General features: G+C 45.5%; 1 protein-coding gene across 3 annotated transcripts; it reads right to left on the bottom strand.

Moving 5' to 3' along the window:
• Positions 1-25,874: 25,874 nt before the first annotated feature.
• Positions 25,875-139,746, bottom strand: LOC140385276 (cyclin-dependent kinase 13-like). 3 transcript variants are annotated; one of them, XM_072467235.1, is made up of 14 exons: positions 138,510-139,746; positions 135,791-136,429; positions 120,748-120,921; positions 107,964-108,103; positions 100,761-100,931; positions 95,396-95,585; positions 84,910-84,966; positions 80,394-80,495; positions 80,204-80,281; positions 78,792-78,908; positions 65,866-65,997; positions 57,849-58,048; positions 35,081-35,539; positions 25,875-29,362 (listed from the first exon to the last, which is right to left on the bottom strand). In XM_072467235.1, the coding sequence occupies exons 1-14, from the start codon at positions 139,520-139,522 to the stop codon at positions 28,479-28,481; spliced, it is 4,356 nt and encodes a 1,451-aa protein (XP_072323336.1). In that variant the 5' UTR covers positions 139,523-139,746; the 3' UTR covers positions 25,875-28,478. The 3 variants fall into 3 exon arrangements, with proteins under 3 accessions (XP_072323336.1, XP_072323337.1, XP_072323338.1); XM_072467236.1 differs by having other exon boundaries at positions 25,875-29,356; XM_072467237.1 differs by having other exon boundaries at positions 57,951-58,048.
• Positions 139,747-144,179: the final 4,433 nt, after the last annotated feature.

Genomic DNA, 144,179 nt, shown 5'->3' with positions numbered 1-144,179 from the left:
GCCTTTGTTCAGGCCGAGAAGCTGGACACTGACTGAGGGTCGGGATGGGCAATTGGGGACTGCGGTGGATATGTTATGACTATTTTTGGTTTTTGGGGGCGGGGGGGGTTTGCATTGTTTTGGGTTTCTTTTTCTCTGTGTTTTTCTCTTTCGGGTTGGGGAGGGTGGATGGGGCGGGTTGGGCATTGTTTTGGTTGGTGGCGGGACCTGGTAGGTGGAGAGCGCGGGCTTTTTTCCCGCGCCGAAGACTGGGGGGGGGCGGGGCCGGGGCGAGGAAGCGAGGATTGTTTCCCGCGCTTAGAACGGAGGGGGGAGGGGGAGAGCCTGTGGATGGGGAGCGGGAGAGGAGGGTGTGCCACACAATGGGAGGAGTCGAAGGGGAGGCGGGAGTGGCCGGGGTCAGCAGGAGTCAGCTGACTTGCGGAAGTACAATGGGGGGAGTAACCCGGCTAGGGGTGAGGGGTGGGGGGGTGGGTGGGGGGGAATCGAGTTGCTGCTGCTAAGGTCAAGGAGGAGCTGGAGAGAGTGGTGGGGGGGTCGAGATGGGAGGGTGCCGCTGTGGGGAACGGGCCGGGTGTGGGGTGCGGGCGCGTGGCTGGCTGTGGGGGGTCATGGCTAGTCGGCGGGGGAGGGGGGCGGGTAGCCCCCTGATCCGGCTGATAACCTGGAATGTAAGGGGACTGAATGGGCCGGTTAAGCGGGCCCGCGTGTTCGCGCACCTGAAGGGGCTCAAGGCGGATGTGGTTATGCTCCAGGAGACACACCTGAAGGTGGCAGACCAGGTAAGACTGAGGAAAGGGTGGGTAGGTCAGGTGTTTCACTCGGAGCTAGATGCCAAAAATCGAGGGGTGACGATCTTGGTGGGAAAGAAGGTGTCATTCGAGGCGTCGAGCATTGTGGCAGATAATGGCGGTAGGTACAAATGGTAAGTGGTAAGTTGCAGGGAGAGAGGGTGCTACTGGTCAATGTGTATGCTCCGAACTGGGACGATGCGGGTTTTATGCAGTGTATGTTGGGTCGGATCCCAGATTTGGAAGTGGGGGGCCTGATAACGGGGGGAGACTTTAACACGGTGTTGGATCCGGCACTGGATCGCTCCAGGTCTTGGACGGGTAGGAAGCCGACACGGCTAGAGTGTGAGGGGGTTTATGGACCAAATGGGAGGGGTGGACCCTTGGAGATTTGCAAGGCCGGTGGCTAGGGAATTTTCATTCTTCTCACATGTCCATAAGGCTTATTCTCGAATCGACTTTTTCATTTTGAGTAGGGCGCTGATAGTGAGAGTGGAGGATACCGCAATAGCCATTTCGGACCACGCCCCGCATTGGGTGGACTTGGAGATGGGGGAGGAGAGGGACCAGCGCCCGCTGTGGCGCATGGAGGTGGGCCTGTTGGCAGACGAGGAGGTGAGCGAGCGGGTCCGAGGAAGTATAGAGAGGTACTTGGAGACCAACGACAACAGGGAGGTCCGTGTGGGGATGGTATGGGAGGCACTGAAGGCGGTGGTGAGGGGAGAGCTGATCTCCATCAGGGCCCACAAGGAGCGGAGGGAGCGGGGGGAGAGGGAGAGGCTAGTGGGGGAGATGGTGAGGGTAGACAGGAGGTATGCGGAAGAGCCTGAGGAAGGATTGTTGAGGAAGAGGCACAGCCTCCAGGCCGAATTCGACCTGGTGACCACCAGGAAGGCGGAGGTCTACGACTATGGGGAAAAGGCAAGCAGGATGCTGGCGCATCAGCTTCGGAAGCGGGACGCAGCTAGGGAGATCGGGGGAGTTAAGGACAGGGGAGGGAGTGTGGTGCGGAGTGGGATTGGCATCAATGGGGTCTTCAGGGACTTCTTCGAGGAATTGTACCGATCCGAGCCCCCACGGGAGGAGGGAGGGATGGGCCGTTTCCTGGACCAATTGAGGTTTCCAAAGGTGGAAGAGGGACTAGTGGCGGGACTGGGGGCCCCGATTGGGCTGGAGGAGCTGATCAAAGGGATAGAGAGCATGCAGGCGGGGAAGGCACCGGGGCCGGACAGTTTCCCTAAAATATATGGGCCTGTTGGGCCCGCTGTTAGTTAGGACCTTTAATGAGGCAAGGGAGGGGGGGGGGGGCTTTACCCCTGATGATGTCCCGGGCACTGATCTCCTTGATCCTGAAGCGGGACAAGGATCCCCTGCAATGTGGGTCTTACAGACCGATTTCCTTGCTAAATGTAGATGCCAAGGTGCTGGCGAAGGTCTTAGCCACGAGGATTGAGGATTGTGTGCCGCAGATCAGCCATGAAGACCAGACGGGGTTTGTGAAGGGGAGACAGTTGAACGCGAATGTGCGGAGGCTTTTGAACGTTATCATGATGCCAGCGAGGGAGGGGGAGGCGGAGATAGTGGTGGCGATGGACGCTGAGAAAGCCTTCGATAGGGTAGAGTGGGGGTACCTGTGGGAGATGCTGAAGAGGTTCGGGTTTGGGGAGGGGTTTGTCAGGTGGGTTAGGCAGTTGTATGAGGTCCTGATGGCGAGTGTGGCCACAAATAGGAGGAGGTCCGAGTACTTTCGGTTGCGCCGAGGGACGAGACAGGGGTGTCCCCTGTCCCCCCTGCTCTTCGCACTGGCGATTGAACCCCTGGCTATGGCACTGAGAGAGTCGAGGAACTGGAGGGGGTTGGTGCGGGGTGGGGAGCAGCATAGGGTGTCGCTCTATGCGGACGACCTGCTGCTGTATGTGGCGGACCAGGTGGGAGGAATGCCGGAGGTAATGAGGATCCTTAGGGAATTCGGGGACTTTTCGGGGTACAAGCTCAATATGGGGAAGAGCGAGCTGTTCGTAGTTCAGCTAGGGGACCAGGAGAGGGGGATTGGCGAGCTCCCACTAAAAAGGGCGGAGAGGAGCTTCAGATATTTGGGGGTCCAGGTGGCCAGGAGCTGGGGGGCCCTGCATTGGCTTAACTTTACAAGGCTGGTGGAGCAAATGGAGGAGGAGTTTCATAGATTATCATAGAATTTACAGTGCAGAAGGAGGCCATTCGGCCCATCGAGTCTGCACCAGCTCTTGGAAAGAGCACCCTACCCAAGATCCACACCTCCACCCTATCCCCATAACCCAGTAACCCCACCCTACACAAAGGGCAATTTTGGACACTATGGGCAATTTAGCATGGCCAATCCACCTAACCCGCACATCTTTGGACTGTGGGAGGAAACCGGAGCACCCGGAGGAAACCCACGCACGCACGGGGAGAACGTGCAGACTCCGCACAGACAGTGACCCAAGCCGGAATCGAACCTGGGACCCTGGAGCTGTGAAGCATTTGTGCTATCCACAATGCTACCGTGCTGCCCTAAGTTGCCGCTGTCCTTGGCGGGTAGGGTGCAGTCAATCAAAATGACGGTGCTCCCAAGGTTTTTGTTCCTGTTCCAGTGCCTCCCCGTGTTTATCCCGAAGGCTTTTTTCAGGCGGGTTAACAGGAGTATAATGGGGTTTGTGTGGGCGCGAGGGACTCCGAGGGTGAGAAGGGTGTTCCTGGAGCGGAGTAGAGATAGGGGGGGGCTGGCGCTGCCCATCCTCTGTGGGTACTCCTGGGCCGCCAATGAGACGATAGTGCGCAAGTGGGTGATGGAGGGGGAGGGGGCTGCATGGAAGAGGCTGGAGATGGCGTCCTGTGTGGTTACGAGTCTGGGGGAGCTGGCAACGGCGCCGCTGCCGCTCCCTCCAAGGAGGTATACCACGAGCCCGGTGGTGGTGGTGGCCCTCGACATTTGGGGGCAGTGGAGGCGGCATAGGGGGGAAGTTGGGGCCTCGGTGTGGACCCCATTACGGGGGAACCACCGGTTCGCCCCAGGAAGAACAGGTGGACGTTTTTCAGGGTGGCACAGGGCAGGGATACGAAAGTTGGGGGACCTGTTTGTGGACGGGAAGTTCGCGAGCTTGGGTGAGCTGGAGGAGAAGTACGGGCTCCCCCACGGGAACACCTACAGATACTTACAGGTAAGGGCGTTTGCCAAACGGCAGGTGGTGGAATTCCCGCAGCTACTGCCACACACAGTACAGGACAGGGTGCTCTCGGGGGGGTGGGTGGGAGTGGGGAAGATCTCGGAAACTTACCAGGTGATGCAGGAGGAGGAGGAGGCCTTGGTGGTGGAGTTGAAAGGTAAGTGGGAGGAGGAGTTGGGAGAGGAGATCGAAGAGGGGATGTGGGCAGATGCCCTAGGGAGGGTGAACTCTTCCTCTTCATGCGCGAGGCTCAGCCTCATACAGTTTAAGGTGCTGCACAGGGCACACATGACCAGGACAAGGATGAGCAGGTTCTTTGGGGGTGAGGACAGGTGTGTTAGGTGCTCAGGGAGCCCAGCAAATCACACCCATATGTTCTGGGCATGCCCAGCACTGGAGGAATTTTGGAAGGGCGTAGCGAGGACGGTGTCGAGGGTGGTAGGATCCAGGATCAGACCGGGCTGGGGGCTCGCAATATTTGGGGTGGCAGAGGAGCCGGGAGTGCAGGAGGCGAAAGAGGCCGGAATTTTGGCCTTTGCGTCCCTGGTAGCCCGGCGAAGGATTCTTCTTCAGTGGAAAGATGCGAGGCCCCCAAGCGTGGAATCCTGGATCAGCGATATGGCAGGGTTCATTAAATTGGAGAGGGTGAAATTCGCCTTGAGAGGGTCGGGACAAGGGTTCTTTAGGCGGTGGCAACCGTTCTTAGACTTTCTGGCAGAACGATAGACATTGGTCAATGGCAACAGCAGCGCGGGGGAGGAGGGGTTACTTTATTTTTGTTTATGTTATTTACACTGGAGGGTCTGAGGGGGTGTATACACCTGTTGTGTTAAGTCGGGGTGTTAATGTTAATTTATTATTTATGTACAGGGGGGAGGGGTTTGGGGGGTTGCATTTTTAGATTGTGTTTTGTATTTAACCCTGTTGGGTTCTTTTTTCTTTCTCATTTTGTTCTTGATATTTTATGAAAACCTTTAATAAAAATTATTTTTAAAAAAAGTATTTGCTCAGCAAGGGGTTGTAAATTGGCCTTCCTTTTGGCAACTAAAGCCTAGCATTTCTCTACTGACACATGTTGTCATTGCAGTGATAACCGCTATCATTAGCACTCTTCTGACCATTTTAGGTTTAATGGAAGCTGTCTGACTGTGGACAGAAGCTGTACAAGTCACATGCATAAGTCAAATTCCTGAGCATTAATTTTTATGATATCTGCATGGAAAGAGCAATCTCAGAGGATATAGCCCAAATGGAAGATCCTGAGCACGATTTAACTAAAATTGTTAAATCGTTCTGGGCAGGGTCAGCGGGGTCATTCCCAGCGTTCCCCTGAGGCGACACTTTAGTGGCGAGCGGAGCTCCTCTTTGCTGGAAGAGATCGGGGCACCATTCTCGCACCCCAACCCCCCCCACCCCCCACCGATGCGTCTCCTGGACCTGCCCAATGCCCCATTGCAACTGTTGTGGGGTCCTTGAGGCCCCCCCACACCCCACCACATACAATCAGGGCACCCCTGGCCTATCCCCAGTGTGGGCAAAATGCCAGCGCGCCAGTGCAGCCTGGTAACCTGACAGTGCCACCAGAGCATTCTGGCAGTGCCAGATAGGCACCCAGGTGGTACTGCCAGTGTGCCATGCTGACAGTGCCAAGGTGCCCGAGTGGCACCAGCTGTGCCAGGGTGCCAGTCTGGACTGAGGCCGACCACGCGGAGGCCTCCAAACATCTGGGAGACCACCCGAACTGCCGTTTCGCCCGGCCCCCATTTTGTGGGGACCAGTTATAAACAGCACCCTGCTGGGGTCTCCTTCGTGAGGCCGGTAGATGTCAGGTGCCAGTTAGATCTTTTAGCTATGTGAGTCTGAGTCCCGCCCATTGTGGGCGGAATTCAGGTTGTGATGTCTCGCGAGATCTCATTAGACCTCGTGAGGCGTAATGACCACCGAGAATACTGGCAGAGTCCTCTCCTGGGATAACTGGACTCATCCCATCCCGATTCCTGTTGGACCCGGTTGGAAAATCACACCCCATGTGCATTCAGTAACTTTTATTGGTTTCTTTTGTCCACCAATCCACACAGAATTCCGTCTCGTAACGCACGGTCTCAGAATGCACCAAAGTTGCAATGTCATCATATATTGTTCAGTGCCACAATGTACCCAATAACTGTCCCACAACTTTTCTGATTCCTGGGTCCAACATTTTAGCCCTCTGCTATCTCTCGTGACTTAGGGTTAAAGTGTTCTTTTAATCTGGTGATGATTATTTTGAATGGCATATCATTTGCCTTGTTGAAAGCAAGAATGCTTGTTAGTATGGCATAACTTCCAGACCAATTTGTGGTTACAAAATTGCTTGCTTGAACTCAAGAATTGCCTTATTCTGAGTTTTGACCTCTTCACTTTCAGCCTCAAGTTCTAAAATGTTACTACCTCTGAAAAACATGCTCAGTCTTTCAATGTATGAACTGAACGACTCTCAAGCCCTCCCATGTATTCCGAGCCTTCCAATATATGAAAATCGCTTATTGTCACGAGTAGGCTTCAATGAAGTTACTGTGAAAAGCCCCTAGTTGCCACACTCCGGCGCCTGTTCGGGGAGGCTGGTACGGGAATCGAACTGTGCTGCTGGCCTGCCTTGGTCTGCTTTCAAAGCCAGCGACTTAGCCCAGTGAGCTAAACCAGCCCTTATCCCATGGGCGCACCCATATTGCCCATTTTCAAATTCCACAGTGTCCCCTGCAGCCATTCATAGCAGTGAAACATATTACCATGTGAATATTCCTTCTAGGCCCACTGACACAAATGCTACTTCAACTAAAGCTCCTCACACCAGCACTTCTCAAAGTTTTTCCTGATGTGATCCCATTTTGAACCTTTAAAATTGGTGTGACCCCAGAGTGAGTTGTGAGGTCATTGGGGGGGGGGGGTTTGAGAGTGGAGACAGAGTGGGCAGAGCAAAGGGGGGGGGGAGGGGCTGTCGGAATGGGGGAGAGTTATGAGGGCAGAGGGGAGGAGCTGAGAGAAAGGGGAGCGTGTTGAGACTGTGGAGAGGAGAGTTGTGGGAGTGGGAGGGAAAGTGGTGGGAACGGAACGGAGAGTTGTGGGAGCGGGGGAGGGGCAGTTGTGAGAGAGGAGGGAAGAGTTGGAAGTGTGGGGAAGACTTATGGGAAAGGGGGAAAGTTGTGGCAGCAAGGGGAGAGTTATGAGGCTGAGGGGAGAGTTGTGAGCGCGGGGGAGAAAATGGTGGGAGCTGAGGAAAGTTGTGAGAGCAGAGGGGCAATAATGTTTTTATAAAACCTTTGGCATGTTCTAATTCAGGCAGTGTTGCGGCTTCAGAGTTCATTCCCTGAACTCATGTCCACCAAGCAATGGCAAAAGCAAATTATACCAGTGTGACAGGCGCTTCAGAACAGCAGTGTTCTTTCCAAAGTTATCTTCCTTATCCTTCAACAGAGGATGCCTCACCATCATAATTAACAATGCTCTCAACAGTTCTGCTCTTACCTTGCCCCCTTCAGCCCAGAATCTTGATAGGGTTCCACTTTTCTTCAATTTACACCCACCAGTCTCCATATTCAATAGATCATCCTCTGTCATTCCTGCCACCGCAAACGCCATGCCATTGCCAAACACACCTTTCCCTGCCCTCCCTGGCATTCCTAAAGGATTGTTCCCTCGATGACACCCTGGTCCACTCCTCAATCACCCCAGTACCCTTTCCCTTCAGCACCTTTCCATTCAAGAGTAGGAAGTGTAATACTTGCCCTCTTAGCTCCTCCCTCCTCACTCTCTAAGACCCCCAAACACCGTTTCCAAGTGAAACAATAATTTACTTGTGCTTCTTTCAATTTAGTACATTGGCTCCACTGGTCATAACGTGCTATTGTCTACATTAGGGAGACCAAACACAGATTTGGTGATCACTTTGTGGAACACTTCCCCAAGCATCCAGAATGCTGTCATTTTAATTCTCCACCATGCCCCCATTCTGTTCTCTCTGTTCTCAGCCTGCTGCCGAGTTTCAATGAAGCTCAACTCATTTCCAACTCTACCCAGTTCTGATGAAAGGTTATCAACCTCGAGCATTAACTCTGTTTCTCTGTCCACAGGTGCTGTCTGACCTGCTGAGCATTTCCAAGCGGCCGGTTTAGCTCAGTTCGCTGGACAGGCGGGTCGTGATGTGGAGCGACGTCAACAGCACAGGTTTAATTCCTGTACCGGCTGAGGTTATTCATGAATGCTGTAGCCACCTGAATTGGCCAAGTCCCGATTCAAAATGGCGAACGGCAAAAGCTGAAGGGAAATTCAGCCAACACAGTCAGCAACCAGTAGGTGCATGTTGCTGTGTATTTAACTCTGCAAAGGCCCAGACAGCATCGATTCTAGCAGCCATCTGCATAATAATGTAGCAGCCATTTACATACTAATAAGCAATCCCCGGGAACAATCGCAACATTTGGGACAAACAAAACTAAGCCAGACTCCCCGGCGCCAGCAGGAGCCAACACAAAAGAGGTTAACGGACACCTCAAGACCGCCCATCGATCAGGGAACCGCTCCAGTATTGGAAAAATCGAACCAAGCGATTGGAACAAAGTCCAATCACCTAGAACCAGGTACAGGGTCCGCCCCGAAAGGCGGGAAGCCCCTGGGGACTATAAAGTTAAGCCCCAAGTTCAAATCGTCCCTCTTCTTGACTGGGTCACCCAGCAACGCGAACCAATATTGACCGTGACCGGTCCAACGGCCGCCGAGAGATCGTACGTCTTAAGTCAACGCTCGCTACGAGATAGGCGCTCCTAGCTATCAATCCGTACCAACTTCGAATCCCGCAGACTCAGAACCCGAACGAAAGGCCATTTGTTCCCCTGACCTGGTGGGCCAGCCCGAAGTTAAGTACAGGCCTGTTAGTCGTAGAAGTAGCTTAGACATAGAATTTTTGCATGAGTAGCGATTACTGTGTATAATAAATGTGCTTTGATTTAAGTCTTACTAATCGGTGTATTGAGTTATTGGTCATTACTCGAACTTGAACCTCGTGGCGGTATCATAAAGATACCTGGCGACTCGAGAGCAAAGGTTATAAAACAGAGCCAAGTGAACCAACCAAAAGTTAGCAACATATTACTGGCGACATCTGACGGGACCCGAACTAGAAGTGGCTTCACCACTCCGGGAGATCCCAAAAATTTGAATTTGAGATCCAATTGGGAACAGAAAACCACAAGTGTTCAAGCAGTTCTGACCAATCCTCATAATTCGGAAGTGTGTGTATGCATGCGTAACTAACAGGGCTATAAGATAAACTGATAGATTATTTGTTGCGGCAAAACTATCGGGAGTTTGTACTTTGGAAATTAGCGAAAGTCGTACCCGTAGTTACAGCACCGCCTTAGCTCCCCTGTTCCAAATTTAAAAGAGGCACCCAGACAAGAAGGATGGCAATGCAGCGCCTCATGAACCCAGAGGAATTTGCGGTCGCAGCGACCAGCCGCAGTAGAGTAGGACAGTGTCCCGTATGGGAGGAAGAAATTAGGAAGTACTTCAAAGGGAAAGGATGGTCCCTTTGGAGCGAATTCTGTAACAACGAGGAAACAGGTCCCGGGAGTATAGGTCATACTTGGGGGGAGAACATGAGCGAGATTCACAAGAAGAGCTTAGGGAAAGTTCGCAAGCCGATGGCAATCGTGTCCTGCTTGGCACAGTTGCGAGGCACAGAGGAGGTCATTAGGACGCTTCGGAAAGAGGTAGAAGGCATACATCGAATGAGCAAGGTTGATGTAAGTGAGGTAGAACGAGTGAACTTAGAGTTAAGGAGGAAGTTGGCAGCAAAAGACGGAGAGGTGGATAATGCCAAGAGGGCACACCAGTCTTGTCTGGCGCACTTAAGCAGCTTCCAGTCCCACTATGAAAAGGCCTATCGGGACACGCAACGTGCAGTCCTGGTACGTGAAGAAACCGAGAAGCAGGTAGAAGCATTGCAGAGGCAGTGCAATGACCTGAAGGCAGCGTTAAGAGCACTCCATGCTGCCACCACGGAGCAAAGACAAAGCTCACTAGACCACGCAAAGTGCCGGAAGCAGATTGCAGAACTGCAATCGCTGCTTTCAGTCCAAAAAGGATTCCAGGAAACCTTTGGAGCAAAATTAGATGAGGAAGACGGCCCTGATTGGGACGAGTTGAATGAGACAGCGCAGAGATATGTTCAGGGAACATGTGCGCAGGGAAAGACCCAAAAGAGAAAAGCGCCCCAACCCCCCACAGAGCAGATAGTTCAGGCTCCAATGAAACGCAAAGCCACATCGGACGATACGGAATTTTTGTATACCACCCCCTTAACAGTGACCCAATTACGGGACGCGTGCGATAAAATCAAACCGTTCCTCCCCACCTCAGACCCCCACCATTTCTTTGCCAGAGTAAAGCAGCAGGCGACCATGTATGGCCTGGATGAGCGAGAGCATGTAAAGCACATAGTTTTGAGTCTAGACCCTTCGGTAGCAGCCATTCCCGACCCACAGAATGTAGGAGGAGGCACCCTTGCAGAAATGCATACCACGGTCCTAGATGCGATCGGGTATAACCGGGGTGACCCCGTAGATGGCCTCAATAAATGCAGGCAAAAGAAAACCGAGCACCCCACAGCGTTTGCTGGACGCCTGTGGATCCACTTTGCAGCAGTTTTTGGAGACATAGACCGTGCCCATTTGTCCCCAGACAACGTGGTCAAATGGACCCGCATCCTTATCTCCCATGCCACAGAAATAGGACAAAAAACTTGCACAAATTATGATCCCTCAGAGGAGGCTCTAATGAAAAATGGGTAGTAAAAAGATTGTCCCGCACCTGGGAGCAGTCTGTACAAAGCAAACCCACAGTTAAAAATCCCGAAGAAAAGCAGGCCGACGCAGATATACAGGCAGTTAAAACACACCAGAATCCCGCATGGGTAAATGAAGGAAAGAACAGCCCCCCACAAAAGTCACAGTAGTGTTACAACTGTGGACAATTGGGACACTTTGCAAGGGAATGCAATGCCCCACGAAAGCCACAGAGAGCCCAGCAGACGGGCACTCTAAGTAGGAATAAGACAGAGCCCATTCATAGTGTTAGCACCCGTTCAGATCAGACGGACCTGAACGGAACGGACTGACGGTGTTCGGGCTCCCCCAGTTGGGTCTGCAACACCCTTTGGGATAGGTCCGGACGACCGGTAGTCGCAGCGAAAATACGGGGACAGCCCATCGAGTTTATCTGGGACACAGGAGGGTCCCGCACCACAATAAATTCCTCCACCATGTTCCAAAAGGACACGTGGCCCACGACAGCCACTATCACCCTCAGCGGCTTTACAGGCCACTCGCAGCAGGGACACATCACAGCCGCTGTACCCATTCAAATCGGCAACATCACCACCAAGCACCCTGTAGTTTTAGTTGACCTGCCCCACACAGCAGAACACATTCTGGGAATAGACTTCATGAATTCCCACAATCTATCATTTGATCCAGTCAACCAATGTGTCTGGAAAATGGCAAAGTCTGCAAGAGCCCCCGCAACGCTCACAATAGGTGAATACGCCAACAAAATCAGCGCAGTAGGCGAATTTTGGTTTAACCCGACGACAATTAGCATGGACAAGCAGGTTAGGGCAGTTCTGCAGAAGCACAGGACAGCATTCACGACCCACAAACACGACTGTGGCCGGATGACTGGTTCCGTTCAAATCACAGGATCTGATCCTAGACTCCAAAAGCAATACGGATTTCCCTAAGAGGCAGAGGGAGAAATCGCAAAAGTAATCAAAAGCTTATTAGAGCAGGGCGTACTTAGATCAGTAGCCTCCACTAATAATGCCCCGATTTGGCGAGTGAGAAAGCCCGATGGATCATGGCGGCTGACTATCGATTACTGGGAACTCAACAAAATCACCCCCGCAGCAGCCCCCACAGTAGCAACAAGTCCCGAGACCTTGATCAAGCAGGGACTCAATTCCCGATTCTTTACGGTTTTGGATGTCAGTGATGGATTCTGGTCCATTCCATTGGCAAAGGCGTGCCAGTACAAATTCGTCTTCACCTTTAAAAACCAACAGTACACGTGGACATGCCTTCCACAAGGATTCCACAACTCCCCCTCCATTTTCCACGGACAGCTGGCAAATGGTTTAGCCAAATTTTCTCTCCCCGAATGTCTGGTCCAGTACGTAGACGACCTACTACTGCAGACAGACACCAAGGAAGAGCACATTGAGCTTCTGTCCGAACTCCTGGAACTCTTACACTCAATTGGTTGTAAAGTTAACCCCAAAAAGGCCCAGATTTTGGAAGATAAGGTAATATATTTGGGTACAATTATCACACATGGTAAACGTGAGATCGAGCATAAAAGGATTGACTAGATCGCCAAATTGCCCCTTCCCCAGAACGCTTTCGCCCTCCGGTCGTTTTTAGGACTGGTTGGCTACTGCCGAAACCACATTGACGGTTTCGCCAGCAAGGCAGCGCCCCTCTCAGACCTCCTGAAGAAAGGAGCCCCTTGGGAATGGCTTCCGCAGCATACAGATGCTGTGGATGCGTTGAAACAAGCACTCACAGCAGCCCCCGCGCTACAAGTTCCAGACCCGCTTTCCCCCTACGCGATAGAGGTAGCAAGCACAGACCGCACCCTTTCGGCCGTGCTCCTTCAGGAACGGCATGAACAGTTAAAGCCTCCAGAGTTTTAGATGCTGTGGAGAAGGGATTTTCAACCTGTGAGAGGCACCTGCTCACAGTATTCTGGGCAGTACAGTATTTTTTGTACATTACCGGACTCAACCCCATCACCATCCTCACGGAACACACACCCACCCAACTTTTACTGGATGGACGACTCAAGGACGGTACAGTTAGTCAGATAAGAGCAGCCAGATGGACCCTTCTTTTGCAGGGACGGACATCACTGTTAAAAGGACAAAGACCCACACTTTTTGAGCCGACAACTTACAGTACCCTGGAACCCCCCATGAATGTGAAATTATCTCTCCACACCACAACACAGGCCCCTTGATTGCTAAAACACCCCCCAGAAAGATAGGTAGTTCAACGCAGAGCCCCAAGCACACAGACATGTGCGAACCCATAAAGATATATGTGGATGGATTTTCCACAATATTAGAAGGAAAGCGCATAACAGGATGCGGTATTTATGTCGAGGACGCGCAGGGATGCGCCCTAGAAGAAATAGCAATAAAACTTCCAGGACACTTAGGCGCGCAGGCGGCAGAACTTGCGGCCATCGCATACATAGTGGAACACCCAGATTCCTTCCCCAGCCCAGCAGACATATACTCGGACAGCCTCTATGTCTGCAACAGCCTTACGGAATTCCTACCCCTGTGGAAAGCAAGAGGATTTGTTTCCGCAGATGGAAAACCCCTCCCCTCAGCCCCATTACTCCGTGACATCTTAGAGAGAGCACAGAACAGGACTTTTGGGATAGTCAAAGTTCGAAGTCACCATCGTTCCTCCCCCCTGGAAATGTAAAGGCCGACGTACTGGCTAAAGCAGGTTCCAGGCACGGATATTTTTGGACACCCCCCGAAAGCGCACCAGTGAATGCAGTTCAGGTCTCGCAGACTAAGATCGAGGATCTAGTGCAGGCCCAGAAGCAGGACAGCAATCTCAGGCAGATTTTAAAAGGAAACTATCCAGCACCCTATGAGAGGTTTAAAAATGCTCTGACCACACATGACGGTGTGGTGTTAAAAGACACCCTTTATGTGGTTCCTGAACAGGACAGGAATCAACTGATTTGTTTATTCCATGACGGTCATGGACATCAGGGAATCGATCCCACTACAGCCCACCTCAGGCAGCTCTGCTGGTGGCCAAGTTTAAAAGACGATGTAAATCATTACATTGAGAATTGCCTTATCTGTGCCCAGAACAACCCGGACAGATATGCAAAAAAAGCTCAACTCAGTCACAGCCGACCTGTTAATGGCCTCTGGACTAACCTCCAGATTGATTATATAGGACCATTGCCCCCTTGCAGGAATGGTTATAAATATGTACTCGTGGTGATAGACACGTTTACAAAATGGGTAGAGGCATTCCCATCCAGAACGAACACGGCAAAGACCACAGCCAAGATTTTAAACCACCACATCTTTACAAGATGGGGACTCCCCCGCAGCATTGAATCCAACCAAGGTTCCCATTTTACGGGACGTGTCATGAAGAACGTCCTCACAATATTTGGCATTACCCAAATATTCCACATTGCATACCACCCCCAATCACGTGGTATCGTGGAGCGCATGAATCGGACCCTAAAATCCACCCTCAGAAAAATGGTCCAGCAAAACAATACCACTTGGGACTCAGTCCTCCCTTTTGCGCTGATGTTTTTGCAAAATACAGTTTCAACTTCTACAGGTTACACCCCACACACCCTCATGACCGGACGCCCCATGAAAGGCACAGAACTTTTATTCAGCTTAGACTTGACCAGCCCCGAAGTGACGGCCCTCACACATGAGAAAGCAGTAGAACAATTGGTGGCGAATGTTAAAACGGCTCAGCTAGCAGCCGCAGTGAAATTGGGCACAAGAAAGAAACAGAGCAAGGCCGTTTCGATAAGACAGTGCATGCGACTGAGTTCAGTGTAGGACAGCAAGTCATGCTCTCCGTATACAACCGCAGCACATTCCTGTTACCAAAGTACTCGGGTCCGTACTCCATTGTGGACAAAGTAAGCCCTTCCGTCTACAAAATAAAGTACCCCAATGGAAGGACTGCGTGGTTCCATATCAACCAGCTGAAGGTATATGGAACACAGTCTAACCACGCACATCACGTCATGCTCGACGCAGCACACCACACCCCGCCCACAGCCAACGCTACCCTACTATCCCCCAACACGTCCAGCCCAGCCACGGACTCAACCTCGACTCCACCCCCAAAATATACACTCCGCCCCGGAACGCCCACTGACTGCAGCAGCAGCGGCAGCGACTGTGACTCGGACAATAGCCACAGCACGCCTCCCTACTATCCCCATGCAACAGGACCCACACCCAGCGAATCTGACCACAATTCGAGTGATCCCTTCACGATCACTTTCCCAAACAAACCCCACCACCGACCACCGACCTACAATGACGAGCCCGATTCCGTCCCCACAGAACTAGACCCACCTATTGGCACCGAGATAATTCGTACAGACTCGTCCGGAACGACGAGAGCGACCCCAAATCACACTATGCAGCCCTATCAGCCCCGATACACTCGAGAGTTTGGCATCCGGGAGACGATGACGACCTTGAGTCTGACTCCCAAAACGAGAACCCCTTTGCGACCCCGTTCGCAACCGATAACTGAGGTGTCCAGATGATGTTTTAAAAGGAACCGCTAGGGAGAAACGGTATCCTTTCTGATGGAACCTGCAGCATGTTTTATGTTGTTTGTAGTGTATTGCTAAATGTTGTGTTAGACCGGAAAAACATTTTTCCACGGCCCACGCCTTTTTGGCCGAAACCTCTGAGAATTTGCCTGCAGAGACTTGTAAATGTCCCAGACGCCAGTTCAGCGGAACTCGTCTTGACAACAGATACATAGACCCCCGTTCATAACTGCCCTTCTGGTTCGAGGGAAGAGCCAATACGGCAGCCCCCCACGATGACTACATTTCTTGCCCGTCGGTTGCTCAGGCTGTGGAGAAACGGCATTGGGACCCGCCCTGCCTGGGAACCCCCACTCTGGTCAGCTACGCTCAGGTGGGGCACATATGGCATTGGTCGCCGTCCTACCCGGGGACTCCATCCAACTCTTACCCGTCGCGGCCTATACACACCTCATTTCGGAAAATTTGGTTCAAAAAGTTGTGTTTTGTTTCAGGTAACCCTTCCAACCCTCTGCTATTTACATCCTGAAACATTGGGATGGTAAACTGCACAGTCTGCGAGACGGCTCGCACTGGTTCATTATCTGTATGTGTGTCTTGTCCTGAAATTCGGTATTTGACAATAAAAATGAGGGAGTCACACATAGTGACCAATTATAAAGGGAGTAATTGGCACTAAAGGACAGACAGGCTATCGTATGAGATATTAACACAAGGTAGTAACAGACACTATGCTTGATCACACAGAACGCCAGAAGCTCCAGGACCGGCGAAGAGAAGAGAAGTGAAAGAAGAACCATGAGGACATCCTCCGGGTGGCTCATCACCCTAATGGACATTTGGCTGCGCGCGAACGCGAACCCCCTGACCTCAACTCCCCCAGCCGTGAATGATTCCCTCCCCAGACCCCCGACCCCCGCGATCTATAATAAAGAGCATTCATTTGCGTTTTGTTGTAAATAAAGAAATGTTCAGGAGCAATTGTACAATCCTGAGCTTGACTGCCAAGCTCACAATATGTGTATAAAACTGCTATGATTTTGTGTGTATTGTTTAGGAAGTTAGTGTGATGAAATATCTGAGTGAGTGTAGTTTATTAAGGATAGTTAGAGGTTCCCATTTTCTTGTTTTGTAATGTATGTCCCTGTTTGACATAGCGCCCCTCAGAATATCAGTTAAAATTTTCTTGCATAGTTATGGTCAGCGGAGAGGCCATCGAAGAGTGCTCGCCGGGTCAGGGAATGGAAAGCAACGCAGTTATGTGATCCTTCACTCTTCGCGTTAGGATCACAAGGAGGGAGTGTAGCCTGAGTTGGCCAAGTCCCGATTTAAAATGGCGAACGGCAAAGTCTGAAGGGAAATTCAGCCAACACATGCAGAAACCAGCAGGTGCAAGTTTGCTGTGTATTTAACTCTGCAAAGGCCCAGACAGCATCGATACTAGCAGCCATCTGCATAATAATGTAGCAACCATCTACATACTAATAAGCAATCCCCGGGAACAATAGCAACATTTGGGACAAACAAAACTAAGCCAGACTCCCCGGCGCCAGCAGGAGCCAACACAAAAGAGGTTAACGGACACCTCAAGACCGCCCATCGATCAGGGAACCGCTCCAGTATTGGAGAAATCGAACCAAGCGATTGGAACGAAGTCCAATCACCTAGAAACAGGTACAGGGTCCGTCCTGAAAGGCGGGAATCCCCTGGGGACTATAAAGTTAAGCCCCAAGTTCAAATCGTCCCTCTTCTTGACCAGGTCACCCAGCAACCCGAACCAACATTGATTGTGACCAGTCCAACGGCCGCCGAGAGATCGTAAGTCTTAAGTCAATGCTCGCTACGAGATAGGCGCTCCTAGCTATCAATCCGTACTAACTTCGAATCCCGCAGACTCAGAACCCGAATGAAAGGCCATTTGTTCCCCTGACCTGGTGGGCCAGCCCGAAGTTAAGTACAGGCCTGTTAGTCGTAGAAGTAGCTTAGACGTAGAATTTGTGCATGAGTAGCGATTACTCTGTATAATAAATGTGCTTTGATTTAAATATTACTAATCGGTGTATTGAGTTATTGGTTATCACTTGAACTTGAACCTCGTGGCGGTATCATAAAGATACCTGGCGACTCGAGAGCAAAGGTTATAAAACAGAGCCAAGTGAACCAACCAAAAGTTAGCAACAATGCCCTGCCTTCTCAACGTTGCCCCTCACCTGAGGTGTGGTGATCCTCAGGTTAAATCACCACCAGTTACCTCTGCCCCTCAAAGGGGACATCTGTGACTATGGTGACTTTACTTACTATTTCCAAGCAGTTTCTGTTCCTATTCCTTGGTGGAATGGTGTCTTTGATTTACTTTTTCTTGGAAGCAGCTGGAAAATTTGAACTCAATTATCCCAGGAATAAAGTCCCATAGCGTTGGCTCTGGGGGAAAGTGGTTGATTAACAACACTCCACATAAAACTGACACCTCTCTGCCCAGTCCATTAGCACGTCCACCATGTCCTCCCTCTTGCAATATCCATCACAACTTGCCATCTCTCTAACTTGGTATTAATAAACTTCAAGATCATTTATCTTGTGCTCAAGGCTAAATTATTTATATAGATTGGGTAAGCAAAAGAGATGTCAAATCCCTGGGGTATAATGCAACCCATATCCAGAAAATCTATATTAAAAAACCTTTCACTCCCATTCTCCATTTTCTATTGTTTAGATCTGTCAATCAATGTGGCTACATTCCCTTTAATCCTATGGATCTTCGGCAAAATGAAAAGTCAGCACCAGAAATTCTTTGATGTTTTGTTGTCCTGTTCTGACACCACAATTTCAGCAGAAGATCAGTGGTTACCCCGGATACATTGGGCTAGATTCTCCGGGGGGCCGCATTGGGTACAGGGAATCCCAATGCATCAATGGGGTTGGTGCTGAACTTAAGTGGCTGATTGAGGGAATCCCCACCATGGATATTAGCCTAGGTTTACTACATACAGCATTGAATTTTCAAAATAGAATCTCAATTAGTCTCAGGCACTGGAAAACCATCAAAGTTTACATTACTGTACAAATCTAGGTCATTCAATCCTTCATACCAGTGCTAGCATTTTGTTGCAGCTGCCCTGAATCCATCCCATTTCCCTCTCCCCATAACCTAATATCTTTCATTTTAAATATTGATCTCTTTCCCCTGAAAGAATCCCACAGTCCCTGGCTCAAATACAACACAAATCATTCCCTACTCAAAACCCTTCTTTAAAATGATGGCAACACAATTAAACGTTTGCTATTCACTTCTTCAAAGGCCTGCATCATTTTTTAAAAACTTTGTTTAAATGTCCTCTTAGATTTCTCTGTGCCAGTGGAAATAGTCCCAATATCACAAGTCTCTCCTCACTATAATTTACCAACTTTCATAAAACTAGAAATTGGAAGAGGTGTAAAATGGTCTACCAGTTTTCTATTCCCCATTTTCTAGTGCTACTTGGTCCAATTTACCCCAAGTGTCTTTTCATGAAGTCTATTTGTTTTCTCCCAAAATGTGTTACCACACACTTCTCCACATTAAATTGCATCTGCCATCTTTCTGCTGACCTTGTCTCCCAATGTCTTCACAGTCCTCATTTCTGTTGGTCGAATGCCTTTTTTTTGCCTCTTCAATAACTTCGAACACAATGCTTTCTGTGCTGTAGTTCAAATCATTTTGACACATCTTGCCTCGTCAGCGAAACAGTCTTATCCAGCAAATCTTACTTTCTAGCTTTTGGTCTGTCACCCTTAAGGTAAAAGGCTTCAAATGCATCCTCAAGTATTTTGAGAAATGCAATGAGGACTTCTGCCTCTATCACCCTTTCAACGCAATGAGTTCTAGACACCCATCACCCACTGTAGGAAATGTTATTGCTTATCTCTCCCCCAACCCTCTGTCAATTACTTTAAATGTATGCCCCCTGGTCATTGATCTCCCTGTCATAAGGAAATACCCAGATCCCTCAATTTTATACACGTCAATTAAATGTTCCCTCAGCGCCTCTGTTACAAAGACAATAATCACAGCTGATCCAATCTTTCTTTGTAGCTAAAATTTGCCATTTCTGGAAGCAGTGTCATAAATCTGCTTTGCCTTTCTCCAGTGTAATCATATTCTTCCTGCAATCTGATGATCAGAACAATATGCAGTAGTCCAGCAGTACCAGCATAACCTCCCTGCGCCTTGGCTGATAAAGGAGAACATACTGCATGCCTTCCTAACCAACTTATCTATCTGCCCTGCTACCTTCAGGGATCTATTGACATGCACACTCCAAGGTCTCTGTTCTACGACACTTCTCAGTATTCTTTTTTTAAATTTTAGAGTACCCAATTCTTTTCTTTTCCAATTAAGGGGCAATTTAGCGTGGCCAATTCACCTACCAGACACATCTTTGGGTTGTGGGGGTGAGACCCACACAGACATGGGGAGAATGTACAAAATCCACACGGACAGTGACCCAGGGCCAGGATCGTACCAGTGTCCTCGGCACCGTGAGGCAACAGTGCTAACCACTGTGCCGCCTCACTTCTCAATAGTCTACCATTTATGGTGTTCCCTTGCCTTGTTCGTCCTCCCCAAATACATTACTACTCTGGATTGAATTCTATTTGCCACTTTCCTGGCCACCTAACTAGTCCATTGTTATCTTCCTGCAGTCTGCAACTTTCTTCCTATCAGCTGATGTTTGTACCATCTGCAAACATTTTAATCATGCTCTCTGCATTTAAATCTAAATCATTGATATATATTATGAAAGCAACTCAGTACTGAGACCTCTGGACAGCCACTGGAAACTCCTAGACACAAAAACCTCTTGACCGTTGCTACACTTTGCTCCTTGACACTGAACCATTTTAGGATCCAACTGACCACTTCCACTTAGGTCCCATGTGCTTTACATTTTCTGACCAGTCTGCCATGTGGGACCGTGTCAAAAACCTTGCTAGAATCTATGTAGGGCACATCAATGTGCTACCCTCCTTGTTACTTCCTCAAATAAACCAGTCTCGTCAGATATGTTCTCCCCTTAAGAAATCTATGCTAATTGTCTTTGATTAATCCGTGCCTTTCCAAACAACTCTGTCACAGAACTTTCTTTTGAATAATTTGCACAACGCGGAGGTTAGGCTGACTATCCTTTAATTACTCGGGCTATCACTTCCATTTTAAACAACTGGATGTCAGGAGTCCTCCAGTCCTCTGGAACCATGTTTGTAGTCAGAGAGGATTGGAAAAAGATTGTCAGAGCCTCCACTATTTATTTCCTTGCATGCCTTAGCCTCTTATATATTTGGCCCAGACCTGATAATTTATCTATTTTCAAGGATTGTTTAAAAATGTATTTCAGACTGTGGGCATCCCCGACAAGGCCAGCGTTTATAGCCCATCCCTAATTGCCGTTCAGAAGGTGGTGATGAACCACCTTCTTGAATCACTCCAGCCCATGTGCAGTCGGTACACCTACACTGCTGTTAGGGAGTTCCAGATATTTGACACACCAATATTAATAATAATAATAATCGCTTATTGTCACAAGTAGGCTTCAATGAAGTTACTGTGAAAAGCCCCTCGTCGCCACATTCCGGCGCCAGTTCGGGGAGGCCGGTACGGGAATATTGAAGGAACAACGATTGGAAGGGACCTTACTGGTGGTAGTGTTGTTCCCATGTATCTGCTGCCCTTGTTCTCCTAGATCTTTAATAATAATATCCTTTCCATGTGGAGTTTGCACATTCTCCCTATTTTTGCGTGGGTTTCGCCCCCACAACCCAGATGTGCAGGGTAGGTGGATTGGCCACGCTAAATTGCCCCTTAATTGGAAAAAATGAATTGGGTACTCTAAATTTTAAAAAAATAATAATAATAATATCCTTTAATAATCTTCATTAGTGTCACAAATAAGCTTACATTAACAGTGCAATGAAGTTGCTGTGAAAATTCCCTAGTCGCCACACTCCAGCGCCTGTTCGGGTACACGGAGGGAGAATTCAGAATGACCAATTCCCCTAACAAGCACGCCTTTTGGGACTTGTGGGAGGAAACCAGAGCAGCCGCAGGAAACCCACACAGACACAGGGACAGAGGGAGTGAATGTTTTTTTAAAAAAAAAATTTATTCTCCTCCTTTTTCACATTTTCTCCCAAATTTACACCCAACAATAAACAATAATCAGTAACGAATGCAATGTCAATCCCCATATCAATAACGACGATCGCATCCTTCCACCAAACCCCAAACATTAGCCCGCACGTTAACATAAACAAATGACAAAAAGAATCAGGAATCACCCATAGTCACCATTAACACATACAGTCCCCCTCCCCCCAACACTCCAAGCCCCCAAACTTCCCTGGCTCAACCTTATGTTCGATGTGATCCAATTCTCGAAAGTGCATAATGAATAACGCCCATGAATTGTAGAACCCCTCCATCCTTCCCATCAGTTCAAATTTGACCTTTTCAAGCGTCAAGAATTCCAGCAGGTCCCCCCGCCACACCAGGGCACAGGGTGGAGAGGTTGATCTCCACCCTAACAGGATCCGCCTTTGGGCGATTAATGATGCGAAGGCTACAACATCTGCCTCTGCGCCTGTTTCCAACCCTGGCTGGTCCGACACTCCGAATATGGCTTCCCGAGGGCCCGGGTTCACTTTCACGTGCACCACTTTAGAGATTACCCTAAAAACCTCCTGCCAGTAATCCTCCAGCTTTGGACAGGACCAAATCATATGAACATGGTTTGCGCCCCCTCCCCCCGCCGCAGCGTTCACATACATTGTCTAACCCCTCAAAGAGCCGGCTCAACCTCGCCCTTGTAAGGTGCGCTCTATACATCACGTTCAGCTGTATCAGCCCCAACCTTGTGCACGACGTGGTGGCGTTCACCCTCCGGAGCACCTCACACCAGAACCCCTCCTCCATACCCTCTCCCAACTCTTCCTCCCACTTTGCCTTGATCCCTTCCAGCGGTGCCTTCTCCTCCTCCTCCTATTTTAGCCCCGTAAACCACCAATACTACCCCCTTCTACAGTCCCCCTGTCGTCAGCTCCAGCAATGTGGAAGCCAGCTCTACTGGGAAGGTCTGCATCTCCTTTCTGGCAAAGTCTCAAACCTGCATGTATCTAAATATTTCACCCTGCTCCAGCTCATACTTCGCTCCCAGCTCCTTCAATCCCACAAAACGACCCCCAAGAAACAAATCTTTTAGTGTCCTAATTCCTTTCTCCTCCCATCTCCGAAAATTTCCATCCCACTTCCCTGGCTCAATCTATGATTCCCCTGAATCGGCATTTCCCTTGATCCTGCCCCCAACCCGAAGTGCTGGCGAAAGTGCCTCCAAATTCTCAACGAAACTATTACTACCGGACTCCCCGAGTATCTCCCCAGAGCCCTCGGGAGCGCCACTGTCACAGGCGCCTTCAATCCCGAACCCCTACCCAAACTCTCCTCCATTCTGACCCTTTGGGAGTCAACCCCTCTGACCCAGCTCCGTACCTTCTCCACATTCGCCGCCCAGTAATAATACATCAGGTTCGGAAGACCCAAACCCCAGCCTGCCTTCCTCTCTGTAGAAGCACCTTTTTAATTCTGGTCGCCTTCCCTCCCCATATGAATGAGGTAATCATCCCTTCGATCTCTCTAATAAATGCTGTTGGCAGGAAAATCGGCAGGCATTGGAAAATAAACAATGATCGCGGCAACTCATTAATTTTAACCGCCTGTACCCGACCCGCCAGAGGGACACCATCCCACCTTGCCAGATCAGCTTTCACCCTCCCCACCAAACTAGAAATGTTATACCTACGGAGCCCCCCCAAACCCGAGGAACCTGCACCCCCAGGTATCTAAAGTGAGTCCCCGCCATACGGAATGGCAACCCCCCCACCTGTCCGAGGCACCACAAAATATTCACTCGTCTAGATTTAATTTGTACCCTGAGTGAGGGAGTGAATGTTGAAAGGGTGGAAGGGGGTCCCACTCAAGTGGGCTGCTTTCTCCTGGATGGTGTCAAGCTTCTTGTTTTTTAGGAACTGGGCACACCAAGACAAGTGGTGAGTATTCCATTACACTCCTGACCTGTGCCTTGTAGATGATAGACGAGGGGCTGGATTCTCTGCAGCCCCGCGGTGAAACCGCTTTTGGCACGGGGGCGGAGAATCGATGTACACCCGGGAATCGTGGCCGGCGCTATCCCCGGAGAATCGCTCGTGGATTACACGAGGCGTCTGGGGGGGGGGGGGGGGGGGGGGGGCAGTGATGAGGCCCCGCTAGCGATTCTCCGGGCAAACTGGCCGAGTTCCCGACGGCGCGGTTCTAATCACGTACGCCGGTTGGGAACGTCGGGTGGCAGCTGCGGACTCAGTCCGCGACTGCCCTGGTGGGGGGCGGGGGGATTGAGCCCGGGAAGGGAGGGGGGAAAAAGAGAGAGCCTCATGGGCGGCCGAGGCAGCGATCGGGCGGCTCAGTTTCGCGGGCGCGCGCCATCTCGGGGGGGCCTACATTGTCGATGTCGGTCTGCAGTCCGAGTCCGCGATGGCGCACGCTGTGGCCGCTGCAGGCCGTGGCCGTGCGCGTGTGCGGAATCCCGACCAGAAGTGTGGGGGCCCCTATCCACAGCCAGAGCTGCAAGGAGCATTCCAGAGCCACTGCCAGCCCCCTGCAGGTGGGGAATCACTCTTGACTTTTTAAAGTAAGGTCAAGAGTAAAATGCCAGTGTTTTTAGGCCGGTGTGGGGACAGCCCCATTTTTGGAGAATCCAGCCCAGGTTTTGGGAGTCAGGTGGTGAGTTACTCACCATAGCAGTCCTAGCTTCTGACCTGCTCTTGTAGGCAATATTTATGTGGTTGGCCCAGTTTATGGTCAATGGTAATCTCCCAGGGTGTTGATAATGGGGAACTCAGCGATGGTAATGCCATTGAATAGCAAGGGACAATGTTTAGGTTCTCACTTGTTGGAGATGGTCATTGCCTGTCATCGTGTGACATCAGCCCAAGCTTGAATGTTGTCCAGGTCATGCTGCTATTAAACACCTTAATATTTCCTCCCTATTTCTATCCAATCCAATATTTTACACTCCTCTACAGGAGATAAGGCTGCTGGTTGGCAAATCAACTCTGCTTGGCTAAGATGTTGACATGAAACAGGCAATGGGAAACGAAAGGCTCCCTAAACCCCCAGGTAATTCAAAAAAAGTGCAAGGGTTGATCATAATCCTTTTGTTTTTGGTGAAAAACTAGCGATCAATTTTAGATTATATCATAGAATTTACAGTGCAGAAGGAGGCCATTCAGCCCATCGAGTCTGCACCGGCTCTTGGAAAGAGCACCCTACCCAATGTCAACACCTCCACCCTATTCCCATAACCCAGTAACCCCACCCAACACTAAGGGCAATTTTGGACACTAAGGGCAATTTATCATGGCCAATCCACCTAACCTGCTCATCTTTGGACTGTGGGAGGAAACCGGAGGAAACCCACGCACACAGGGGGAGGATGTGCAGACTCCGCACAGACAGTGACTCAAGCCGGAATCGAACCTGGGATTCTGGAGCTGTGAAGCAATTGTGCTAACCACTGTGCTACCGTGCTGCCCCCACTGTGCTACCGTGCTGCCCAGTTGACCAAGATAACCAGTTGAACTTGCAATGTGGCTCATTTCCACTTGAGAAGCGACATACATTCATACGTGGGGATGCGTTCTCTGCAGGCCAAGGAAATATTTTGCGTCTTTTTAAAATTAACCTGCAGCTTGGGTAGCCTGTAGTTCACTGTTGCTTTCTCTATGGTATTGCCTCAGCCAGTCAAAGAGTCGAATTGCCAAGAGTACTCTTTCTCCTTTTGTATAAATTGTGCTTGTTTGAAATGTGGCACTCTTGCATTTGTCCTAATGAATGCAAGATGAAATGCTTTGGCAACATGTCTCTCTTTTCAGTAATAGTTATGTTTTGTACTACCAAGTGACTATAAACATTATATTCTGATGAAATTTAAATGCCTTAAGTTTCATCAGGGAACCAGTTTTTCTGCTTTGGGTTATTGAGAGGGTTGTAGAGAACCTTTACCCTGACAACATGTAATAAAGGTCAGCTTATTGATTTAAACTTTAATTTATAAAGCTTATTGCAGGACAACGGCTGCTGTCCATTTGTCTAGTTCCAAAAGCTAATACTCGGGTCCTCAATCTTTTATTCAATTGTTCCATGAATCTGCGTTCACTGCCCCTTTTGACAATTTTTCAAATCATTTACCACATTCTGTGTCCCTAAAATTCCTGCAAAACCTCTCTTATTGAGGTTTGAGCCACTTTCCAATCATTTAATGATCTTAAATGTTATCGATAAAACCTTTCCTGGACGTATAATAAATTGTTACAGCACAACTAGAGCAGATTTAAACTGCTGGTTGCTATTTAGCTCCATATTTAACAGACTGACATCCAAAGGATTCCAACATCCATAGGTATTGTAGACAAACAGAGGCTCTGCAGAAATTAATCTCCATCTTTATTTACAGATCCATACAAAATTACAATGCCAGAATTCAATCTTTTAACAAATTGCGCGAAACTCTTTGAAAAGGCCATAGTATTCATAAAACATATTACAGTATAAATAGTTTTTTCTTTTTTTGAATTCTTCTGAAGTGGAGATGAAATAAGTCAATAGAAGACATCCTGAAAATGTGAAAATAAAACAACTGATTTAGCTTGGGAGGCCAAACATTTCACACCTGGGTTTGCGTTAAAATATGAATGTGTCCATTTATCCCCGAGTATATTACAATTTTGGAATGATGTCTAACCTGTGCCTTCAATGCATGACAGTGAAACTTAAACAAAAAAATACAGGTCTCAATTTATACAAATGTGTCAAGGTTTCCTGCACTGGACAGCATTATTTCACCACAATAGATATGGATGTCCTGTAATGTTTGGGCACCTGAGGTCTTTTATCATACTGTAAGCATAAAAGTCAGGACTGCAAAGCACAGGAAATGGAGCAATACAAAATAAACTTGAAATGTACATTTATTATTTCAATCAACAAAATGTTCAGCAGAGTACAGAAATTGTAACTGATTCATAACAGGATTGTGTCAGTGGAGAAAATAATGCTTCAAAAACTGGAAAATCTGCAACTCAGCACACACACACCAATTTTCTCCCACCAAAGGGCAATTAATATCCTTGCGTATTTGAACTGCACTTTGAGATCAATAGGGTGATAATTTTAGATATCCATGCCAGATTAGTTCACGGTTGGAAATTTGCTCAACACAAATAGACTAGATTTGTAAGTTTGCTGATCATATCATTTGAAATTCTGCAGCGTGAAGTATTAATTTTGGCATTCATTTTCACTGGTGTATTGGTCATTGACACGCTTTTGATGGGATTGAACCAATACAAAATATGCATGTTTGTAAAGTCAAGCATGCCAGCGGAACACACAGCAGCTATTTCACTGTAACGATACGTAGTGCGGATTGGGCAAAGTAGGAGCTGGTGCTTGAATAAATTATGTTGAGCAGATCAGTGAACCAGGACCAGGAGCATCTTGTCCTACAATGATCCTGTCTACCAAAAACATACAATTTTTAACTTCCATATAAATTGAACGGCAGGAATTCTTGACAGTTCAATACATCTGCAAAACGTTAACCTCATGAGGAGTATTGGCTGCAATTCATGTTACGGTCTTTTATGGTCCAAAGGCAAAACAAAACTTTAGAAACAAAAAGTCCATTATATATTGGCTTTTTTCAAATGGAATCGGTTCCTTCTTTAGTGGCAGAAGCACAGTTAAAAGAAATGCCTAGAACAAGTGTAAACCGAAGTAAGTAATACTTCTTTTGTTACAGGTTGCCTCTTGACTATTTTGGATTATTTTTAACAGATAATGAATGCTTCTAAATAAACAAGGTCTCAGGACCTCGTTAAAAAAACAACCACGGTGCAACTAAAGTGAGTTTATGAACTTGGTTAGTGATTGAATTACAAAGTCCTCCTTTATAAGTTATCACATACATGAAGTTTTACTTCAAATTGTAACTACCAATGCAAAGGACATCGCCATATTTTGTGATGTAAGAATTACCTTGTACCACGAATTGTTGGGATAAGTTCACCAAATGTGCATAGATCTCCATTGAAGATGACCCCTTTTCCAAACCTAGCTTGTGTTTACTAGACAGCATTATGAATGTAAATCATTTTTTACAACAGGCAGACGTAAATTGCCCAAATGAATGAATAGAAAGACCCACAGAAAATACTGATGCAACCAGTTGTTTGCTGCTTTTTATTTTTGTATTTCTTATTTTAGTAAGTATTGTCCGAAAAAAAAGTAGAATTACAAAACAAGGCAACAATTCAGTTTCTATGGACTTTACTCAAAGCTTCGGACGACTTTTTTTTTTAAAAAAGGACCACATATCTGCTGTCCTTCTATAAATAGGGTAAACCAAATTGGTGTTTTTAGCTCAGATACAATGTGAATTCATCACATTTGCTTCAATAATGCCAAGCTTAAGAACTGACAGTTACCTGCCAATAATAAGATTTTTTTTAATAAAAGCACACTACTTAAGAGCCTTGCAGAGTCTAGCAGCTCACAGATAGTAGACAGTTGGTCCAAATTCATAGAAGCAATTAATGTACAGAATTCTTGCCAATGTTATGACCATGGTCTTGCTAGGTTTTAGCCAAAAGTACCTCAAATGTCAGCCAGCCTAGAAACACCATTCTCTTCAAAACTGCTATAATACAAACGGGTATAACTGGTCAAAAGGGGAAAAGTGATGTACAATCATAAAAATAATCTTTTAAAAAACAGAATTGCAGAACGGAGGAGAAGAAAAATATTGCAGTTCATGAGAGAAGCCTAGTGTTTTCTTCATTACTTCTCCGCATGTACAAACTGGTTTTGCAATGGAATACTTCAAATTTGTCAAATCTAATAACTTTTGTATTCAAATGTACATTTTACATTTTTAAAAAATCCCTGGTACAAACCACAGCTATGCAGAGGACTTCCCAGCTGTTTATCAGTGTATCATTCATGTATACTATATAAAGTCTGGTTTGGAAATCAATATGGTAAACCTCTGCCTCGTCCTCCTATTGTTGATGTGCTAATACGGCCACTGTAGGCATGAGAATAACCTGCTCCACGCCCAGGGGATCCCCAGTTCTGTCCATGAAGAGGGCCACTGGCGGCTAGGTTATCTTGTCTGTTGGCAACATACCCATAATTCTGCAGTTTTGTGGCAAGAGGCACATTTGCATTGTTAGTACTTTCAGGTATTGCTGCTGGATTACTTCCACTACTGCCCAACGGGGGCATAGCACTGCGGCTGTATTCAAATCGGTGGTCTTTATCGCCTGTAAACTGCATAGCACTGCTGCTGAGATAACTAATCCCTTCTCCATAACCTGTGACTGAGCTAGAAAAGGCCTCTGAATAGCCAGAATGCAAGTGCGCACTACTAGCATGAGATGATGGAGCACTGAATGCAGATGATACATTATCCAGAAGCGAGTGACTAGGGGCATCCGCACTACCCAGGAAGGTGGCCCTTCCCCCACTGCTGCCAAGTCTGCTGGTGTACCCATCACTATTGAAGTTATTGGACGAACAGGATGCCCCAAATCCATCCCCGTAATCTGCAGCACTTCTAAGGTTACCACTTGATCGATAGTCAACAGTTGTCTGTCCCAGTTCCTGGGCTTGGTGATGAGCTAAAAGCTCTAAAAGGGCTGCCTTCACACCTGCAGTTGGATCACTCGTGGAGCAAGGAATGGCACTGTGCTGCTCCTCAGCCTGAAAGTTCCCATCTGATGAAGCAGGCGGTGGCTCTGGTGGCTCCGGAGGTCTCTGGTCTGGAGGCAGGATTCGAGGATGTTCATGGACAGGTGATTGGTCTGGGATGCTAAGGTCCGACTGTCTAGTAGAGTCATCGTTGAAATCTGAAACTACATACATTGGCATTTTGACAATTACATATATAAAAAGGTTCAACTTAAACCTAGGAATTAAGCCGATAGATTCTAAACCATACACAAGTGCATTAACCTCACTTTATACCCAAATTGGTCAAAAGCTCAAAACACTGAATTCCGTACTTTCTTTGCAATAAGCTCAGAGAAAATTTCGAATTATAGTTCTCTGAACGTTCTACTACTGGTCGCCATCTCTAGCTCACAACAGAATTGTCTCCATAAGCAGACAGACTCATCAATGCATCGTGCCTCTGTCCTTATAACTGCTGTACTCAAAATGAACTATTATCCTTTTCAGAAGTTCACAAAACAATTACAGGTGAAGACGGCCATTTCTTCAGTGATTTCTTGGCTTTTGTTTCCACCACTTCACCCAGCATGTATTTACTGATTGTGTTTGTATTCATGCTTTTAGTTGTAAATTTATCTTTTATTAGTTGGAACCATAGCACCTTGGCCTTGGTGGAATTTAGTTTGTGCTAAAATTTCTGAATCTACCTTTTCTAGAGTTTACCATCTTGCGTTTAAGATTGCCTCTCATGCACTTCTTTACAAGGCTCAAAAGCTAAAGTTTCTCCTTGTAACATGATGGGGATCAGTATCATGGCTCTTGGCTGAACTGCCTCCAAGGCTCAAATAACTCTCATGTCCCAGTGAATACGAATGACATGGTACCAGAGTACTGTATGGATTGGCCATGCTAAAATTGTCACTTCGTGTCCAAAGATGTGCAGGTTAGGTGGAGTTATGAGGATAGGTCGGGGGAGTGGGCCGAGAGTGCTCTTTCAGAGGGTCGCTGCAGATTCGATGCGTCAAATGGCCTCGTTCTGCACTGTAGGGATTCTATGAACTTCCATACAGTTTTACTTTAATGTTGCAATATCAGGCATCCGAGATCAGGTGGACTGATCTCCACATTCTCCAATCACCTTCGGAAGATGTTCAATGGTATATTATCAAACAAATGTGTACAGACTAAATTAACAGTTAAGAGATTACATTTAATACACAAACAATAAAACACAGAGATCCTAATTTTAAGTGCTGTACTTTTACAAATAGAATCAGTGGTAAAGAGGTTTAAAAAATCATTTCCTAGGAACTATGCCTTATGCAATGAAGATGAAAGCTAAAATTTTAAGCAGGTTTTCGGAACAGTGAACCTGGAAGCCTACTCACAGAAATCTTTAGAGATTGGAGGGCAAGTTGGTAAAACTATATCCGAAAAAAGCAGACAGGTCCCCGGGTTTTATATATGGAGGTACGAGTACAAAAACGAATAAACTTTTATAAGCCTCATATGGAGTATTATGTCCAAGTTTGGGTGCCACACTTTAGAAAGGGTGCAGAGGAGATTTACTAAAATGGTACTTGCATGAGAGGCATTCAAAATTGTTTGGTTAGCCAGAGGGCCCGATCTACTGGCCGCTCCCGGGGCACGACGTGGCCAGTAGATGCTGGGAGAGGCCGCTTCCAGGATTTACCTGGCTCACCACGCCTCATGAGATCGAAAGGGATCTCGTGAGAAGTCGTGAACTGGATCCCGCCCATTTTGGGCTGATCGGTATTTGTCAAATTTCCAAATTAGAGTGAACAACTAGTCTCACTCTAATATTCGCTCGGCAGATCTACCCGAGGCTTTGGGAGCTAACCCCCTTTGCCTTGAAAAATCATAGAAATTATAATGCAGAAGGAGGCCATTCAGCCCAACGAGTCTGCATTGGCACTTGGAAAGAGCACCCTACCTAAGCCCCGACCCTCCACCCTATCCCCACCTAACCTTTTTTTGGATACAAAGGGTAATTTAGCATGGCCAATCCACTTAACCTGCACATCTTTGGACTGTGGGAGGAAAACGGAGCACCCAGAGGAAACCCACGCAGACACAGGGAGAACGTGCAAACTCTGCACAGACAGTGACCCAAGCCAGGAATCGAACGTGGGATCCTGGAGCTGTGAAGCAACTGTGCTAACCACTGTGCTACCGTGCCCACCATTCGCCCAGAACTTAGGCGAGCGCTGTTCAGAACTGGTCCACACAAACGGGGACTAGGCGGGACGGCACTTGGTGGGGGCGCGCACTCCAGATCTCCCAGGGGACTGGAGGCCTGCGGGTGGTTAGCCTCTGGGGAGGGTGACACGCTGGCATTGCTGGTCCCACATAGGCACCATCACTTGGGTACCCTGGCGGTGCCACCTGCAAGCCAGCCTGGCAAGGCCAGTGCACCAGGCTGGCATTTTGTCCACACAAGGATTGCGCCTGGGGGTGCCCTGCCCATGTGAGGCGCAGTATCCGGGGGTGGGGGGGGGGGGCAGCAGACCCATTATTGGTGAGTTTGGGGGGGTGGGGGGGGTCGAGAGATCGGGGTGCCATTTAAAAGTGGCACCTGATCTCCCCCTGCACTATGGAGTTCCAGTTTCAGAGAGCGGAGCTCCTCAGTGCAGGAAGTGCGACTGAGTTTGGCCACTGGGGCCATTCCCTGCTGAGCCACCAAACAATAAAGTGTTGTTAGATCGTGGGGCCGTTTCCACCGCTTGTATCGCCGTGAATGACCCCTTTATTCCTGCCCAGAACAGACTCTGTTTTTTTTTTTGTTAGATTGTGCCCAGAGTGTTTAAGCAGAAACTGATTCCACTACCAGGAAGGTCACAACTAGAGGACGCAGATTGAAGGAACTGACAAAAGAGCCAGAGAAGATACGAGGAGGCAATTTGTAAAGAACTACCTGGAAGGGTGGTTTAAGCAGATGCACCAATAACTGCCAAAAGGGAACAGGATATATACTTAAAAAGGAAAAACTTGCAGCGTTATGGAAAAAGTGAAAGGGAGTGGGAATAACTGAACTGTTTTTTCATGATGTGGAGATGCCGGCCTTGGACTGGGGTGAGCACAGTAAGAAGTCTACAACACCAGGTTAAAGTCCAACAGGTTTGTTTCAAACACTAGCTTTCGGAGCACTGCTCCGAACCTGAGGAAGGAGCAGGGCTCCGAAAGCTAGTGTTTGAAACAAACCTGTTGGACTTTAACCTGGTGTTGTAAGACTTCTGACTGTTTTTTCCTAAGAGCTAGCATGGGTATAATGGATCGAATGGTCTTCTGTGCTGTATGATTCTAATTCATTATTTTTTTGAATAAAATGTACTTTGAGATACTTGCTAGTCATAGAATCCATACAGTGCAGAAGGAGGTCATTTGACCCATCGAGTCTGCACTGACCCTCTGAAAGAGCACTCCACCTAGGTCCAATCCCCCACCCTAACCCTGTAACCCCACCTAGGGGCAATTTAGCATAGCCAATCCATCTAACCTGCACATCTTTGCACTGTGGGAAGGAACAGGAGCACCATATAAGCACTAAATACAAGAAACGGGAAGAAGTTGCAAACTCAGTCACCCGAGTCGGAATCGAACCTGGGTCCCTGACACCGTGAGGCAGCAGTGCTAACCACTGTGTCACCCATGATTAGATTCCTAATCAACCTCAAATTTGTATCACAAAAGCCCATTCATTGCAGAGACTGCCTTCCTTTATGACATGTCACTGAAGGTTTGGCCAAATGATAACAAATTGGTATGTTCTGCTGTTTCACTCTAGCTGCTGTTGAGTTAAATACTCTTGTAACGCTAGCGAAGCCCTTTGACCTGGTTAACTTCCAAATACAAGCAGCATGCACAACCAAAACCCTGTACCCAAGCATGTTGATGGATCTAGTCAGTTTGTACTGGCTCCCCTAGTCAGTTTATGCATTTGCCCTGCCCTCTTCACAGAGCCAATAGACATTCCTCTAAAGCTGCAGCTGACTGAAGCCGGTTTTGAATCAGATTAACTCTATCTGAAGTCTCAAGGACTTTTAAAAATTCTTTACTGGGATGTAGTGCCACTGGCACAGTCAGCATTTGTTTTCATCCCTAACTGCCCTCGAGACGTTGGTGGTGAATTCAAACTGATGCAGTACATGCACAGTGCTGCTGGAAAGGGAGTTCTAGGTTTTTGACCCAGCAACAAGTGAAGGAATTGCAGTACAGTTACAAGTCAGGATGATGTGGAGCTTGGAGGGAAACTTGCAGGTGGTGGTTTTCCTATGCATCTATGTCCATGACCTTCTAGGTGGTCGAGGTCACAAATTTGTACGGTGTTGTCGAAGAAGCTTTGGTGAATTGCTGCAGTGCACCTTGCATATGGCACACACTGCTGCCACTGTGTGTTGGTTGTCGACGGAGCAAATCTTTAAACTGTTTGATTGTGCCCCTGGACAAATGCACTGCTTTGTCTTTGATGGTGTCAAGCTTCTCGAGTGTTGCTGGAACTGCACTCATCCAAGTACGTGAAGACTATTCTATCACACTCAGACTTATACCTTGTAGATGGAGAGGCTTTGGGGAGTCAGGTGGTGAGTTACAACCCTCAAAATCCTCTAACCTATTCTTGTAGCTAGTGCTTATATGGTTAGCATAGTTCAGTTTCTGGTCAACTATAACTCCCAGGACAGTGATAGTGGGAGATTCAGTGATGGCAATGTCACTGAATTTCAAAGGGGGCTGGTTAGATTCTCTTATTGGAGGTGGTCATTGTTTGGCAATTGTGTGGTTATTTGACACTTATTAGTTCAAGCCTGAGTGCTGTCCATGCCTTGCTGCACATGGACACGGACTGCTTCAGTATCTGATGAGCTGCGAATCGTACTAGACATTGCGCAATTATCAGTAAACATCCCTATTTTTGACCTTATGAAGAACAGAAGGTCATTGATTAAGCATGGTTGGGTTTGGGACACTACCCTGGATCAATATCCTGATACTATGATAGTTGGCCCCCCAAAACCATCTTCCTTTGTACTAGGTATGACTCCAACTAGTGGAGGGCTTGCCCCTGATTCCTATTGGCTTCAATTTTGCCAGGGCTCTTTGTCAAATACTACCTTGATGTCAAGGGTAATCACTTTCATCTCCCCTATTATACAGAAGTCTCATTTTGGGACAGTCAATGTCCTACCGACTCAAATGGTGAAAACATTTGGTGGTGCTGCACGGCTTCATATAGACAGGAAAGTCGCTCATTTGTTCTGATTACATTGTTGTCATCTAGGCAGCAGGTGAGATTGCTTTGGTCTTCACTAAAAAGTGTGCAAACGGATTCAAAATCTTTGCTGCAGTTATTATTCAGCAACCCCATTAGAAAAACATACCAAAAGACAGGCAAGGATGGGGGTACGCTCAGCTGTGGTACTTCACAAGTCAAATTAAACGTACTAGTTAAACTTGCACATTGATGGGAACATGGGAAGAGGGTGGAGGCAAGAGGCAGGAGGGAAGAAGAGAATCGAACCATTAGGATGGGCTTTGCTGGCGGCATGTGGCGCGCAGTGGTTCGCACTGGGACTGCGGCGCTGAGGACCCGGGTTTGAATCCCGGCCAGGGGTCACTGTCCGTGTGGAGTTTGCACATTCTCCCCATGTCTGCGTGGGTTTCACCCCCACAACCCAAAGATGTGCAGGTTAGGTGGATTGGCAATGCTAAATTGCCCCTTAATTGGAAAAAAAAAATAATTGAGTACTCTAAATTTATATTTAAAAAAGGATGGGCTTTGCTTGTATACAATGTGTGTGAAGAGAACTGCCACAAATGTTATCATTGGTAGTAACATCTAAAACAAATTCCTCCAAAGTGAAAGAGATCACATGCTCACATACCAGCGATAGCAGCGACAGGCTCAGGAGGATCCGGGGGTTCTGGTGGTTGAGCGGGTATCTCGATATCAGTGGCAGTAGTCTCTGTGACAATTTCTTTTTCTTTTGGCTGCGGTGTCTTAATCAGCTGAGCTAGTAAAACAGCAAGTGCGCTCTGGATGGCTGCCTGAGCAGCATCAGGCTCACTTTTCGGTGCTGGCTGTGTCACAGGTGGCGGGGGTTGAGCTGTCACAGATGGTGTTACCAGTGCGGGTTTTTCTACCTCCTGTTGCTGTTTAGCAGCTGCCACTAGGACTCCGGCTGGAAGGTTAACTGTGCTGAGTTGCTGCTGGGTCTCAGGATTCACTTTAATATTCAGGATTTGAGCCAGATGTGCCAAACTAAGACTGTTCTTGGATCTCAACAGATTCAGCAGGATGGCCAGGTCAGTCTGGTTCAGTGGCTGTCCAGTGCTTTTACTCCCTGCAGAAAAAAAATCAAATCGCATTAACTGCCCAGCAAATAGAAAGGCTTTAACAGCAGTGACTTGTAAATTAAGCCTTAAAACAAAATTGAAACAACCTTCAAACATGCAAAGCATGTTAGTAAATACGGCAACGGTTAAATATTACAAAGATTGATATATATGACAACTGCACTGGCTAATTATGTTATGCACATCAAGCAATTATAACCATACTGGATAATAATGTTAAACAAATCAAGTAAATATGGTATCCTCAGCAAGTCATGATGGCAAATGCATTTGGCAAACATTCCTTCAGGCGTGTGGCATTCAGAAAATGGTATTCAGCATTAATTATTGGTGAAAAATCCTTGAAAGACAGCAATCTCAAACCTGGTTACATAATGCATGGCATGGGGAGGTGGGGACAGCAAAGCATAGGACCACGTAGTAACTGGAGATTAGATAGTGGGAACTAACAGGCAAGTTCTACGTCCATGGACACCTTCCCCAGAGCTCTGAGGGCAGCGATTAGAGTTAGAAATAACAATTATGTGGGATCACAGAAATTATGAGGAGGTCGAAATTAGGTTTGAAATGGATATTTGCAAACGTATAAAGCGTGGTTAATAAGGTTGGTGATCCACAGATGCAAACACAGACATGTGGAAATATAATATAGTGATAATGGAGGACAGGCACAAAAAAGGGAGGTTTGGCCACGTAGTATTCCTCAAGGCAAGGTATTCAGGGACGACGGGGAAAGAAGAGTTTGATTAAGGATATTATAGAGAAAAAGAAAACGCCCTTGAGGAAGCAAGGACAGAATCTACTTGGTTAAAGTTGAGAAACATTGGAAGAAGCCATTATGCTACTTGATATTGTAGCCACGTGGGTTGGCCACTTCCCGACTTAAAATGGAGATCCGCAAAGACTACAGGGAAATTCAGCCAACACAGGCAAAAACTAGCAAGTGCAAAAATCCTGCGTATTAGAACTTGCAAAAGCCCAGACAGCACTGAAACTCACAGACATCTGCACACAAATGAGCGATCCCCGGGTACAATGGAAACATTTAAGGTGAATAAGGCCAAGCCAGACTCCTCGACGCCAGCAGGAGCCAAGGCAAAGGAAGGCCAACGGACACTCAGGGACAGCCCAGCGATCAGGGAATAATTCCAGTATTGGAGATATCGATCCAAGTGATCGAAATGTAGTCCAATCACTTGGAACCAGGTACGGGTTCCGCCCCAAAGGGGGGTGAAGCCCCTGGGGACTATAAAATAGAGTCCCCAAGTTCAAATCGTCCTTCTTGGCAGGGTCACTCAGCAGATCGAACCAAACCTGGACAGTGAACTGCCTAAGTTGCTGCACCAACCAAGTAAGTCTCCAGCCAACACACGCTACGAGATAGGCGCTCCTAGCTATTAGTCTGTACCAGCTTTGAAGCCTGCAGGTTCAGAACCCGAACGAAAGGCCATTTGTTCCCCTGAACTGGTGGGCCAGTCCAAAGCTAAATATATGCCTATAGAATAGAGATAGTCTAGAAAGTAGACTTTTATGCATGAGTAGTGATTGACTGTGTATAATAAATGTGTTTTGATTTGAATCTTACTAATTGGTGTGTTGAGTTATTGATCTGTACTTGAACTTGAACCTCGTGGTGGTATCATAAAGATACCTGGCGACTCTAGAGCAAAGGTTATAGAAACAGAGCAAATTAAGCAAAGATACAACGGGCAACATTTAAGAGCCAACCAAAAGTTAGCAACAATATACTTTATAGGCTACCAAAAAGTGAGATAGAGGAGCGGATATGCTTAAAAATCAGAGGTGCATGAACTGTCGGGTTAATAGGTACCTTAAACGACTCCAATATTGAATGGGGCAGTGTTTGTGTTAATGACAAAGAGTGGAATGAATTTCTGATATGTCTTTACACAAATTTCTTGATCAGTATTATTATTTAAAAATACATTTAGTGTACCGCATTCATTTTCTCCCATTAAGGGGTCATTTAGCGTGGTCAATCCACCTACCTGCACATCTTTGGGTTGTGGGGGCGAAGCCCACGCAAACACGGGGAGAATGTAAAAACTCCACACAGACAGTGACCCAGAGCCGGGATCAAACCTGGGACCTCGGCATCGTGAGGCAGCAATTTGATCAGTATTATTCTTGCCCAATGAGGGAATATTGGAGGGTCTAGTTCTAAGGAACGAAGTGAAGAATGCAACAGTGGAGGAGCATCTGAGAAACAGAGATCAAACCACCATATTACACCAATGTAATAGGTTAGGTGGATTGGCCATGATAAATTGCCCTTAGTGTCCAAAATTGCCCTTCGTGTTGGGTGGGGTTACTGGGTTATGGGGATAGGGTGGAGGTGTTGACCTTGGATAGGGTGCTCTTTCCAGGAGCCGGTGCAGACTCGATGGGCCGAATGGCCTCCTTCTGCACTGTAAATTCTATGAATTCTATGATGAGGTACCGATCGGTTATGGACAAGGTGCAATCTCAAATAAAACTACTTTAGATGAAGGGTAATTAAACAGGAGGCGATGGCGCAGTGGTATTGTCACTGGACTAGAAATGGACCCCAGAGTACCCAGGTTCAAGTCCCACCACTGTAGATGGTGAAATTTTAATTCAATAAAAGTCTGGAATTAAATGTCGAGTGATGACCATGAAACCATTGTTGATTGTCATAAAAACCCATCTGGTTCACTAATGTCCACTAATGGGCAATTAGGGATGGACAATAAATGCCCATCTTGCCCATCTGGCACAGCCTGCAAGGCCCATGTCCCATGAACGAATAAAAAAGAAAATTCAAATGGTGTTGGACCTGGCCTTGGTAAATTGAAATCAAAAACTTGCAGTCAGCAATGTAATAGAGCAATACGTGGCCTTTAAAGAAGAGATTGTTTGGGTATAGCCTAGGTACATTCTCACAAGGTGAAAAAGGTGGTCAACCAAAGTCAGAGCTCTGTGGGTGATGAAGAGATTACGGAGTAAAAAGAAGAAAAGGGGGGTTTTAACATCTGTTGGCGTGTAAATACAAGGAAAATCAGGCTAAATATAAAAGGTAAGAGAGTAGAAGTGGGGGAGAAAAATGAGGGATAAAGAGACAGTATGAATAAATTGGCAGATAACATAAAAGGGAGCCCAGATGCTATCTATAGACATTTTCTTTTTCATTCACGGGATGTGGGCATCGCTGGCTGGGTCAGCATTTATTGCCCTTCCCTGACGGCATTTAAGAGTCAACCACATTGTTGTAGGTCTGGAGTCATATGTAGGCCAGACCAGGTAAGGATGACAGCCTTCCTTCCCTAAAGGGCATTAGTGAAACAGGTGGCTTTTACGACAATGGTTTTATGGTCATCATTAGAGCTTTAATACCAATTATGTTTTATTGAATTCAAATTTCATCATCTGCCCAGGTGGGATTTGAACTCGGGTCCCCAGAGCATTACCCAGAGTCTCTGAATTATTCGTCCAATGACAATACCACTATGCCACTGCATCCCCTTAAAAGAGCTATCAAAGGATCGGTGGGATTAATTAGTGGCTAAAATGTAGATCAATGTTTAGTGGCTGCTTCCTCTTGTGGGACATTCTAGAATGAGAGGTCGCAGTTACAGGATAAGGGGCAGCAAATTTAAAACAGAAAATGAGGAGAAACTACTTCTCCCAAAAGGTTGTGAATCTGTGGAATTCGCTTCCCCAGAGGATGCTGGGACAGTGAGTAAATTTGAAGAGAAAGACAGATTCTTAATCAGTAACGGGTTGAAGGGTTATGGAGAATGGACAGGGCAGTGGAGTTGAGGCCAAGATGAGATCATCCATGATCATATTGAACGGTGGAGCAGGCTTCAAAATTGCCTCCACCTAGTTCTTATGTTCTAAGAAAGAACTATACTGTCTAATTCCACCTTCCAGCCCTTGGCCTGCAGCTCTATAGGTAACAGCACCTCAAGCACACATCTGGTGTTCTTGTTTAATAAGGGGATCAGGGGTTATAGGAAGATGGCAAGCGAATGAGGATGTGGAACATATCAGCCATGAGGGAATGCCGGACAAGACCCGATGGGCCGAATGGCCTAATTATGCTCCTTAACACATGCTTTAATTGGTGGAGATAACGGCATGATTGAGCTTTACCAAAGAGGTGTTTTCCAGTGATACGGCAAACAAGACGTTTTTCAGGATACTGGATGAGGTAAATGTAGAGGCACTTTTAGAAAGATTGGAAATTCACCCCACCTTGATGGGATACATCTGAGGTTGCCGAGGGAAGTCAAGATTGTGTTACAATCCTTGCAGAGACCACTAACATTTTAAGAGAAATCTTGAAATCCTTGTTGCTTACTGAAAGAGCGAAGCCACAAGACTTCACTGTTTAAACAAATAATGTTGCTTGATACAGAGGATTGGACGTCTACGGATTTTGTACCATTATTTAAAAAGGGCGGAAGGGATAGGTCAGAAAATTATAGGGCAGTCAGCCTGATTTTGGTGGTGGACAAATTATTGGAAGCAATTCTGAGAGACAGGTTAAATTGTCACTTAGAAAAGCACAGACAGGGGTGGCACGGTGGCTAGCACTGCTGCCTCACAGCGCTGAGGACCCGGGTTTGATTCTGGCCCGGGCCACTGTCCATGTGGAGTTTGCACATTCTCCCAGTGTCTGCGTGGGTCTCACCCCTACAACCTAAAGATGAGCAGCGTGGGTGGATTGGCCACACTAAATTGCCCCTTAATTGGAAAACAAAATTGGGAGCTCAAAATTTATATTAAAAAAAAGAAAGGCACAGATAGATTAATCAAAGATGTTTTTTGTTCGGGGATGATCGTGTCTTAGTAATTTAATAGATTTTTTTGAGTAACAAAGGATTGATGACGGGAATGCAGTGAATATTGTCTACATGAATTTAACTGAAGTATTTGACAAGGTCTCACATGGGAGGCTAGTTGGAAAGTGCGATCTCGTCGGATACAAGGGAGGGTGACAGGTTGGATCCAAAATTGGCTTAGTGACAAGAAACAAGGATAATGGCCGATGGGTGATTTTGCGAATGGAAAGCGGTTTCCAGTGGTGTTCCACAGGGCTGTGTTGGGGCCCTTGCAGTTTGTTGTATATATTAATAATTTAGACTGTAATGCAGGAGGCATAATCGGGAAATTCTCAAATGACACAAAAATTGGCGGTGTAGTTTATCATGAAGAGGATAGCTAGGGCAGCATGGTGGCGCAGTGGTTAGCACTGCTGCCTCACGGCACTGAGGACAAGAGCTCGACCCCGGCTTTGGGTCACTGTCCATGTGGAGTTTGCACATTCTCCCCGCGTCTGCGTGAGTCTCGCCCCCATAACCCCAAAAGGTGTGCTAGATGGATTTGCCACGCTAAAATTGCCCCTTAATTAGAAAAAAATAATTGTGTACTCTAAATTTATTTTTAAAATCGAAGAGGAAAGCTGTCAGCTCACAAATTATATCAATGGTTTGGCTGGGTGGGCAGAAAAGTGGCAAATGAAATTCAATGTGAAAAAGTGTGAAGTAATGTATTTGGTGAGGGCAAACAAAGAAAGGGAATCCTCAATAACAGGAAGATATTGAGAGGGATTGAGGAAGTGAGACATGTCGGTGTGCATGCCCACAGGTTCCTGAAGGTGGCAGGACAGGGGATAAGGTAGTAAAGAAAGCATATGGAATTATTTCCTTTATTGGTTGAGGTATTAAATACAAAAGCAAGGATATAAATGCCGGAACTGTATAAAATACTGGTTTGACCATAGCTGGAACTTTGTGTACAGTTCTGGTCACTGCATGACAGGAAGAACATACTTGCTCTGGAGAGAGTGCAGAGATTTACAAGAATATTGCCAGCGTTTGAAAATTGCAGCTATGGGGAAAGATTAAATAGGCCAAGGTTGTTTTCCTTAGAACAGAGGAGGCTGTGGCGTGACCTAATTGAGGTATGACATTTTGAGGGGCAAAGATAGGGTAGACAGGAAAGATATGTTTCCTCTAGCTGAGGGATTGAAGGTGAGGAAAAGCTTTTTCACCCAGAGGGTGGTGTGCATCTGAAATTCACTGTCTGAATTACTGGTTGAGGCTGTAATATTTAACTCATTTAAAAGGTATCTGGATCCAGGGGCAGCACAGTGGCTCACACTGCTGCCTCACGGCGCCAAGGCCCTGGGTTCGATCCCAGACCCGGATCACTGTCCATGTGGAGTATGCACATTCTCCCAGTGTCTGCGTGGGTCTCACCCCCACAACCCAATGATGTACAGGGTAAGTGAATTGGTCACACTAAATTGCCCCTTAATTAGAATTTTTTTTTAAAAAGGTATCTGGATCTGCATCCGAAGTACTGCAACTTGCAAGGCAAAGGACCAGGTGCTGGACAGTGGGATTAAAATGAGCTAGTTTATTTTATTCTCTTTTTTTGCCGGTGCAGACATGATGGGCTGAATGGTCTCTTTTTGCACTATGTGGTTCTAGTAGCCTGGATGCAAAATTTGCCGTGGTATAGAAAAAAGAGCTGTGGATAATGGCTGTTTCTTGGACTGGAGTGAGGTATACAGAGGTGGTCCATACCAAAACCACTGCTGTTTTTGATATTCTTTTAAGACTTGGAACTGGAGTACAGGGACAATTTTAAAATATGCAGCTGTCATAAAACTTGAAAGCTCAGTGAACAATGATTCTATCAGGTATGTATGGATTGAAATGAGCATCAATGTTTAAAAATGCACTCTGAGGAGATTACAATTGTGGTCCCAATATTCAAAAAAACTATTCTAATTTCCACTTAATCATTCTGAATTGTTCTAGCTTCTTACCCTTTGTCACTATAAAATGTCTAATTTCATACAGCGCATTATCCCTAATCATTGCATGACATCTTTATTTATGCCTATTCTAATCAATGTAAGCAGCAATCTTCCATTAGAACATAGCCCAGCAGTTAACTCTTTGCTTACCAAAAGCCACACAATTATAAAATTTATAATACAAAGGAAAATTTATAAAAACCCATATTTCTTACACATTGCAAGTTTCTGCAGCGAGAAACCTGCCATTCATTATTGACAAAAAGCAGTGAATTGTAACATAACTAATGGATTGGAGTTTAAGGTGAATCCTCTGGGTATAGAAATACTGTCTGGCAGGATGTGTGGCAGAATGTCAATTAAATTATTTCAAGAAAACTAAGCTTGCATGGCAGAACATGAGTAATCTAACTAGATTGGTCCTGAAGTTTCCCATTTCTGATGCTCATAAAGTCCTTGTTGTTTAGGATTAACCACCGCTTTGACTGGCATAATGGTTATAGCCATGGAAGCAACATAAATAAGAAATAGCCCCCTCAAATCTATTCTGCTATACAATAAGGTTATGGCCAATCTTCTATCTCAGTTCCACTTTCCCGCCATAACAAATGATTCCCTTACTGGCCAAAAACATATCTAACTTCATCTTGAATATATTCAATGACTCAGCATCCACGACATTTCCAGGACTGTGTTATGAATGGTATGAGTCAACTGCCTTTATAAATTTGGAGAAATGATGGATAAGAGAGCTAGAGGGGGATTAGGGTACTGTACACAGATATACAAGTTCAAAGAAGATAGGAGAAGAAACAAAAGAAAGAAATCAGACCAGATTAGTAGTGTCGACCTGTCCAAGCTGCTTTGGAGTAAAGTGTGTGACTTGCAAAATATACCTGGTTGTAAAGTATTGCTTTATTATGTAACATCTTCTTAATTTGTTACACCTGCCAACTTTTTTTCATCAAGAACCCAAATAAAAGTTAAAGAATTGACAGAACCATAAAAACAAATGCATTACATTGTTAAAGCAGAGAGATGGCCATTAATCACACGCCAGCTCCATCGAAGCCTGCGTTCACCATGAAAACAGACAAATAAAAGGCATAAAGCTAAGCCAAATCTCTAGCATCCTACAGTATACTTATGCATCATAAAATGATGACTACACAGGAGCTATTTACAGACTGTAAACTCATTTTGCTGCACACCACTCAAAATATTTAAATTCTTTGAGTACATAGCTGAAAGCTTAAGCCTTTTGTTTTCACAGGCCACTTGGGAGTACACCATGGATTCTGGCATGACACCTACAAAGGTCAAATCTTGCTTCTCATTAACATGAAAATATCAGTGGTTAGCCCTTCTGCCTCACCGCACCAGGTACCCAGGTTAAATTCCAGCCTTGGGTGACTGTTTGTGTGGAGTTTGCATGTTCTCCCCATGTCTGCGTGGGTTTCCTCCGGGTGCTCTGGTTTCCACCCACAGTCCAAAGATGTGCAGGTTAGGTGGTATAGCCATGATCAATGCATGGGGTTGCGGGGATAGGGTGGGGGACTGGGCCTGGCTTAGATCAACAAGGTTTTTGTGTCAAATGGATCAATGGTACAGACCTGCCTTGATCTAACTGAGCAGTGAAACACGATCAAGGGGTTGAATGGCCTTCCTTGGGAGTTCTGATTTAGGATTTATCTCCCAATGAGGCATTAAAAAAAGAGATCTTTGGAAATCTCCAGTCACCAAAACCTGTAGTAAGAAATAAAGCATAAACAGGGTTGTGTTTCACAGGCCAAGGCTGTAGTTTGAACACCCCTGATGGGCAAAAAAATTAAAATGAGTCAATGCAATTCATGTGGTTTGCAATTCATGTGCTTTAGTAATTGAAGCTAAAATTTTAGCACCTTCAACAAAGCACACTAGACAGACACTACCTCCATTCCCCAAATTAAGTGCACATAGAATGAAGCTATTCATTTCAACATGCCTGTGTTAGCTCATTGAAAGAGCTATCCAATGGTTACAGCGTCTTGATCTTTTCCCATAGTCCTGCAAATTTCCTCCTCCACTTATTTATCCAAAACTCCCTTTAACATTTTGTATTGAATCTGCTTTAATCAACCTTTAACACAATGTATTATCATACCTCGTTGCATACATTTTTTCATGTCACCTCTGGTTCGTTTGCCAATCATTGTAAATCTGTGTCTTGTTCCTGATGATTCTTCCAGTAGAAAGTTGCTTCTTATTTATTCAATCAAAACCTTCTGCAATCTTGAACACTATCAAATCACCCCTAACCATTTCTGCTCTATATAGAGCAACCTAGTTTCTCCATTCTCTCCATGCAACTGAAGTCATTCTAGTAATCCTGTTCTGCACTCACTCTCCCCGGCCTTGACACCCTTCCTAAAGTTCCAGAATTGATCTAACAATAGTTTAGCTCAGCCTAGGCAAGGTTTTATAAAGATTTACATCAACTCCCTTGTCCTTGGATGCTTATATTTCTAAAGCCAACAATTCTATATGTCTCCATAATGGCCCTCTAAATTTGTCATTATGTAATGACTTAGACGAGGCCTTTGAGATTGCCCAATTGAAATAAGAGTTCCCTGATTAGTGGGCCAATCAGGGTAACTCTTCTTTGCATATAACGGAGTGTCAGATCCTCTGCACTCCCAGTGTAGACAGCAAGCTGAATGTACATGGTCGTACTGCTGTTGGTTTTGTTATTAAAAGGGATTCTGGTGAAGGGACTTCTGCCTCCGTGGACTTATTACACCTTCAAAGTTTTTGTGTACATAAACTTCCAGGTCTCTCTGCATCCTGTTAAAAAATGCAGAATGTAGTTTATAGTACTTCTCATTTCTGCAAAGCAACTCACCCTTTCACTATGCTCTCCTGCTACATTTCCAAGTTATGTGTCATCTACAACTTTGAAATTATGCGCTGTATATCAAGGTCATTAATATGAAAAGGAGCAAGGTCCTGTTGCCACACATGCATCCACAAAGCCAGTAGCCCCTTAATTCCATGGGTTTTTATTTTACCAACATGGTACTTCAGCACATGCTTTTTGAAAGTCCATATGCACATCAACCACATACTGTTCGCCTCTTTGTTGTTTCAAAGAATTCAATCAAGTTAGTCAAACACTTGCCTTTAACAAATCTGTGCTGCTTTCACTTATCAACCCAGATCTTTCCAAGTGACAATTTATTTTGTCGCCAATGGCTGTCTCAATATTTTTCCACCACTGGTGTTATGAAGATTGGTCTGTTTTCAGGTTCATCCCCCCCCCCCCTCCCCCTTTTTGTACGAGTGTAAACATTTTTAACCTTCCAGTTTTCTGGCCTATTCCCATATCTAAGGAAGATTGGAAGATTGTGGACAGAGCCTCCACAATTTCCATCCTTGCTTTCATCAGTAATCGAAGATGCATTCCGTCCGGACTGGGTGACTGTTCTACTTTTTGAGGACTGCCAACTTTTCAGTACCTCCTTTTCAATTTCTTTACTACCTCCTCCTTTACTGTAACATTGGTAGCATTCCCTCCTTTAGTGAAGACAGATGCAGAGTGCTTATTTAGTACCTCGGCCATGCCCTCTGCCTCCAAAGATCGATCTCATTTTTGCTGCCTGAAAGGCTCTGCCCTTCCTCTGACCATTTACTATTTATGGGTTTATAAAAGGTTATGACAAAAGCTAGTGACAACTAAAGATATCGAGATTAAAACAAAACGGAGGTGGTTTTGATAAGTACCGGGTTCATAATTCTCCCATGCTCTTTTTGCCCCTCAAATTTCCTTTCTCTCCCATTTACATTCAGCTTGGAACTCTCCTGAATTATGAACCCGGTACTTAACCACCTCAGTTTTCTTTTAATCTCGATATCTTTAGTTGTCACTAGCTTTGGGGAGTGTCTCACCTGCACTGCTACATCCTTGATGAAGCCCTCACATTTCTCATTTACTGTTTATCTGCCAATATGATTCCAGTCCATTTTGATGTCACTGAAATTATCCCTATTCCAGTTGAGTAATTTGACTCGTTCCTCCACCTTTTCTATATCTACTGCAAATCAAACAATATTTTAATTACTGATCCTCCCCCTTATACACTATTTGGTAATTGATGATATACCACTGCTGTGTAATGTGTTTTCTATTGTTATAGTCCTGCTTTTGAATAAAGGTTTAAACTGAAGATCAATTCCCTGCTTGTCCTACTCAACATGCCTTTCTCAATCAACAGTCCAAAAAACAATTAATTTGTTTTTTGCGGATCTTGCTATGTGCACATATTAACTGCCACGTTTGCCAATGTAACAGTATCTGCACCACAAACCCAATGCCTAGGTTGTAGTGGCTTAGGATATACTTCAGACTCCAGACTGAGTTGTCTCTGCCACTTACTCTCCCTGCATTCACTCTCCAAACTCAACTTGCCCAATAGATCCATTAGATCTCACCACCCAACGCCTAACATTCAGCCACCACTCCTGGCTCCTGTGCTAGCTGACATAATAATGTTTCCTCAGCGTGTCTCCCTGATTCAAAATCACATCATCAATCCCCTTGCATCAATTCTTTATTTCCAACCTTACATTCCTTGCTGTGGCACTTGAACATGCCACGTCTCATTTCCACCACAGATACCAACTTCCCATTCACCAATCATGCTTGAGCTTACTGACAAAAAAGGCTTCCACATCAGACAGCACAGTGGTGCAGTGGTTAGCACTGCTGCCTCACTGCACCGAGGTCCCAGGCTCGATCCCGGCTCTGGGTCACTGTCCGTGTGGAGTTTGCACATTCTCCCCGTGTTTGCATGGGTTTCTCCCCCACAACCCAAAGATGTGCAGGGTAGGTGGATTAGCCCTTAATTGGAAAAAATGAATTGGACTCTAAATTTATAAAAATAAAGGCTTCCAGTTCACCAAATATTCAATTTTGAAATCATTGCACCCAAATCACTTCATGGCCTCACTCTTCCATATCTCCGATTTCCTCCAGCATTCACGTCCTCCAGAACTGGTCCCTTTACTCCCTTCACCCCACCAATGGCAGCCACGCCTTCAGCCAAGTAAGTTCCAAACTCTGAATATCAATGCTCTCCCTTCCCCCACCTCCCATAAACCTCTCCACGGTTAATTCTGTCCTTTGACCAAGTTTTTAAATCACCCACTCTAATATGCCCTTGGGCATGGTGTCATTTTTTTATCCACTTGTCGATCGTGGCTCTGTTGGTAGCATTTGCCCTTCTGAGTCAGAAGGTTATGGGTTCAAGTTCTGTGCCAGAGACATAAGCACAAAAATAACTAGACGAGCACTTGAATGCAGTACTGAGAATGTTCTGGTGCGAGGGCAGTCTTTCCGGTGAAATGTTAAATCAAGGCCTCGTCTGCTCTCTCAGGTGGACATAAAAAATCTCATTCCACAATATCAAAGAGTAGCAGGGAATTATCCTCAATACCCTAGCCAATATTTATCCCTCAATCAACATGACCAAACCTCCTGGTCATTATCACATTTGCAGGAACTTGCCCGTGCTCAAATTAGTCACTGTGCTTCCCGCATTACAACAGTGACTACACTTCAAAGGTGCCTGATCAGTGATGAAGCATTTAGGAATCCTGAGATCATCAAAGACATCATACACATTTTTTTAATATTCCTGTGAAGCATCCTAGGTCATTTTCCTAGGGTTCACCACTTAGATCAACCTGGTCAAATTAATGAATGATCCCTCCTCCGCTTCCCCTAGTATTTGACATGATTGATGCTCCAGTCTCTCCACACAATCAATCTCTGAGGAATGAGTGATATCACTTCAAAGGACCTAGCACAGGTTGCGCATTTGAAGAAAGTATTTCTTTTTTCATATTGAATACCAAAGTTCCCTCATGGACTACTCCTGGTTTCTTCGCTTTTCCTCATCTGCATCACATCACCAAAGTTACTTTGGTTAACATCCACATTTTTGGTTTCATGGGATGCGAGCGTCGTTGGCAAGGCCAGAATTTGCTGCCTGTCCCGAATTTCTCTCGAGAACGTGGTGGTCAGCTGTTTTCTTGAGCTGCTGCAGTCCATCTGGTGTAGGTACACCAATTCTGATACACCTTCACGTCTTTTAAATCCACACATCACATCCATACTTTCGGACATTAAGTCATGGATGAATCTCTCAGGAAGAACTAAAATCATCTTTCTTGGTCCCCACCATAAAATGTACTTAATTATCACAGACTCCGTCCATTTTCCTATCCATCTGCTCAGAATTGAAATGTTTTTTTATTCGTTCATGGGATATGTGCATTACGGCTGAGCCAGCATTCATTGTGCATCCCTGGGGGTAATTAAGAGTCAACCACATTGCTGTGGATCTGGAGTCACTTGAAGGTCAGACCGAGTAAGGACGACAGATTTATTTCCCTAAAGGGCATTAGTGATCCAGGTGGGGTTTTTATGAAAGTCGACAATGGTTTCATACTCACCATTAGACTTATAATTCCAGATTTTTTATTGAATTCAAATTTTACCATCTGCTGTGGTGGGATTCGAACTTGGGTCCCCAAAGCATTACCATGGGTCTTTGGATTACTAGTCAAATGACAATACTATTACACCACTGCAAAATTCTGTTGTCCAACTTGACCCAGAACAGAGCTTCAAACTCCCCATTCTTTTGATCAGCAGTGGCTAATTAAAATCTCCACAGCATTGATTGCATCCACCCCTATTTTAGTCCAGTGCCAATGTAACATTATCTGCTTCTGTCACCTCTTAATCCAAATATGCCAAAGTTCTCGTTCGCCATTCATTTTGCACTGTCCACAAAGCCCAACCTGGTCCATAACCTGTTCCGCACAAAGTCCTATCCATGCATCATTTCTATTATCACAGCCCTAGACTTGTTCTCGGTTCAACAAATCAATGATAAAGCGGCATGGTGGCGAACTGGTTAGCACTGCTGCCTCACAGCGCCAAGGACCCAGGTTCAATTCTGGCCCCGGGTCACTGTTCGTGTGGAGTTTGCATATTCTCCCCGTGTCTGCATGGGTCTCACTCCCATAATCCAAAGATGTGCAGGGTAGGTGGATTGGCCACGTTAAATTGCCCCACGTTAAATTGGCAAAAAAAATTAATTTGGTACTTTAAATTTATTTTTAAAATCAATGATAAAATTCTTCCCCTCATCTTTAAATCCTCATGACCGCACCCCATCCTACCGCCATAATTACCCACAAACTTGCTATCTTTCCTGCACCCTTTGTCAGAAACGATTTGCAAAGATGTTCAGTTAATGCTGGGCATTTAGAAAGAAACGTGTATTCTTATATTCAAAACGCTTCCCACGTGTATCTATTGAACGGGAAGTTGTTTCTCCACGGGCACTAAACAATAAATGATCTGTTAGTCAGTCTGGGTTATTGGAACCCCATTGGAAAATTCTTTGATGTGTGTTTATCCATGAAATGGTTATTAAAGAGGAAATCACCCAAAAGACATCCAGTGTTTGCTGGAGAAGAAGCTGCATGGTTGGAAGGCCCAGAAAAAGCAGACTCTATGAAAATTTGGAGCAGTTAGATTAGTCTACTAAAGAGGGGTAGCATTGTATGTTTTATAATTTTTACATGGAAATTAGTTGTGTGGATTGAACATAGTGAACCTGATCACAACCACTGCTTGAGATGTTCATGTTGTTGTCGCATAAAGTACCTTAAACTTTCAAACCAAGGCTCACCTCATCTAGTGGTAACTCGACCCACCTTCAGAGATTGAAGATATACATATTCAAAGGCCCAGATGTCCAGCTCAGGTCACAATGGGGTTCCACTGCTGCACCTTCAGTTCACACTATCGTACACGACGATAGACCACTGAGTCAACTTTCATAACAATGAGATACTCACTGTTCATCAGTGTGACTGATGCCACTGCTCGACAAGGTTTCTACAACAGACCTGACTCAATTTTTGGGCCAATCCTAAATTCATCTGTTTCTTTTCAATCTATTCTACATTACACAATATTACAATTACAGCACAGGAACGGACAATTTGGCCGAACAGAGCGATACAATTTTTGTGCTCCACGTAAGCCTTCGCCCATTCTTTTTCAATGTGCAACATAGTGGCACGGTGGTTAGCACTGCTGCTTTACAGCGCCAGAGACCCCGGCCTTCGGTGACCGGCTGCGTGGAGTTTTCACTTTCTCCGTGTCTGCGTGGGTTTCATCTGGGTACTCCGGTTTCCTCCCACGGTCCAGAGATGTATAGGTTAGTGGGGTTACGTGGATAGGGCATCGATCGGGTGCCCTTTAAGAGGGTATGTACAGACTCAATGGGCCAATAGCCTCCTTCTGCACTGTAGGAATTCTATTTTTTAACTAACCCTGTCAACTTATTCATGCATTACTTTCTCCCTCATGTTCATCTAGTATCCCTATCTATAGTATCCATCTCAATTTCACCCTGTGGTAGCGAGTCCCAAATTGTAACAATGCTCTGATTAAAGAGGTTCTCTTGAATTTCCCTTATGATTTATTAGTGACTACCTTAGATTTTGGTTCCTAGTTCTCGTCACCCCTGCAAGTGGACTCTTCTCTATCAAATCCTTCCATAATCTTAATGACCTTATATCAGATCACCCCTCAAGTCTTCTTTTCTAGAGAAAGGAGTCGCAGCTTGTTTAATTTTTCATGATGGGCATAATGTCTTAGTTCTAGTATCATCGTAATAACTTTTTTTTTTACACCTTCTCTAATCCCTCTATAACATTTTTAAAATACAGAGACCAGAACTGTCCACAGTACTCCAAGTGTGGTCTAACCGAGGTATTATACATGTTTAACTGTGCTTCTTGGCAATTCTATCCCTCTATAAATGAGCCCAGGATTATTTTTTAATGGCCCTTTTAACCTACATTACTACTGTACCCCCAGATCCCTCTCCACTATTCAGACTTATTTTCCCAGAAGTATGTTTTCCTTATTCTTCCTACCAAAATATACCACCATGTAATTATCTATATTATAATTCCTTTGCAACAATATGGCCATTCTGCGAGTTTATTACACTTGTCTACCCTTTCAAAGAATCCAATAAGATTGGTAGAGTATGAGCTTACCTTTTTCAAATCTGTGCTGACTACTCTGATTTTAAATGTTTTTCTATTACATCTTTGAACAAGGATTCCATTATCTTTTCTACCATTTATGGCAAGTTTTCTAAACTTGTTCTATAGTTAATAGCACTATAAATGTATGCCGCTATTGTTCTACACATAAAAAGATTTTCCTCTATGGAGCGATGGACGCTTCATCTCCCGATCAATTGTAACACTGAACATTTCACACCTGTAATTTATATGCCATGAGAAAATCCTGACTGGATACTATTTTTTTCACATTTGTATAATTCGTAAGCCTGGTTGTGCAATCACCTCTCATGATAATGATTCAAGTAGGGGCAAAAGAGAAAATACAGAAACGTGTCTAAACTGCAAAAGCATCTATAAATTGCTTAGAAATTCCAATGAGAATTACTACTTTTACAAGTACAGATATGTAGCCTACAATCATTTTTAAAATTGCCAAGTGAAAATCCAAGGTTAAAGGCTACATACATGATTATGCTTTCAATCAGTCTCAACCATCTACTACAGGTTTGCAGTTTTGTTTTAAATAGGAAAATAAATCATATTTGGTTTCTTTACAAGGTAGGCAGATTAGGTGTGTACACTTTTAACTCAAGTTTGCATTCAACATTTTATGATGATCCTGGCAACACAAAGACTAGATTTTCTGATCTGTTAGCTTACCACTATTACATTTATCTTAATCTGGTTGATACCAGGGTAAAATAAAGTTTGGAAAACTCATGCCAGAATCTAAATGTTTTGAACACTTTAAATTCACAGAAGCAAACTTTTTTTTGGCCTTTATTCGAACATGGCATATGTTCTAAGACAGAACCAGCACAACCATGGTTTCAATTCTTCATTGACATCCATCAGCAAAGGTGGCTGTAGTGGATAATATTTTATGACTAACCACATATGTTGCGAAATCAGAACTTAGGCTCAAACCTACAGGATATATTCCTTGCATAGCTACACAGAAAAGACTAAAAACTTTATTGCAGAAGAATATTAGCATCTGGCTCATTATGAAAAGTGCAGCCATAAGCTCCAAAGAGAGAAGTAGTGTGTAGATGGCACATACCATTAGGAACATCAGTTATTAGTGAAACCAAGAGCATTTGAATAACCCAAAACCTAATGAAGCTTTTCTTTCACTGTGTAATGTAGACTGTACATAAACGTACAACATTTTTGTAGGATAGGAAAAGACAACATATTCGGATAACTTTCTACGGCATGTATACATTTAGCTCAGTACAGCCTCACATTAGCTCTCCATCGAAAATAACTACTTAAAAGTGGTCAACTTAGTTGTTGTGTTCACTGGTACATCTTATGGGAGAATGAGCTGCAGCTTAGCTCTGTGATGTAACAAGCAAAAGCTAGAACCAGATAAATTTGAACATGATATTGCTGGATGCTCAGACATTGAAAATAGGCCTATACAATAATCCTTAATTGAATTTATGAATAAACATACCCTTTACCTTAGTACTTCCAGTACAAGTGCATGAGCTGCAATCTGTGACCTGGTGGCACGAGTACAAGGCAGCAAAAGTTTTTCAATTCAAAACTAAAATAGTGTTCCCATTTACTCAGCAGACAACTTAAGAGGGGTTGAAAACGCAAGTTGGAATCCAAATATGTGAGCAGCTTCCTGAATTTCTGGGCAGTCAAATCAGCAAGACAAAATGTGTACACACAGTGACTGTAAAGCAGGACTTAAAAATGTGTCATCACTTAGTGGAAGTGTGGCTTTGTAAAATATCACTGGTTCAAACAATAAAGAAAGCAATTGAGTGCATCATCTACAACATAAAACAAACAATATGCTTAAGACACTCGTTAAACGAACATTTTTAAAAGTACCCAGTGAACGACTAGCTAATTGTTTTGATGGTGTTAGCTGAGGGAGAATATTAGTTAGATACCAAGTGAACCTCACAATTCTTCTCTTAATAGTGCAGATGATCTTTAATGCCACCCGGAACACAGAAGTGACCTTGATTTAATGTCTGATTCAAAAGGCAGCAGTTCTGACAATGTAGCACCCACTTATGTGTCTGCCCAGATTGTGTGTTCAAGTTCTGAAGTGGAGCTTGAACCTACAACTTCCTAGTTCAGAGTTGAGAGCATTATCAAGGTAAATTAAGCACAGAAAAAGTTTGCTAAGAGACATGTTGGGGAGATTTAAATGTCCGTGCCCAGAAAGCAGAGGTTAAGTATGGCACATGCAGGGAGAAACAATGGGAGGGAGAAGTGAGTCAGAGGTAATGACTAAGACAGCAACTGGGGTAAGGGACAAAATAACCAAGAAAGAGGAAAACAGTGTTAAAGGGATACAAGTGGAGACACTCACATATCTGAACAAAGAACAAAGAAAATTACAGCACAGGAACAGGCCCTTTGGCCCTCCCAGCCTGCGCCGATCCAGATCCTTTATCTAAACCCGTCTTCTATTTTCCAAGGATCTACTTCCCTCTGTTCCCCGCCCTGTCTAGATGCATCTTAAATGAGGATATTGTGCCCGCCTCTACCACCTCCGCTGGCAAAGCGTTCCAGGCACCCACCATCCTCTGCGTAAAAAACTTTCCACGCACATCTCCCTTAAACTTTCCCCCTCACCTTGAAATCGTGACCACTTGTAATTGACACCCCCACTCTTGGAAAAAGCTTGTTGCTTCCACCCTGCCCATACCTCTCAGAATTTTGTAGACCTCAATCAGGTCCCCCCTCAACCTCCGTCTTTCCAACAAAAACAATCCTAATCTACTCAACCTTTCTTCATAGCTAGCACCCTCCATACCAGGCAACATCCTGATGAACCTCCTCTGCACCCTCTCGAAAGCATCCACATCCTTCTGGTAATGTGGCGACCAGAACTGCATGCAGTATTCCAAATGTGGCCTAACCAAAGTCCTATACAACTGTAACATGACCTGCCGACTTTTGTACTCAATACCCCGTCCGATGAAGGCAAGCATGCTGTATGCCTTCTTGACCACTCTATCGACCTGCGTTGCCACCTTCAGGGTACAAAAGACCTGAACTCCCAGATCTCTCTGTACATCAATTTTCCCCAGGACTCTTCCATTGACTGTATAGTCCGCTCTTGAATTAGATCTTCCAAAATGCATCACCTCGCATTTGCCTGGATTGAACTCCATCTGCCATTTCTCTGCCCAACTCTCCAATCTATCTATATTTTGCTGTATTCTCTGACAGTACTCCTCGCTATCTGCAACTCCACCAATTTTAGTATCATCTGCAAACTTGTTAATCAGACCACCTATACCTTCGTCCAGATCATTTATGTATATCACAAACAACAGTGGTCCGAGCACGGATCCCTGTGGAACACCACTAGTCACCTTTGTCCATTTTGAGACACTCCCTTCCACCACTACTCTCTGTCTCCTGTTGCCCAGCCAGTTCTTTATCCATATAGCTAGTACACCCTGAACCCCATACAACTTCACTTTTTCCATCAACCTGCCATGGGAAACTTGATCAAACGCCTTACTGAAGTCCATGTATATGACATCTACAGCCCTTCCCTCATCAATTAATGTTGTCACTTCCTCAAAGAATTCTATTAGGTTTGTAAGACATGACCTTCCCTGCACAAAACCATGCTGCCTATCACTGATAAGTCTATTTTCTTCCAAATGTGAATAGATCCTATCCCTCAGTATCTTCTCCAACAGTTTGCCTAGCACTGACATCAAACTCAGTCTATAATTCCCTGGATTATCCCTGCTACCCTTCTTAAACAAAGGGACATTAGCAATTCTCCAGTCCTCCGGGACCTCACCCGTGCTCAAGGATGCTGCAAAGATATCTGTTAAGGCCCCAGCTATTTCGTCCCTCTCTTCCCTCAGTAACCTGGGATAGATCCCATCCGGACCTGGGGACTTGTCCACCGTAACGCCTTTTAGAATACCCAAAACTTCCCCCTTCCTTATGCGGACTTGACGTAGAGTATTTAAACATCCATCCCTAGCCTCAACATCCGTCATGTCCCTCTCCTTGGTGAATACCGATGCAAAGTACTCATTAAGAATCTCACCCATTTCCTCTGACTCCACGCATAACTTCCCTCTTTTGTCTTTGGGTGGGCCAATCCTTTCTCTAGTTACCCTCTTGCTCCTTATATATGAATAAAAGGCTTTGGGATTTTCCTTAACCCTGTTAGCCAAAGATATTTCATCTAGGGAAAAGAGAAACAGCTCTAGAGCATTTGAAAGTGAGCGAGAGCGTGCAAGGGTGAGTGCGGGAGAGCAAAGGAACATGAGAGGGGGAGAAAGAGAGCAGGAGTTAGAGAAAAGAGTGAAAGGAAAGAAAATCAGGTAGGAAAGGAAAAAATACAATTCTGAAGATGAAGCTGGAATAGAGGATAAAGCATGCAGGCCCAACAACTAAGCAAGGTGTTAATATATGCAACCTAGTGATGAGATACTTTATTGATTGAATATTTGACTTAGCAGACCACTTGTCTTGGGTGAAAATTGAAGTGTATGCAGGTTGGCCTTTTTATTCTTTATCAACGTTCTCAATTTGAACACATTGGCCCACAACTTCCTCAACAGTGGCAATCTCCGGTGGATTGCCACACTGAATGAATTTATCTTTGCTGCAATCCCAAAGCCGCCGTCTTGCCCAGCCTTCCTTTCTCAAGCTGGTGAGATAGGAGCAGTGAAGCGCACCTCTGGTTGTAGCAGCGTGGAGCAAAAGGGGCGCAGGGAAGTAAGACATGCGGGACGGACCAGATGGGGAGGGGCCGGATTGTCCGGAGGGAGAGGGGAAGGAGAGGGGCACGCCAGAGGGAGAGGGGTAGGGGAGGGGCGCGTCGGAGAAAGAAGAAGGGGTGTTTCGGAGGGAGAGGGGAGGAGAGGGGCGCGCCGGAGGGAGAGGGGAAGCACAGGGAGGCACCAGCGGGAGAGGGGCGGGAGGCACCAGCGGGAGAGGGGCGGGAGGCACCAGCGGGGGAGGGGCGGGAGGCACCTGCGGGGGAGGGGCGGGAGGCACCTGCGGGGGAGGGGCGGGAGGCACCAGCGCGGGAGGAGAGGGTGGCACCAGGGGGGGGGAGGGGCGGGAGGCACCGGCGGGGGAGGGGCGGGAGGCAGCGGCGGGGGAGGGGCGGGAGGCAGCGGCGGGGGAGGGGCGGGAGGCACCGGCGGGGGAGGGGCGGGAGGCACCGGCGGGGAGGGGCGGGAGGCACCGGCGGGGGAGGGGCGGGAAGCACCAGCGCGGGAGGAGAGGGTGGCACCAAGGGGGGGGGGGGGGGGAGAGGGAGGCAGCGGCGGGGGAGGGGCGGGAGGCACTGGCGGGGAGGGGCAGGAGGCACCGGCGGGGGAGGGGCAGGAGGCACTGGCGGGGGAGGAGAGGGTGGCACCAGGGGGGGGGGGAGAGGGGGGGGAGGCAGCGGCGGGGGAGGGGCGGGAGGCACCGGCGGGGGAGGGGCTCGAGGCACCAGCAGGGGAGGGGCTCGAGGCACCAGCAGGGGAGGGGCTCGAGGCACCAGCAGGGGAGGGGCTCGAGGCACCAGCAGGGGAGGGGCTCGAGGCACCAGCAGGGGAGGGGCTCGAGGCACCAGCAGGGGAGGGGCTCGAGGCACCAGCAGGGGAGGGGCTCGAGGCACCAGCAGGGGAGGGGCTCGAGGCACCAGCAGGGGAGGGGCTCGAGGCACCAGCAGGGGAGGGGCTCGAGGCACCAGCAGGGGAGGGGCTCGAGGCACCAGCAGGGGAGGGGCTCGAGGCACCAGCAGGGGAGGGGCTCGAGGCACCAGCAGAGGAGGGTCTAGAGGCACCAGCGGGGGATGGACAGGGGGCACCAGCGGGGGATGGACAGGGGGCACCAGCGGGGGATGGACGGGGGCACCAGCGGGGGATGGACAGGGGGCACCAGTGGGGGAAGGACGGGGGCACCAGCGGGGGAAGGACGGGAGGCATGAGAGGGGGAGAGGGTTGGATGTAACTCTTTCTGAGCAACTGTCAGCGTAAATCTGGCGGAATCATACCAAGTTAATGATTGAAATTGCTTATTTTGATGATCCCCAGAACAGTTATCGAGAGGATGTTATCTGATCTGGGCAATTGCCAGATAAACCCTGAAGTGGGAAATTCCTCGAGATTCCATACTTCCTAAATGCGATGTTGGGGGGGGGAGGGAGCAGGAAGTTATGGGCCATTATGTTTTAGGGAACTACAGGCCAAGTTGAGTTCTGAAGTACAGAATATAGAGACAAGCTGAAGGTACATGTACAGCAGACCCTTTTATTATTGAACATGCAGCACAAACAAGAAAATGGGAGAAACCAACAGAAAGCAGTTATCACTGACCTATTCCTATACTGGAATTGCCCTGAGTTTTATGTTGAGAGAGTTGCAAGCCTTGAGGCGTGCTGTTCCTGCTATCATCCATACATAAAGCAGAATCCTTACGAGGAACTTTAGGCGCTGCATCATCGCTAATTCCGGACTGTTTCTGTCTTCGCCGCTTTTTGCTCCATAATTCATGACAATCTTGCCAGTGTGGCAGGCTATAAAGAGAAAACATTCATATAGTTGGTACAATAAGCATTGCCAGCTACATTCTACCTTCAGCAGCTCAACCCAACCACTATAATCTGATTTCTGCTCCCAATTCTATTACTTCAGCAGCAACTTCCAGGTAATTACCACATTGCACAACAATGTTCTTCATTTCCTCATTCCCCCAGCATTTCTTGCCAACGGTGATGCAACTGTATCCCCTCGGACAGTGGTTCCCAATCCTTTCTTACATCATGGTACACTTTTATATTATAAAAGATTTTGAGGTGCACCTCCTATTTTCTCCAACTGAACTGCCCTCTTGCAGAAGTGTTTGATAAATCTCCAAAATGTCATAAAAACATGTCAAGCCACCATTTCATACAATCCTTCATTAGTTGAAATTTATAATGAAAGCCTTAGCTTTCTTAACTTGCATGTCAAATACAATATTGGAGCATGTATATCTCATCTTTATTGGTTCCTGTTGTGATGAATGTAGGAATTTCAGATATGTATATGTATTTGGTGCAGTAAAGGTTAAAAGTCTAGATTAGTATGCAAGTCATGTTTTTTAAAATCCTGGTTTGAAAGGCATTTTTTGGAGACAGAGGTACAATTAAAACATCCTAAAAGATCATAATTCATTCCAGCCAGCGTTATTATTTGTTGAAGTTGGGTTAATGGAATTTTGCTTATATTAAGAATTAGAGACAGTGTGTTCAGGTAAGGGAAATTATGTAGTTAATGGGAGGAGCCAGGGGCTGAAGCAGTCAACTGTTGGGTTTTGGAGTTTCAGATCAGTTAAAGGTTTGACTGGGCACAGGACAGCACGGTAGCACAAGTGGATAGCACTGCGGCTTCACAGCGCCAGGGTTCCAGGTTCGATTCCCCGCTGGGTCACTGTCTGTGCGGAGTCTGCACGTTCTCCCCGTGCCTCTGTGGGTTTCCTCCCACAATCCAAAGACGTGCAGGTTAGGTGGATTGGCCATGACAAATTGCCCTTAGTGACCAAAAAGGTTAGAAGGGGTTATTGGGTTCTGGGGATAGGGTGGAAGTGAGGGCTTAAGTGGGTCGGTGCAGACTCAATGGGCCGAATGGCCTCCTTCTGCACTGTATGGTCTATCTATGTATGTAAAGTGCAATTTCTCAGGCAGGCAGTTTAAACAGTACTTTGAGACAGGCTAGAATCTGAAAGCTGGGCCCTGAAGGATATTGTTTTCTCAAAGTGGAGTATCCAAGACATCTCTATTAAGGAAGTATGCCTGGGTCTGCTAACTGTATTTAAATGGATTTTGACCCGAGATGGGGTTTGTTTGAGTGGAGATAGAGATAGCAGTTAAGGGTTGTTGTGTCATCGTATTATTAAGCATTGTTCAATCAGTAATTGCAAGCTACTTTTCTTTACGATGCTAGTTAGTAACACCGTGTTCGTAATAAAGTTTGTTTTAATATACCATATCCCCATTTGTGCATGGAACCACACCTGGAGCGGAATATCCTTTCCTCACAGTCCTACAAATTATTATTGGGGTTTCAGTCCAGTATCCCTGTTTCGGGATCATAATACTCTAGTCTTCATCCTTACTGGGAATGTTGATTTTTAAAAATTTAACTTTCCTGTCTTCTCTCCTTTCTTCAACCTCTCTCTCGCTTCTCCCAGGTTTTTGCATCCTTGTTGCGCAGGGACATGGGGCCATTTTCTTTAACTCTGTGGTCCGATTTAATAATTGGAGATGAGGAAATGGCTGAGGAACTGAACAGGTTTTTTGGGTTGGTCTTCACAGTGGAAGACACAAATACCATGCCAGTGACTGATGGAAATGAGGCTATGACAGGTGAGGACCTTCAGAGGATTGTTATCACAAAGGAGGTAGTGATGGGCAAGCTAATGGGGCTAAAGGTAGACAAGTCTCCTGGACCTGATGGAATGCATCCCAGAGTGCTAAAAGAGATAGCTAGGGAAATTGCAAATGCACTAGTGATAATTTACCAAAATTCACGAGACTCTGGGGTGGTCCCGGCGGATTGGAAATTAGCAAACGTGACACCACTGTTTAAAAAAGGAGGTAGGCAGAAAGCGGGTAATTATAGGCCAGTGAGCTTAACTTCGGTAGTAGGGAAGATGCTGGAATCTATCATCAAGGAAGAAATAGCGAGGCATCTGGATGGAAATTGTCCCATTGGGCAGACGCAGCATGGGTTCATAAAGGGCAGGTCGTGCCTCACTAATTTAGTGGAATTTTTTGAGGACATTAACAGTGCGGTAGATAACGGGGAGCCAATGGATGTGGTATATCTGGATTTCCAGAAAGCCTTTGACAAGGTGCCACACAAAAGGTTACTGCATAAGATAAAGATGCATGGCATTAAGGGGAAAGTAGTAGCATGGATAGAGGATTGGTTAATTAATAGAAAGCAAAGAGTGGGGATTAATGGGTGTTTCTCTGGTTGGCAATCAGTAGCTAGTGGTGTCCCTCAGGGATCAGTGTTAGGCCCACAACTGTTCACAATTTACATAGATGATTTGGAGTTGGGGACCAAGGGCAATGTGTCCAAGTTTGCCGACGACACTAAGATAAGTGGTAAAGCAAAAAGTGCAGAGGATACTGGAAGTCTGCAGAGGGATTTGGATAGGCTAAGTGAATGGGCTAGGGTCTGGCAAATGGAATACAATGTTGACAAATGTGAGATTATCCATTTTGGTAGGAATAACAGCAAAAGGGATTATTATTTAAATGATAAAATATTAAAACATGCTGCTGTGCAGAGAGACCTGGGTGTGCTAGTGCATGAGTCGCAAAAAGTTGGTTTACAGGTGCAACAGGTGATTAAGAAGGCAAATGGAATTTTGTCCTTCATTGCTAGAGGGATGGAGTTTAAGACTAGGGAGGTTATGCTGCAATTGTATAAGGTGTTAGTGAGGCCACACCTGGAGTATTGTGTTCAGTTTTGGTCTCCTTACTTGAGAAAGGACGTACTGGCACTGGAGAGTGTGCAGAGGAGATTCACTAGGTTAATCCCAGAGCTGAAGGGGTTGGATTACGAGGAGAGGTTGAGTAGACTGGGACTGTACTCATTGGAATTTAGAAGGATGAGGGGGGATCTTATAGAAACATATAAGATTATGAAGGGAATAGATAGGATAGATGCGGGCAGGTTGTTTCCACTGGCGGGTGAAAGCAGAACTAGGGGGCACAGCCTCAAAATAAGGGGAAGTAGATTTAGGACTGAGTTTAGGAGAAACTTCTTCACCCAAAGGGTTGTGAATCTATGGAATTCCTTGCCCAGTGAAGCAGTAGAGGCTCCTTCATTAAATGTTTTTAAGATAAAGATAGATAATTTTTTGAAGAATAAAGGGATTAAGGGTTATGGTGTTCGGGCCGGAAAGTGGAGCTGAGTCCACAAAAGATCAGCCATGATCTCAGTGAATGGTGGAGCAGGCCCGAGGGGCCAGATGGCCTACTCCTGTTCCTAGTTCTTATGTCAGCATCTCCAATTTCCAAAGAACCTGGGATATCCTGTGCACCCGCTGCCAGGGAAGGGCTGGATATGCAGGGTTCAGAATGTTTTATGTTGGTAATCTGAACCGTGCATGTGCTGGTCCGAAAGGGCCATGCAGCGCAATTCATGGGCCTAACCAATGTTAAAAATTCTGAACTGCGCACGTGCAGACAATTCCCAGCTGGCGCATATGTGCCCCCCCCCCCCCCCCGCCCCCACCCCCACTATCCGAGGTTCACTGGGATTTGGAGATGCCGACCATGAAGTATAAAACAAAGATTAGATTTAGTTTAACGTATAATTATTTTGAATCTTACTTTGCAACACACTTGTGGGGTCTTCCCGGCACAGGAACTTCTGCCCTAGTCCTTGCACCACCAGCTACCTTATCCAAGCCCATCATAAGCATAGAATACCTACAGTGCAGAAGAAGGCCATTCAGCCCATCGAGTCTGCACCAACCGTTTTGAATGAGCTACCCATTTACACTTCGCCCGCCCACTCTGCCCTATCCCCGTAACCCCATAGCCTAATCTGCACATCAAGGGGCAATGCATTTCTTTTTATAAATGAAGAGTACTCAATTCTTTTTCCAATTGAAGGGCAAATTCGCGTGGCCAACTCACCTACCCTGCACATCTTTTTGGGCTGTGGGGGTGAGACCCACGCAGACATGGGGAGAATGTGCAAACTCTACACGGACAGTGACCTGGGATCGAACCAGGGTCCTTGGCGCTGTGAGGCAGCAGTGCTAACTATTGCGCCACTGTGCTCCCCCACCAAGGGGCAATTTAGCATGGCCAATCCACCTAACCCACACATCTTTGGACTGTGGAAGGAAACCGGAGCACCCGGAGGAAATCCATGCAGACACAGGGAGAAAGTGAAAACTAAACACAGACAGTGACCCAAGGTGGGGATTGAAACCAGGTCCCTCATTCTATGTGGCAACAGTGCTAACCGCAGTGCCACCCATAAACTTGTACACCTCTATCAAATCTCCCCTCAATATCCTTTGCTCCAAGGAGAACGAACCCCAGCTATTCCAACCTAACCTTGCAACTAAAAATCCTCAATTCTCAAACTATTCTGGCAATTGTCTTCAGCATTCTGGGAAGGAGCCTCATATCCTTCCTAAAGTGCGATAACCAGAACTGGGTGTAATACTACAGTTGTGGCCTAACCAGAGCTTTATAAAGGTTTGGCACAACTCCCTGCTTTTGTACTTCATGCCTTTATTCATGAAACACAACATCCCATACGATTTGCTAACCACTTTCTCACAACATATCTTGCAAAGATCAAAGCACACCCCCTCTGTTCCTACATAATCTTTAGAATATTGCTGAAAAGACAGACACATTGCCAAAGCTTTTGTCGCCTTGCACTTATCAGGATAAAAGCAAGAACGTCAAATTTCAAACGATCATAACTTATAAGAGAGAAAAGGGTGCTAATTGGCAAAGGCATTGCTAGCAATGCGGAACACTTTGATCAATCCAAGTCAACTAGCTAATCAATCAACATCTCTTCTCCTGGAGTAAAACATCTTGTGATCATTTGACATTTAGCATTCTTACATTTGCCCTGATGGGTACAAAACAATTCCCCTTGGTTTCTGAGGCCATTAGCACCCGGTTTCCCTGGGTTTCTGTGGCTATGATTCATCTTTCATTTTCACTCCACAGTATAAATATTTCCCACTTTCTGTCTGTTAGCTTTGACAAAGAGTCATCGGACTAAAAACTTTAGCTCTTTTCTCTCCCTACAGATGCTGCTAGACTTGCTGAGATTTTCCAGCATTTTCTCTTTCATTTTGGGTACAAAACAACTTTGGCAACATGTTCCTCTTTTCACCAATATTCAAGTTCCATCCAATCTTTAGAATAGTGTCATTGATGTCACCTCAGTTCTCTATTAAATTCCATCTGCCTATTGTCTGCCCATTCTGCTAGCCTATGCCCTGCTTTAGCTGATTAATATCATCCTCATCGTTAGCCCACACCTCCAACTTTGGTATCACTTTCAAATTTGGAATTTTACATTATATTCCAATATTCAAGTAATTTAGAGATAGCAACAAAAAGTGGTCCAAGCACTGACCCTTGGAGAAGATCAGTTTACCATCCACCAATCTTAAAATTAACATTTATCATGACTCGCTATTTTCTGTCCTTAAGTCAATTATCATAGATTATCATAGAATTTACAGTGCAGAAGGAGGCCATTCGGCACATCGAGTCTGCACCGGCTCTTGGAAAGAGCACCCTACCCAAGGTCAACCATAACCCAGTAACCCCACCCAACACTAAGGGCAATTTTGGAAACTAAGGGCAATTTATCATGGCCAATCCACCTAACCTGCACATCTTTGGACTGTGGGAGGAAACCGGAGCACCCGGAGGAAACCCATGCACACACAAGGAGGATGTGCAGACTCCGCACAGACAGTGATCCAAGCCGGAATCGAACCTGGGACCCTGGAGCTGTGAAGCAATTGTGCTATCCACAATGCTACCGTGCTGCCCCTCGCTTTGGGGGTGAGATTAACATAGAATTTACAGTGCAGAAGGAGGCCATTTGGCCCATCGAGTCTGCACCGGCTCTTGGAAAGAGCACCCTACCCAAGTTCAACATCTCCGCCCTATCCCTATAACCCAGTAACCCCACCCAACACTAAGGGCAATTTTGGTCACTAAGGGCAATTTATCATGGCCAATCCACCTAACCATCCAGTTATAATCCAGTTGGACATGAACCCTCCTATTCCATAAGAATCAATTTTGTCAACCAACCTTTCATACGGCACATATCAAATGCTTTAAGATTAAGACAACATCCCCTCCATCAATCGTCTGTTACTTCATCAAAAAAATCAATTACATTACACAAGCACAATCTCTGTCTTTACAAATCAATGCTGACACTCCTTAATGAACTAAGACTTTACCAAGTACTTGGCGATTCTCCCCCCCCCCCCCTCCCCTCCCCCCCCCTCCACCCAGAGTATTATGCAAAACTTTAACCACCGCTGTTGTTAAATGAACTGGCCTGTAGCTGTTAGGACTGTCCTTACACCACGCTTTTTGAGTATGGGTGTCCAACTTGTCACTCTCCAATCCAGTTCAGTTGTATGCAAGTAAAATTGCAATTAAATCTTAGAGCAGCACTGTAGCACTGTGGCTTCACAGCGGCAGGGTCCCAGGTTCGATTCCCCGCTGGGTCACTGTCTGTGCGGAGTCTGCACGTTCTCCCAGTGTCTGCGTGGGTTTCCTCCGGGTGCTCCGGTTTCCTCCCACAGTCCAAAGACGTGCAGGTTAGGTGGATTGGCCATGATAAATTGCCCTTAGTGTCCAAAAAGGTTAGGAGGGGTTATTGGGTTATGGGGTCGGTACAGACTCGCTGGGCCGAATGGCCTCCTTCTGCACTGTATGTTCTATGTATTTATGTATTCCACTAAAAACAGTGGAAATAATTAAAATACAAAAATATTTCACTTGAGACCATTTCAAAGAAAAAAAAAACACAACAAATTGGGAAATATGAAAAACTGATCTTCTCACTGGGATTATCCACGTTCCAGTTGGAGAAATTAGAGTTAAGGTTTCTGGGCATCTTCCTGTCTGCCCCTTGACCCCGCCAAGCCCAATGATCAGTTTCCTGAATTGGGGAGCAATACCCATGCACAGCAGAGCGGTCTCTCTCTCCCCATTTCCAGGAGAAATGGTAACGCTGCAATGGAATTGCTGCAACATCACAAAGTGGGGAAAACAAACTTCGACTGGGGACACCTCGTCCAAATAAAGTTCAACAGTCAAAGGGAAGAGATTCTCACTGCTAAGCTTTCTCCCTAAATATGGACATTAATTGTCCTTCTACTTTCAAAGTACTACCACTACCATCATTCTATTACTCTGCAATCGGCAATACCTGCAGTGGAAGGCAGAGCAATCAGGGCCAACATTTACAAGCTGTGGGTAGCAGGTTAGGGGGTAAAATCTAATCAGTATGGGGAGCAGTAGCAGGCATCCCTTTGACCAAACTTTTGTCTATATCAACCATTTATCTGCTTGACAGTTAAACCAAATCTACAGCTATTATAAGTGAAGCACACTGCGTGATCCACTTAGTGAAAATCAGAAACAGTCATCTGTTCTAAGTTGTAGTTTAAGTTAGGGTGAATGGAACTTATCATCTGGCACTGCTCAATACAGTATTAGTGTAAAATAGTATAATGGTAAACGGCAAACTATCTATTTCCCATCTTAACAATTCTTAACTAAGACCATTAATGTGGTCAGCAGTTTGAAGGCCGACTTACTCAGGTGGAGGCATTTTTGTCGGATCCACTTCTCTCAGGAAATCTGACTGAAGAGCATGTTCAGCAGTGCAGCGTTTGATAGGATCCAAAGCTAACATGTGATCAAAGAGATCCAGAGCAGTTGATGGAATACTGGAAGAAAAAACAATTTTCAACTGAAAAACTAACTAAACCTCAGAAACTTCACAAGTCACAGACACACTAAACTCATAACTATATACATTTTATTGAATTCAGTTAAATAAAACACTGAAGATGCCCTCTTCCACAACTTATGACAGCACTGAAAATTTTAAAAGATGGTAGAAATCTTGGACTCCGAGGCAACTGAAATGGGTTTCAAACTCTGATTTAAAAATGAACCTTAATAACAGAGTAACGGATCACTAAAGCAACATTTATGCAGTCATACTAGGGTTGAAGGCAGGATAAAGAAAGCACATGGGATCCAGGGTGACGTGGGAAGTTGGATCCAAGGTTGGCTTAGTGATAGGAGACACAGGGTATTGGTAGAAGGCTGTTCGTGTGACTGGAGGCACCCGGTGTCCAGTAGCGTACCCAGGGGTCAGTGCAGGTCACACGACGAGGGAGTATTCAATGAATAGCTGGTCAGGAGGAAGCTCAGAGGAACAGAGGATTTTGAGATGCTTGTCCACAGATCCTAGGCGGCAGGACAGGTTAATAGGGTAGTTAAGAAGGCATACGGGACACTTGACTTTATCAGTCGTTCCATAGATTATAAGAGAAGGGAGGTGTTGGAGCTGTACAGGACTTTGGTGAGGCCACAGCTGGGGTGCTACGTGCAGTCCTGGATGCCTCACTATAGGAAGAATGTGACTGCACTAGAGAGGGTGCAGAGGAGATTCATCAGGATGTTGTCTGGGATGCAGCATGTTAGCTATGAAGAGAGGCTGGATAAGCTTGGGTTATTTTCTCTGGAGCAGAGAAGGCCGAGAGAGGACCTGATTGAGATGTATAAGATTATGAGGAACAGGAACAGGATGGATAGAAAGCAGCTATTCCTCTTAGTTGAAAGATCAATAACAAGGGGGCATAATTCAAAGGTGACAGGCAGGTGGTTTGGAGGGGATTTGAGGAAAATGTTTTTCACCCAGAGGGTGGTAGGAATCTGGAATGCACTGCCTTGGGAGAGTAGTTAAGGCAAGAAACCTCACAATCTTTAAAAGTACTTGAAATGTCATAACATTCAATGCTATGGACTCATTGCTGGGAAGTGGAATTAGTGAAGATTAGAGTGTACGTACAGATTTGATGGACCAAAGGGCCTCTTCTGTATTGCCACACGATCACATTCTCTCGGTGGATAAGAATGCTAAAGGAGCTCAAAAGGCAACAGCAGATGGTACTGCAAGAGTCCAATGACACTGGTTCAAGTGAATACTTTTGTCTTCTTGATTATTTGTGAATATACATGAACATGGAAAGGCAGCAGCCCCGAGGATGTCGGAAGTCCAGTGGCAGCCATGAACTGATCGGTCGCCCACAAAGTGGCTCCCGCTTGGAGCTTAGGTTTTGGCTCTTTCTACCCGGTTAATGGGCTATTAGTGGGAAACAGGCAGGTTATAATACCAGGCTTAAATCAAATAAAGCCCTCACTCAAGAGTTGGAGACCCTCATGGCGCAGCGAAGTGTGGCAGAACGTGCCTCTTCGTCGTCCCCCTCTCCAATGCCGATGGAGCAGTTAATAGAGTTTATTACTGGAGAATTTAAGAAGCAGCGGCAGAAAATGTAGGAGGACCTTACCAGGGCGATTGAGGCAGCAGTAGTTCCTCTTTGCATGCTTTTGAGAGGGTGGAGAAGCGAATGGAGTTGCAGCGCATGCCAATTCGGGAGGTGGAAGCATTCGGTCACGGAAGCAGTGTGGGGGAGCGGGCTGCAGCAGGCAGCCAGGGAGGATGATTAGGCTTGAGGGGGAGGCAGGGTATCGGGGGGTGGGTTGGTTTCCTTTGTTTGGGCGAAGGGTGTATTTTGGAGGTGGCTGGTTGGACGGAGCATTCGAAAGGGAGGGCAGTATGCGGGGGCGCAGGGTTCTTTGTGGATCCGGGAGGGCGGTATGTGATGGTGAGTGAGCTTTTGGCAGGGGCATCGGTAGTCTTAGTAACATTTAATTGCATGCATTTAATTGGGATGACACGGAATTTATTATGATGTTGGCGGCCATCCCGGATCTTGACTCACAACTGGGGGTATTCATGGAATAGATGGAGGAGGTGTGGTGGATCCGTGGAGGTTTAGGCATCTGGGAGAGAGGGAGCTTTCCTTCTTCTCCCACGTGCAATGAGTATACCTCCCGAATAAGACATTTTCATGGTGGAGAAATCGATACTCCTGGGGACTGTGGGGGCGGAATATAGTGCGATAGCGATATCGGACCACACTCAACATTATGTGGACGTGAGGTTAGAAATAGGCCGAGCCCATTGGCTCCCCGTGGAGGTTAAGATTCGGCGCTCTGGACGTCCGGTGGCGTGGGTGAGCAGGGCGGCCGCAGCAACAAGAGCTCCCGCCGGTGGCCGCGATTCGCGGCGATTTCGAGGAAATCCCCGAGTCTTCACGCACCCCCCCCGACTATCGTCGGTCTTTGGGGCCGTCACGAGCAGCCAGCAGGGCCGGTTTAAAAACCGGCGAAGAACCCCACGCGGGTGTCGGGCGGCAGGGGCTGAGGCGTGGGGCCCGGCGCGGCGTCATGGTCAGAGCAGCGGGGGCGAAGCTACGAGGAGGCCGAGGCGGCAGGCCCGAGGCCAGGGCACCATGTAGGGAGGGTACTCCACGTCGGATGGCTCCCACCTAGGAGGAAGAAAGAAGGCTGAAGCCTGGTCCCAGGGGAGCTCTGGGTGAATGCAGAGAAGAAAGAAGGTTTAATGAAGTTTGGTAAAAGTTTTTTTTTTCTCTGCCCTTTTTTTTCAATAAAAGAATAAGTCAGATTGATGAAGGACAGGAGGGTGAAGGGGGAGAGAGAAAAGAAAGAAGATAAAAAACAATAAGCCGCTAAAGGATGCGAAGAGCAGCGTCGAAGGAGGAAACGCGGGTTCGCCGCTGAAGGAGAAGACGTGCAAAAGTGTTGACAGGATGGCGGAAGCCGAATTGCAAGGCGGGGCCGCACTACTTACGGTGGAGAATGACCGAGGTGATGGCGGTGGAGCTGGAAAAACAGTTTGTGAGGCACATGGAGGCCTTGAGGAAGGAAACTGCGGTCGTGTTGAAGTCATTGGTGGAGGAGGCAATCGGCCCGATGAGGGTGGAGGTGGCAAAAGCAACGGCCGAGTGAGAGAGCAGGGCGAGAAGATGAAGTAGGTGGAGGAGGCCGTGTCACGACACAGCGACCAGGTCACCTCGATGGGGGACGAGCTGCAGAGGGTGGTGGAGGTTAACAGAGGACTCCGAGCAAAGCTGGAAGACTTGGAAAACCGCTCAAGGCGGCACAATTTGAGAATTGTGGGCTTGCCCGAAGGGACAGAGGGCCCAAGGCCAATGCAATACTTCGCTAAGAAGTTGGCGGAGCTGATGGGAGAGGGTGAGAGCCCCACCCTGTACGAGCTAGACCGAGCTCATCGGTCATTAAGGCCGAAGCCCAAAGTGAACGAGCCGCCAAGGGCTGTAATTACCTGCTTCCATAAGTTTTGCATGAAGGAGAAGGTATTAAGCTGGGCCAAGCAGAAGTGTGAGGTGCTGTGGGATGGTACTGCGGTTCAGATCTACCAGGACTTGACGGTGGAGTTGGCAAAAAGACGAGCGGCGTTTGGGCGAGTGAAGGCGGGTTTGCACAAGAAGGGGGTGCGATTTGGTGTGGGGACCCGGCGAAGTTGAGAGTAACATATAACGCCAAAGACTTTTATTTTGAGACAGCGGAGACGGCTGAGGTGTTCGTGAGGGCAGAAGGCTTGGGACAGACGTGAAGAGCGGAACTGGAAGAGAGACTGTGGACTGTGTTTGAGCAGATGGAAAATGTATAAATGTTACAACTTTCTTTTTACTGATTTGTATTGAAATTTACTTCCCTTTGCGTTGTTACAGAGTTCAAGTTAATGGCTTTCTGTGTTGCGACGGTTAAATGTTATGTTAGTGAATTGTAGGAGTTGGATTGTTGGGTATGTTTTGGTGTTTCTTTCTCTGGGACTGTGTGGAAGAGGGCGAGAGGTCTTGGCGGGGGGAGCCACCTGCGCTAGCTAACTAAAGTCAGTTAGTGAACAGGGGTGAGGTGAGAGGAGGGCTGCAGACGTTGGAGCCTGGCTAGCAGGCTTCAATGGACCTACAAGGCGAGCGATTGGGGGGGGGGGATGCTTGCACATCTTAAAAGTTTGAAAGCCGATGTAGCAATGCTGCAGGAGACTCACTTGAGGGTGAAGGACCAGGTGAGACTTAAAAAGGGCTGGGTTAGCCAAGTGTTTCACTCCGGATTTGATGGAAGGGATCGAGGGGTAGCGGTGTGAACGGGACTGGAACTTGGTGCAGGAGCCAAGGTTGGACAGATCACGGCCGCGCTCGCTGATCCCATCAGGGGGGGCGAAGGCGCTGGCTGGGCTAATGGTGGAAATGGGAGGGGAGGACCTCGGGAATATCACAGCTGTACTGCGAGAGGACACCTCAGAGGGCAGTGAGGCTATATGGGTAGAGATCAGGAATAAGAAGGGTGCAGTCACAATGTTGGGGGTATACTACAGGCCTCCCAACAGCCAGCGGGAGATAGAGGAGCAGATAGGTAGACAGATTTTGGAAAAGAGTAAAAACAACAGGGTTGTGGTGATGGGAGACTTCAACTTCCCCAATATTGACTGGGACTCACTTAGTGCCAGGGGCTTAGACGGGGCAGAGTTTGTAAGGAGCATCCAGGAGGGCTTCTTAAAACAATATGTAAACAGTCCAACTAGGGAAGGGGCGGTACTGGACCTGGTATTGGGGAATGAGCCCGGCCAGGTGGTAGATGTTTCAGTAGGGGAGCATTTCGGTAACAGTGACCACAATTCAGTAAGCTTTAAAGTACTGGTGGACAAGGATAAGAGTGGTCCGAGGATGAATGTGCTAAATTGGGGGAAGGCTAATTATAACAATATTAGGCGGGAACTGAAGAACATAGATTGGGGGCGGATGTTTGAGGGCAAATCAACATCTGACATGTGGGAGGCTTTCAAGTGTCAGTTGAAAGGAATACAGGACCGGCATGTTCCTGTGAGGAAGAAAGATAAATACGGCAATTTTCGGGAACCTTGGATGACGAGTGATATTGTAGGCCTCGTCAAAAAGAAAAAGGAGGCATTTGTCAGGGCTAAAAGGCTGGGAACAGACGAAGCCTGTGTGGCATATAAGGAAAGTAGGAAGGAACTTAAGCAAGGAGTCAGGAGGGCTAGAAGGGGTCACGAAAAGTCATTGGCAAATAGGGTTAAGGAAAATCCCAAGGCTTTTTACACGTACATAAAAAGCAAGAGGGTAGCCAGGGAAAGGGTTGGCCCACTGAAGGATAGGCAAGGGAATCTATGTGTGGAGCCAGAGGAAATGGGTGAGGTACTAAATGAATACTTTGCATCAGTATTCACCAAAGAGAAGGAATTGGTAGATGTTGAGTCTGGAGAAGGGGGTGTAGATAGCCTGGGTCACATTGTGATCCAAAAAGATGGTGTTGGGTGTCTTAAAAAATATTAAGGTAGATAAGTCCCCAGGGCCTGATGGGATCTACCCCAGAATACTGAAGGAGGCTGGAGAGGAAATTGCTGAGGCCTTGACAGAAATCTTTGGATCCTCGCTGTCTTCAGGGGATGTCCCAGAGGACTGGAGAATAGCCAATGTTGTTCCTCTGTTTAAGAAGGGTAGCAAGGATAATCCCGGGAACTACAGGCCGGTGAGCCTTACTTCAGTGGTAGGGAAATTACTGGAGAGAATTCTTAGAGACAGGATCTACTCCCATTTGGAAGCAAATGGACGTATTAGTGAGAGGCAGCACGGTTTTGTGAAGGGGAGGTCGTGTCTCACTAACTTGATAGAGTTTTTCGAGGAGGTCACTAAGATGATTGATGCAGGTAGGGCAGTAGATGTTGTCTATATGGACTTCAGTAAGGTCTTTGACAAGGTCCCTCATGGTAGACTAGTACAAAAGGTGAAGTCACACGGGATCAGGGGTGAACTGGCAAGGTGGATACAGAACTGGCTAGGCCATAGAAGGCAGAGGGTAGCAATGGAGGGATGCTTTTCTAATTGGAGGGCTGTGACCAGTGGTGTTCCACAGGGATCAGTGCTGGGACCTTTGCTCTTTGTAGTATATATAAATGATTTGGAGGAAAATGTAACTGGTCTGATTAGTAAGTTTGCAGATGACACAAAGGTTGGTGGAATTGCGGATAGCGATGAGGACTGTCTGAGGATACAGAAGGATTTAGATTGTCTGGAGACTTGGGCGGAGAGATGGCAGATGGAGTTTAATCCGGACAAATGTGAGGTAATGCATTTTGGAAGGTCTAATGCAGGTAGGGAATATACAGTGAATGGTAGAACCCTCAAGAGTATTGAAAGTCAAAGAGATCTAGTACAGGTCCACAGGTCATTGAAAGGGGCAACACAGATGGAGAAGGTAGTCAAGAAGGCATACGGCATGCTTGCCTTCATTGGCCGGGGCACTGAGTATAAGAATTGGCAAGTCATGTTGCAGCTGTATAGAACCTTAGTTAGGCCACACTTGGAGTATAGTGTTCAATTCTGGTCGCCACACTACCAGAAGGATGTGGAGGCTTTAGAGAGGGTGCAGAAGAGATTTACCAGAATGTTGCCTGGTATGGAGGGCATAAGCTATGAGGAGCGATTGAATAAACTCGGTTTGTTCTCACTGGAACGAAGGAGGTTGAGGGGAGACCTGATAGAGGTCTACAAAATTATGAGGGGCATAGACAGAGTGGATAGTCAGAGGCTTTTCCCCAGGGTAGAGGGGTCAATTACTAGGGGGCATAGGTTTAAGGTGAGAGGGGCAAGGTTTAGAGTAGATGTACGAGGCAAGTTTTTTACGCAGAGGGTAGTGGGTACCTGGAACTCGCTACCGGAGGAGGTAGTGGAAGCAGGGACGATAGGGACATTTAAGGGGCATCTTGACAAATATATGAATAGGATGGGAATAGAAGGATACGGACCCAGGAAGTGTAGAAGATTGTAGTTTAGTCAGGCAGTATGGTCGGCGCTAGCTTGGAGGGCCGAAGGGCCTGTTCCTGTGCTGTACATTTCTTTGTTCTTTTGTTCTTTTGACCCTTGGAGGTTCCTGCACCCAAGGGAACGGGAGTACTCGTTTTTCTCAGCGGTCCATAAGGTATACTCGGGGATCGACCTTTTTGGGGTGGGGAAGGCTTTGCTGGCTGGAGTCAAGGGGTCGGAATGCTCTGCAATTGCAGTGTCAGATCACGCTCCACATTGGGTGGATGTGGTGCTGGAGAAGGGGGTAACGCAGAGACGGGGGTGGAAACTGGATGTGGGGCTTTTGGGGAACAAAGTGTTCTGTGAGAAAATAGAAAAGGTAATTACGGAATATGTAGGTTTCAATTGTACGGGTGAGGTGTCGAAGGCAGTCATCTGGGAGGCTCTAAAGGCGGTGGTGAGGGATGAGGTAATTTTGTTTACGGCCAGGGTGGACAAAGAGGAGAGGTTGGAGCGGCAGAGGGTAATAGATGAGATGTTGGAGGTAGATAGGAGATATGCAGAGGATGGGGACCCGGTGAAGCTGGAAAAGAGGAAGGAACTACAGGCGAGCTTCGACCGACTGTCCACCAGGAAGGCGATACGCCAACTGAGACGAGCAAGGGGTGCAGTTTATGAACATGTTGATACGGCAGGTATGTTAGCAGGTCAGTTCCGGAGGGAGGCAGCGGCAAGGGAAATTCTTCAGGTGAGGGATAGGGCAGGGAAGTTGATGGTGGCTCCAGTGCTGATTAACAAGGTTTTTGAGGAGTTTTATGAGAGGTTGTACAAGTCAGAGCCACCCGGGGGAGACCGTGAGATGCAGGAATTTCTAGATGGATTGGAGGACCCGAGGCCAAGGGATGGGGACAGGACTATATTAGAAGGAGCAATAGTGGAGCAGGAGATAAAGGTTGCGATTGGGAGGATGCAGTCGGGGAAGGTGGCAGGGCCAGATGGGTTTCCGGTGGAATATTATAAAAAATTCAAGGACAGATTGGCACGCCTGATGGTGGGGATGTTTGAGGAGGCGATAGGGAAGGGGGTGTTGGCGCAAACCTTGGGGCAGGCATCGATTTCACTGTTGCTAAAAAAAGATAAGGATCCGACGGAGTGTGGGTCGTATCGGCCCATATCACTTCTGAATGTGGACGCAAAAGTGTTGGCGAAGGTACTGGCGGGTAGGCTGGAGGAGTACCTCCCGAAGGTGATAGGGGAGGATCAGACGGGGTTCATGAAAGGGAAGAGGCTGTTTTCGAACATTAAGAGGGTTTTGAACGTTGTTATGGCACCGGTGGAAGGGAAGGAAACAGAGGTAGTTGTGGCATTGGACGCCGAGAAGGCATTTGATCGGGTAAAATGGGGGTACCTGATGGCAGTGCTGGAGCGGTTTGGGATCGGACCAAGGTTTGTGAACTGGATAAAGCTATTATATAAGGAGCCGAAGGCGAGTGCCCGCACAAATAATATCAGTTCGAGATACTTTTCTCTCCACCGTGGGATGAGACAGGGATGTCCTATGTCCCCCGCTGCTGTTTGCACTTGTGATTGAGCCGTTGGCCATCGCATTGAGAAATTCGGGAGCATGGTAAGGAATAGTGCGGGGGGGGGGGGGGGGGGGGGGGGGGGGGGGAGGAGAAGAGAGCATAGGGTGTCCTTATATGCCGACGACTTGCTGCTGTATGTGTCGGAACCAAATGCGTCGATAGGAGGAATATTGGAGCCACTGCGGGTATTTGGGTCTTTCTCGGGGTACAAGCTGAACCTGGACAAGAGTGAGTATTTATGGTGCCTCGGCCGGGGGTGAGGGCAGGGGTGGGGGGGCTGCCATTCCGTAGGGCAGGGACTCATTTTAGGTATCTGGGGGTGCAGGTTGCCCGGGAGTGGGAGAGGCTTCGCAGGTACAACATCACTAGTTTGGTGGGGAGAGTGAAAGCTGATCTGGCAAGGTGGGATAGCCTGCCTCTGTCACTGGCGGGTCGGGTACAGGCGGTTAAAATGAATGTGTTGCCATGATTCCTGTTTATTTTTCAATGCCTACCGATTATCCTGCCAGTCTTTTTTCAGGGAGATTGAGGGAAGGATTGCCTCATTCATATGGGGAGGGAAGGTGGCCAGAGTGAGAAAGGTGCTGCTACAGAGGGGAAGGCAGGCAGGGGGTTTGTGTCTCCCAAACCTGTTGTACTACTACTGGGCGGCGAATGTGGAGAAGGTGCGGAGCTGGGTCAGAGGTGTTGATTCTCAGTGGGTCAGAATGGAGGAGAGTTTGTGCAGGGGGTCGGGCTGAAGGCACTAGCAACAAAGGCGCTCCCGATAGTGCCGGTGAAATATTCAGGGAGTCCGGTAATAACAGCTTCATTGAAAATCTGGAGGCAGTTTCGCCAACACTTCGGGTTGGGGAAAGGTCAAGGGAAAAGCCGATTCGGGGGAACCACAGATTTGAGCCAGGGAGGTGGGATGGAAGCTTTCGGAAGTGGGAAGAGAGGGGGGATTAAGACGCTAAAAGATTTGTTTCTTCGGGGTCGGTTTGCAGGATTGAGGGAGCTGGAAGCGAAGTATGGGCTAGAGCAGGGAGAAGTGTTTAGGTACATGCAGGTTCGGGATTTTGCCAGGCAGGAGATACAGAGCTTCCCAGAAGAACCGGCCTCCACATTGCTGGAGGTGTTGACGACAAGGGGACTGGAGAAGGGGGCAGTGTCAGTGGTGTACAGAGCTATTTTGGAAGAGGATAAGACACCACTGGAAGGGGATCACAGCAAAGTGGGAGGAAGAGCTGGGAGAGGTTATAGAGGAGGGGGTCTGGTGTGAGGTGCTCTGGAGAGTGAATGCCTCCACCTCATGTGCGAGGTTGGGGCTGATACAGCTGAAGGTGGTATATAGAGCGCACCTCACGACGGCGCGGATGAGCCGATTTTGTTGAAGGAGTAGAGGATGTGTGTGCGTGCCCAGTGCACTGGAGTGGCGGGGGGACCTGTTGGAATACTTGACCCTTGAGAAGGTCAAGTTCAAACTGAGGGGAATCTCAGAGGGGTTCTACAAGTCATGGGCACTATTTATTATGCACTTTCAAGAACTGGATAACATCGAACATTAGTTTTTGGGGGGGGGGGGGGGGAGAAGAGAGAGAGAGAGAGAGAGAGAGAGAGAGAGAGAGAGAGAGAGAGAGAGAGAGAGAGAGAGAGAGAGAGAGAGAGAGAGAGGGGGGCTGTGTAGATTAAGGGTGACTATGGGTAATCCCTGATTCCTTTTTGTCATTTGTTTATGTGAACATGGGGGCTGATGTTTGGGGGTTGGTGGGCGGATGGGATCGTTGTTATTGTTAATGGGATTGACATATCTTGCTGATTATTGTTTATTGTTGATGGGTGTAAATGCGGGAGAAAATGTGAAAAAGGAGATTAAAAATATTTTTAAAAAAAGATTCAGCGCTTCTGGCAGACAAGAAGTTTTGCGAGAAGGTAGCCTCAGCCATAGAGAGCTATGTGGAGTTTTCCCAGAATGGGAAGGTTTCGCCCTTCACATTTTGGGAAGCTCTGAAGGCGGTGATTAGAGGGGAGATAATTTCATACAAGGTCCACAGTGATAAGTTTGGGAGGGCAGAGGTTGGTCAATGCCATTTTGGAAATGGACCAGCAGTACTTAGCAGCCCAAACAAAAGAGCTGTTAGCGGAGAGAATGAGGCTGAAGATGGAGGTTGATTTAGTATCAGTAGGGAAGACAATGAACCAGCTGCAACACTCACGGGGTGTATTCTACAAGTATGGGGAGAAGGCCATCATCTGTTAGCTCACCAGTTGAGGCGACAGGCGGCTACATGAGAGATAGCACAAGTTAGGGGGGAGGGCTCGTGATGGTTCCGGATAAAATCAACGGAGCATTTTTGAGGCATTTTATCGGGGGCTGTGTAGGTCCGAGCTCCTGGTGGAAGATTCAGAGATAGAGCGATTCTTAGATGGGCTGGACTTTCCAGTCGTGTAGGGGACAGGGATTGGAGATGCCATTGAGACTGCAGGAGATATGGAGTGCATTGGCTCTATGCAGTCGGAGATGGCACCAGGACCAGCTTTCCAGTGGAATTCTATAAGCAATTTGCAGCATCGCTGGCATCACATCTATTGGGGGTGTATGATGATTCTTTGTCACGAGGGAATTACTGGCCATGCTGGCCCATTTCCCTGACCCCAAAGAAGGATAAGGATCCAGTGGAATGTGTGTTATATAGGCCCATTTTCTTGTTGCTGGCGAAGCGGCTGGAGGGGTGTTTTACAGAGTTGGTCTCAGAGGATCTGATTGGCGTTGTTGCCAACCAACATTAGACAGTTTTTGAACGTGGTCATGACCACATCTAGTGGAAGGTGCCAGAAGTAATTATTTCTATGGACGCAGAGAGTGCTTTCGGTCGGGTGGAATGTAGGTACCTTTTTGAAGTCATGGGACTGTTCGGGTTTGGGCCAATGTTTATCTCTGGATGAGTTTGTTATGTACTGTCCCCACGGCGAGTGTTAGGGTGAAGACGGTGAGCTCAGGCTACTTCGGCTGCACAGGAGCACGAGACGGGGATGCCTGTTGTCCCGGTTCCTGTTTGCACTAGCTATCGAACCCCTGGCTTAGGTCATGGATGGAATAGAGAGGCACTGAAAAAGGGGGGGGTTAAAGAGAGCATAGGGTGTCCCTTTATGGGGACTATTTGTTGCTGTATGTTTCGGATCCTCTTTCATGAATGGGGATGATAATGGGGTGGTTAAGGAAATTTGGATCCTTCTCAGGGTATACTTAGCATGTCCAAGAGCGAGGTTGTCCCGTAAGCTCCCTGGGTAGGTGCGCAGACTTGGGAACCTTGCCATTCAAAGTTGCCCAAACGAGATTCAGCTATCTTGGTATTCATGTGACTCATAAGTGGGCCATGATGCACAAATTGAACTTGGCCAAACTGGTGGAAGGGATGAGGAGAGACCTGGAGAAGAGGGATGCTCTCCCGCTTTTCTTGGCAGGCAGAGTACAGACGATAAAAATGAACATTCTCCCAAGGTTCCTGTTCGTGTTCCAGTCTCGCCCGATTTTCTTCCCCAAAGCGTTTTTTGTGAGAATGGATAAGTTATGTTTGGCTTTTGGCAGGCAAGACACCCAGGATCCTGAGAGCCTTCCTGCAGAGGGGTTTCGAATTGGTCTTGTTGCCAATCTGTGAAAAGATATGCACCGGCAGGGATAGACACAATCTACAATGAATGAATGAATGAAAATCGCTGTCAGGGAGGGAGGGGGTCAAGAGGATCAGGGATCCGATTGTGGAGGGTAGGTTCGGGGAGTTGAAGGAGAGATACCAGCTTCTGAGGGGGAGCAAATTTAGGTATATGCAGGTGTGGGAGTAGATCTCAAAGTTTGTTCTCTCAACTGCTGGGTCATACGCTGATGGATAGATTGTCATCATGCGAAGAGCTGGGGGAAGGGAGTTTCTTGGATATATATGGGTGGCTGCAGGAGATGGGGACGGCCCCATTAGAAGTGTATGCAGGTGTGGGAGTAGATCTCAAAGTTTGTTCTCTCAACTGCTGGGTCATACGCTGATGGATGGATTGTCATCATGCGAAGAGCTGGGGGAAGGGAGTTTCTTGGATATATATGGGTGGCTGCAGGAGATGGGGAAGGCCCCATTAGAAGAGTATATTAGGGATCATTTAGGAAGACAGGAATGTACAAGACTGGAAAAGACCAATCCAACAATCTCCCAAGTTCTACAATTTGAGTTCAATAGTACTTACAAAGAATATTCTTCTCTTAATCTCCTGCGATACTGCTTCTTTGGTTTCATGGTATGGAAATAAGGTAATTTAATCACATCGGGCCACACTGCTGGACATGGGCTACCACAGATGCGGCTATTGAAAAAATATAAAACAAGGTGAAAGATCACAACTCCTTTTCAGTACATAGTATGTTTTTACCCAGCAAGTTCCCTCCTTTGGCTTATCTAAAGTTAACATTTGCATTTCAATGCTAAGTACAACATCGCTGCCTCCCCCAGCCCCTCCCAAAAAAGCTGACAAGCAGAACCTTTTCCATTTTGTCTCCCTAAGATAGATTATAATTACAGCATGTCTGGGAAGATCAAATTATGGTGCCTGTCACTTGGTGCATGAGACCACTGAAGAAACAGACTGTGAACCACAATGTCTACAAGTTCAAGTGCACTATATGGGCAACTAATAATGTCATTCCTTGAAGGAGAAGCTAGGTTGTTCTCTCAGCATGTTGCTTTGAAATGGCTGCTGAACAAATCATTATTTGTCATGTGCTTATTTACTTGGCAATATTGCTGAGGGACTGCATCTGCCTCCACTACTTGAATCCTCCTCCCCAGAGAGAACATGTCGAGGTCCCAGTAGGAGGAGCTCCAAAGAAAGTGGTACAGATGGGAATTCTATTCCAACCGGAACCACCCACCCCCTACCATGTGTATGGTTCATTTAGAACTATTTTCTTAGCCACTAATTTAGTAGGCCTCTGCATTTCCTATAGGAGGATATCCACAATTTGTATTGAGCAGTAATCAAGCATTTCGCCTGATGCAGATTGAAATGGTAGTTAATGGCGCTAGTTAGTTGTCATAAGGTAAGAAAGACTTGCAGAATTACATGGTGCCATTGATGTTACATAACTTACGGATTCCAGGAAGTGAATGGCATTGACTGATATCCTAGCACCAACTCGACCCTGAAATGGTGCTGGGATGAATTCATCTTCTAACTGCCTGTAGCTAGAGTTCTCGGGTTTACCGTGTTGTGTTATCTTGTTCTGAATAATGTTGGAAATATGTGCAACCTATACCTACAGGTTAATTTTATGAACCATATGCTAATCCGATAAATTACTGTATTATATAGGTGACAATTACATCTTGGGTATAAGCATGTGTAATTGTAATGATCTCCTGAACACTACAGTATTTGAAAAGCTTTTGGCAATTTTGAAGACTGATCCAAATATAAAGAACACATTTGGCAGGACGTTTTCATATGCACCTTTAGATTCTGATGTAATGATGTATTACTAAGTTAACACAAAACGGCAGCTGAGGAATTTTAATACGCCATGTGACGCAACAAAAAACTTGATCAGGATGTGGACATCAAGATTGAATTTTAAGGGACAAGTAAATAATAAGAGCACCTACCTGATCAATTCCAATTGGGCAAGCTCTTGATTTGCTTGAAAGATGGGTTTTTTAGTAAAAAGCTCACCCAGAATACATCTGTATGAAATAAAATATGAATTTTAAGTGCCTACATGCTCAACTATTTATAAGTCGACAGAACACTTCTCTGTATGAATTTTCTGACAGCTAGCACATATGAATAACTTACCCACAACTCCATACATCTATGGCTGGCGTATAACGTTCCTCCCCAAGCAAGAGTTCAGGTGGCCGATACCAGAGAGTAATAACCTTATTGGTATATGGCCGGCTAAAATAACAAATGGGAGAACAGTTACATTTGCGCCACATAAGTGCAAGGCAATGACAGTCTCTTGCAAGAGAGGATCTAACCATCGCCCCTTGACATTCAATGACATTACCTTCGCTGAATCCCCCACAATCAACATCCTGGGGGGTTACCATTGATCAGAAACTCACTTGGACTAGCGATGTTAACAGGGTAGCTACAGAGCAGGTGAAAGGCTAGGAAATCCTATGGCAAATAACTCACCTCCTGATCCCCCAAAGCCTGTCCACCATCTATAAGTCAGGAGTGTAATAGAATACTCTCCACTTGCCTGGATTAGTGCAGCTCCAACAACACTCAACAATCTCAACCCCATCCAGGACAAAGAAACCCGTTTGATTGCTCCCTCTTCCACAAAAATTTAAATCCGCCACCATCTACGAACAGTGGCAGCCATGTGTACCACCTACAAGATGCACTGCAGTAACTCACCAAGATTCCTGAGACTGTACTTTCCAAACCCACGATCACTACCATCTAGAAGGGCAAGAACCCCACCACCTGGAGGTTCCCCTCCAAATCACTCACCACCCGGACTTGGAAAAATATTGCCGCTCTTTCACTGATGCTAGGGCAGCATCCTGGAACTCCCTAAAGGCACAGTGGGTGTACCTACACCTCAAGGACTGCAGCGGTTCAAGAAGGCAACTCACCACTACCTTCTGAAGGGCAACTAGGGATGGGCAGTAAATGCTGGCCTAACCAACGACACCAACATCCCGTAAATTAATTTTTAAAAACAATTTTTAAAAACAGAAAATTAAGACTCAGTGCCGCAAAAATCTAAGGAACTTTGAGTGAAGCAAAACAAATAAAGGGTTACAAGGGCAAAGAGAAACACACCCGATCGATGACATAAAATGGATTTTCTTTCAACATCTATCAACACAAGTATAACCTGAAGATTCACAATTTATCAGGACTTCTCACGACAGCAATAAAATATACCCAAATTTGCTTCTTCCTGTATTTCTGAAACAATTGTGGTCTTTGTGAATCTTGGTTGCATCAATTTTCATCTGGTGTCCCACTGGTTCTCTCCAGAGCCCATGATTTTCCACTGCTAAAATTACCTCTAATAAAGTTGTTTCTTTTTTTCTGTCTCCATAAATTTTAACTATATAAACATTCAAATCCATTGAAAACCTTATTATCCAACATCTGGAGAAGATATTTTACTACACACGCCTTAGCAGGATGCAAGAATCCTCCCGTCCAATACATAATTCACCTCGTGCATGTCTAGCCTCCACTGCTATTGCTCTTTTCACATCCAGTGTCATTTTTATTTGTACCAACACTATAAACAGTATTCACAATTTTTTCTTTTTAGTTCTATCTAAATTCCAAATATAGTGCCCCATGTAGTCTCCACCTTGCACCATCTCCAGTGTTTATGTGAAGACGGGTTCCACCACCTCCTGTGCTAAATCATACTTTCTCAGGGACTGCAGACTTTAAAACTCAACAACGGCATTATGTAATCACCACTTCTTGACATGCCTCGTCATTCCTTTCAACCGTGGTCGTATCCTACACTCAAGACCGTAGCACTTCACCTTGACTTCTCAAATAGAAAACCACTCTTAATTTTTTCTCTTGCAAAAGCTACACAAGTTAGGGTTTGTAAATACTGAAAATTACACTCTGAATTTAAGAGTACTGCTGTGGATGAAAATAATGGGCAATTAACTGGTACAACAGCATATCCATTTTGTTCAGCATTATAACAGTAAATTATTAGATATGGTGAATATTTACAATTGCAAGACAAGAAAAAGTATGGGTAAGCACATTATTACTAATAGCACCCAAACAAGATGAACAACTCTGGGGTGCATTTATACTGTAGGTTTAATGAAATTACTTTGGAAAGAAGCAGAGGATACTATGGGCCAATTAGCCTAATGTCTGTCATTGGGAAAATGTTAGATCCATTATTAAGGAGGTAATGACAGGACATTTAGAAAATTATAACACAATCAGGCAGGTCAACATGGTTTTGTGGAAGTGAAATCATGTGTTTGATTAGTTTATTAGAGTCCTTTGAGGAAGTAACAAGCAAGGGGAATAAAATGGGACTTCTAGATGTGATGTATATGGATTTCCAAAAGGCATTTAATAAAGTGTCACATCAAAGGTTACTACAAAAAATAAGAGGTGTAGGGGGTAACATATTAGAATGGATAGAGGATTAGTTAGATAACAGGAAATGGAGAGTAGGAGATAAATGGGTGATTTTTGGGTTGGGAAGCTGCAACTAATAGAATGCCACAGGGATCAGTGTTGAGGCCTCAAATATTTATAAATTAAAACAATGATTTGGATGAAGCGACTGAATCCATGGGAGCTAAATTTGCTGATGACAATAGGTAGGAAAGTAAGTTACCAAGAGGACGTAGAGTGTCTACAGAGGAATCTACATAAATTAAGTGAATGGGCAAAAATTTGGAAATTGGAGTATAATGTGGGAAAATGTGGACTCGCCCACGTTGGCAGGAAGAATAAAAAATCAATACATTATTTAAATAGAGAGATTGCAGAACTCTTAAAGTACACAGGATCTGGGTGTCCTGGTCCATGAATCACAAAACGTTGGCATGCAGATGCAGCATGTTATTCGGACGGTGAATGGAATGTTGGTTTTTACTGTAAGGGGAATAGAGTACAAAAGAAAGGAAACGTTGCTGCAGCTGCACAGGACCTAAGCTAGACCACATCTGGAGTACAGTTTCGTCCCGTTACTTAAAAAAGGATATAATTAAATTAAAAACAAGTTCACTCAACCGATTCCTGGGACAACGGGATTATTTTATGAGGAAAGGTTGAGCAGGTTGGGCCTATCCCTACTGGGGTTTAGAAGAATGAGAGATGATCTCATCCCGAGGGAACCCGACAGGGTGGATGCTGACAGGATATTTAGCCTTGCAGAGAAGTCTAAAACTAGGGACACAGCTTAAAAATTAGGGGTCACCTATTTACGACTGAGATCAGAGAATCTTTCTCTCTCAGGAGAATCTGTGGAATTCCCTTCCCTAGGGAGCAATGGAGTTAGGTCACTGAATAAATCCAAGGCTGAGTTTGATTTTTGATATTAGGGAGTCGAGGTTTATGGAAGCAGGCAGGAAAGTGGAGTTGAGGCCACAATCAGATCAGCAGTGATCTCATTGAATGGTGTAGACTCGAGGTCTACCCTTGCTCATAATTTTTATGCTCCCTTATTGGCAGTATCTCAATCTTTAGTGAAAACCAATACAAAGTATTGATTTTGCACCTCAATCATACCTAAGATTTCCCTTTTTGCCCCTCCCAATCAGCCCTCTATCCTTTGACAACCCTTTTACTATTTACATGTTAAAAGACTTTGTGGTTTCCTTTGTCAGCTAATAATCTATTCTCATATTCTTTTTCCCATCAATTTCCTTTTTCAGATTTTCCAGAATGTATTGTCTACATTCACCTTGGTTCTCTAGTTTGTGAATTGTATCTTCATCATAAGCCTGCTTTTCCATTTTAAACGCGATACCTTTAGTTATGTAGAGTTTTAGCTTTGGATACCATTTGTTTTCCCCTCTTGGCAATGTATCTATTCACTATCTAAACCACCTCCCCACTGAAAGTCGTCCTACATTAAATTACTGCTTTGTCTAATAATCTTTGCTCCAATACACCTCACATTTCTAACTCGAGATTCCCTCTTCCCCAGTTAAGTATTTTTACACGTGATTGTTTCCGGAAATCTTTACTGCAATATGTGGACTTCTGAACGCGAGAATGTTAACATTCCACATTTTTGCAAACTATAAAGGAAATATGCCAGCTTGCATCGACAATCACACCTTTAAAAAGCAGTGAACTCACATCTGTTGAGACAAACTTCAAAGCAAATAGAATGCAGTTGATATTCGAAAAGCAAGATTTGCAGTGTTGATGGCACATTTGACAAGTTCCTCATCTACAAAATTGGTGATAATTTTCTTTATAAATTGCATTTTGAAGACAATCTATGGTGTAACATGCTCAAGCGGGTCGAATGGCCTACTCTTGCTCCTAATTTTTATGTATATAATGTGAAAACATTGACAAATAATACCTAAAGTTCACTGCATTACAGTGATGAATTTAAAGGAGATAAATTTTCCTGTATTAATGCTTTATTAATGATTGTACCTTTCAACTGACCAAAATTCTTTGAAACTGGAGTGAATCATTAGGTACGGTATCAAGGAATATGAAATAAAAGTTCGCAATTGCAATTGGGATTCAGATCAACTATAATCTAAACAACTGGTGAAACGGGCTTGAAGGACCTAACTTCAGATGGTTCAGCATTTTAAAGCCAATATAAAATGTTACACTTTATATTGCCACGTACCTTTCCTCTGAATTGTACAGGCGAGCCAGTCCAAAATCAGCAAGCTTTATCTGCCCCCTGGCGGCAAAGAAAATTACATTCAATTAAAATGCTCTTAAACCTCAGCTTTTAATCAACATTTATTTTGGTGATTTGAACACTGCATTTGGTACTAGTATCAATATTTTAAACACACCAACAAAGCACTACAATTTTTTTAAATGGGCAAATTAGTTAACATTTTATAACCTTAAATACAATAAACTTTACAACACATCAAATTAGAGAAAACTCTAAAAATTGTTATTCTAGACACTGTTAAGAGTTTATGATTTGACGTCTCCTGAAATGAGAATGAGATATATAATTTTTTTTTTAAATTAATAGATAAATTCAACAGATCTGGAGATATAAAGGCCTTTAATTGCATTTCCAGCACCATGTAGGGGAGCCCTGCGCGTTGGTGCAAATGACAAGGCTGCAGGATTTAGAACCATCTTCAACCTCATCCTGAGGTCCCTAGAATCACTGATGCCAGTCTTCAGACAATCTACATGATATTAAGAAACTAATGGCACTAGATATAGCAACGGCTATGGACCCTGACAACATCCTAACTGTAGTACTGAAGGCTTGCGCTCCCGAACTAGCCATGCCCCTAATCAAGCTGTTCCAATACAGCTGCAACACTGGGACTGGCATCTAACTGATAATGTGGAAAATTGCAGTTATTCTGTCCACAAACAAACAGAATAAATTTGATTTGGCCAATTACCAATCATCAATATACTCTTGACCATCAGCAAAGTTAGGGAAGGAGTCACCGACAATGCTATCAAGCTGCATTTAGTCGGCAATAACCTACTCACCATGACTTCTGCCAGAGGCACTCAGCTCCAGATCCCATTACAGCCTTGGTCCAGCTGGTTTGTGACGCAGAGTGAGGCCAGCAGCGCAGGCTCAAATCCCATATCTGCTGAGGTTATTCTTTTTTTTTTTTTTTAATAAATATTTTTATTGAAGCATTTGCAAAATTTTTATAACAATAACAAACAAAACAATGACATAAACATCAACATGGTATTTCATAGAATTTTTTTTATTTCATAGAATTTACAGTGCAGAAGGAGGCCATTCGGCCCATCCAGTCTGCACCAGCTCTTGGAAAGAGCACCCTACCGAAGGTCCACACCTTATCCCCATAACCCAGTAACCCCACCCAACACTAAGGGCAATTTTGGACACTAAGGGCAATTTATCATGGCCAATCCACCTAACCTGCACATCTTTGGACTGTGGGAGGAAACCGGAGCACCCCGAGGAAACCCACGCACACACGGGGAGGATGTGCAGACTCCACACAGACAAGTGACCCAAGCCGGAATTGAACCTGGGACCCTGGAGCTGTGAAGCAATTGTGCTATCCACAATGCTACCGTGCTGCCCTCTAGACATTTCTCACCCAACCCCTTCTGTACATCCCGTAACCATATTGCACCTACCCGCCCCCCCCTCCTTCAGAATGCTGCTTCTGCTGACATTTTAATTTTCCCCGAGAAAGTCAACGAATGGCTGCCATCTCCGATAGAATCCCAGTAAGCACTGACCCCCTCAAGGCAAACTTTATTTTCTCCAGCTTGAGAAACCCAGCCATGTCCCTGACCCAAGTCTCCACACTCGGGGCTTCGAGTCCCTCCACATTAAAAGGATCCATCTCCGGGCTACTAGGGAGGCAAAGGCCAGAACGTTGGCCTCTTTCACTCCCTGAACTCCCGGGTCTACTGACACTCCAACGATAGCTATCTCTGGACTCGGCACCACCCGCGTACCTAGCACCTTGGACATTGGCCTTGGCAAACCCCTGCCAGAATCCACCAAGCTTCGGGTATGCCCAAAACATATGGACATGGTTTGCTGAGCTTCCCGCACATCTATCGTCCACCCCGAAAAACTTGCTCATCCTCGCCGCCGTCATGTGTGCCCGGTGTACCATCTTAAACTGTATTAGACTGAGCCTGGCACATGATGAGGAGGAATCAACCCTGCTTAGGAGAACTCCCCACCTTGCTCCTCCTCCCACTTGCCCTTCAGTTCCTCCACCGGGGCCTCCTCCGCCTCCAACAACTCCCGATAGATATCTGACACTTTCCCCTCCCCCACCCAGGTACCGGACACTACTCCGTCCTGTATCCCCCGTGGCGGGATCAGTGGGAAAGCCAACACCCGTTTCCTCAGAAAGTCCCGGACTTGTAAATATCTGAAACCATTCCCCGGTGGCAGCTTGAACTTGTCCTCCAGCGCCTTCAGACTGGGAAAGCTCCCGTCTATGAAAAGATCTCCCATCCGTCGAATTCCTGCTCTCTGCCAACTTCAGAACCCGCTATCTATGCTGCCCGTCGCGAACCTGTGGTTATTGCAAATTGGGGTGCAGACTGACGCACCCTCCACCTTCTTATACCTCCTCCATTGCCCCCAGATCTTCAGTGCCACCACCACCGCCGGGCTAGTGGAGTAACGGGCCAGCGTGAACGACAGAGTTACCGTTACCAGTGCTCCCAAACTGGCGCCTTTGCATGACGCCACCTCCATCCGCTCCCATGCCGACCCCTCCCCCATTACCCACTTCCTAATCATCGCTATATTCGCCGCCCAGTAGTAGTTGCAGAAGTTTGGCAGCGCCAACCCACCCTCCCCCCGACTGCACTCCAACAACATTTTCTTCACCCGCGGGGTCTTATTCGCCTATACAAAGCCCAAAATAATCTTGTTTACCCGCTTGAAAAAGGCCTTAGGGATCAAGATGGAGGGGCACTGGGGAAGACAAACAAAAATCTGGAGAGCACCGTCATTTTCACGGTCTGCACCCTCCCCGCCTGCGATAGCGGGAGCATATCCCATCTTTTAAAGCCCTCTTCCATTTGCTCCACCAGCCGGGTTAGGTTGAGCCTGAGTAATGCCTCCCATTACCGAGCCACCTGTATTCCCAGGTAGCGAAAGCTCCTCTCTACCATCCTGAGTGGCAGTTCCTGCAGTCTCCGCTCCTGCCCCCTTGCCTGGATCACGAACAACTCACTTTTTCCCATGTTCAATTTGTACCCAGAGAACCTGCCAAATTCCCCCAAGATCTGCATAACTTCCCCCATCCCCTCCACCGGGTCCGAGATGTACAAGAGCAGATCGTCCGCGTACAACAAAACCCGGTGCTCCAATCCACCCCGAACCAGCCCCCGCCACTTCCTTGATGTTCTCAGCGCCATGGCCAGCGGCTTATAGCCAGAGCGAACAGCAACAGGGAGAGGGGGCACCCCTGCCTCATCCTTCGGTGTAGCTTAAAGTACCCCGACCTCAGCCGGTCCGTGCACACACTCGCTACCGGCGCCTGGTAGAGTCGATGAAGCCCTCACCAAACCCAAACCTTCCCAGCGTCTCCCAGATACTCCCACTTCACCCGATCAAAAGCCTTCTCCGCGTCCATCGCAACCACCACCTCCTCTCCTTCTGAGGGCATCATATTTACATTCAAAAGCCTCCGAACGTTAGCATTGAGCTGTCTACCCTAAACGAATTCGGTTTGGTCCTCCCGTATCACCCCCTGGACACAGTCTTCTACCCTAGTGGCCAAAACCTTAGCCAGCAGCTTGGCATCTACATTCAAAAGCGAGGTTGGCCTATATGACCCACATTGCTCCGGGTCTTTTTCTCATTTAAGGGTGAGCAAAATAGAGGCCTGCGACATCGTTGGGGGGAGGATTCCCCTCTCTTTAGCCTCATTAAAAGTACTCATCAGCAGCGGGCACAACACCTCTGAGAACTTCTTATAGAATTTTACCGGGTAACCGTCCGGCCCCGGAGCCTTGCCCGACTGCATGCCCTCCAGTCCTTTAACAATTTCCTCTGCTTCAATCGGGGTCCCCAGCCCCTCGACCAGGTCCTCCTCCACCCTCGGAAACCTCAACTGATCCAGGAACTGCCTCATCCCTTCAACACCAGGCGGGGGTTCCGACTCATATAGTTTGCTATAAAATTCTTTAAAAACGTCGTTCACCCTCCCTGGGTCCAAGACCATGTTACCCTCCCTATTCCTTACTCACCCAATCTCCCTGGCCGCTTCTCTCTTCCTAAGCTGGTGCGCCAACATCCTGCTCGCCTTTTACCCATATTCGTAGACCGCCCTCCTCAACTGCTCCACCGCCCTCCCTGTGGTCAACAACTCAAACTCTGCGTGTAGTTTCCGACGCTCCCTCAAGAGCCCCGTGTCCGGGGCCTCCGCATATCTCCTATCCACTCGAAGTATCTCCTCCACTAATCTCTCCCTCTCTACTCGTTCCACCTGTTCTCTGTGGTACCAAATCGAAATTAGTTCCCCTCTTACAACTGCTTTCAGAGCCTCCCAAACCACCCCTGCTGATACCTCACCCGTATCGTTTGTATCCAGGTAATTTGCAGGCCTCCTTCCAGTCCTGGATTTTGACCGGTCCAGATCGGGATCAATGACCGTGTTAAAGTCCCCCCCCATGATCAAGCCATGAGACTCTAGGTCCGGGATCTTGCCTAACACCCGTCTCATAAATCCCATATCGTCCCAGTTATGAGCGTATACATTTACAAGCACCACCCGTACACCCTCCAGCTTCCCCCCTTATCTGCCACAATTCTTCCAGCCTCAAACGCCACCCGCTTGCTGATCAGTATCGCTACCCCCCTGGTCTTTGAGTCCAACCCAGAATGAAACACCCGACCAACCCACCCCTTTCTCAATCTCGTCTGATCAATAATCTTTAGATGTGTCTCCTGAAGCATTGCTACGCCTGCCCTCAGCCCCTTTAAATGCGCGAAAACGCGAGCCCTTTTCACCGGCCCATTCAAACCCCTCTCACATTCGACGTAATTAGCCTGGACCTTTTTTTGGCCAGCCCAGAGCCCACGCCCCCCGCTTCCACGAGCTCCCCCACAAGCAGAAACCGCCCCCGACTTTTTTGTTCCTCGATAATAGTTCCTCCCCTGTCAGTGAAGCAGCCACCCCCTTCCCACCCCCCCCCCCAAACAACAGCCCCCGAAACCTAATCCCCCAGGGCAAGCGCCATCTTAGCACATGTGCACCCCCCACCACGCTTGAGAGTCAGCTGACCCCGACAGCCCCCGCCCTTGGTGCCAAACAGTCTGGCTCCCTATTGTTCGAACCCCTCTCCTGACATGCATAAACCATTAAAAAACTTCGCAGTCCCCAGTAAGTTAGTAAGTAAACAACCTCAAGTAAAAGAAATTAACATAAACCAATGCAGAAACAACCGCTTGAAACCAGACCCAACCTCCCACCGAATCGGTGGCTGCTCCGCATCCAATCTCTGCAAAAATAAAGCACCCTCAAACCACCACCCCAGCCCAATATTTAACCCAGAACCCCATACAGTCTTATTTGAACCGATACTAGAATTACAAAAATTACAAACCGCCGTCACATAACTCCTTCAAGACTTAAGTGTCCTTTAAGACGCTTCCAACTTCTTTTCCTTGATAAAAGACCATACATCGTCCAGTGCCTCAAAGTAAAAGTGCCGGTCTTCGTGCGTAACCCACAAACGCGCTGGATACAGCATCCCGAATTTCACCCCCTTCTTGAAGAGGATCGCCTTCACCGGGTTAAACTTAGCACGTCTCTTGGCCAGCCCCGCTCCCAGGTCCTGGTAGATGAACAGCTCGCTGTTCTCCCATCTGCTGCTCCGCTCCTTCTTGGCCCATCGCAAGACAAGTTCTTTGTCCAAAAAACAGTGGAAATGCGCCACCATGGCCCTCGGCGGGTCATTTGCCTTAGGCTTCCTTGAGAGGGCTCAGTGCGCTCCGTCCACTTCCAGGGGCCGAGAAAACGCCCCGGGCCCCATCAGCATACTCGCCACATATGCTTTCGCATTCGACCCCTTAATTCCTTCGGGGAGGCCAACGATCCTTAAATTCTGCCTCCTGGACCTGTTCTCCAGGTCCTGCATTCTCTTGTGTCGCTCATCCAACACCTCCACCTTATGTTCCAGCACAGTTAGATAGTCCTCCTGGCTGGACAACTTCTGCTCAATTTCTTGTATCGCTTTCCCTTGGGCCGCCTGGTTCAAAATCACTTGATCGATTGCAGCCTTGATCGGGTCCAGCGTTTCCTTTTTCAGCTCAGCCAAACAGTCCTTAAAGAACTTCATCTGTTGCTCCTTAGACCACTGAGCCACTGCTCCCTGGTCCTGACCCTCCGCCATGCTGTGCCGCGATACCAGCTCCAACTGCTTCACTCTACCAGGGCTGAGTCTTATCACACGGCCACTTCTAGTCTAATTAGCCATACATCGGAAAGGGAATCCTTCTTAATATTGTCCACTTCACCGATCTATCCCATAAAGTCCGAGAAAAGCCGAGAAAAAAGGTCCGAAAGTCCGTTTCAGGCGGGAGCTATCAAATGTGCGACCTACTCCTCCATGGTCGCCACCGGAAGTGCTGAGGTTATTCATGACGGGCCACCTTCTCAACCTTGCCCCTCGCCTGAAGTGTGGTGATCCTCGGATTAAATCACCACCAGTCAGCTCTCCCCCTCAAAGGGAAAAGCAGCCTATGGTCACCTTTCAAATCCACAACCTCTTCCACCTGGAGGGTCAAGGGGCAGCAGGCGTTTTGGAACATCACCACCTGCAAGTTCCCTTCCAGGTCGTACGCCATCCTGACTTGGAAGTATTCTTACTGTTTCTTCACTGCCGCTGGTCAAAATTCTGGACCCCAGCCCATACAAAACCACTGTGGGTGTACCAGCACCACATGGACTTCATCACCACCTCCTTCTCAAGGGAAATTACAGATGGGCAACAAATGCTGGCCTTATCAGCAACAGTTGCTTCCTGTGAACAAATTAAAAACAAGCCCTTTAGAGAAGGAAACTGCTATACTTACCTGGTCTATATATAACTACATGATGTCCCACAGCAGCATTGTACACCTTTATCAATAGAGTGCCTCTCAACACATTCACAGGATTACATAAGGTATATGGCTCAAACAGGCCATTACACCCAAATAGTCCATTGCCCTTTTTTATGCTCAACTTGAGCTTCCTATAATCTCCCCTCATTGTAACAGCCATTCCTGCTGATTGCCATTTTCCCCCCTTTCTTTAGTTTTGCTTATCATTTTGATCCTTGGGTGCACAATGGACATATATCTTTAAGCCAAGCAGGGGAAACGAGGAACTTGAAAGTAGCAACATAGTACAGTGTTAGTTTTGGACAGCAAAACTCAGACTTTTCGGCACCCAAGAGATCAGTGGGACCCAGAGTAATGCTCTGGGAACACAGGTTCAAATCGCACCACTGCAGATCGTGAAATGTGTGTTCAATACAAATCCGGAATTAAATGTCTAATGGCGACCATGAAACCATTGTCGATTGTCGTAAAAACCCATCTGGTTCGCTAATGTCCTTTAGGAAAGGAAATCTGTCGACCTTGCTTGGTCTGGCCTACATGTGACCTCCTGTCCCACAGCAATGTGGTTGACTCTTAACAGCCCTCTCAAGGGCATTAGGGATGGCAATAAATGCTGGTACAGCCTGCGACACCCAGATCCCATGAACAAAAAATAAAAAACAAAAATCTTTGGATTGTGGGGGTGAGACCAATGCAATGGACCAACAATTCATATATTCCAATATTTTCTATTCCAAAAGAGTAATTTAAATGATTAATGTCCAAGCAGCAAATTTCCTAAGAATGAGGGATGTCTCAATTCAAATAAAGGCCAGTCTCGCCATACATATCCCTCTTCCAATAGGCCAAACTTGCAAAAATGCTGTCAATTAACGAAGGTCAACTTCAAAGGTGGTCTGTTAAATCATGTACTCAACCCACAGTAAGGCAATTAAATGATGGTAGGATCCTAGTGTAAAATTACCATGATGGAAACAGACAAGTATACGGTCACCAAAAATAAATCAATATTTAGTATTTTGTATCTTTAGCTCAAGATTTCCTGGCCGCTACAACAGATCCTTTTCATCCATCACCCATGCTCGCTGACCTACACTGGTCTCTGGTTAAACAATGTCTCAATTTAAAAATTCTCATCCTAGTTTTCAAATCCCCCCATGGCCTCTCCCACCCTATCTCTATAACCACCATCAGCTCCACATCCCTCCAAAATATCTGTGCTCCTTAATTTCTGGCTTCTTGAGCATTGCTGATTTTAATCATTCTACCATCTCTGGAATTCCCTCCCTAAACTTCTTCGCCTCTCTACCCCACTTTGTTCCTTTAAGACACTCTTTAAAATCTACCTCTTTGACTAAGTTTTTGGTCGTATCACCTAATATCTCCTTAAGTGACTCAGCATCATACTGGTCATGTGTGAAGCACCTTGAGACATTTTCTTACATTATTAAGGCCCTTTATAACTACAAATTGCTGTTTGGTATGCAAGAACTTCGAATTGCTAACTGATTTCTCCAAACATATAGTGGCAGTCACAAATTCCAAACTAATTTAAGCTACTTTCTAAATTTGTATTTTTTGCCTCATTTTGCAAGGTTTTCTAACAAAATTACAAATTAAATGCTCAGTGTCTTCTGACAATGCAATTGTTGGATGCAAATTTTCAACGGTGCAGTTGTGTTCAATTTTTCTTGCCGGTTAATAAGGCTTTCGAGAATACAGAGATTATAGTTCAAGTAGTGGAAAAGTGCTTTATAACCAAGAAACCAAAAGTTCAGCAGAAGTTTGAGAGAAAGAGACCTTCAGGCCAAGGCTGCACAACAATCAAGAAAGGAAACTTTCACCAATTGGTGCCGTCATAGAGTTTGGGGTTATTAGGAAGAGAAACAAAAATGTTTGTCCACAGCAGATGCCATTAGCAAGGGGAAATAAAAGCTTGTACCTCTGCATGGTGCTTAGGAATTACGCTCTCTTAAGTTGGTTACCAGCTGCATGATTTCTTCCTGGTCAGCAACCAAACTCAAGGATGTTCAAGGCCACATTCGATTTTGGAACCATCCCCAGAATCCACACTTTATGATGTTCGATTCTTCCTCACTGAGGAGCACATATTTGGGCACCACGTCTGACAGTCACATGTCAACATGCTGCACAGGTAGCTGGGCATACACACTACAAGCACAAATCGCTCTCTGCCAAAATCTGTAGCAAGTCCACTCTCTTTCTGTTGTTGCTTGCATAAGCTCAAAGTCACGCGATCTTATTCAAATGTTTAAAGTGCAATATATTTCAAATACATCTCTGCCATAACTACCAAGAGGGGGAGGCAGAGGTTGGAACAACAGGTCAACGGGCAACGTTCCAGAATCAAAAAGTTAGAATTTTGTCAAAACAGGATAAGTGGAAAAGGAGCACAAATAGTTAACATATTGAATTATTATTTCTTTAAAATATTCACTGAAGGCATATCCTACATTATTGGAGATAGTCCATTATTGGTTTAGTGACTGACAAACAAGTAGGATGTGACCCGTGAAGGGCTGATATCATCCTGAGAATTGATGGATGACAGAATAATTCCACTAAATTGAAAGTAAACCAATAAGGCTCATATTCACAAAGCAATTAAGTATGACAACTACAGCCTCAAGTTAATGAAAAAGAATTACATGGCAGAAACCTGAGGATCACCTATATAACTAGATAGAACTGGAGCCTTCATAGCTTCAGAAGTGCTAAATCCTGCCCATTAGCTTCTTTTTATAAAATGACACCCGACGTGGATGGTGGAAAGCAATATGATGGGTGGTCCTAGACTTTCAGAGATGAAGGTCTTCAAGAAACACTGTTAAGCAAGCTTAAAGTGGTGGGATTCAAGATAAAACCTGAAAATGGATGAAAAGTTAGCTGAAGGAAAGAAAGCAGCTGGTACTTGTTAGGAGAGTGATACAGAGGTGGAGAAATCCTTAGTGGAGTTTCCCAAGTGTTGGTGCAGGGCCCCTATTTTTTCTAATTTACAGAAAAGGCCTGGATTTAAAAACTCAAAATATAAATTGGCCAGATTGTAAACTAGAGACAGGGAAAGCAGTTAAGTCTGGTAAGGTTCCCAAGAAGCCATCAAAATAAGCTACATAACATTGTTACCTTTTAGGAGTCATGGCCCATTTGGGCAGTGGTATAGCCTACTGTATTTTGACAAATAAAAAAAGTGATACATTACGACGATGCCAACATTTCTAAATTGTGCCCTACAATGCACCATGGTGCAAAAAGTTTTTTTAAAATGAGAAAGCACAGTGAATCTCTGTAGGTTGGTGTCTGAAATGAGTCTAGTTCCGTCAGGTGTTAGATTTCAATTATTTGCTTAGTTCTCATCCTCCTTCATGTACTCCAAAAATATTGTCTTGCTGTACAATGGGTTGAGATGACCTGACAAGATGCAGCTTGCATCAAATTCACTTACATGGGTTTGAAACTTCATAAATTGAAGATCTCCAACTTCAAAGCAATTTCAATTTATGAGCATCTCTCATTTAAAGACAGTGCTAATCAATACCTGTTATTAAGTAAAATATTGGAGCATTTGATGTCGCGATGCAAAAAATTCTTCTTATGGCAGTAGTCCAGACCTTCCATTAGTTGTCTCATGAAGGATTTGATATGGTTTTCAGTGAAATGCACTAATCCTGATTCCAAGAGTCCCATTAAGTCATGGTCCATATATTCAAACACCAAATAAAATGCACCTATGAGAGACAAGTTGAAAACATTGTAAAATAACAAAGACAGATAAACTACACTCTTATGAGTCAGCTTTTATGGTGCCTTTAAAAAAAGAATTTGGTTACAGACTAGACATACTCGCAAAGGGGAAAGAAACGGCATCAAAAGCAAGTTTGCACTAGATGATTACATATATAGAGATTCAAGTGACACAGAAAAAGAAAGCTTAAGATAAATGTAAGATTCATAATTTAGCATTAAGATCCAAGCTGAAAAGAAAAATACAGACAACCGAGAAAGGAAATGAAAGGTACAAAGAATGTATATGAGAATAGATTAGCATGTAACATAAAATCTGCTATGGCAGATGAATTGAGCAGGTATTTTGCATCAGTCTTCACTATAGATGACACAAGTATATTCTTGAAATAACTATAAAAAAAACTATAAATAACTATAAATGGGAGGGAGAACGTATGAAAATCACCAAGGAAGTGGCATTGAGCAATTTGTTGGGTCTGCCAACTGACAAATCCCCAGGTCTAGATGGATTTCACCCTTAGGTCTTGAAAGAAGGGCGGCAAGATGGCACAGTAGCTAGCACTGCTGCCCAACAGCGCCAGGGACCCGGGTTTGATTCTGCCCTTGGATGACTATGTGGAGTTTGCACGTTCACCAGTGTCTGTAGGTTTCCTCCGGGTGATCTGGTTTCCTCAGTCAAAAGATGTGCAGATTAGGTGGATTGGTCATAATCAATGTGCAGCATTGCGGGGATGGGGCTGGGGAATGGGCCTAGGTAGAGTGCTCTTTTGGAGGGTTGATGCAGACTCTACCATGGCCTCCTTCTGCATGGTGGTGGTTCTATGGATAATGAGATAGTTGATGCATTGGTTGTAATTTTCCAAATTTCCCTAGATTCGGGGAAGATACCAGTAGATTGGAAGAGAGCAAATGTAATTCCTTTATTCAAAAAGGGAGACAGAATTTCATAGATAGAATTTTCATAGAATTTACAGTGCAGAAGGAGGCCATTCGGCCATCGAGTCTGCACCGGCTCTTGGAAAGAGCACCCTACCCAAGGTCAACACCTCCACCCTATCCCCATAACCCAGTAGCCCCACCCAACACTAAGGGCAATTTTGGACACTAAGGGCAATTTATCATGGCCAATCCACCTAACCTGCACATCTTTGGACTGCGGGAGGAAACCGGAGCACCCGGAGGAAACCCACGCACACACGGGATGTGCAGACTCCACACAGACAGTGACCCAAGCCGGAATCGAACCAGGGACCCTGGAGCTGTGAAGCAATTGTGCTATCCACAATGCTACCGTGCTGCCCACGGTAGAAAGCAGGAAACCTTAGGTTAGCTAGCCTAACATCTGCCATTAGAAAAATGTTAGACGCCATTATTAAAGATGTTACAGCAGGATTATTGAACAATTCAAGGGAATCTGTCACCTTATCCAAACTAGACATAAATGTGTTAGAAACTATTCAGGGAAGGTTTACGAAACTAACACCAGGAATGAGCGGGTTGTCTTATGAGGAAAGGTTGGAGAGGTTAGGTTTGTATCCACTGGAGTCTAGAAGGGTAAGAAGTGATTTGATCAAAACCGTTAAGATCCTGAGTGGTATTGACAGGGTGGATGTGGGGTGGATGTTTCCTCTCGTCAGAGAATCTATAACTGGGGGTCGTTTAAAAATATGGGGTCGCTCATTTAAGACAGAGATGAGGGAAAACAAATTATCTCAGAGGGTCATGAGTCTCTGGAACTTTCTTCCTCAAAAGGCAGTGTAAGCAGAATCTTTGAGTATTTTTATGCCAGAGATAGATAAGATTCTTGATTAACAAGGAGGTGAAAGGTATTTGAGGGTAGGCAGGAATGTGGGGTTGCGGTTAGCCATGATCTTATTGAATGGCAGAGCAGGCTTGGGGAAGGGACATAAAATGTAAGAGGGGACATAAAAGTCTCTTACAAATAATAAATAGTAAAATAGTCATCTAAAGCAAAAGTGGGGTTAATTAGGGACCAAAAAGGAGATGATTTTGTGGAAGCAAGAGCATGGCTGAGATACAAATGATTACCCTGCGGTCTTTGGTAATGATGGTGCCAATGTCTCAGTAAAGGAGAACATAGCAATGAATTTGGACAGGACAAAAATAGAGGAAGCACAAAAAAGGTCAGCAGCATATAAAATTCACCCGGTTCGGTGCACCCTACATTGCTGAGGGGAGGGTGGAAAGTGCAACAGCTCTAGTCACAATCTTCCAGTCGTTCTCAGATATGGGAATGTTGCCAGAGGCCTTGAGGATTGCAAATGTATTACCCATATCTATAAAGGGAAGGTGATAAACTAAAGGCCAATTAGCCTAACAGTGATGGTATGTAAACTTTGAGGCAATAATCCAAGAAAAAAATTAATTGTTACTTCATTAATTGAGTTAGTCAATCATGATATACTTGTAACAAATCAGTGCTGGTTACAAGAGTACGGTTGATCTTGCCTATACAAACTTTCAAAAGCTTTGATAAAGTATTGCACAATAGGCTTGTTTGAAAAATTGAAGCCTGTGGGATTAAAGGGGCAGTGACTCCATGGTTATGGAAATGTACACGGTACAGAAAATAGAGTGGAAACCAGTGTTTTTCAAACAGTAGGGAAGTCTGCAGCTGTGCACCCTCTCAGGGGTATTGGGACCACTACTCTTTTGAAATATATTAATGACCTGGGCTACAGCGTACAGGGCATAATTTCAAAGTTTTCAGATGATAACAAAATTGGAAATGTAGTAAGCAGTGAGGAAGATAGTACCAAATTTCAGGATGGCAGACCGAATAGCAGGCACATGAAATAAATGCAAAGTATGGAGGATTATATTTTGGAAGGAAGGGTTGAAGCAACATAAACTAAATGGTACAATTTTAAAAGGGGTAAAGGAACAGGGCTGTACATACACAAGTGTTTGAAAATGGCAAGGCAGGTTGAAACAGCTTTTAAAAAAGGCAGAAGGAGCCTGTTGCTTTATAAATGAAGACTGCGCACAAAAGGAAGCATGTTATGTTAAACCTTGATAAAACACTGGTCAGGCCCCTATTCTGGGCACCACATTTATGGAAGGATATCTTAGAAACGGTGCAGAGAAGGTTCACTGGAAAGTTACCAGGGAAGAAAGACTTCAATTACAGAGAATCTGGGTTTATTCATCTCATAGAAGAGGTGATTCAGGGGAGGTTTGATAGGTGTTCAAAGTCATGAAGGATTTTGATGGAAGAAAGAAGACTTGAGTGGCAGAATAATAGGTAACCAAAGGATAGAGATTTAAGGTGACTGTGAAAAAAAAGAGGCGACATGAGAGAAGAAAAAAAAATTACACAGCAAATTGTTATGATCTGGAATGCAATGGCTGAAAGATTCGTAGAAGCTAATGTAACAGTAACAAAGAAAAAGGGAATGGATAAATACTTTAGAAAAAAATGGAGGACTATGGGGAAAGAATATGGGAATGGGACTAATTGGGTAGCTCTTTCAAAGAGGCACGGGCATGGTGAATCGAATGCTCTTCTACTGTGTTGTATCATGACACAGTAACTCAAGAATTCCTTGCTATGGCTTGATATTCAAGTGGCTGTATGTATATTTGAAACCTACTACAAGTGGCCGATATCCTAAATAAACTACCTGTGGAGAAACACATCTCATTTATAAAAATTTAAAAAAGCAAATTCCTGAAATCAGAAGATAAACTTGCAAAGTAGCTTATTGCTACAATGGCATTGCATCAATCTATTTTAAACCCAGCATGAGACTCGTGCTGCATTCATTCAGATCAAATGCAATTGAAGGAATGTGGGCTTATGGGATCAGTCAGTATCCAACTGAACCAAAGAAAGTGGCATTAAAGACAGAAAGAAGCGAGTCTTGATCGATGTGATTTTTTTTGGATGGGAGGGTGGGTCAGTGATAGAACATACAGTGCAGAAGGAGGCCATTCGGCCCATCGAGTCTGCACCGATCCACTTAAGCCCTCACTTCCACCCTATCCCCATAATCCAATAACCCTTCCTAACCTTTTTGGACACTAAGGGCAATTTATCATGGCCAGTCCATCTAACTTGCACGTCTTTGGACTGTGGGAGGAAACCGGAGCACCCGGAGGAAACCCACGCAAACACGGGGAGAACGTGCAGACTCCGCACACAGTGACCCAGCGGGGAATCGAACCTGGGGCCCTGGCGCTGTGAAACCACAGTGCTAGCCACTTGTGCTACCATGCTGCCCAGGGACCACTGCTTTCTCATTATATATAAATATATATATTATATATATATATATATATATATATTATATATAAATATAGGACCACTGCTTTCTCATTATATATAAATATATATATATATATATATATATATATAAATATAGGACCACTGCTTTCTCATTATATATAAATGCCATCGATCTTTGCCGATTATACCGAACTTGGGTGGCTAACAAATGGGCATACTGAATTTAATACAAGTGCGATGTGATGCATTTTGACAGAAGAGATAGGGAGAGGTAATGCAGACTTAACAGACAAATCTGGAATTGACGTGCACTGATCTTTGGGAGAACATATTGAGATAATGGTTAGGAGAACTTTGGCTTCATAACTGAAAACGTCAAGAATACAAAAGCAGGGACTGGGACTGTACTCTTTGAAGCAAAGGAAATCGAAGGGAGATTTGATACAGGTGCACGAGATTATGACAGGCTTAGATATGACAGACCAGGAATAACTCTTCCCATCAGCTGATGGTACAAGGACTAGGGGACACAGATTTAAAATTTTGGGCAAGAGATGCAGGGATAATGTGAGGAGGAACATTTTTACACAGCGAGTGGCAATGACCTGGAACACACTGAACATGCAGGTGGTGAAAGTGGAAACAATCGATGATTTCAAAAAGAATTTCTATGCATGGTTGAAAGCAATAAACACACAGGGCTAAATGGATCAAGTGAGGAACTGGGGCTGCCTGGATTGCTCTGCGGGAAGCCAACATGAACTCAATGGACCAAAAAGCCTGCCTCTATGCCATAAATTACTAGGAATGATGGGGTTGGATTCAGTTTTAAGACAGTATTCCAACGAACCATACCAACCGGTCCCCCAAATATTTACAAATCCTAAACAATGAAAGTGCCAGATACCTTTATCCTTTTTAAAATCTAATGCATCTTCCTTGTCCGTTACAATTTCCTTCATGTTTATGATGCTGGAGTGGTGCAATTGCCGTAGTATCTTAATCTCTCGAATAGCAGTTATAGGGAAACCCTCCTTTTCATTATCCAAGCGGACTTTTTTTAAAGCAACCATGTCACCTGAAAACAAATGTAGAACAATTAGAAGATTAATCCATAAACTTTCAGCACAACCCCATCAAAGCACCAAGGTATTTTCTAATTTAAAACTGATAAGTTCAAAACTGGTGAGTAAATATGCAACATGTGCAAAGATTCTGCCCTCAATGCAATACTGCCCATTAAGCAAAAATTGCTGTTTTACAAAATTGATTTAATTTACTCTTGCTCAAGTTAATTCTTTCCCATCATTTTCTCCTCTCTAGTTTACTAACATACAATAGTGCATCTGGAGTAATGAATAGTTATGGTCGCAGGTTCGCATTCCAGAGCTTGCAAATTATAATTCCATGATGGCAAGCTGTGAAGCTGAATCCAATATATGTTCTTTTTTGGGCTGGTATCAGATAAACTGATAATAAAGCTTTCTGATTTTTTTGTAATAAAAGTCCAATGTCCACCCTGTGCTCCAGGAAAGTGAATCTTTGACTACCGAAGGCTCTTTATGACTCAGTTCATATGATTGACGGTCAGTTATGACTGGGGATGAACAATAAATGCGGCCAAGTCAGTAGTGCCAACATCCTATAAACAGGCGTTTTTAAAACCTAACAAACAGCAGTCATTGTAATTTGGCACATATACAGGTGAATATGGCAAAGAGTAAAGTTGTATGCTTGTAATTGGGTTATCCTACCAAGACCGTAGGAATTATCCATTGGCTTAGCAATAATATTCACACTGGAGTCAGGAGAAGGAACTGAGCTGCACTCCAGACAGCCCCAGCAGGTGGAGTGTAAAATCTGTCTAAATACAGGGTTGTACACATCTGCATGGAGTGGCCAAAGGTTTTATGGTAGAATTCCCAAAACCCAGAGAAACTGGTGTAGCTATGGGTACCCACATGGGCCCAAGTTATGCCCATCTTTTTGTGGGGTGTGTGGAACATTCCTTATTCCAGTCCTTCTCTGTCCCACTCTCACAACATTTATTCTGTTGCATTGATAACTGTAACGGTGTCACTTCTTACCCTCATCGAGACCTGGCAAAATTGATCAATTTTGCTTCCAATTTCTGCCCTTCGCTCCCTTCCTTGATCTCTCTATTTACATTTCTGGTGATAAAAGACATAGGAACAGGGGTCGTTCAATCAACCCCTCGGGCCTGCTCCGCCATTCAATGATATCATAGAATTTAGAGTGCAGAAGGAGGCCATTCGGCCCATCGAGTCTGCACCGGCTCTTGGAAAGAGCACCCTACCCAAGGTCAACACCTCCACCCTATCCCCATAACCCAGTAACCCCACCCAACACTAAGGGCAATTTTGGACACTGAGGGCAATTTATCATGGCCAATCCACCTAACCTGCACATCTTTGGACTGTGGGAGGAAACCGGAGCACCCGGAGGAAACCCACGCACACACAGGGAGGATGTGCAGACTCCACACAGACAGTGACCCAAGCCGGAATCGAACCTGGGACCCTTAAGCTGTTAAGCGATTGTGCTATCCACAATGCTACCGTGCTGCCCCTGCTATCACGGTGATCTGTGGCCTAACGCGATATAGCTGCCTTTGGCCCATATTCCTTTGGTGAACAAAAAATTATCTATCTCAGATTTAAAATTAACAACTGATCTAGCATCAAATGCCATTTGTGGAAAAGAGTTCCAAACCTCTCCCAACCTTTGTGTGTCAAAGTGCTTCCTAACATCTCTCCTGAATGGTCTGGCCCTAATTTTTAGACGATGCCCCTGGTTCTAGAATCTTTAAAAAATAAATTTAGAGTACCCAATTAATTTTCTTCCAATTAAGGGGCAATTTAGCATGGCCAATCCACTTAACCAGCACATCTTTGTGTTGTGGTGGTGAAACCCACGCAGACAAGGGGAGAATGTGCAAACTCCACACGGACAGTGACCCAGGGCCGGGATTCGAACCCAGGTAGCGCCGTAGTCCCAGTGCAAACCACTGCGCCACCATGCTGCCTTGGTTCTAGAATCTTTAACCAGTGGAAACAATTTATCTTTATCGACTCTTTTCCTGTTAATATCTTGAAAACTTTGGTCAGATCACCCTTTAACCTCCTGAATTCTGAGAAAATAAGCCTAATTTGTATAATCGTTCCTCATAATCTCTCCTGAAGTCCAGGCATCATTCTTGTAAACCTACGTTGCACTCCCGCCAAGGCCAAAATATCCTTCCTAAGGTGTGGTGCCCAGATCTGCTCATAGTACTCCAAGTGGGGTCTAACCAGGGTTTTTGTAAAGCTTTAGCATAACCTCTGCATCCTTATACTCCAGTCCTCCAAAGGCCAGCACTCCATTAACATTCTTGATTACTTTCTGCACTGGAATTTGTGGAATTTTAAAGATCTATCCACCTGAACCCTCAGGTGACATCCACTGAATTTAGCTTCATACTATAACCGGATCTATACTTTTTTGGTCAAAAATGGATAACCTCCCACTTGCTTACATTCGTAATTTAATGTCATCATCTACACTGTCTACAATGCCACCCAAGGGCAGCAGGTTGTGCAATGGTTAACACTGCATCAGGGCGCCGAGGATCCGGGTTCAATCAGCAATTTGCCCTCAATTCCACCTTAGTTAACAGTCTCTTATGTGTGACTTTACCAAATGCCTTCTGGAAGTCCATATAAAAAGCATCCATTGACATTTCCCATGTCCACTACCTTAATAATAATAATCGCTTATTGTCACAAGTAGCCTTCAAAGAAGTTACTGTGAAAAGCCCCTAGTCGTCACATTCCAGCGCCTGTTCGTGGTGGCCGGTACGGGAATTGAACCCGTGCTGCTGGCATTGTACTGCATTACAAGTCAGCTGTTTAGCCCACTGTTAAACCAGCCCCTGACCCGTAGCCACCTCTTTAAAAAAATTCAATGAGGTTTGTCAGGCATGACCTACCTGTCATGAATCTATGCTGGCCCTCGTATTCGAGGTGTTCAGTTACCCTGTCCTTGATTATAGACTCCAAAAATGTCCCCACCACAGATAGGCTAACTGGTCTGTAATTCCCTGGATTTCCTCTTTCGCCCTTCTTTAAAAGCAGAGTGAAGTGAGCAATTTTCCAATCCAGAGGGACAACTCCTGAGTTTAAGGAACTCTGAAGGATTATAGTTAGGACATCCATAGTGTACTACCCTACTTCCTTACAGACCCTCAGGAGGGAAGCTGTTAGGTCCTGGAGATTTGGCACTATTTAGTTCCATTAATTTCCTCATTATCAATATTTTGATTGTGTTAATTTTATTTAGACCTTGCCCATGATCTACTATTAATTTTTTTGAGACTTCGCAAGCTATCGTTTTCTACTTTAAATACTGAGGCAAAGTAACTATTCAACATGTATGCCATGTCCCCATAGTCACTGACAATATCTCCATTTTCAGTCTTTAACAGGCCAACATTACTTCTGACCACCCACTTTCCCTTTAAGTAACTATAAACATTTGTGTTGATTTTTATGCCCCTTGCAAGCTTCCTTTCATAATCCCTTTTAGTAGCTCTCATAAGCTGCTATATGGCCCTTTGGTGGTCTTTGCATCTTTCCCATTTGGTAGATCTTTACTGTTTTTTGCAAGTTCTTTCTTTTAGTTTTATACTGTCCCTCATTCTCTTTTGCTGTTGTCCTTGGCTGTTTATTCTGTGAAGTGGAGCTTTTCTCTCTCAGGGGTATGAACTGGTTGTGTGTTGCATTAAAATGCTCCTTTAAACATCTTCCACTGTTCTTCAGTTGTTTTACCGATTAGCAGATTTTCCTAGTTTACTGTGGAAGGTCTCCGTCTCATCTCATTAAATTCGGCATCACCTAAATCTAAAGTTCTAGTCGCTGATTTGTGCTTTTCACTTTCAAACATTACATTGAACTTGATCATGTTATGATCACCATTTGATAAATGTTCACTCACGATTAGGTTACTAATTAAATCCGGCTCATTACACATTACTAAATCCAATATTGCTTGTCCCTGGTTGCATCCAGGATATATTGATGTATTAATTATTCTTAACACACTGCAGAAATTCACTACCTTTCTGACAGGTGTTTGACTGCCTCTCCCAATCTATGTTAAAATTAAAATCGTCCATGAATACTATGCCTTTGCGACACACTTGCCCAATTTCTGAATTTATACAATCTAGTACTTCCAAGCTGCTGGCAGGGGGTCTATACACAACACCTATCATTTTCCCTATCCGTCCTGTAAACCTTCTAACCTGGTATATTAAGTTCCCAGTCCTGACCATCCCACAGCCATGTCTCACTAATGGCTACTATATCATAATCTCCAATTTGAATTTGTGTCTGCAGCTCATTTAGTTTATTCCTTACACTCCGTGCATTTGTATATAGAACTCTTATGTGGCCATACACTTTAACCTGTCCCTCAGTGCTGATGCTTTATTCAACGTATACTATTTCTCTCTTCTGGTTTAATCAATATATGGTGCTGCCATTCCTGACTGCTTCTTTACTCTCAGTCCTGTGACTTGTTTTTGAAACTGTGACTGACCTCCAATATTCATTGCAAGCCCATTCACTCCCATAGTACACCTCCTCACACACGGCTCCATTCCAGTTTCTCCATCTCCGCTACATCTGTTCTGATGATGCCACCGTTGAAAACCGGGCTTCTGACGTGTCTGCCTTAACAGAGAATCCCTACCCCAACCACACCAGTGGTCAACAGGTCACTCAACTGTGTCTCTGGCATGTTGCCACCACGAAACACATCTTCCCCATATCCACCGTCAGCATTCCACAAGGACCGGTTCCTCCATGACACATTGGCCCACTCTTACATCACCCCCAACTCCTCATCCCCTTCCCACGACAACCTCCCTTGCAATTGTAGGTCCTCTTCATGGTTCCCCAAACACATCTTTCTGGAGAAGCAACATTTCACTTGCACCTCCTTTAATTTGGTCTACTGTATTTACTATTCCCAATGCAGCCCCCTATACACTGGGGAGACTAAACACAGACTGGGTGACCACTTTGTGGAACACTTTTGCTCAGTCCGCAAGCATGACGCCAACCTCTCTGTAGCTTGCCATTTCAACCTGGTATCTTGTTCTTATGGACACATGTCCGCCCTTGGCCTGCTGCAATGTTCCAGTGAAGATCAATGCAAACTGGAGGAGCAGCAGCACTTCATCTTCCGATTCGGCTCATTATAGCCCCCGGTACTAAGCACCGAGTTCAACAACTTCAGGTTAGGATCTTTCTCCTCCACCTTGACCCCTTTTCTCTATTCCAAAAAATGTTTTGTCCCAATGCAAAGGACTATTTATCCTTGGTCGCAGTACACCTAGCAGAGATTATTCTAAAGATAAAAACTGTGAGATGGCAATAGGAAACTACTCTTCCACTTACTAAGTGGTTCAAGAATTTTTACATGAGAGACTTGGGACTGCCTCGAGGTAAAATTCACCAGGCAGATGGACCAAAATTGACAATTTTTAGGTATGGTTTACATTTCATTTGTAAGAAATGACCGGATGAACCAGCAAACTATTTTGTTCTTATAATAAAATTGTATCAATAAACATGCGGTAATATTACCTCTCAAGGCAAATCAAACATGTTCCTTCCAACAAAAATTGACATTCTAAAGTCTGCCTTTAGTCACAGATCTTAAAGTCAGAACCAGAACAACTGAGTCATATGAAAGCATGACACCAAGATGTCCATTATTTCTTGGAAACTAAACGTAAATCAGTATTTTTGACAGTCTTGATCCATTTGTCCATTGCCCCAAAGTAAGTAAAGAATGTTAAGAGAGAACACGGTTAAGTTAAATAAAAGTCGAGCAACATTAAGTTAATTTACACACTTCATTACAGGACTATGACTGCTGTAGTATTGAACACAGTCAATGGTAAAGAATAAATGTTTACATGGAGCAGTGTGTTAAACTGACAATAGGTGAAAACGACTTGTAGACTGATTAATGTGTTATGCACAATAACTACTTCTTTCCACAGACCATCACCTGTTATATGTTACTAAGCAGATGCAAAGAATCAGAAAAAAAGGCTGAATTACTTTTTAAGGTGCACAGTAATACAAAAAGAAATCTAAAAATCAGAAACCGGAGAAAAAGTGATACAGAAGGACTGATTGCCTCTCACTCGGATAGACATGGAAAACTCAGTACATACAAAAACACAAAACATCACTCCTTGGTACACTGAAAAAACACAGAACCAAAGCAGTAAAAGTATTAATCAAGCCTACTGGACTCTTGCTTTTAAATCCTCTAAATATAGATGGACTAGTAAAAAAGTGTAAACTAACACCAGTGTCATTTATATAACATGTACAAACATGGGGCAATATAGGCAGTCCCAAAATTGTGCTGTACAGTTATACGAATTGGTTTGCATCTTCTTACGCTAACATAGCAAGTTCCAGGTTTTGTACATATCAACAAGATGAAGAAATACAGATCAAAACAGGACCTGTCTTTCAATCTGTGCCACATTTGCAATCTGCCTGCTGCAGAATGGAACTGGCCGAGGCCTCAGGATAGTTTTGCATGCTGCTCTCTTGTCTATGTATGAGAAGGCCAGAATGGAAGAATGACCATGGAGAGATACAGCTGTAGGTACTGGCAGAGAGGAAAATGAAATGTTCAAGCTTGTAACATTCAAGGTCAAAATGCTTATGAATGACTTCTTGGACAGTACTATGTAACATAGGATGGAGTGGAACAGAATACTACGCTAACCACTATAAAAATTAAACAAAAAAGTGCTAACTGATCTTTACATGAACAGAATAAAACCAAGCTACTGCAGATGCTGTAAATTTAAATTAAAACAGAAAAGTGCTGGAAACCGTCAGCAGTTCAGGGAGCATTTTTGAAAAGGTGTAGGGGTGGGTTGAAGCTCCAGGTTGACGACAAATGGTCAGTGACTTGAAATATTAACCCTGTTTCCTTCCTTCATAAGAACATTCTCATTTTAAAAACATAATTTAAAATTTTAGTAAATGAACCACTGCAAAGACTATCCTTTTACCTGCATCTTTATCCTTAGCTTTGTAGACTTGTCCATAAGTTCCTTCCCCGATTATTCCAATTATGTCAAATTTGTCAACACAGCGTTTACCCCAGTCAATTTCTGTTATGACAGTCTCACCATGTCGAGGACCACAGATTCTGAAAATAAAACATTTCAGTTACAAACTTCAACGTGACTGTAAGCCAACGAGCAGACAATTGGGTAACACTAGTCGAATGGAAGTAATGCTGCAAGTCAGGATAGTTAAAAACAATTAGCCGATTGATACAGAACAGTAGATTAAATAACTCAGCTGGTCATTTGGCACACTAGCATCTCTCTCTTCCTCTTCCCCAGTCACATGCCCTGTGGGTGACTAATGCACCTTTCTCCCTTGTATTTCTCTCTCTCATTCTTTCATTTCTATATCTTTCCAATACATTTTTCTTTCCTTTCATTCAAACTTGTTATTTTTCTATTTCCATTTCACTTGTCCTCTCTGTAACTGATGAGAGAGGAAATAGTATCAGGTGAAAACACAACAGTAGGTGGAAGAAACAAACGCATCAGTGTGCAGATGCATGGACAGGAAAGCTGGAGCGGACTGCCATTTCTGAGGTGGGAAGTGATGCAAGCAACAATATCCTGGGGCTGAGTCCAAGAGTTTATTTGGTTGGGGGTAAAAAAGCAAGTCCTCCAGATCAGCTAAAAGCATTTGCTTGTTTAAAAATGAAAATCAGTACAAATAGCGGATTTCCTGATGAATTAGTGGGAAGTTATATTAAAACAATCCATGGATAGCTGTACCAGCTTTGTCAGGAGTGTACAGAAATGGCCTGCAGCTCCAGCTTCCAGCAGCACTCCTCTCCTTCTTCAGAGTTGTGGATTCCTAGCACAACTCTCGACTGAAAGTGGAAGCACCTCAATCCAGTCCACTCCTGTGAACAACAATGGCAGATTTCCTTTTTAATTGCTAGAAACCTAACAGTAGACCAGTTGTTCCAATCAGTAGAAGTCATCAAAAGGCAAAGTTTCATAGCTCAGGTGGGATCAGAAAGTTACATTTAGGCCTGCAGCTGGAGTTCCCAGCTCTAAGAAATAAGCTATCTGGCCAAGGCGACCGGTTAAGCTTTCAACCCTTTTCATATCAAGTATTTTCCCCTGACTGAATTTCAGAATGTCGAGTGACATCCATCAATATACCTCTCATACCTTATTTAACCCGTTTTAATATCGGCTTTATTCATGTCAAACATGGTCTGCTACATCAGATGTATAATTGCTAATATATTGGACTCAACATCTCTTGAACACAAATGGTTCCCACACTAAAATTATTATTGCCTTAAATATGTTTATATTTATTATTTAGAAGATTAAGCTTTATAGTTTAAGCTTTAAATATATTTCATAATTTAAAAAACTCCTGACCATCTTTCACCAAACGCAAAAGTGCAAGGGAGTGAACTTAAATTGGAGATACGGCTCTGCAACAGGACATGAATACGCTCACCAAATATTCAGAGGCAGAGGATTGAAATGTACTGGAAATGTGTAAATGATTTGTGAGTACGTTTCATAATCAAATGTGGAAACGTGTCTGCAGAGTTAATGAAACTCTGGAGTGGGTAAAAGAAAACAATTATTAAACCAGATTTATGGGGAAGTAAACATGAGATAACTTATGCTAAAATGCCAAAATAATTTGAAGTGGAGAGAGGAGAAGATTTCCCAATACTGTAGCTATTCACAGAATTTGTTGGTATAATCATGGACTATAAATGTGACAAAGGGAATCAACAAGAGCAGTCTGGTCGGAAGAATGAAGAAGCTGAACATTATTTAAATGGAGAAAGGCTGCAGAAAGCTGCAGCACAAGAGGGATTTGGAGGCCCCCGTGCATAAATCACAAAATGCTAGCATGCAAGTTCAGCAGGTAATAGGGAAGGAAAATGGAATGTTGGCCTTTATTTCAAAGGAAATGGGAGTGTAAGAATCATGGGAAATCTTGCTAAAACTATGCAAGACACTAGTTAGAACACACCTGAAATACTGTGAACAGTTTTCATCTCCTTGTCCAAGGAAAGATATACTGGCCTTGGAGGCAGCCCAGAGCAGGTTCAGTATGTTGATCCTGCTTGCGAAGGGATTTTCTTATGCGGAGAGGTGGAGTAGGTTGGGCCTATACTCATTGCAGTTTAGAAGAATGAGGGACTTGATAGGATAGATGCTGAGTGGTTGTTTCCCTTTGTGGGAGAGTCGAGAACCAGACGATATAATCTCAGAGTAAGGGGACGCCAATTTAAGACATAGACGAGGAATTTCTTCTCTCAGAGGGTAGTGAATCTGTGGAATTATTTACAGCAGAAGGCTGTAGAGGGTGGGTTAAGTATGTTCAAGACTGAAAGACAGATTTTTAGTCAGTGAGGGAATGAAGGGTTATGGAAATAAGGTGCCCAATCATCTTCAGCTGCTTCATCAATTACCTTCCTTTCATCATAAGACCAGAGATGGGGATGTCTGCTGATGATTGCATAATGTTCAAGAACATTAGCGACTCCTCAGATACTGAAGCAATCCATGTCCAAAAGGAGCAAGACCCGGAAAGATCCAGGCTTGGGCTGACACATAACGTTTGAGCCACACAAGTGCCAGGCAATGGTCATCTCCAAGAGAGTCTAATCATCACCCCCTTGAGATTAGAACTCTTGAATCCCCCACTATCAACATCCTAGGGCTTACCATTGATCAGAAACTGAACTTCCTCCACCACCAACACACAGTAGCAGCAGTGCGTACCATCTACAAGATGCACTGACCAAGGCTCCTAAGACAGCACCTTCCAAACTTACGACCACTACCATCTGGAAGGGCAGGTGGTACATAGGAACACCATCACCTGCAAGTTCGCCTCCAGATCACTCACCATCATGACTTGGGACATATCTTGCCGTTCCTTTAGTATCACTGGGGAAAAATACTGGAACTCCCTCCCTAACAGCGCTGTGTGTACACCTACACCACAGGGACTACAATGGTTCAAGAAGGCAGCTCACCACCACCTTCTCAAAGGCAATTAAGAATGGGCAATAAAGCACTCAACACCCTGCATAAGAGGTGGCAGGAGAGGCTGGAAGACCTAGAAAACAGGTCCAGGAGTCAAAACCTGCGCATTCTGGGCCTACACGAGGGTGCGGAGGGGTCGGACGCGAACGCATTCGTGACCACGTTGCTGGGGACCCTGATGGGGTCAGGAGCATTTCCTCGGCCACTGGTACAGAGTCCTTGCAAGGAAGCCCAAAACAAATGAACCGCCGAGGGCCATGGTAGTACGGTTCCACCGCTTCTCAGATAAGGAACGAGTCCTGCGATGGGCTAAAAAGGAGCGGAGCAGCAGGTGGGAGAACAGCGTAATCTGCATTTTCCAGGACCTGCGAGCAGAACTGGCCAAGAGGTGTGCTGGATTCAACCGTGCGAAGGCAGCCCTCCACAGCAAAGGGGTGAAGTTTGGGCTGTTGCATCCGTGAGGCTGTGGGTCACGTATCAAGATCGCCACCATTACTTTGATACACCGGACGAGGCGTGGAACTTTATCAAGCAAGAAAAATTGGACTCGACCTAAAGGACACTGGGACGTTACTCTGGTGGGGTTGTTAATTGCCGGGTAGCTGGAGGGAACGACATTATGTTGTTCCTTCTTATTTTTGTTTGTTCCCTGTTTCTTTGGCCATGTTTTGGGCTTTTGTAGAGCTCGGCCGCAGAGGGAGTAGAGGGGCCCTACACGTAGGGCGGCTCTCCTGGCAGCTGAAGCCGTTTCTTTTGAGGGGCCGGGTTTGAGCCCGGGGTTTGTTGTTCATTTTGTTTGGGGGGGAGGGATGTTCTTTGGTGGCCGGTGAAGCAGATAAGGTGGGCTTTTCACAGGGAGGGAGGGGCCCGAAAAATGAGACATCTGAATAATCGGAGACAGAGGCGGGAGCGGCCGGGGTCAGCTGACTCACGGAAGCGTAACGGGGGGGAGAGCCAGTGTCAAGCGGGTGCTTGACTTGGGGATTTGGGATCACGGGGCTGTGCTGGGGGGGGGCTGCTTTGCTGACAGAAAAGGAGCCAACATGGGGGAAACAGAAGGAGAGTCGGGGGGCGGGACCTCCAATGGGAGGGCTCGAGTAAGCGGGGGACGCGGGTTCGTGGCTGGCCGAAAAAGGGAGACGGCTAGTCGGCAGGGGGGGGCTAGCCCCCCATCCAAGCTGATCACGTGGAATGTGCGGGGCCTGAATGGGACGGTCAAAAGGGCTCACGTGTTCTCACACCTAAAGGGGTTTAAAGGCAGACGTAGCCATGCTACAGGAGACGCACCTAAAACTTGCAGACCAAACAAGATTGAGAAAAGGGTGGGTGGGTCAGGTGTTCCATTCGGGGCTGGATTCAAAGACCAGAGGAGTAGCAATCCTGGTCAGCAAACGGGTGGCTTTTGAGGCAGGGAATATTGTGGCTGACAAGGGGGGCAGAGACATAATGGTTAGCAGAAAGCTGCAGGGGACTCTGGTGGTGCTAGTGAACGTTTACGCCCCGAACTGGAACGACATGGAATTCATGAGACGCATGTTGGGTAAAATTCCGTACTTAAATCTGATTATGCGGAGTGACTTTAACACAGTTATAGACCCTGTATTGGACCGGTCAAACCCCAGGTCGGGGAAGCGACCAGCGGCGGCTAAAGAACTGAGGGTATTCATGGATCAGGTGGGGGGGCGTAGGCCAGTGGAGATTCGCCCGACCGAGGGCAAAGGAGTTCCCTTTCTTTTCCCAAGTCCACAAAGTTTACTCCCGTATAGACTTCTTTGTGATGAGCAGGGCGTTAATCCCTAGGGTGGAGGGGACCGAATACTCGGTCATTGCAGTCTCCGATCATGCTCCACACTGGGTGGATTTGCGTCTTGGAGAGGAGAGAGGTCAGCCCCACTATGGAGGCTAGATGTGGGGCTGCTAGCAGACGACGAGGTTTGTGGGCGGATAAGGAGGAACATTAAAAATTACCTGGAAACTAATGATACGGGGGAGGTAGCGGCGTCCACGGTGTGGGAGGCCCTGAAGGCAGTTATCAGATGGGAGTTAATCTCTATCAGATCCCATAGAGAGAAGAAAGAAAGAGCAGAGATAACGGCTAGTAAAGGAGATACTCAGAGTAGACAGGAGTTGCGCGGAGACTTCCGAGACGGGGCTACTGAAAGAGCACCGGAGGCTGCAGGCGGAATTCGACCTGCTGACCGCTGGGAAGGCAGTAGCACAGCTGAGGAAGGCCAAAGGGGCTGTCAACGAATACGGGGAGAAAGCGAGGAGAATGTTGGCGCACCAACTTCTCAAGAGGGAGGCAGCCAGGGAAATTGGAGAAGTACGGGATAAGGAGGGGAACACGGTCATGGACCCAGAGGGGGTGAACAAAGTCTTTAGGGTGTTTTACGGTAAATTGTATGAGTCAGTACCCCCCACCGGGAGGGGAAGGGATGAAGCAATTCATGGACCAGCTGAGGTTCCCAAAGGTGGAAGAGGATCTGGTGGAGGGACTGGGGGCCCCGATAGAGCTGGAGGAGATGGTAAAGGGGCTAGGGAACATGCAGTCGGGCAAGGCCCCGGGGCTACCCTGTAGAATTCTACAAGAAATCTTCGGAGCTGCTGTGCCCACTCCTGCTAAGGACCTTTAATGAGGCCAAAGGGAGAGGGACCCTCCCCCCAACAATGTCACAGGCTTCGATTTCACTCATCCTCAAACGAGAGAAAGATCCGCTACAGTGTGGATCATATAGACCGATATCGCTCCTGAACGTGGACGCCAAACTGCTGGCCAAGATCTTGGCTGCTAGAATTGAGGACTGTGTCCCTCGGTGATAAGGGAGGATCAGACAGGCTTCGTCAAGGGCAGGCAATTGAACTCCAATGTACGGAGGTTCCTAAACATCATCATGATGCCCTCAGAGGGAGGGGAGGCAGAAGTAGTGATGGCGTTGGACGCAGAGAAAGCCTTTGACCGGGTGGAATGGGAGTGTCTGTGGGAAGCACTAAGAAGGTTCGGATTCGGTGAGGGGTTCATAGGTTGGGTCCAGCTTCTCTGCCAGGCCCCCGTGGCAAGTGTGTGCACCAACAGGGTGAGGTCGGAATACTTTAGCCTCCACCGGGGGACGAGGCAGGGGTGCCCCCTCTCCCCGTTATTATTCGCCCTTACGATAGAGCCGCTGGCTATTGCGCTGCGGACTTCAAAGAACTGGCAGGGGTTGGTTCGTGGGGAGGAACATCGGATCTCGCTTTATGTGGATGATCTGCTCCTGTACATCTCGGACCCACTAGAGGGGATGGGGGAGGTCATGCAGATTCTGAGGGACTTTGGCAATTTCTCGGGGTACAAACTATCGAGAAGAAAAGTGAGATGTTCGTGATCCAAGCTAAGGGGCAGGAAAAGAGACTGGGAGAGCTTCCGCTGAAGATGATCGAGAAGAGCTTTCGGTACCGAGGGATACAGGTGGCTCGAAAGTGGGATGCCCTCTGCAAGCTTAATCTAGCTGGTAGAGCAGATGGAGGGGGACTTCAAAAGGTGGGACATGCTCCCGCTACCTCCAGCGGGGAAGGTGCAGATCGTTAAGATGACGGTTCTCCCCAGATTTCTGTTCGTCTTCCAGTGCCTTCCTATCTTTATCCCCAAGTCCTTCTTTAAAGCAGGTGAACAAGATCATCTCGGGATTTGTATGGGCAAATAAGACCCCGCGAGTGTTAGAGGCGGCCCCATGCAAAGGTACCAGCCTTGGGGCACTTGTAACGGCACCTCTGCCTTTCTAGCCAGCCCGCCTCCTCCAGTCCGGTGGTGGTGGCGGCTTTAAAGATCTGGGGTCAGTGGAGAAGACACAGGGGGGTGGAGGGAGCCTCAGTTTGGACCCCGATACGCAACAATCACAGATTTGTCCCGGGCAAGATAGACGGAGGGTTTCAAAGCTGGCATAGGGCAGGCATTAAAAGGATGGGGGACCTGTTCATAGGCAGGACCTTTCCCAGCCTGAAAACGCTTGAAGAGAAATTCAGTTTGCCCCCTGGAAATGCTTTCAGATACCTTCAGGTACACGCCTTTCTCAAAAAACAGGGGGTGTCATTTCCGCTCTTACTCCCACATAGGATACAGGATAGGGTGGTCTCCGGCACCTGGGTAGGGGAGGGGAAGGTGTCGGACATCTACCAGGAACTTCAGGAGGCGGAGGAAGCCCCAGTGGAGGAACTTAAGGGCAAATGGGAGGAGGAGCTAGGCAGGGAGCTGGATGCGGGCCTGTGGGCGAACGCCCTAAACAGGGTCAATTCCTCTTCTTCATGTGCCAGGCTTAGCTTAATCCAGTTTAAGGTAGTCCACCGGGCACACATGACGGCAACCAGGATGAGCAAGCTCTTTGGGGTTGTGGATAAATGTGCGAGGTGTGCGGGAAGCCATATGTTCTGGGCATGCCCGTCTCTTAAGGAATTCTGGCAGGGATTTGCTAAGGCAATGTCCAAGATCTTGGCCACGCGGGTAGCGATCTTTGGTGTGTCAGACGATCCGGGAGTTCAGGAAGCGAAAGAGGCCGACGTATTGGTCTTTGCCTCCCTGGTAGCCCTGAGACGGATCCTTTTAATGTGGAGGGACTCAAAGCCCCCGGGGGTAGAGACCTGGATTGGTGACATGACTGGGTTTCTCAGTCTCGAGAAAATAAAGTTTGCCTTGAGAGGGTCCATGACGGGTTTCTCTTGGAGGTGGCAGCCATTCCTCGACTTTCTAGGAGAGCAGTAAAGGTCAGCAGCAGCATCCGGGGGGGGAGGGGGGGGGGGGGGTTAACATTTATTTTGTTTTGTTAAATGTTGCGAACGGTTATGCAAAAATGATGTTTTGATAAAAATTTGAAATAAAATATTTTTTAAAAAAAGAATGGGCAATAAATGCTGGCCTACCCAGCGACGCCCATATCCCGTAAATCGGTTTGAAAAAACCCATCCAGAACAAAGCTACCCACTTTATGGACACCCCATCCATTACCTTCAACACTGACTATTTCCTCCACCACCAATGCAGTGGCAGAAGTGTGTGCCATGTACAAGACGTACTGCAGGAACTCACAAAGGTCCTTCGACAGCATCTTCCAAACCCACAACCTCCACCACTTAAAAGGACACAGGTGGCATATGCATGGGAACATTACCACCTGCAAGTTCCCTTCAAAATCAAAGCATGGATTTCCTTCGGGTGCTCCGGTTTCCTCCCACAGGTCCCGAGAGACGCGCTCTTCGGTAATTTGGACATTCTGAATTCTCCCTCTGTGTACCCGAACAGACGCCCGAGTGTAGCGACTAGGGGATTTTCACAGTAACTTTATTGTTGTGTTAATGCAAGCCTACTTATGATAATAAAGATTATTATTATTAAATCACGCACCATCCTGACTTGGAACTACACTGGTGTACATTCACTGCCACTGGCTCAAAACCATAGAATCCCTATAGTGCAGGAGACCAGTCGGCCCAACGGGTCTGCACCGATCCTCTGAAAGAGCACCCTATCTCGGCCCACACCGCACCCTATCCCCCAAACCCCGTAACCCCACCTAACCTTTTGAACACTAAGGGACAATTTAGCATGGCTAATCCACCTAACCTGTACATCTTTGGACTATGGGAGGAAAGCGGGGTACCTAGAGGAAACCCATGCAGACACGGTGAGAATGTACTAACTCCACATAGCCACCCAAGGCTGCAATTGAACCCGGGTCCCTAGTGCTGTGAGGTAGCAGTGCTAACCACTGTACCACCCCTCCGCCCCAAATCTTGGAATTCACTTCTTAACAGCACTGTAGGTGTACCTACGCCACATGGACTACAGCGGTCCACGTTGGTGGTTCATCACCACCTTTTTAAGGGCAATTAGGGGAGGGCAATAAATGCTGGTCAAGCCTGTGACACTCAATACCGTGGTGTAGGTACACCCACAATGCCAGATGGGAGAACTTATAGATAGATGGTGGCATTCTCACCCATCCACTACCCTTGTCTTTTTAGTCGGTAGTGCTCACGGAAGATGCTTTCAAAGGAGCCTTAGTGAGCTGCTGCATTGCATTTTGTATATGGTACACACTGCTGCCACTGTGTTGGTGGTGGAGGGATTGAATGTTTAACATGGTGGATGGGGGTGCTGATCAAGCAGGCTTTTAATTTTGGATTGTGTCAACCCTCTTGAGTGTTGGAGCCTCACTCATTAAGACAGGTGGAGAGTATTCCATCACACTCTTGACTTGTACCTTGTAGATGGCAGACAGGCTTTGGAAGCCAAAGAAATCCAGGCCTCTAATCTGCATTTGCACTCAGTATATTTATATGGTTATTTCTGCTACGTTTCTGGTCAATGGTAACTCTAAGTATACTGATGGTGGGGGATTTAGCAATGGTATTGCTGTTGAATGTCACGGGAAGATGGTTAGATTCTCTTTTGTTGGGGACAGTCATTGACTGCCACTTGAATGGTCTGAATGTTGTCAAGGCACTGCTGCAGTATCTGAGTCCTACATCTCAAACTCTGATGATCTGGTTGACTTTTCCAAGTTTTGCCAAGTAACTCAGCAGGTCAATTCTCGAACCACAGGTCTTCAGGTAGAAAGGGTGGGCATTTTCCCAGAGTACGAGTTTCTCAAGCCAGGGTTCTACCTCCTCTCCTTCCTCTTTTGTTGCTTCTCTGCAGCAGAATTCATGTGGTCAGTTTTTGACTGTTAAGCTTGTTGGGTGAGGCAATGTCACATGGTGTGGTGTATAGCAAGTACCAATGTCAATATTTCCCCTTTTCAAAGAACCTTCTTAAAAATATTCTCTCTGCCCCCATGAGATTAAATACCATCCTTAGTTTGTGTTGATGAAAAGAGGATCTGCTTCAGAAGTCGATTATTTAGGATATGGAAACAGTGTCAAGACTAGCGGAGTTGATTTCACATGATCATGGTTCTGATGCTGGGGAAATTGGCTTTGATGAGGATGCTGGAGTCTATTCACCTGTCTTCCCACTTGATTTCAGAGACACCATTGGTGGAAATTCTCCACTCCCTGGAGGTGCAAACGTCTCCACCTCAATAATAGCGGAGGTCTTGGTGATTTTGTGGGCAGCGGGGAAGGAGAGAGAGGTTGCTGATTAAAGGCTTTGGTCTTGTTGATGTTGAGCGAAAAACGAAGCCTTTTTTATGTGGAGTTAGAGGTTGAGGGTGGTCTGAATGTCACTTGCACTGTGGACCACAGCTGCATAGTCAACATACTATCGTTGTGCATATGTTGGAAGGCCACCGTAGACTTGTGTCTCAGTCTGTTGAGGTTGAAACGTCAGGTTCAATCATGGCCCCTTGTGGAACATGGTCATGAATGAGCTTCATGACTAGGTTGAGGTAGATAGTGAAGAGAGTTGGTGCAATCACACAGCCTTGATATGGATATGAAAGGACTTGGTCTCCAATCCATTGCAAAGGACTTTTGCTGTCACGTCATGCAGGAGTCACAGAACGGTAACAAGTTTTGCTGGACAACAAAGTTTCTGGGGGACTTTCCAAATGGTCTCCAAAAGTTGATGGAATCAAAGACTTTTGACAGATCAATACATGCCACGAGTTCTTTGCATTATTGCAGGCACTTTTCTTGGATTTGACAAGGGTTAAACATCATGGCTGTGGTTCCATTGCATGGATGGAAAACACATTGGGTCGCTGGAAGTACATCTTTCCTAATATGTAGGAGGCAGTTCAGGAGGATTAATGTGAGACTCTTCTTCACAGTGGACAGAAAGGATATTCCTCTTTAGTTCCCACACATTGTTTCACTTTTCAAATGGGTAATAAATGAATGATAGCATAGAGGTACCACTTCCTTTTACTGAGGAATGGTGAATATTCCATTACACTCCTGATGTGTGTACGGCAAAATTGGAGAAGCCAGTCGAACTCTTGCAACCATAATATTGATATGGCTGGTCAAGATATGTTTCTAATGAATCCTCAGAAAGCTGGTAGCTTAGGCAGGAGCAAAGGGGAATGGCTATGGTGGTACGGTTGATGTTTGTGGAGTTGGTTAGTGCCTGGCACTTCATATGATAGTGAAAGTTCCTCATCAGTGAAAGGCTGGATGCTCTTCAGGTCTTGCAGTAAGCTAACACGGGCTGGATCATTATCAGAGGATTTTGAACAGAGCCAAACACTGTGAAACAGTAGAAAAACAGCCCCTATTCTGACCAAATGAAAAGAGATCAAAGTTTATAGCAGCAAGGATGCTTACTTGAGGAAAATCACAATTTAAGCAGATCTTGATTACTAGAGTAATACATTTTCTGACACCAGCTCTGCACACAGTAAACAAAACTTGAAATTAAGCCAAGACATTCCACAGACATTTGATTCAAAGTCATAAGGGTTTGTATACACAACCTTCAAAAAGACATTGTAACGTAAGAAATGGGAACAGCAGTAGGCCATATTGCCCTTTGAGCCTGCTCTGCAATTCAGTAAGATCATGGCTGATCCAACAGTGGCTTTAACTACACTTTCTTGACTATGCCTCAACTCATTTGTAGATCATGAATCTGTCTAACTCGGCCTTTAATGCTGGCAATGACCTAAACCACCGATGCTTGAGGCCTTGATTCCAAAGAAATCCACTGAACGGGTACATGAAGATCAAAAACTCTGCTCCCTCCCACCGCCCTCACAGGTCTCTCCCCCTACATCCTGACAGCTCCCACTGAGTAGTTACGATGACTTCAGAGCTACAATATTGGGTCACAGTGAGAAATAGTTTGGGAAGCACTGCTTTCATCCCGTTATATTTCCTAGTTCTTTCTCTAGAGATAATGAATGTTTTAAGTTTATCTCTTCCTTTTGCCCCTTGATTTTCTCCTATCATTATTGGAAAGATTTTTTGTGTCTTATACCAAAAATGGAAATTTACTGCAGAATAAAAATTCAATGTCTATTCATAATAATAATCTTAATTGTCACAAGTAGGCTTACATTAACACTGCAATGAAGTTACTATGAAAAGCCCCCAGTCGCCACATTCCGGCGTCTGTTCGGATACGCAGAGGGAGAATTCAGAATGCCCAAATTACCTAATAGCACGTCTTCCGGGACTTGTGGGAGGAAACCAGAGTACTCGGAGGAAACCCACGCAGACATGGGGCGAACGTGCAGACTCCGCAGACAGTGACCCAAGCCGGGACCCTGGCATTGTGAGGCAACAGTGCTAACCACTCACATTGCTTTATTGAAACTCTAGTGACAGCATTGTAGCAATATTCACTACTCTGCTAATGATTCCATCCCTTGGTTCATCTCAGTTCAAGGTCAAATGTGACAGTATACACTACAAATACAACGGTAAATTATGTGCAGCAAAGGTCTTGTGCATTGTGTGCCTATTCTACAAGTGGCGCACTTATTGTCACATTACATTACAGCTGTTGCTGAACAACTCACCATGGTCAATGCTGGAGATCCACAAGTATGTGTAAAAAAATCAGTTTTCCTGAAACAATTTTTCAGTTTAATTTACTGGCAAAACTGAAACGAACATGGTGAAAACACAAAACTGGTCTTGTGCTCCAGCATACAAAATAATGCAAGCTCAAAACAGCACAAAAAAGAACCATCTGACCCAAATTTCTAAGGCATTTCAGTGTTCATTTCCTGCACACATAGATGCCATGCCTCAAATGTCTGGAATGATCTACTATAACATAGAAAAGGTTGATCTTTAGCACCAAACAAATACTTTCACTCACTTGGGTCGCTTTTTAATCTGTGACTGAACAGGTGCTTTCTTCTCTTCAGGAGTTTTAGGTGAAGGTGAATCAGATCCTGGAAGCTCGGGTGGCAATGGAAGATCTGTTAATAAGTGCCGAGTCTTTCGTTCAGTGTCCTTCTTTACGGTCTTTGTTACAAGACCATCCTTTGGACTGTAATCAGAACATATATAAACTTAAGAGAGCAGAACCAAATATCATTAGTACTTTTGTCCACCATTCAAATGAACCCCAAGAGAATCAAGGTCAACAGTCTCTTTACAACCACAGTCATTCAAAAGCATCTTCCCTTCTACACTGATGCATTAGCATATCAGTTACAGTGTCTGTGATCGTAAATTCAACTCCGTCCTCTCAGGCATTCACTGAACATGAATTGCTCGAGTAGTCCTACAAATGGTAATCTAAAAGTATAACAACTCCAAAACTAGCCCATCGGTTCATATGCACATAGACTGAGGATTGATTAACGGACAGAACAAGGTAGGAATAAACAGGCAATTTTTGAATTCACAAGGGGTACTGCAAGGATCAGCAATTTACAATCTGTATCAATTACTTAAGATGAGATGATTGAGTATAATGTATCCAAGCTTGTGGTGACACAAGCGGAGGTGGGAATGCAGGCTGTTAGCCAACAGAAAAATAGCCTGCATAAGGAGTTAAACAGATTAAATGAGCGACAGCTGGAATATAATATAGAGAATTGAGAAGCAATCCACTTTTGTAGGAAAAATAGAAAAGCAAAATATTTTTCTAAATGGGGAATGCTGGTGTTCAGAGTGGTCTGGATGTCCTCATAAATGAAAAAACAGGATTGCTTGCTGTACTTGCACTACTTCAAAATAGCAAATTGTATGTTAGCCTTTGTTTCAAAATAGTGGAGTACAAAAATGAAGACTTACCGCAATTGTATAGGGCCTTGGTGAAACCACACCTGGAGTACTCCCTACTTGGGTGGGGGTGTAGCGTAGATTTACCAGAATGATATGCGGACTCCCTTCAAGGGTTAAAGTACAGGAGATATCACACAAACTATGCTGCATTCCCTGGAATTCCGGAGACCATGGGGCGAATTGATCCCAGTTTTCAAGATATTAAGAACAGATACAGTAGACTGGCAAGTTCAGGACTAGGGAGCATAGTCAAAAATTAGAGTCACACCTTTCAGAAGTGAAGTAAGGAAACACGTCTTTGTGCAAAGGGTGGTGGAAGTTTGGTATATGGAGTTAAGTCATTTATCAGCCATGATCTAATTCAACAGAATAGGCTCAAGCGACCATTAAGCACACCCTGTTCCTATGTACAGGTTTGGTCTCCTTCCACAAGAACATAATTGCCATTGGAGGGAAGGCAACAAAGGTTCACTAAATTGATCCCTTGGATAAAGAGACTGCTGCCTGAGAAGAGATTGAATGGACTGGGTCAACCATACATTCCCTCAAGGCGAGAAAAATGAAAGAAGATCGCATTGAAACACTCTTCTGAAGGGACTCAGCAAAGTATGTGTTAGGAGAATGTTTATTTTGGCTGGCAAATCCAGAACTAAGCTAAGGGTCACAGTCTCAGAAAAAGGAGTCTGCCATTTAGGACTGAGATGAGGAAACATTTCTTCACTTAAACATTGTAAATCTGTGGAATTATATACCACAAACGAATGCTCAGTTGTCAAGTAGATTAAAGTGTGAGACTAACAGATTTTTGGATACTAAAGGAATCAAGTGATATCGAGAATGTGTGGGAGGGTGTAGCTAAGTTAGATGATCAGCCATGGTCTTACTGAATTCATGGCAGAGCTGGTTTGAAGGGCTGAATGGCCTACTCATGCTATTATTCTTTATGACCTTGGGTTCATATTGGATTGCAAGTAATGCATCATTTTCTCCATCCTCATTCTATCCACCCTTCAATCTAATATAGGTGGTGGTGCCTTGAGTCACCTCAGCTCCATGTTCTGAAATTCCCTCATGAAACACCTAATTTTCTTCTTTTAAGGCCTGATTAAAAGTAACCTCTGTCAGCTCTTTTAATATCCCCTTCTTTGGTTTGGCTTTTACTTTTGTCCAATTATGCCTCTGACATACTGGGGTAATTTTAAAGATTGAAGTACCTTTGTAAAAGCATGTTTTTGTTATTTTTCTTTTGTGGAGGCTGTTAAGTTCATTAGGCCCAAGTGTCAGCAAATATTCAAGTAAAACCTGGAGGAGATAGTTCAGCAAGTGGTGGTGAAGTAACAGGCGGCAGATGTTCAAAAATATACAGCACTCCGAGTTTGCTGATTTTTGTCAAAATGATTGAGAGCACCATCTCTTCAAATGGCATGAGAAGACCCAAGCATTCAGCTGTCTACAATGTTGACAGTGACGGTCAGTACATGCTAGCCATTTTCACTTTGCTCTTGCAGCTGTCCTTATACGGTGTATAATGCCACCATGGCGCAAAAGATTTGGTCTGAGCAGCAAATTTAACACTGCATCCAATCGTGCCTTTTAATGTTGTCTTTTTATCCATCACATACTAGTGTAGAATTCTGAACATCTGCCCAGCAGTACTGAGGCAGAGAATGGTAAAATTAAAAGTTTGCTTTGGTCTCAGGTGAACGGACATACAAATTAAAACCATACTTTGTGCTGCCTCTGTATTCGGTACTCTTCCTTGTAGTCAGCAACATGACCGCTTGATTATCTCCCAAAAAACCCAAACCTCTCCCTAGCCCAGCTAATTTCTGGTGTTCCATGGAGTTGTTTGAATTTAGTTGGGTTTCAATATGAAGTCCACTAATATTATAGAAATGCAGAAGAAATGTGTCAACATTTCAGCTGCTTTTACAAATTGTTTCACTTTACCACCTCAGCATCTCCTTGAACCAAAACAATCAAACTGAGAAAACATGCAAAGCCAACAAATTGTCTGTGTTGTGTCAGTTCCTCACGATGTAAGGATCATCATTATGTTCCTTAGCTACTGAGTCACCTGCTCACCGATGCCAATTACATTACATCTGTACACTTACTCGTACACGTACCATTTCTATCTTCTAACTTCTAAACTAGCATAAAGCTGCAATACATTGGTGTATTGTCATTTAGACCATCTTCAGAGTTGGGAACAACTAATATTAATCATCAAATCTGTAATAGTGTTTTAGTCATATGCCCGACAAAGCAATACCAAGGGTGGTTGAAGCCTCCATTCGTTTTTGTTTTTACAAGCAATGTTCCCAAAACACCTTCCGCAAGATAAAGTACACTGACCCAGAGTTTGTATCGGCAACAAAGTGATGGTTGCTGCCACTGAATGCAGCATCGCTTAATAGAGGTGTCCAGCGTGAAGGTGCTGGGATATCACCAAGCAGCCAATCACAGTAAAGAAATCTGGCAAACAACCGACCAGGAAATGAAAAGCACTGCTTAAAAATTCTAAAGCAAAATGAAGATTTAAGATAGACATCAGGTGGAAGCTGAGATATCATGATAAATATTTCATATTTAAAAATCTACTGGCTGTTTAGCACACTGGGCTAAATCGCTGGCTTTGAAAGCAGACCAAGGCAGGCCAGTAGCACGGTTCAATTCCCGTACCAGCCTCCCCGAACAGGCGCCGGAATGTGGCGACTAGGGACTTTTCACAGTAACTTCATTGAAGCCTACTTGTGACAATAAGCAATTTTCATTCATTCATTAACCATAATGGAGGTATTTAACACCACTCACAAATATAAAATTATTTATTTCAGGGACAACATACGCTGCTTTACAACTGTTATTAAACTGCCAATAAAACCCCAGCTGTAACTTTCTAATGTGGTTTTGAACAGTGAGGTGAGCATACAAAAGGGGAAGTTCCCATCACTGATTTCACCGATTGCTGCTTTAGTGATGCAGCCCAGTGCAGGCTGTGATGGAACTGTCAATAACACACCTCACGTTTAATCTGCCCTTGTGCTAAATACAAGTTGCAGTCAGCTTCAGAGAGCTAATGACAATGAATGGTGGCGGTTTGCTGTAAAAAAAAAATACAAAATCCAGGCAATTGTTTTAGCAGGCTGCTTTGATTTCATTGGATCACTACACCGTGTTTCTTAAAATAGATTATAAAATGAGCTTAAATGAGGGTCCAGAATCCTTGGTCATTATGAACAGATTTACCAGTTGCAAGCCTAAAACAAGGGTTTTAAATATGAATGAATTGCTAAAACATTTTTCCTCCACAATGTGGGCAAACAGTATCTGCCTAACAAAGCACAAGCAGAATGTAATCAGTTTATTTCCAAAAGAAAACGTGATTGAAACATTGAGAATACAGCTAACATTTGTCTTTCAATGCAGGCAGAATTCAATGAGTGTGGGAAGGATAATAGATATTGAAGATACCACTGCATCAAATTTTAAATTCTATATCAGAAGCAATTAGCCATTTTTCTCTCTCCTTCTTTAATATGTTGTTTCACTAGCAGTAAAATATAATCATTTGTGAGCATTTGACCGCAAAGATATGCTCTTGCCCTCGTCTACTAGGAACTGGTTTCAATTTGCATTTCCTTCTGTTATAGTTTTCTCCCAAGAACTAACATTTTCTGAGGTACAGTTCGAAGGACTCGAGAATGTTGAGTCAGTTCTCCAAGCAGCCATTCTTTATACATAAGCTAGGATAGCAGTGATTGGCAAGGCATGCAGCCATGGTGGTATCACAGAAAATCAAACAGTGTTCTAATCTGATATCTCCGCACATGCACAACGACAAACAAGAAGCCTTGGTCCTGGTCGAATTTCTCGCTCCATAACCCAGAGCACTGAACAGCTACTTGGCGGAGATCAGAAATCAAATTTCGACCTGCTGGCTTGTATACCTCACTGGCACAGGTGGTGCATTTATTCCGTAAGTTGCTTGGAGCGTTTTAATATCCTATTTATAGAGGAATTAATTAAGTCTGTCCTGGATGAAAACAAGAACACCCAACTTCACATAACGTACACAGAAAAGCAAAATAACTGGGGAAAAGATGGTGTGATTGGCAATTTCTGACAGCACAAATGTCAGGGACCAACTAACTTAACCAAGTCTCCAAGAAACAGTAAGGCTTTTGGGATAAAGGTTTGGGAAAAGATGATACCCAAATAAAATGTCATTTCATTAGAATCTTTATTCAACATTTGCACTTCTTCCACTTCAACCACACCGCTCCCTCCCTCCCACAAAGGAACTTAGGCTAACACTCTCCCACTTTGAGGAGGATAGATGGAACTGTTCAAAAGGTGCCAGAATCTGCAGCAATTTGAAATGTAGCCAGCAGTGTATTTTCTATTTCTAAAGCTATTTCAACAAGCCCTGAGTTTTGTCAGATGCTTGAAGATTAAAATCTTTGAAAATAGGACCAGCTCCTTCGGTCTGCCAGTATACATGCTCAGAGCCACCAAGGTTCTATCCAGGATGGCTGGACTGCCTCAGCATGTGGAACAAATCAAATTCTGCTTCAACAACACCCAACAACCAATATCAAGCAGCATGGTCTATACAAAGTTCCCCGAACAGAATCTTGAACCAAAACATGATACAGACCTGACTTCTTCAACTGAAATTATCCCAATCCAAACGAAAAACTATAAGCCGTGTCTCACAATATAGCTTTTATGGGGTGCATGGATAACGGTAATAAAGGACTTCACAATTACAAGGACATAAAAATAATTAACCTAATCTCTTAACCCACCGCACTAGAGAACACAAAAGTATCACAGTACCAAGAAACGACTTGAGAGAAACTGAAGCATTTCACCCGACATCGGTCATCAGCAAATTATTTTTGGTTTTCTCATTAAGGTACGTTACAAATATATTAAGTAATAAGAATCAGTTTTTAACCACACCAACTAAACTAAATCAGACCCTCAGTCATTCCAGAACTTAACTCAAAAAGATGCAAATCAAGTCCAAAGAAGTGGTTAGGGTGCTCTTTCCAAGGTCTGGTGCAGGCTCGATGGGCCAAATGGCCTCCTTCTGCACTGTAGGGATTCTATGACCTGACTTTGTCCTATGGACATGTGGTTGCATTGCCTAAATGTCAAAGTCAGCAGCGGGAGATTAAACACAGCAGATCTGTAGAAAAGCTGACGCAGATTTATGGAATTCCCCTGGATTAAGAGTGTCATTTTAGGCCCAATAGAAATAATCCTAATGCCTACCACATTGCCAAATATCCAAGAAACAGTAAGGCTTTGGCAGAATAAAGGTTTGAAAAATAAGATACCCAAGTAAAATACCAAAATCTTTGGTCAACATTTTCACTTCCCTCACCGCCCACTCCCTCTCGCCAACAAGACACTTAGCCTAATACTTTCGCACTTTGAGGAGGATACAAAGAACTGCTTAAAAAGTGACAAGAATCTGCTGGGCCATGCTCTGCAGCAATGTGAAATGTAGATGTCAGTCTCTGCTCAAAGCTATTACTACAAGCTCAAGTGCTGAATCAGATGCTTGGAGACTAAAACATTTGAAAATAGGACCAGCTCCTTAGGCCTCCCAGTGTGCACGCTCAGTCATCAAGATTCTATCCAGAAAGGTTGGACATCCTCAGTCTGTGGAACAAATCAACTTAAGTTTCAACAACCACAAGACTACTTAATATTAAACAGCATGGTCCATACAAAGTTGCCAACATAGCGAAACAAAAGAAACATAGAAATGGCAGTTAGTAAACTCTACTCAAAGTTACACACTGCTGTACATTATTTCCCAGACTACGAATATGTTCATCTGCTTATGCTGTAGAATTTCCTGCATCGTGCTGTGCATGAATAGGCTAAACAGCAACATCTGGGGGAATGAGACAAAGCCCATTAGACATGGCTTGCAACAGCCAGAATCCAGAGCACAGCGAGGGCTCAGGGTGGCAGAAAAGGTGGTCCAGCAGTGAACAGAGTGCAATAAAGAGAGCTGTTGAGAGAGCAACACCACCAATTAGCAAGCACAAACCAGCACTAGTTGACTGGCACATACACCACTGACGCAAGCAGTGGGAGAAACCACACATGCACCGGTAGATATCGGGGAAGACAAGTGTGCCTGTTCCGGTCATCTGGCCAATCAGCGTCAGGGATTAGACTTTCCCTTTACTTATGCAAATTTCCTTACTCACATTGCCAACATTTGATGTTTTTATTTCAATATATGATGGTTCGTGTAGCTTTTCACTATTTACTAGCAATTATAAAGGTTGAGTGTTTTCCAGAAAGTAGTTTACAAAATCAAACCAGGTGTAGTCTATCAGGTGAGACGTTAAGTTCTGTGCACTCTCCGGTGGACGCAAAAGACTTGATAGTGCCATTTTGAAGAGGAGCCCCAGTCAATATTCATCACTCGACAAACATCACTAAGACAGTAAATTAACTGCCATATTTCCTACACTATAGTGGTTCCATTTTAGTGTTACTTTATTGGCTGCAAAGCACTTTATACATACATTTACATAGCATATTTCAGCACCTCAGTAAGTCCGCCTTTGAATAAAGGGGCAGAATCTGGGGCAGCACGGTAGCATTGTGGATAGCACAATTGATTCACAGCTCCAGGGTCCCGGGTTCGATTCCGGCTTGGGTCACTGTCTGTGCGGAGTCTGCACATCCTCCCCGTGTGTGCGTGGGTTTCCTCCGGGTGCTCCGGTTTCCTCCCACAGTCCAAAGATGTGCAGGTTAGGTGGATTGGCCATGATAAATTGCCCTTAGTGTCCAAAATTGCCCTTAGTGTTGGGTGGGGTTACTGGGTTATGGGGATAGGGTGGAGGTGTGGACCTTGGGTAGGGTGCTCTTTCCAAGAGCCGGTGCAGACTCGATGGGCTGAACGGCCTCCCTCTGCACTGTAAATTCTATGATAAATGAGAGCCCCAACATAGCAGATACAAGTGATCTTGTGGTGCAGTGGTAGTGTCCCTACCTCTCAGCCAGAAGCTCCTGGTTCGAGGCTTGATGGCCAAGGAAGGTGCATTCATAACACGGTCAACAGGTTGAGTATAAACTTGCAAAATCCTTCCAACACGCCAATGGCAGAGATTGCGAGCGGGAGAGGCTCCTGGTCAGCTATGCTTCGTGGGGAGTGGCACCCCTAAAAGCTATAAGCGTCTGACAAAAGACTAGCGAACTGTTCCAGGTTTTTAAAAAACTCACTATGGAATCACATGAATATTTGCCTTGTGCGCCACTTAAGACCATAAGACATAGGAGCTGAATTAGGCCACTCGGCCCATCGAGTCTGCTCCGCCTTTCAATCATAACTAATGTTTCTCATCACCATTTTCCTGCCTTCTCCCCAAACCCCTGATTAATCAAGAACCTATCTACCTCTGTATTAAAGACAGTCAGTGATTTGGTCTCCACAGCCATTTTGGCAAAGAGTTCCACAGTTTCACCACCCTCTGGCTGAAGAAATTCCTCCTCATCTCTGCTATAAAGGATTGTCCCTTCAGTCCGAGGCTGTGCCCTCTGGTTCTAATTTTTCCTACTAGTGGAAACATCTTCTCCACATCCACTCTATCTAGGCATTCAGTATCCTGTAAATTTCAATAGCATCGTCTCCTCATCCTTCTGAACTCCGAGTACAGACCCAGAGTCCTCAACCACTGCTCAAGCGGCAAGCTCTTCATTCCAAGGACCATTCTTGTGAACCTCCTCTGGATCCTTTCCATGGCCAGCACATCCTTCTTTAGATACGGGGCCCAAAACTGCTCACAATACTCCAAATGGGGTTTGACCAGAGCCTTATACAACCTCAAAAGAACACCCCTGCTCTTGTATTCTAGTCCTCGCGACATGAATGCTAACATTGCATTTGCCTTCCTAACTGCCGACTGAACCTGCACATTAATCTTGAGAATCTTGAACTAGGATTCCCAAGTCCCTTTCTGATTCTGATTTCCAAAGCCTTTTCCAATTTAGAAAATAGTCAATGCTTCCATTCTTCCTACCAAAGTGCATAACCTCACACCGTTCCACAATATATTCTATCTGCCACTTCACTGTCCACTCTCCTAGCCTGTTCACGTCCTTCTGCAGCTCCCCTGCTTCCTCAATGCTACCTGTCCTTCTGCACATCTTAGTCTCATCTGCAAACTTAGCAACAGTGCCCTCAGTTCCTTCTTCCAGATAGTTAATGTATATCGTGAAAACTGACCCGAGGCACACCACTAGTCACCGATGGCCATCCTGAAAAAGACCACCTAATCCCCACTCTCTGCCTTCTGCCAGTCAGCCAATGTTCTATCCATGCTAGTATCTTACCCTCAACACCATGGGCTCTTAACTTATTTATGGCGAGGCCATTTTGGATTTGGTACTGGGTAATGAACCAGGACAGGTGTTAGATTTGGAGGTAGGTGAGCACTTTGGTGATAGTGACCACAATTCGATTACGTTTACTTTAGTGATGGAATGGGATAGGTATATACCGCAGGGCAAGAGTTATATCTGGGGGAAAGGCAATTATGATGCGATGAGGCAAGACTTAGGATGCATTGGATGGAGAGGAAAACTGCAGAGGATGGGCACAATGGAAATGTGGAGCTTGTTCAAGGAACAGTTACTGCGTGTCCTTGATAAGTATGTACCTGTCAGGCAGGGAGGAAGTGGTAGAGCAAGGGAACCGTGGTTTACTAAATCAGTCGAAACACTTGTCAAGAGGAAGAAGGAGGCTTATGTAAAGAGGAGACATGAAGGTTCAATTAGGGCGCTCGAGAGTTACAAGTTAGCTAGGAAGGACCTAAAGAGAGAGATAAGAAGAGCGACGAGGGGACATGAGAAGTCTTTGGCAGGTAGGATCAAGGATAACCCGAAAGCTTTCTATAGATATGTCAGGAATAAAAGAATGACTAGGGTAAGTGTAGGGCCAGTCAAGGACAGTAGCGGGAGGTTGTGCGTGGAGTCCGAGGAGATAGGAGAGGTGCTAAATGAATATTTTTCGTCAGTATTCACACAGGAAAAATAGTGTTGTCGAGGAGAATACTGAGATTCAGGCTACTAGACTAGAAGGGCTTGAGGTTCATAAGGAGGTGGTGGTAGCAATTCTGGAAAGTGTGAAAATAGATAAATCCCCTGGGACGGATGGGATTTATCCTAGGATTCTCTGGGAAGCTCGGGAGGAGATTGCTGAGTCTTTGGCTTTGATCTTTAAGTCATCTTTGACTACAGAATAGTGCCAGAAGACTGGAGGATAGCAAATGTTGTCCCCTTGTTCAAGAAGGGGAGTAGAGGTAACCCCGGTAACTATAGACCAGTGAGCCTTACTTCTGTTGTGGGAAAAATCTTGGAAAGGTTTATAAGAGATAGGATGTATAATCATCTGGAAAGGAATAATTTGATTAGAGATAGTCAACACGGCTTTGTGAAGGGTAGGTCGTGCCTCACAAACCTTACTGAGTTCTTTGAGAAGGTGACCAAACAGGTGGATGAGAGTAAAGCAGTTGATGTGGTGTATATGGATTTCAGTAAAGCGTTTGATAAGGTTCCCCACAGTAGGCTACTGCAGAAAGTACGGAGGCATGGGATTCAGGGTGATTTAGCAGTTTGGATCAGAAATTGGCTAACTGGAAGAAGACAAAGGATGGTGGTTGATGGGAAATGTTCAGACTGGAGTCCAGTTACTAGTGGTGTACCACAAGGATCTGTTTTGGGGCCTCTGCTGTTTGTCATTTTTATAAATGATCTGGAGGGCGTAGAAGGATGGGTGAGTAAATTTGCAGATGACACTAAAGTCCGTGGAGTTGTGGACAGTGCGGAAGGATGTTACAAGTTACAGAGGGACATAGATAAGCTGCAGCGCTGGGCTGAGAGGTGGCAAATGGAGTTTAATGCAGAAAAGTGTGAGGTGATTCATTTTGGAAGGAATAACGGGAAGACAGATTACTGGGCTAATGGTAAGATTCTTGGCAGTGTGGATGAGCAGAGAGATCTTGGTGTCCATGTACATAGATCCCTGAAAGTTGCCACCCAGGTTGAGAGGGTTGTTAAGAAGGCGTATGGTGTGTTAGCTTTTTATTGGTAGAGGGATTGAGTTTCGGAGCCATGAGGTCATGTTGTAGCTGTACAAAACTCTGGTGCGGCCGCATTTGGAGTATTCCGTGCAATTCTGGTCGCCACATTATAGGAAGGATGTGGAAGCATTGGAAAGGGTGCAGAGGAGATTTACCAGAATGTTGCCTGGTATGGAGGGAAGATCTTATGAGGAAAGGCGGAGGGACTTGAGGCTGTTTTCATTAGAGAGGTGGTGGTTAAGAGGTGACTTAATTGAGGCATACAAGATGATCAGAGGATTGGATAGGGTGGACAGTGAGAGCCTTTTTCCTCGGATGGTGATGTCTAGCACGAGGGGACATAGCTTTAAATTGAGGGGAGATAGATATAGGACAGATGTCAGAGGTAGGTTCTTTACTCAGAGAGTAGCAAGGGCGTGGAATGCCCTGCCTGCAACAGTAGTGGATTCGCCAATACTAAGGGCATTCAAATGGTCATTGGATAGACATATGGATGATAAGGGAATAGTGTAGATGGGCTTTAGAGTGTTTTCACAGGTCGGCGCAACATCGAAGGCCGAAGGGCCTGTACTGCGCTGTAATGTTCTATGTTAACAGCCTCTTATAGTGCACCTTGTCAAAGGCCTTCTGGAAATCTAAATAGATAACGTACTCTGGCTCTCCTTTGTCTAACTTCCTCGCTACCTCCTCAAAGAACTCCAACAGATTTGTCAGACATAACCTCTCCTTGACAAAGCCGTGCTGACTCAATCCTATTTTATCATGCACTTCCAAGTACTTCGCAATCTCATCTTTAATAATGGACTTTAAAATCTTACCAATGATTGAAGTCAGGCTAACCCACCTGTAATTTCCCGTCTTCTGCCTCCCTCCCTTCTTAAACTGGGGTGTTACATTTGCCATCCTCTGGGACCAGACCCTCCCTGCCTCCAGATGATCCTGAAAGATCACTAATGCCTCCTCAATCTCCTCAGCCATGTCCTTTAGATAAGAGAAACAACAACACGCAACATAGAAGAATTCACTAGGCCAGTGTGGCCTCGTGAGAGGTAGGCTGGTCCCTTGTCCTGTAGAATATCTCGCCTAGCCAATTGAGTTTTACATGAAAATGTCACCTTTCTTGTCATTTTTCTACTGTTACATGATCAGAGTGCTAAGGCAGAGAAATGGCTAATATTAATGACTAATATTATGCCATGAGATATGATAAAAGAGACGAGCAGTCGTGTGTAAAATGTTTCAACTCAGCAAAATGCGTTTCGTGGGAAAAGGATGAACAGCAACTTGCGCATCTGGACTCTTCGCTTGTTGAAAGAGCAAAAAAAAAAAGGCTCTCCAAGGGCAACTGATGCTTGCATAGTAGAGGATTGCTTATAGGAGCTAAAACATTATAAAAAGGAGCTTCCGAGATTTCAACAGCAATAACCCCGGGAATCAGCATTCGCGGAGAGTAGACCTGGGTTTGGAAATCAGAGAATGACAAACCCTCCAGAGCGGGCCTGGCCAGTTCTATCGGGTAGTATTTTGAATTCAGGTTGAGAGTGTTGAAATTTATGTAACTGTTCAAATAAGCGCATAACTAAAGCCTAGAGTTAAATAAAGTTGTATTAAATAAAGTTCGTATTGAGTATAATCCAAATTCCGACTGATTTGTCTGTTTCGTCAGTTAAAGCCAGTAGAGGTGACAACATGTTTTTGTGGAATTCAACTTCACAGCGGGCACTGGACTTATAGCCAGAACCTCTGCTTCTATCCCAGTACTGTATGCTCTATGCTATGACTATGATGTTGGGATAGAGAACATGACATAGTGGACATTGCAAAACACTTTCTTACTGCTATATTGCCTGTTGACAGAAAATAAAGAACTCCAGCATGTGCAAGGCAGTCAACAATGCAGGTCAAATTATTTATAAACACAATTTTGGTGCAATAAGTTAACCAGACTGAGGAACACGAGAACAGGAGCACCTAAAGCCTGCTCCACCATTCAATGAGATCATGGCTGATCTGTAGCTAAATGGCTGAACTCTAAATAACCATCTTTGCCCAATATCCCTTAATATATTTAATTAACAAAGCTCTACCAATCACAAGATGTAAAATTTACAATTGGTGAAGTACCAATTGCCACTCATAGAAGAGGGTCCCAAATTTCTACCATTGTTTGTGCGTCAAACTGCTTCTTAATTTCACTTCTGAAATGTCTGGCTTTGTAGTGTGTGCTTATGACATTTTAATGACCTATTCATATTGACCGCAAAGCATCTTTGGATCTCTGCTATTTCTAGTTTTTCACCACTGAGAAAGTATTCTGGTTTCTCGTTTTAGGTGCAAGATGGATGATTTCACATTTGGCTACATTGAAATGCATTTCCCAGTCTCCCTTTCAACTAATCTATTAATATATTTTTATAATATGCTTCCACCTAGACAGCTTACAATGCTGTTTATCTTGGTTACTAACTAGCTTGGATATGTGGTTTTATATCTGTCAGCTTGGTTGCTCTTCAAAATGTTCAATCAGCTTCATCAGGCATGACCTGCAATTTATAAATCCATGCTAACTCTGATCAGGTCATTCATTCAACCTTTCCTTCATTACAGGCACTTATAATTTTCTGGCAATGTATGTTAGACTAACTTGGCCCTGGTTCCCCTCTCTCACCTTTCTTAAATAGTGGAATGCAGTGCACACATTTTGAACAGAATAGTTCTTGAAATCAAGTGAACTTTGGAAAATACGACATCTGCCATGTTCTCACCTACTTCTTTTAAAACCTTAGAATGGAAACCATCTGATCCTGGGGATTTGGGACTGTGCCATTAGTTTCTACATCTGTGATTTTGCATGTGTTCATTTTGTCCCCATCCCTACTATTTTAACATTAATTTCCTTAGGACGTTCACCAGGCTCCCTCTACTGCACATACTGAAACAAAATAATTATTCAACATTCACACCCGACCCAAGCACACATTTTTCTGTCTCACCTGCCAAAGCACCAAGAAACCCTCAAGCAATGGCTTACCTTATTGAGCAACAGCTTACTCCATTTGGTATCATTCTCTTTCCTAAGTCAGAGGTTTGCGGCTTCGAGTTTCACTCCAGAATCAATTTTACATATTCCTGGGCTATGAAAGTCGCTGACTAGGCCTGTATTTATTGATCATCTACAACTGCCCCGAGAAGGCAAATGCAGCAGTTTTGTTTTTAAAAACTGAATCCAAATTTCCAATCTGTCATGGTGGGATTGGAACTCATGTTCTGGACTACTCATCCAGTAACAAAACCACTGCACTATCACATTTTAAAAGAATAATCTAGCTTAATGGAGTGCAGTACTCCATTTCTGATCAAATGTTGAACCAAAACCCCCACATATCCTCTCAGTTAGGTATAAAAAGTCCATGGCATGATTGGAAGAATAGGAAGCTTCCTTGGATCCTGGTCAACATTTATTCTGCAACCAACATCACTGAAACCAATCAACTTGTCATTTATTTAATTGCTGTTGGTGCAATCGAGGTCAGAATAAACTGTGTTTACACAGTTTCACTTCAGAAGTCAATCACTGGACCTGGAGCACTTCATAAAGTAGAATATAAAAAAGTTGCTCTATAAATGCAATCGATTGATCTTAAAGGCCTGCACTTTTAAAGAACATTCGACTATGGTCAAAACAAATGCATTCGCAAGTAGAAATGCGAGATAATGGCAGCATGCTGGCACAGTGGTTAGCACTGCTGCTTTACGGTACCAAGGACCCGGGTTCGATCCCGGCCCCCGTCTCCCAGTGTCTGCATGGGTCTTACCCCCTCAACTCAAAGCTGTGCAGGGTGGGTGGATTGGCTATACAAAATTGTCCCTTAATTGGAAAAATTTAAAGAAAGAAAAGTGAGAATAAAATTCAGAAAGCAACAAGTTTCAAAAGCTAATCAACTCTTCATCACTTCCTGTCCCAACTCATATGACCGTTTCACCAAGTTATACAGCAACTCTCACCTGCTCACATCTTCATGCTCCTCCTTGGTCAACACTGGGAGCGGAGGTAATGGTGGCAGCGTTGCTATTTGTGGAGTTATGTTCTTTTCTTTCTCCTTTGCAGCTTCACTTGCCACAGCTTGCTTGAGCTTCTCTTTTGATGTAATTGACTCCACTTTCACTGTTAGAATTTTGGGAACTTTTGCCCCCGAGTTTGTCTGCGCTGCCTCTTTTTTTTCCACGTTCGAGTCAAAGTCTATTTTTACCTCCTGAGTAATCACCTTGGCTTTCGGTTTCTCATTTTTAACTGCTGCCTGGATTCCAGTGTCTAATGGGGAAACTGTTAGTCGCTCAGTTTTGAGCTTATTTGCCTCTCTTATATCCTTTGTTTGAGATGCATGTGTTGTCGTTGAACTAGCATTGCTACTTGCTTTGGCAGTAGTTACATTAAGTGCATTAGAGGCTTTTGCATTATTTTTAGCGGCCTCAAAAGCTCTTGCTTTTTTGTGCTTACTCAGCTCAGCTGCAAGACTAGTTTTATAAGTTAAACTGTTTGGTGAAATGCTTGACTGACGACTGCGAGACCTTGACACGCGGTGCTTGCTGCGAGATCTTGAGCGTCTAGAATAATATGGACTTCTACTCCGTGACTTAGGCCTCCTGAAAGTGCAAATCATGCAATCAATAAAAGCCCAAATATTAGACCTAATACACAAATCACTTAATTTGAATGCAAAGTCTGAATCAATTAATGTATGTAAATGCCATATATTAATAAATAACTAAAATTTGCATTATTTGCCTTCAGCAGAGGTATTCAAACTGCAGGCTCATTTTTTGGTTTGCTCTACATCATGCAGCTCCTGAAAAGAAGAAACCTGGACATTCCTGCTCTAGCATATAACAAGGAGAATAATGAATGCACTCTCCATAATATGAGCTCTCAGCCTGCTCACTTGTTAAGATTATGTAGGGCTACACATTTTTCACAGAATTTTGGCCAAATATCAGAGGTTAAACACAAACTTTGAAATATAATAAATTAAAGCCAAATAAAGAGTTTGTTTGGTCTTAGCACCACAGGTTCAATTTGAGCAATATGAGTGCTGGAAAGATAACATACACAATGTTACTCAAGATAACCCAATCAGCTGATATGCAAGACCACTTTTCACTGTTAACAGAACACGGGTGAATCCAAACAATAGCTAGTGGGTTACTCTGAACCCCCAGCAATCCTGATCTCCATGCATAGGTCCTATTAGGTTCTTGTGTTTCTTTCTTACATTTTAGTCCTGTCCAAATTTTGTGGGTCAGGTTATTTCAAATAGATTTTCTTCCTAAGCATTGTTGACTTATAACTCCTAATTCAGAGCACCAAGGCACTTGGTATTAGCAACTTGAGATTTTTTGCAATTAATGACAAACACTACAAGTCCCTAAGGCTCCATTGTTCCAATGAAGACAAAGAGCTCTGACACCACTGCCACAGACAAATCATAAATACATGCAGGTTTTTTTCTTTACTAACAACATTATAAGCAACTTGGGAGGGTTTGATTGTTAAAGAAACAGTTGCTTAAAAAGTCACTAAACTGGACAACTACAACCAGCTATTGAAATCTGCCATACAATACCATGAGGGACAGAGCAATGCTCAAACAAGAAAGATCACTTATGTTAAGACTCATTCTTACTTGGATCCTCACATTTTATACAGACTTCCAGTAACTTAAGTGTTAAACTTCCACAAATTATTACAAAATCTGTCATAAAAACATACATTGTCAACCTAACAAACAAGAATGTAATACTTTAACTACAGCGCTTCAGTTCCCAAAGTATTTTAAAATTAAGACAAACAAAACCATTTGATTACACATTAGCAAAATGCCAGCTGAAATATCACAGTACTTCATAGTGTCACACCCATTAGAGGATCTTTTGCTGCCACCACTAAGAACTGGTAGAGAATTAAAGCACATCCAGAATGACAAACGACAAAACAAGGCCGTGATTTCACAAGAGGGTACTGTAAGTTACCTATTTTTTTTCTCTCTAACATACACAAAAGCCACAAGTGCACAAATTACATTAATATTAAGATCACGTTAGAGTCTTTCATTTGCAAACTTGTTCCTTCACAAAGAATATGCATACCCTTCAAGAGCTTCAGGATATTAGCAGATCAATTAGTTTTATACAACCCAAACAAACACTACATAACTTTCCCCTTTTAGATATTAGAACAATTTGAAACCATGATTATTCTGCTACAAACTTTAAAAACATACTTTATAAAACGTACAAACAATATATAACATACTGGACATATTTTACATAAACTAAATGACCTTTCTGACGGTTATGTGATATTATCTACTCAGCATCCACAATGTAATGTATGGCAGAAGTATTTGACATAAAATAGGTATGTATAAACAGTGTAATATGTGTACTGTTTATTTCAGGCTTAAAAGTATATTTGATATATGGATACATTGTTGTTCAGACTGCAATATTTGATATGTGAATGTATTATACTTGAAACTTTATAGCATGTTTCATGAATGAATGCAAATATTTCAGGTCTCTTGGTAAATATTATATCCCAGGATTTATGGTACATTTGATGCATGAAAAATGTATTATTTCAGGCTAATTTTTAATCTCTTTGTGGAAATGGAATGACATTATAACGATGGCACTTGGGACGTTCACAGACTGACAGCTGCCTTACCTAAGCTCCGGGCTCCGGCTAAAGGGGCTGGATGAGCGTCGCCGGCTGCTGCTGGAGTAGGGAGTGGGGGACAGGCCGCCATACTCGTAGGGACTGAGGTGCCGGGAGAAGCTGGGCGAGCGGCGGCGGGAAGAAGCAGAGTACGGGCTGGGAGAACGGCCGGTGTATCCGGGGTGTAAGGCCGACTCCCGCGAGCTGTACAGCGGCTTGAAAGAGAAGAGGGGCGGCGGGGGGCTGCGGCCGTACAGCTCGAAGGTGGCGGGCCTGCTAGGGCTGTGGCTGGAGCCGGCTCCGTAAGCCTGTGGGTAGCAGGACAGGGCCGTCCCGTACGGGCTGGGCTCCCGGTAAGGCGAACTGCGGGGCCCAGGCGAGGCCGAGGTGCGGTAGGCCCGCGGAGCCTCCCAGTCGGCCTCCCGGTAGGCCCGCGGCGGAGGTTCCCTGTAAGCCGCGGGCGTCTCTTTGTCACTGCGGTGCGAAGCACGGCCTCCTCGGGCCTCCTTGTCGCCTTGGACCGGCTGCTCTGCCGCTTTGTTCCGGCTCCGGCTCTTACTCTTGGCCTTGCCGTCGGGCCGGGACCGGGAGCTCTCTTTGCCTCTGTCCCGTCTCCGCCTCTCCTTGTCCCGGGAGCGCTCGGGCCGGCGCCCGGCGGAAGACGCCGGGCTGAAGCCAAAATTCTCCGACTGCGAGCTCACGTCGTCGTACTCGACCAGGCCGCGCAGCGAGAGCGGGATGGCGGAGGGGCCCGAGGTCGAACAGGCGGCGGCGGCCGCCGCGGCGGTGACCGGGTATTTGCCGTCCCTCCGCTGGGCCCGGCTCTCGGCTGAGCGCTTCCTGCGGTTTTTCCTGCGCCGCGAACTCGAGGGAGGACGCGGAGGAGCGGCTGCGGTGGTGGTGGCGGCGGCCGTTGCGCAGCGGCCTTTCTCCCGGGCCTGAGCCGGGCCGCTCTCACTCTGGCGTCTCCTCCCGCTGGGGCTGCGACCCCGGCTGCCGCCGCGCGTATCCGAACTCGGCATTGAGTTCCGCGACTCCCCGGTGCCGCTCACTCCATCCGATCGGAGCTGCCGCACATTCCACTCTTCAGAACCGGGGTCGTGGTGAAGGAGACGGGGGGGGGGTGCGCGGTGGAAGGCTGTGATTTTAGGGCTGGGCCTGTGCCTCGGACCAACACCTGGAGTCGCTGCTGTTGGCCTGGGGGACGCCGCCGCCTTTCGCACTAACAGCGTCCGCTCATCCGGGCCCCGCGGCGCGCGCAACACTCGCCGCTTCTGCGCCGACTCACAAAATGGCCGCCTCCCTGAGCCAGCCAGCAACTGAGGCTGACCTCTCGGATTTACTTCCGGGACGCTGCGCATGCGTGTTCCCTCTGACCTGGGGTGGGGGGAGACTTGGAGCTGTTGTTTTGCCTTGGAATCCACTTTTGAAAATGGATCACACAAAGTTCATAGAACATGGGAGGGACATAGACAGGGAGGATTTTGCTTTTTGGTAGAATTATGTCAACGTTTCTCTACCCTAAGAGCATCACGGTAGCACAGTTGCTTCACAGCACCAGGTTCGATTCCCACTTGAGTCACTGTCTTACGGTGGGTTTCCACCAGGTGCTCAAGTTTCCTCCCACATCGAAAGATATGCAGGTTAGGTGGATTGCTTATGCTAAATTGCCCTTCGTGTCCAACAAACGATTAGGTGCGGTTACTGGGATAGGGTGGAGGTGGGGGTTGAGGCAGGGTGCCTTTCCAAGGGCTGATGCAGACTTGAAGAGCCAAATGGCCTTTTTGTGCACTGTAAATTCTATGATGATTCCAAGCAGGATATGGCACAACTGGTCGATGGCTGCTTATGCTTCACACCAGCCCCCTAATACATTATTGGTTCATTGAAATTGATTATAAACTACAAGTTGGCTCAGATCAAGGATTCATAATTTGTAACCAACGTCAGTGATCGTGTTAAACTTGTTTTCTGCTTTTGAGTTTTGCATTCTTGAATGCTCTCTGCAGTTACAGGTGCTCACTCTCCTCTCTTGTTCTGGAATTGAGTGTTAAAAGATTAATCCCAAAGCACCTGCAAGGAGAAAGAGGCCCAATTTCCCCCAAGTCCTGACTATTCTCAGTTGCCAATGATATTCTGTACAACCTTGACTTCAGCACTGTTGATCACATCTTCCACTAATAATGCCTTCCAACTGTCACCCAGCAAACACTCCGTTCCATCTTACTTATAAAATTGAAAGCGGACAAGCTCCAGCAATAGCTTTTTTCCTTTGCACGATGACCTCTCCTAACACACATCTATTCTTGGCTTCCCCCTATTAATCTATATACTGCTCCTCAGGAAATCATTCAAAAACAAATTTAGTTATGTGCACTGAAGAAAGGCAGCTCTGCCTCACTATAACCTCTCTCTGTGATATGCAGTACCGATAGAAGTGGAAAAGGTAGTATGTGGTGTGAAAACTGAAATTCAGAATTTTATTCGATAGAGTTGTGACAGCAGAACTAACCCGAACTGATGTTATTGCTGAGCAAAACAACCCCCAGCGTGGGGCCTGTCTCGTTGATCAAGGGCTACCGACCTCAAAAGCATAAGACTCCAATAACACCTTTAGAATTTTAAAAATTGAAGGATTTGTTAATAAGAAAACTTAGCACACAAGATAAAGTTACACAGTTAAAACAGTGTTACAGGATAAACCCCAAATCAAGGTTAATTGAAAGAACACAATTAAAATACCTTTTTTGTTAACAACCCCTTATAGAGTTTAACCACAAAATTCCATAATTACCACCCAAGTCAAGGGACTGTTGTCAAGTTACACCTCAATTTCTCAGACACGTCCACTCCAATATGGAATTCCAAAAGAAGGTTCATAAAGAAATTGTTTCCTAAAACAAAGACTCCCCTTGCTTAACATTGGGTGGCTGCCTCTAAGTCAACACCTTTAATAACTGAGACACAAAGGAGCTGGTCTTTTCAGGGCTCTCCCCCACAGCCACTCAGTTAAATATCCCTTTGCTGAAATATCTTTTTCCCTCTTTTCATCTCAGGATCTATTCGTCCTTAAAGACCTATTTGAACTCAACTTCTCCAAATATAAAACTCAATCATGTTTTCTATGTTACCTTTACTTTTGGGTCAAAAAAATTAATATACCTACCTTATTCACTCGTAAGATGCAAATGTTGTCGTCATCTCTGAAATCCCTTTTGAAATTCAACAGTTGAAGAAACAAACTGGATGAGGCTTAACCTCGCAAATGACGGGGACACATTCATCCCCCGCAAGGCCTCTGCCCACATCTCAGCTCCCCTCCTAGCTCCTCCTCCCATTTGTAATTAATATCCCCCACCAGGGGCTGGTTTAGCACACTAGGCTAAATCGCTGGCTTTTAAAGCAGACCAAGGCAGGCCAGCAGCATGGTTCGATTCCCGTACCAGCCTCCATGAACAGGCGCTGGAATGTGGCGACTAGGGGCTTTTCACTAACTTCATTGAAGCCTACTCGTGACAATAAGCGATTTTCATTTCATTTCATTTCAGGGCTCCCTCCCACTTCATCAACTCCTCAAAGACACCCAACACCTTCCCCTCCCCTATTTCATCTTTTAACAGCACCTTGTCCTGCAACTCCAGAGGCGGCAGCCCAGAAAGGAAGGCACCTCTCTCCTTACAAAGTCCCTAACCTGCAGGTACCTAAAGCCATTTCCCCATGGCAACTCATACACTTCCTCCAGGTCCTCCAGCCATGCAAATGTGCTCCCTGTAAACAAGTTGCTGAAGCATCAATTCCTGCCTTCCGCCACCCCCTAAACCTCACATCCAACCCCGCCGGCGCTAACCTATGGTTATTACACATCAGCACCTACACCAAGGCACCCTCCAACCCCAAATGCAGTCTCCACCTGCCCCCACACCGACCCCGCCCCAACTGCCCATTTCCTTACCAAAGCAATGTTCGCTGCTCAGTAATAGTTCATCATGTTAGGCAATGCCAGACCACCCTCCCTCCATGAAAGCCTGCCACACCAACAGGGTGTGTCCACCCACACAAACCCAGAAATCAGCCCATTGACCTTCCTAAAAAAACGACTTGGGAACAAAGATTAGGAGGTTCTGAAATACAAACAAAAACCTCGGCAGCACTGTCATTTTCACTGTCTGCACCCATCCTGTCAGTGACAGCGGTAGCACACCCCCACCTCTTTTTAAAAAAAAAATATATATTTATTAAAGTTTTTTAACACAATTTTTCTCCCTTACAAACAATAACCCCCCCCCCCCCCCCCTCGTAACAAAAAAAAAAACGAGAAATCGCGCAGAGCAAGATACAAACATGGCAAAATGATATATTTACACAGCTTTGTACACTGGCCCTCACCCGTACATGCCAGTTTCCCCAACCCTTCATGTTATCTCTTGCTCATCCACCATCCCAGGCAGTCCCCCCAAGGTTGCTGCTGCTGCTGAACGACCTTCCTCTAACGCTCCGCGAGATAGTCTAGGAACGGTTGCCACCGCCTGTATAACCCCTGCGCAGACCCTCTCAAGGCGAACTTTATCCTCTCCAACTTTATGAACCCAGCCATATCATTTCTCCAGGCTGGGGGGCTTCGCCTCCTTCCACATTAGCAAGATCCTTCGCCGGGCTAGTAGGGACGCAAAGGCCAGAATGCCGGCCTCTTTCGCCTCCTGCACTCCCGGTTCGTCCACTACTCAAAATATTGCTAGCCCCCAGCTTGGCTTGACCCGGACTTTCACCACCTGATATATTGCTCCCGCCACTCCTCTCCAGAACCCCTCCAGTGCCGGGCATGACCAAAACATATGGACATGGTTCGCCGGGCTCTCTGAGCACCTTCCACATCTGTCCTCCACCCCAAAGAACCTACTCAACCTCGCCCCCGTCAAGTGCGCTCTGTGGACCACCTTAAATTGTATCAGGCTGAGCCTGGCACACGAGGAGGAGCAATTAACCCTACCTAGGGCATCAGCCCACAGACCTTCCTCAATCTCCTCCCCCAGCTCCTCCTCCCATTTACCCTTCAACTCTTCTACCAGCGCTTCCCCCTCGTCTTTCAACTCCTGCTGTATTTCCGACACCTTGCCCTCCCCGACCCATACACCCGAGATCACCCCATCTTGAACGTCATGTGCCGGGAGCAATGGGAATTCCCTCACCCGTCGCCTCACAAAAACCCTCACCTGCATATATCTAAAGGCATTTCCCAGGGGTAACTCGAACTTCTCCTCCAGTGCCCCTAGGCTCGCAAACGTCCCGTCGATGAACAGGTCCCCCATTCTTCCAATCCCCGCCCGATGCCAGCTCTGGAACCCCCCCGTCCATCGTCCCCGGGACAAACCGGTGGTTACCCCTGATCGGGGACCACACCGATGCTCCCATTGCACCCCGGTGCCGTCTCCACTGGCCCCAGATCCTTAGCGTTGCCGCCACCACCGGGCTCGTGGTATACTTTGTCGGCGAGAGTGGCACCGTCACCAACGCCCCCAGGCTCGTTCCTTTACAGGACGCCATCTCCATCCTCTTCCACGCCATCCCCTCTCCCTCCATAACCCACTTGCGGATCATCGCTACATTTGCTGCCCAGTAATAGCTCCCTAGGTTTGGCAGCGCCAACCCTCCTCGGTCCCTACTGCGTTCCAGGAACCCTCT

This window comes from Scyliorhinus torazame, chromosome 11 (genome assembly GCF_047496885.1).
Source record: "Scyliorhinus torazame isolate Kashiwa2021f chromosome 11, sScyTor2.1, whole genome shotgun sequence".
Classification (NCBI taxonomy): Eukaryota; Metazoa; Chordata; class Chondrichthyes; order Carcharhiniformes; family Scyliorhinidae; genus Scyliorhinus; species Scyliorhinus torazame.
The sequence above is the reverse complement of the archived record's forward strand: the minus strand, read 5'-3'. Positions and strand labels throughout refer to the sequence as shown.

What these genes read in the sequence shown, in the direction of transcription:
- LOC140385276 (XM_072467235.1), bottom strand. Translation starts at nt 139,522, where the DNA reads ATGCCGAGTTCGGATACGCGCGGCGGCAGCCGGGGTCGCAGCCCCAGC. An exon ending in AGATTTTAAAAAGGATAAAG is followed by an intron (nt 95,586 to 100,760) that starts GTATCTGGCACT and finishes TGTCTCTCATAG; the next exon opens with GTGCATTTTATTTGGTGTTT. An exon ending in AATATTTTACTTAATAACAG is followed by an intron (nt 84,967 to 95,395) that starts GTATTGATTAGC and finishes CTTTGCCGCCAG; the next exon opens with GGGGCAGATAAAGCTTGCTG.